Raw genomic sequence first — 144,179 nt, 5'->3', positions numbered from 1 at the left:
ATTTTATTCAAACTGCTGTAAATAAAAATGTTGATCGAGGATTTTCAATTCAGTTTCAAGATTGTTGTCTAAAGTTTTATAATTTTTTATGACTTGGTCCATTAGGTCCTGTATCGTTGTTACAAAGTTTTTGATTTTTGATTGGGCATTTAACTTTCCCTCAACGCTTAAACTATCCAAACTATAGTAAAGTTGATAAATTTTATGAAATTCTTGTTCACAATTATTTTCTGTCCTTATAAAATCCTGGTATTGACTCGTTAATGGACTATAGTCAGAATCAATCTGAAACTTGCGTTTATTTTTTTCCAGAAGATCAATATGATTACTAATATTAGCCCTTCTGTGTGTGCAAAATATGATAAATCTACGTTCAATCTGTTCATATGAATCTATTAGTACTTTCAGTTGTTTCTTTTCCTATAATGAAAAAATGTCAAGGTTTTGGTTTAAATTTTTAACAGAATTAATTTTTACTTATTTGTTATACGTTGATAATACGCAAAATAAAAACTTTACCTTGTCCGTGAAACGTTTTTTTTTAGTTTGCGTTTCAGCGTAAATAAGAGTGACGCATACGAGAAAGAAAATCCACAATTTTCCACACATCCTTGCACTTTATATTATTAATAACAATCAAAATACAGTGAATTCCTAATAAATATCCTAGCTATTTAGAACAGCTTTACAGCAAGTACTGTGGCTGCCAATAACTTAGTTAATATATACCAATTTTGTGTTACTCGTACCGTATACAGATACGGCAAATGATTTGTTATTTATACTTTTTTGAACGTTATTGTTACCAGATAAAATGTTTTCTACAAGGTAATTTGACTTTATACTTAATTCGATTTATTGTTGAAGTTTCTTTTTAAAAACCTGGCTTTTTTATCGCAACCTTAATATTTGAGAAATCTTAGAAACACCTGACCTTACAAAGTAACTTTGGATAATCAAACAATCCGGTCTTTTTTAAAAGCTGTTTTTCCAGTGATATACAATAATCAACTTAAAAAACGGTCTTATCATATTACTTTCTGAACATGGCTTAGTAGCTGTGTCTTTATACAAGCATTACTTTGGAAATACATTGAGAGAATGTTGTGATAGCCCTGACCATAATTGACGGTACTAATAAAATATCAACTATTGTAGCATTAGGGGAGCAATGTACAGTATTTTAAATGGAGCAATGACATGCATATGTTAACCTTCGATGATAAAATTCAAGTATTGTGATAAATAGCAGAGGATTATAATATATGACTATTTCAAAATGTTGAAAGCATGAACCGAATCCATACTAAATTAAAGACATTTCACTTTCATAAAAAATTACGGAAAAGTTGAAAAAAATGAGAATTTTCTGTTGAAACAGTAGACATAGCAACCTTGGAGATTCCAGAGTACTGGAAGCTGAGGTTTTTGATAAGGGGATGTTCATAGAGAAAAAATAAATGCACATACACAAGTATTTAAGCCATGCCTAAATGCCTTATTGCCTATGGCCTATAACTATTACATATATCATACGTATTATAAAATTAAGGGTTAATTCTTACGAAACTCTTATTTGTATTAGAGAAACATTCAATAATTATATATAAATTTACAGAAGACATAAAGCGTGCCTGTGATTTAAAAGATAAATTAATAAACCCATTTAAAACTAATAAGGGTAACGTTTTTACACAAGTGTAAGGGGGAAAGACGACCAACCAAACTATGTAGGAAATGCATTGCATTGCTGGAGTTCTAGGGATGCAAGTACTTTTTTTCATACCTTCGCTCAAAGTACGGCTTTGTTTCCTATTTTCAGAGAGCAAAGTGCAACATTCCTCCCAGATAAAAAATCGCATGTGCTGCTCGTAGAAAAAAGTATTTTGATGTGCTCTGTATGGTTGCCTTGCAGAGGATACCAAAATATTTTCCCTGGTAATCAGTAAAGGCGATTTTTACGTTGAATTTTTCTCCCTCAACTCAAAATTTCGGCGGTGGAAAAAAAAAATTGTATACGGTCCTCGTTAAAAAAGTACGGTATCATTTTCCAGGTGTTTTACCACTTTTTTTTTGTTTGTTGTTTATGTTTTTTATGTTTTTTTTGTTTGAAGGAGCGGGGAGGGGAAAATCTTAATTGACACCTCAGCTATATAATCCGGTGGTCGTGTCGAATCCACCCGGTGTGCCTACCGACTAAAAACTTACCTTCCCGCATGGGACAGGTTCGCAAGGACCACTACCCTAGAAAACAAAAGGGCATAAGAGAAGAAGCAAGAAGGAAAATAACGGAGAATTTCGGAGGCCAGTTCGCTCTCAAAGGGATGAGAGGAGGGGCAATTACGTATCTGGGTGAAGCTCGAATTTTGCCACTATGTAATATACTATAAAAAGTTCGAAGATAGTGAATTGGGCCACTGGTGTGCATCTTCTCTGGGGCGATCACTGGGCTCTAGGGTGCTTGAGAAGTAGCATACAAGGAACCTTCGTGATCACCACGAATAAGACATTCTCCAAGTGGCTAATTATTCTTTTCTATTGATAACGTCCAAAATTAAATAGAAAAAATTATCAACGTAGGTAAACTACAATTTTTAGTCAGTAACAAAAAGTACAAAAGTAATACTGATATTTAATGATATTTTAGCAAAAGTTCAAATAAATTTATTAAAATCAAAAATTATATTGCCAGTGCCTGTCCTAGTTTTTCTTGAGATTTTATGTCGTTATTGAAAAGCTTTATTTTAGAAAAATTATGTATAAAGATGCCATTTTATATTGAATTATATGTCTAACCAAAGACCCATTCAGGAAGACGTTCAGAAAAATGCTAAAAAAAGACACGAAGGAGATTAGAGAAAAAGCCATTAGATGCAACTCAAAAAATAGCCTTGACCTGAAAAAGATTTTTTAAATTTCAGATATCTGTCACGGATAATTGTTATTTTTTTTTATAAATAAAGTCTGGCCAATTAAAAGAAAATGACAACGCCTACTGATAGGTGTATAATGTGACACAGTGACACTTATGTTCATAAAAAAAAATAAAAAGTTCAAGGAAAAATGTTTAAGTTTTTAATAAAATACCCTCAGAATCCTAGTAGTTCAAGACTAATTAATTTTTGTAAAGGATTAAAAACTTTTCAATAAATAGTCGTTTTAATTCAGTTGTCACACTGCCTTTGTACCTGGAAATAAAAAGGGGGGGGGGTACGCCGGAAGTGGATTGCTTCGTCTCGTACGTCCTCCAGGTCCCTCGTCTTCTTGGATTCTGCTCCTGAAAAGGGGAGTTTGTACGGGATTTCTCCTCTCGTTCTACCGAGAGGAAATAATTTTGGGAAATGCTACCGTGTCAAGTAAGGAAATTGTTTATTGCACTCTCCACACGGCTCTACACAACTCCTCGACGGCGCTACAGCGGTTCCGCCTCGCCGCGCGAACTGCGAGCGCACGTTCGGGGTCCTGAGACCAGGAGGGGCCGCTGCCCTAACGCTCCTAGCCACGTCACGCACGCCTACACACGCGCACCCTCACACGTAACCTATCGTCCCTGTCCTTTTTCCCGCCCGCTACACACCTGCTCTCTACTATCGCGCCCGTTTCTTCTCGTCCCTTGGCAACCTTTCTCACCCTGTCTCTCTCACACTATCACTGTCCCTCGTTAACCTGCTTCTTATCCCCCTCAGTCACTAGTCCCGGTCCTCTCTCTCTCTCTCTCTCTCTCTCGTCCTTTCTGCACACCTAGAGTGGAAAACGCGCGAACACCCCCACGATTCGGCACTCCCGAGCATGCACCCGCGACTTCCCGTAACCTGGCTCTCTCTCTCTCTCTCTCTCTCTCTCTCTCAGTCCTCTGTATACTCCGGGACTTAGTCCCGGAGGTCTACCGGCGCTCGCGAGCCCTAGCACGACGCACAAAAAGAATGGAGGCAAAACACGCTACCTTTCGGCTCTCTGACTCGCGACAACGGCGTATGGCGTCCGGCTGGGCCTCGGGCTGCCGGTGAGTCGGTGAAGCTGATGGTGGCGGTCCTACTCCCTCTGTCTCGTCCTGTAGCCGCTCTGCTTCTCGTCTTCTCTCTCTCTCTCTCTCGTCCTGCAGTCGCTCTGCTTCTTGTCCTGGGTCTTCTCCTCGCGGTGATGATCTCCGACGACGGGGACACAGCAGCTTACTCTTCTCTCTCTCTCTCTCTCTTGATCTCCCACAACTTTCTCTCGCACTTTCTCTCTCTCTCTCTCTCTCTCTCTCTCTCGCTCACAATCTGGCTAATCCGCGCGCGAAGGCTCTCGACTCGAGACTAACTCTCCGTTCCTTTGCAACTCCCGCCCGTACCTCTCGACTCTTACTTTCCTTCTTCCTCTCTCTCATACCCGAGGGCCGCCGCCGCGACCCGAACAGTCGTGCGCGCGCTCACGTGTATTCTTCTCGCCGCTGTTGCTACTGTGTCCCGTCGTCGCATCGTCCTCTTCTTCTTCTTTTCCGGGAGCCAAAACAAAAGAAGAATTCCGGGAAGGTAAGTCTTTGCCGGTGATGTCATACGCGTTGCGGCAGCGAGAGCGACATAAGCCGGGAGGCTCAATTTGCCTCGTTACAAACCCTCCCCCCCTAGGCTCGAGCACCTCTGGCTGCTCGAAAGCCGATTCTATCAGCATGCTCTCGCTGACGCGGTCCTTCAGAAAGTAATAAATAGGTGGAGGTGTACTTACGTTGTCCTTTCCAGAATGGTAGTCCTGTGGTTGTCTGGTAACGTCTCCTTGATGGCATCCATCTGGTCCTTGGTCAGCACCCAATCCTTGGAATGGTCCCGGTCTTAGTCTCCAGCTGCTCATCTTGTCCTATCATTTGTTCTGAGTTCCTGGTGGTTTCCTGGTAGTCTGGCATCTCTGAAGGCTATCTCTGTCTTGAGCTTATCCATTTTCTCTCTTAGTTCCTTGCAGTTTCTACATGTTTTGAAAGTGCATCCAGGGGTGTCGCAATTTTGGCAACTTACAAGGGGCGTAGTCATCTTATTTAAACAGTGACGTGCCAAATGACCCCGTTCTCCGCAGGCAAAACAGTGGATCGGCGTACGCTGGGGAGCTCGGTGTCCTACTCCCTGACAGAGAAAGCAGGTCCCGTGAACTAAGCTCTTGGATCCATTCCCAGCCGGCTGAGCAGGTGATTGTTTCACTGGGCTTGGTGTTAGTCTCCACGCCGGCTTATTAGTCCAGTCCGGTCTAGTCGTCTTTGAGATGAGTCCAGGTGTCTGTCTTTGAGTTTCCACGTGGACTTGTGTCCTTATGGCAGCAAGCTGAGCGTAGGCGTCCTCATCGCTTGGATTGAGTAGTAACTTGGCCGTGAGCGGGTCTGGGTCTGAACGGACCTGCCCTTTGAGCTTGGAATCGTTGGTTTGAATTCTGCTTTTTGGAAAAGCTTGATTCAAACTCTTGAGTCGTCCTGGCAATTCGGCTACTCCCAAGATCCTTGTCCTTGGCATGGGGTTCAAGTACACGGCACCTTGAACGTGCATGGTTTCTGGTCCTGGAGGAGGCCTATACCGTCCATCTAAGTCCTTCTGACTCTCCCAACACTGTCCATAATTCTCTATGTCCTCGAGATTGCAGATAACCCTGTCTGCCATAGCCTTTCTGTACTCTGGTAGGAGATTCCGGTAAGCCCTATCGGCTAATGTTCTCTCTGACAGGGGGAATTTCAATTTTGAGGCAATGTACCGGAAGTTGGTGAGAAATACTGAGATTTTCTCAGCCTTGCCTTGAGTCCGGGCATATAAGTCCTGGAGCAAGTCCTCTTCCTGGTAATCCCCGCCGAATTGCCTCTTAAAAGATTCGCAAAACGCGGTCCAGTTCACAAAACCCTGTTTATTGGTCCTAAACCAGCGCGCAGCTCGTTTGAGCAGGACGCACGGTAAGGCTCTCAAGAGAGCTTGGTCGTTTATGCCCAAGCTAGCCCGACAGTCCTCTAAGCGGTCCAAAAAGTCCGCTGGGTCCTCCGTACGCTCTTCACCCGTATAGCGCAGTCCCCATTTCTGCAGAGCTTTGACGGCCTCCTCTATAGAGTCGCTCTGCAGCTTTCGGTCCTCACGGTTGCCAGCATTTATTGGCGGTCCTTGTTTGTCAGTGTGATGGTCTGCTGAATTCCTTGGGAAGATACTGACATATCTCGGTTCCCGGTATTGAGATTGCCGTTGGGGGGACCGACTTCGGCGTCCTTCGTCCTGGGCTAACCCAACGGGCTCGTGGTGCCAATCCTTCGCAGCGTCTCCGCCCATAGGATCGTCTGCCCACCACCTTAGGTTAGAAGTCCGACTTCTCCGGTAAACTCTCGAGCGATTTACCCGAGGTGATTTTACCCGGCTCGACTCGTCGCTTGCCTCGTAGGGGTCTTCGTCCTGCAGGTTGCAACGGCTTAGGGGCATATCGTTTTCCGAAAGCAGCCTTCCCTCATCCTTCAAGTCCTTCCACGTCACTTTGGGCGTGACTGGTGCAGGAGACTTGTGTCTTGGTGAGAAGGTCATGTTGCCTCCTCTCCGATTCCCAGCCGTCTGCAATTCGTCCACGTCCGACTCCTCGCATCTGTACTTTGGGGCCGGCTCCATTGAGCCAGACCATTCCTTCCGCTTCTCAGCAGCCACCAAGCGGCGCGGTGCTGGAATGGGCGAACTTGGCTTATTCTCATAAGCCTGGGCTTCACTCGCTCCAGCAGACGCGTTAGGATTTCTCCGAGACGGCACTGGAGGGATCAAAGTACACGCAGCGCTCTCCGCATGTAGCAAGCTCTGCGCTTTGAACGGGGGACCCGTCAGTCCAGGGATTATTAAGCCCTGCACAACAGTGCTATGATGCTCATAATATGAGCTGATGGCCCGTCCTCCTTGGGAGGGAGTCGTCACTGGCCTGGTTATGGTCCACGTAGTCGTGGTCGAGGTAGCAGTCACGCAAGAGGTAGCAGCTACGACTGAAGGGTATTCTCCAGCCATGCCACGCCAGTCAAGCGGCCCTCCCATACCTGCCAGTCTTAGTCCTAGTATCGCCATCTAGCGTCCAACAATGTCTACTAACTACCGGCCTTACAGAGACTCAGTGGACCAGCTGTGATAGCACAGTCACACGGCTCACGTAAGTCCGTGTATAGAGACTCGGGGATCCGCGATTCCTCCGCGAGATCTACCCAGCTCACGTACGTCCTGTTCCCTTTTCACTCGTCCGGGGATGTCACAACACTAAGGATAGTTTGGGTGTCCGCGATAGTATCCCTATCAGCTTCTCACTTGGGAGCTACCAGGTCGTTCGCGGCTCTATCGCGTTATCGACCGAGCTCACCGTCCAGATTGTGCAGTTGCCCGCACTAATGAGCAACTACGCATTTCTTACCGCTAGTAAATTATTTTATTATTATTTATACTACTTACTCGCTAAGATCGCACTGTCGCTTAATTATTTTTATTGAAAATAGAAGGGCTCGCTCACCGTCGCCTGTGACACCTAGTCCACTAGCACACTTCCCTATCTACGTTCTACACTACGCTCCCACTATATCACTCACTCGCGCCACCTGCCGCACGCTTGGGGGAAGCACTTCCTATAGGGAAAAATCATCAAGTCCCGCACCGATCCCCACACTGGGATGCCATTTTGTCACACTGCCTTTGTACCTGGAAATAAAAAGGGGGGGGGGTACGCCGGAAGTGGATTGCTTCGTCTCGTACGTCCTCCAGGTCCCTCGTCTTCTTGGATTCTGCTCCTGAAAAGGGGAGTTTGTACGGGATTTCTCCTCTCGTTCTACCGAGAGGAAATAATTTTGGGAAATGCTACCGTGTCAAGTAAGGAAATTGTTTATTGCACTCTCCACACGGCTCTACACAACTCCTCGACGGCGCTACAGCGGTTCCGCCTCGCCGCGCGAACTGCGAGCGCACGTTCGGGGTCCTGAGACCAGGAGGGGCCGCTGCCCTAACGCTCCTAGCCACGTCACGCACGCCTACACACGCGCACCCTCACACGTAACCTATCGTCCCTGTCCTTTTTCCCGCCCGCTACACACCTGCTCTCTACTATCGCGCCCGTTTCTTCTCGTCCCTTGGCAACCTTTCTCACCCTGTCTCTCTCACACTATCACTGTCCCTCGTTAACCTGCTTCTTATCCCCCTCAGTCACTAGTCCCGGTCCTCTCTCTCTCTCTCTCTCTCTCTCGTCCTTTCTGCACACCTAGAGTGGAAAACGCGCGAACACCCCCACGATTCGGCACTCCCGAGCATGCACCCGCGACTTCCCGTAACCTGGCTCTCTCTCTCTCTCTCTCTCTCTCTCTCTCAGTCCTCTGTATACTCCGGGACTTAGTCCCGGAGGTCTACCGGCGCTCGCGAGCCCTAGCACGACGCACAAAAAGAATGGAGGCAAAACACGCTACCTTTCGGCTCTCTGACTCGCGACAACGGCGTATGGCGTCCGGCTGGGCCTCGGGCTGCCGGTGAGTCGGTGAAGCTGATGGTGGCGGTCCTACTCCCTCTGTCTCGTCCTGTAGCCGCTCTGCTTCTCGTCTTCTCTCTCTCTCTCTCTCGTCCTGCAGTCGCTCTGCTTCTTGTCCTGGGTCTTCTCCTCGCGGTGATGATCTCCGACGACGGGGACACAGCAGCTTACTCTTCTCTCTCTCTCTCTCTCTTGATCTCCCACAACTTTCTCTCGCACTTTCTCTCTCTCTCTCTCTCTCTCTCTCTCTCGCTCACAATCTGGCTAATCCGCGCGCGAAGGCTCTCGACTCGAGACTAACTCTCCGTTCCTTTGCAACTCCCGCCCGTACCTCTCGACTCTTACTTTCCTTCTTCCTCTCTCTCATACCCGAGGGCCGCCGCCGCGACCCGAACAGTCGTGCGCGCGCTCACGTGTATTCTTCTCGCCGCTGTTGCTACTGTGTCCCGTCGTCGCATCGTCCTCTTCTTCTTCTTTTCCGGGAGCCAAAACAAAAGAAGAATTCCGGGAAGGTAAGTCTTTGCCGGTGATGTCATACGCGTTGCGGCAGCGAGAGCGACATAAGCCGGGAGGCTCAATTTGCCTCGTTACACAGTATGTAAACTTTCTTTTTTACAGATGCTCATAATGTCAGACTCTCCTCTTCATTATTCTTTTATGGTATAGGCCCTCGGACCGTTGCTGATTATTCTGCTGAAAGATTCAACTTTCTTTTGTCAGTGCACATGTACGAATTAGACATAGGGTATTTGGTGGAGACATATACACGTAATTTTTCCCTCTCGTGCTAGTCTTTTTTTTCGCTGTTTCCGGCTTCGGGGTTTTATAGAGTCAAAAGTTTTGAACGCGTGTGCTTGCTCCTTCATTACCTCCGGCTCATTGCGCATCCTGTTTAGGCTCATCGCTGGACATCATAGCTGGTTCTCGGGATGGCTATGTGCCTCACCTAACTCAAACTGTTTATAATCCGTAACAACCTAAATATTTTCTTTAATCAACGATAATGTTTCACCAAACAAAACTGTTGAAATGGGTAACATTAAAATACAATTTTTTTACAGAATTTGATCGTACTGTGCATGTACAATAAGAATATTAAATTTGCTCTTGGTAGGGATGATTTTAATTTTGAAACTCTGCTCAAGCTTTCATAAAACTCATTTCCGATAAAACTGATTCTTTGAAATATCTTTAAGGGGGCTCCTTCACGAAAGTCCCCGAACAGAGATATATTATTTCTTGTAAATAAAAGTCCACTGAATTTAATGGTGGTCTTAATTATATTTCGAATGGGTCAAAATTTTGAGAAATCCGAGCTCAAAGTTGTAACTATTAGCACGTGTTCCTATGGGGCAGCGTGAAAAACAATTTGTTTTCGTTTATAATGAACCTAAATTAAATGTCCCAGCAGACTGAATATATACGTTTTGTAGATGAAGTCTTCCTCTGTAATATGCTGTATTAAAAATTGTGGATAAAGGATCATTTTAGCGAGATATTTGTGATAGAAGTAAATAAATAGTGTCCGGGAGGTCAGGAGGTCACGTGGGTAGCAGACGTACTTGTTCATCTAATCGCGCGAGTTTTCAAAAAGTTGAGATTGCCTTTCCTCCATCCTCTTGAGACTCTATGTGCGTGGTATTCTTTTTTTTTAGGTGGATTAGAAGGACCGTCATCCATTGTTTATCAATTAAATGATGTTAATGACATACAGATACTAAACACTATAGAGGTAGAGTAATAGCAGAAAGGCATGCAAACACGACATATATATACCATATACCTATATATTACATCGCTATACTACACCAACACAGGTGGTGTACCACTGTACCCTCGTATGCACTAGGGTAGACTGGTCAAAACAATAATAAATTTTTCGTACAAAGTTAAACTACACACATAAATATCATTTTTCCCACTTCGTACGTTATTAAAAATATCATAATGATTTTCAGACACATTTGTTTATTGAAAAACAAAACTTTATTTTTTGTTAGTCTTTGACCTTAGCAGTAGTCGTGGGAGCCTCCTTAAGGGAGTTGGATCTCTCCCGCGGGGAGGTGAAGGGGAGCACGTGTATGTTCATGTGCTAAAGTCTGCTGTACTAACCTAGCCTAAAAACATCCGCCCTTTCGATTACAGAAAATGCATTTGTGTTCGACTCACCAGTACTCGTTAACGTTTAAATAAAATACTTCAAAAAAATTACAGAATATTCTTCCGTTCTTCAAGGTATCTCGTTTCTTATGGTATTAATCAAATAGCCTAAATACTTTCTCTATGAGAGATAAAAAATAAGGAGTAAACGGTATAGTCAATCTGATCTTTTTTTAATAAAAGTGTGCTATAAATTTTTGAAATTAGAGGTTTTAATGGTATATCATTAAAGCATAAAGTCTCATTAAGGCCTATACCAAGTTTGAGATCATAATTTTGAGTAGAACGGCTTCTAGAAGTGATTTTGTGAAAAGCTATCGCGCCACGTAACAAGTCGAGCTGACAGCAAACAGTGTACTCAGTGCGTCCTTGTCTGCTACATGAATGAAGCATACAAGCAGGAAACAAATTTTTTTACGTTTGTGCAAATATCTCCATAACTGCAGATGCGATTTTATTGAAACTTTGCACGTATACGAATGAAGTTGTCATAAATAACATATCAGTTTTTCAAAACATTCTCATCGCTGTGTCAAGAGTAATAGGTATTTTTTTACAACTTTTTTGATAACTTACATTTGAGCCCATGTTAAAGACGACGAAAAAGGGACACTTCATGAATTTTTTTCTCGAAATCTGTCCACGCGATTGTTCTCAAATTTGGTGACTACATCCACGCAATGTTTCTTTACAACATAAATTTGAAAAAAAATATTTTCATTGATAAGTGAATTGCAACCCAACTCTCTTAATGAGTTGCACTCTACATCTGTTTTGCCTGTGGACTGGAACATTTCATCCCCAAGATCAATGGCAAGTGTGTCGGACCCATCGCTTTCACTTCATCCGTCTGCAAGTTGTATAAAACCTTGATCAAAAATAGGTGGCAATGGTGAGTCGAGTATATGCACTTTTTACTGGCTATTCGGCATGTTTTTAGAAGTGACAAGTCCTGTGGCGATAGTTTTCTTAATTTAAAATTGAGTGCTGAGCTTTTATTTATGGAGGGTAAGTTCTAGGTAAGCCTTTCTGGATGCCCGTTCTGCATTTGACAATGTTTCCCCTAATAAAACTGTGCTCACTCAATTTAATAAAAAAAAAATGTTGTATTTGGCCGTGTATCTGATATAAACAATGCAGAAATACACCTTGAAATATTTGTAAAACTTTACGTAGAACACGTAGTCAAAAAGTAAGAAAAATTCATTAACAAATTCAAAAATATAGCTGTGGTGGTGCAGACTAGTATTACTGGCTAACTGCTGCTTTGATCATTACTTTCAACACAAAGATAACGAATGCGGAAGTAAAACGCACATTGTTCGTATTCATGTCGTAGTTATATACGACCAAAATGTGTTTATGATACTACGTTCCTAACTACTTACGAAACAATCAAAATCAACATTGACTTCCTTCTGTAAATTAATATTATTGAATTAAACTTTTAAATTACGAGCATAGATCTTTCACGTAATTGGTATAACGAAAAATGGCCTATGTCTGCATTTTGAGCTTTTAGGAAAACATAATATAAATAATTCCTAAGTATGTTATTCTTATAGTAATAATGACATTCTTACAACAGGACAGTATTTATTAAAGTTCTTTATTGAAAAAAAATAACAGATATATGTGTGATTATCATAAAAAAAGTTAATAATTACATGAGGACACATTTTCGATTTTCCGGTTTGAAGCATTTGAAAAATTAAACTAGTTTTTCTTTTAGTACACTGATAACTGATTATCCATTCTGTGCTTCGCATTAAGGCACACTGGACCCATCTATTTTATTGTCTTAATTTTATTGGTATATTCCTGAACACAAAAAAAATGTTGAAATATCAGATAGAAATTATAAAAAATAATTAAAATGTAATAAATGTATTAAGTCTACTGTATTTCAAGCATTAAATATTATACAAATGATACAAAATAATATATGTAAATACATACAGTAACAAGTATATGTTTCCAGAAATACATATGGCTTTTACAAAGAAAAAAATAATACTTTCACCAACAAAAAATTTATATTTCCTACTTGCACTTTTAGTATTTTTAAATAATCTTAAAATATGTTTTAACGCCCCAACCAACATATCATTTATTTCGCATGGAATAAAAGTATGGGCTTCTACTTTCTAATTCAGCTTCAAGGTTGTCATTAAAATTTTTATATTCTATTATAACTTCGTCCATTAGGTCCTGTATCGATAAAAAGTGATAAATATAGTTTCCTTATACTGTATTTTAGAAATTTTTCAAGTTAATAACGTTTATTTAGTGTAACATTTGTAACGTTCTGAGCTTAACAGTCGATTTGGCTAATGAAAAAGCAAAAAAAGCATTGGGCAAGAATCATTAAATAAATTTCAAATTAAACGTGAAATAATGTTATTTTGTCAGTAAGAAAAACTCTGTATATTTATGAAAAAAAATCAGCACTTTTCCGCACATTCTTACATTAAGTATTATAAATAAAAAATAAAAAAACTCAAGAAATATCCTAACAATTCAGTCAAGAACAGCTTTATAATCAGTACTAAGTTTGCACTAGCAATAACTCACTTGATACGAATAATTGTGATACTGGTATCGCATGGTGATGCAACGAATAACGTATTTTCCATTCCAAGCAAATTAAACTATCGGTTATTATTAAAACGTAATATTTAGACTAATAAAGCGATGAATAAAGTTAATTGAAAGGTGAAATTCATAAAAATAAGTAACTGTAGTATAACTGTTATTTTTTTTATTTTTTTAAGGTTCATTTAAAGAATAAGGCTTTTTAATCACAACCTTCATATTTAAGAAATTTGAGAAATACCTGACAAGACAAAGTAAGTTTAGATAATTAAATAATCAGGTCTTTTTTAAAAACTGTTTTTCTGGTGATATTCAATAATCTACCTAGAAAAACGACCGTATCGAATCGTACCATTGCTCCATTCATTAAAACTCAAAACCTTTTTCTCAGACAAAAATGTTAAAGCTGATTCATATAGCAAAAGTTTTCAAGACTTGGCCAGTGCTTAAGACACTCCCTTACTTTGTGTTGATAGCTTTCACGGATGGTAGCAAAGTCACGGATGATATGATTTCTGAGGCACCGCAGCTGTCTGCCCTTCACTTACAGATTACCAAGAGCCTTTCCAAAGATGTTCCTGTTTTTACAGTTAATTGTATTGCTTTTTGGGGACGCTTATATAATGGCCCTCTTTGCACCTATATCTAATTATTTCATTCTCTCGAAGAACCTCTGTGTGTTGCTATTAAATTTATGTGCATACTCTCACAATGTGCTATTTTTTGTAATAAGAGGACAGACATGGTCGCTCTGGCTGCCAGTCATCTGTCTTTCTGCGATTATCCAGCTAACTTACTATTTTGTTAATGTTACGAATTTTGTAAGGTTTTCTTTTTTTTAAAATATTTTTATCGGCATTACGTTAATGTTTTTAGTGCCATCTGTATGACAACCATTGAGTCATATTACTTCGTGCCTTCTTCTAATTAGTATGATTTTTGATATTCAACTTTAAGGAGCTCCCCTGTGTACTGAATATCCAAGTCTGTGAATAATATTTTAGGTTCCTCGAAGATTATTTTTATAATTCCAAAAGCCTTTGAGAGGTAATGAAGCTCTTATTTTTAACTCAAAAAATCTTTTGTTATCCTTCTTTCATCTGTTGTTTTTTGTGGTCATCCTGGTCAGCGAAAATCAATGGTTTTGGAGGCTCAAAAGGATAAATTGAGATTCCAGAGTTTTATTAATAAATAACCTGATGCAGGCAAAAATTAGTTTCTACAGATAAAACGTCTTTTTCATTTATTTTTGCTCTGTTGGTATTGATTTGTAAATCATGGATGTTTAAACTAATTGAAAAGGAACAAAAAAATGTTTCATGTTTCTGAGGCGTATTGTGTACTGATGCCATTGCTAATGTAAAAATAAAGAGCTATAATGACGGGTATTTTGTGATACGAAAAAATACTTTACTTCGTAAATTTATAAGTACCACCTATTCACGTCACTAAAAATTACAAAATTCATATTAAGTTCGCATAAAAGCTCTTTGTGCGACAAAAAAAGTTAAAAAAAAAGAATAATTTGCTTCATTTAAAGAAAGTGCCTTTTAGTGTGGCTTCATTTGGAATGCTGAAAAATTACAATGTTTCAAGTAAAATTTTGGCATGGACTGAAATTTTTTTGGAAAATTGCCGTAGTGCTTTACTAGTAAGTAGCAGTAAATCATCTCAAAAGTAGGATCAAAAATGTTCACGACATAGTTGAAGTAGAGGGTATCAGGTATTGTGGTACTGGTGGTACATGCCCGTGGTAAAGACTCTTTTCAACACTTTTAGTATGAAAGTTGAACCCTGACGATGTTTTTGTCACTCTAATTCAATATAAAGCATTTTTCACTTTACCCGCCATATCTTGCTTAATTTTACAGATATACTTTGCATGTTTTAAGGAAAATAATTTCAGATGATTTTTTCTCGTATTTAGTTACATCGGATTTTGTAACGAATTTCAGAGATTTTTATTTCAGTTTAAAGACTTATGCTGCAATATTTTGAACTTTGACAACACAGAGTGATTACATCTTCAAAGAAATTTATATACTATTGAAAATCACATAAGACGTGGTTAAAAAATAAAATAATTTTGATCATAATTTAAAAAATTCAGCTTTAGTGATAAAGAATTGTAATATTGGTTGGCGACTGATTTTATCTTCATTTTCAACACAAACAGAAAAATGCGGATAAACAATGCGCATTACGTGTATGCCGTTGTAGTTATACGAGACTTCAAGACTTCTGATTCTCTGTGCATCAAGGAATAAATGAAAAATATGGTCTTTATTAAGAATAGTGAAAATTACTCTTCTACTATGAAATAATTACAGAATTAGGAGTGAGATTTGACAAAATTCCGATGAATAGTCAATTAATAGCTATTGAAGGTAATGTTATACGTGAAACAATCAGACTGAACGAGCAAAGATTCCAAAGTGTTAGCAAATCTCTAATTCTAAAAAATGGGAGGCACGAATGGTTAACGTAAAAGAAACAAAAATTAGGATCTCTATTTCGTACCCTCTGCTTTTGGTGCAGAATCAAAATATCCAGTAGAAATGAAAAGATCTTAACATGTGGGAACTGTGAGGTTCAGTTAATCTATTGTATTTTAAGCAAATAATTTTCTAGAAATCTACACAGATTTTAATGTGAAAAAAATACACCAACAAAATACTTAGATATACTGCTCGCACCTTATCTATAAGGGTCTTTGTAAATCAAGAATCAAGTATTTCATAATCATCTTCTTATTTTTTAGAATGAAAGTTTGGATTTCGGTACTTTAATTCTTTATCATTTAAACTTTTATATTTTATTATAACTTCGTTCATTAGGTCCTGTATCGTCGTTTTAAATTCCTTAATTTTTACTTGGGCATCAAATTTTTTCTCGATGCTTAAACCGTCCAAACTATAGTAAAGTTGATAAATTTTAAGAAATTCATATTTACAATTAATTTCTGCAATTATCGCAGCCTGACGTTGACGCAAAAATCGACTAATATCAGGATCAACCTGATATTCATGGATAGTGGTTACTAGACGGTGAATATTATTACTAATATTAGCCCTTCTATCTGTGCAAAATATGCTGAATCTATTTTCAATCAGAAAATATGAATCTATCAGTAATTTTAACTGCTCCGTATCCTGTAATTTAAAAATTTTTTAACAGTGATGTTTGAAGTAAATGTACATGTAAAGTTTTAATAATGTTAATAGTATTTTACTATCAGCTTTTCATAAAACGCAAAATATTTATTTTACCTTGTTTGTAAAACACCTTTTCTGAGCTTTTGTTTCAGTAGAAATAAGAGTGATGCACATAAGAAAGAAAAGGAACGCTTTCGGGTACATATTTGCACTATCCAGTACTAACAATAATCAAAATGCAACACAAATTTGAAAATCATCATCGTTAAATAGTTGAGTTTGCACTAACTTTTTACTGTTCGCACGACTGCAACAAAAATTCCTCGCTTGATAAGAATTCTTGTGATACTTGTATCGTTTTATATAGCGATTGACTTAATTATAAAATCCAAAAATATATTGTACTACAAGTTTTGTCGCTTTTTTCGTTTCTTTTGTTTTCACCATTATACAATTTGAAATGATTTTTTTTTTTCAAAACTGAGTGAGCGTTTCGATGTATTCAGCTATTATATTAAAAATCATCAATTAGGGTCTGATGTCGTATTCTACTGTACTAATTGTTAAGAAAAAAATGATATTACAGAAAAGTCCGACAAAAACGAACCAAAGGATTTTAAAATGAGGAAAGCACGAAGTCAGACTTAAGTTCAATTCATTGAAGATCTAATTTCATCTTGCGACGCATTTCAATTTACTGAATTTACTTTCTAACAGAATAAAAATTAATTTATTTGATGATCTTACACGAACTGTAGAAAAATAGGAAGCTGTTTTGATAAAGATATCTTTGTTAATTTGATTTAAGCACTGTCCAATAAATAATCCAATTTGATTAAATGAAAAAGTAGACTTATTATGTACTGTCGATCTTCACTTTATTCGTTAAAACGGACACGTTTTTAACGAATAAAATGAAGATCGACAGTACATAATAAGTTTACTTTTTCATTTAATCTGGTATGGATCTTCATCAAGTGACGACTGATAATATAGAATAATTAATCCAATTTTTTCTACAAGGTCTTACGAGTTCATATAAAATTAGATTTATTATTACTTTTCTGGAATTCGGCTTTTTAATCGTAACCTTTACACTTAGGAAATAGTAGAACCACCTGACAGGGATTTCAGGTAATCAAATAATTTTGTCTATTTTGAAAGCTACGTCATTTCCAGTGCATATTCAGTAATCTATTCTAAAAAAAAAGGTTGCTTTGAATAATGTGAAGCCAATATACGTATTTCATGAAGTTTCATGAATCGAAATATAGTACTATTAGCGACTACTACATAGGGATAAGGTTTGTTTCTGTGTGCTTCTGTAGACGTGTGCGTATTTGTGTCGTCAGTCACAGAACATCTCAGAATTCTTCTCACTGATCTGAACTAATCTTGGCCTATTATTTTATTTTTATTTTTTTCTTATTTCTGGACATCTATCATTACTGAAAAGAAATATTTCACTTTCGCCTTTTTTTCGGATTTTGATTTTGTCAAAATAGAATGACAAGTTTTATTCATACATTCATTTTTTTCCTTTTTTTCATCGTGTTGGAATACTTTATGCTAAAGAAAATTTATCATACCTCATAATTCTCTTGACTAAGTACCATGAACCTTGGCCTATGTGTTTTATAGATTATATTTATTACCACTGATAAAAAAAATTTCAATTGCATTTTTAATTTTTTCTCTTAGTATTTCAATTTTATCGGCTTCAAACACTGCTTTTGCACTTCATTTTAGGATACTTCACATTGTAGCATCTGAAAAATCGATAAATTTTATTCCAAAAATATTATCAAGACAAGAATGTAAAATAAATACATGTAGGAGCGTGATGGTGTATGTAGACATAATTATGTAACTAATCTTATTTGAATATATCCTTCACTGATTTTAATAAATTTTGGGTCATTATTTTTGTATCAGGATACCTGTTACCTTAAAAATAATATTTCGTCATATTTTTTTATTCATTTTTTATTATTTTAACTGTTTTTTACGTGAATTATGTATTTCTAAAATAAATTTTTTTAAACTGTTTTTTTCTATTATCAGTCTTATCTTAAGGTTTTGATGAAATGAAATACAAGTAATCCTTTCTACGTAAGCGTTAAGTATCGTTTTAAACGAAAAAAAAGTATATTACTGAATTACAACATTATAAATAATGTGATACAGTTGAGTCTTTCTCGCCCTCCATATTATATACATGTATAAGTTTATTTCGTTAATCTTCTGGGGCAAATGAAAACACTTAGTTTAAGCGACGTTTCGTCGACTGGTGTGTCGACCTCTTCAGGCTTAATTTAAACCGTGAAAGATAATTTATTTAACGTATCGAGCAAATGGCTCACACGCAAGTCAAACTGGCAAAGGCCTTTTGACTTATATAAATAATGTGATATGATGATATTATGCAATGCAAATGACGAAATTTTTTAACTTTAATTTATAACGCCTCGAATACTTTTACACATGGATAAAAGCATGGTACAGTAAATTAATATGTATCGTATTACATGCAAAACTCATGTAGGTTTTGGGGCATCTCTTCTTTCTTCTGAAAAGATTTTTGCATCGAAATTATTAATTTTACATCCACAACAGATCAAAGTAAAAAATACAAGGTAAGTAGAGATTGTGATACACTTGCACATTTGACGATTTGAAGTTTTCTTATGAAATTTTCTCTTGTCCAGATCCTATGAGCTGAGGCTCTCGAGTAACCACAGCAAGGGGTCCACACGGACAGGTACATGCGCACAGCAGCAAAAACCAAATGCAATTAGGTACTACCGCTATAGTTGGCTGATCCCTAATACTTACTCAGCGAGCCGTGGCGTCGTAGCATCAATTGTAGCGTCAAATCTCTTGCCCCTGCAAAATGGAGAAAGTACTCCTCCGGACAGTCGTACTACGTGGGTACGTATATGTATACAGGGAAAGAAAGAGAGAGAGAGAGAGAGAGAGGTGGAGCAAGGTGTTATCACTCGTGGGTTTCCCCCCTACCTCCGCTCGCACGTATAGGATGGAATTTGCGCCGGATCACGGTCCTACAGGATTACCCGTTACACGGAGGCGAGCGCTCTGGAGACACCCACGATTTGTGTTCTTCCCCGGCTTTCTGCGGCAGGCAGTTTCATTCTATCGCGTTTCCCTCTGATTCTCTCCTTCTTCCCACCCCCCAACGCATTCGTATACACATATATAGTGGCACGGCAATAGAAATGGAGGAATCGCACCGAGCGATCGGAGGGTAAATAACACGGTCAGAGGCTCGGGAAGAAAACCTGCGCGTGCACGTGTAGAGACATGCTCCCACGTGCTAGGAGGCAAGGTGTAGCAAAAGGGCAAAGATCCCGACCCGGCCTTTTGTCCTCGATCCACAGCTGTAACGTATACTATACTGCGGCTATTGCTCGGCTCTTATCTCTTGGAAATGCGCGTCCTCTCCCCTCCTCTCTCGCTTTGGCTCTTACGCGGCGAAATCAGGCTTCTGTATTGTTTGCTGCGATACGAAATTTATTGCGGACGAGGTTTATGCCGCGCAGGTTAAAAAAAACTCCATGCAAAGCACCGTAGAGCGTTTTAATGGCCCTTTTTTTTTCTTCTTTGGTGTTTTTCAGTGTTTGTTTTGAGTCATCGTATACGTATGTGGATGGCTTGGTGGCTGTAGTGTACACACTTTACTTGTTTTCGCATTAAAAGGTAATCCTTGAACGTTAAAATGAGGTTTTCCCTTTTTTTTGTGAAAAAGTGCAACAGCAGCAGTACTTTGCATAGTGAGTGGATGTTGGGTGGGGTTTTACAGAAATGACAAAAATAATATTGAGAAGACATCCCATCATTCGAAGGAAAGTGTACGATGAATTTTCGAGAAAATATAATTCAAGACAAACGTCTCTATCGGGTGGCGGGACGTACGGAGAATACTCCAGCTTTAAAGGCTAACCCACGCCGTTTCGAGGGAAAAGAGGATCGAGATAGAGAGACACACACCCCAGGGCCACGATTCACCACTGCACGCCTTACCCTTCTGCGCAGAAATACTAAGTCTAAAACGTGTGTTTCTTCGGCAAACATCTCGGCGTACATCTCATATCGGAAGCTTTATGCTCACAGGGCAAGAGAATAGCTTTTGCACGTGCCACGGTAGGATTTTGCTATTGGCGTTTTCACGAGAAGCACGAGCTTAATAGGATTGAAAATTTTTCGTACGTGTTTGGAATGTTGCTTTCTTCCTCGAAAAAGTGCAACAGTGCCAGTACTTTGCATAGTGAGTAGATATCGGAAGGATTTTCGTGAGGGCTGATTTTTTGTTTTAGGGGTAAATGGGCTTTGAGAAAAGTTTACTTTTATTGCCATTAGTTTAACAATGCTATGCATTTGTCGTAAAAATAATAATCTTGGTGTTTCTGTAAATAAGATACAGAAGTACTTTTGTCGATTTAATTAGCTGTCACTTGAAAAATTTTCAATCGTATTCTCCAATCTTGGTAACACTTTATTATTCGGTAGAAAAATTTGTATGCATTGTTTTGTACACAAAATACCAAAAGCAGAGTCCTAAGACAATACCTAAGACAAAAAAGTAATCACATGAATTAAGCTCTTGATGAGTTATAGCTAACAAAACTACCGCGCATCAAAAGACGAGAGATGAAGGCAAAAGATGTTTCTTTTCGAAAACGAAAACTTTATTTTATTGAAACAACTAATTTGATTCTTACAGTTTCAGTATTTTTTTCTGAACAGAGGAGGACGCACATTTATTTTTAAAAAACAAAACAACTTTTTTTTAATATGACAACGCTTGTCATTTTAAATTTGAACGCATTTTTCACATTTTTCTGCACATACAAGACGAAAAAAAACTTTGACATATTTCACTTTAAACTGTATGCTCGATTGATCCGGAACATCCTCCTGCTCCTACAAACTTTAGGTTAGTACCATACAAATATATGATGTGATAGGGTCTGAGTAGCTCCATTAAGTCAAACAATTCAAACTTATAATCGTAATAAATTATGTACTACATTTTATGAGTCAGCTATTTTAATTCGTGAAGACAAATTGATTAAAAAAAAAAAGTTTTTCTAGGATTTCGAATATGCTAAGCCAATCGCATCACAGCTAACCGTGGGCATTAATATGACGGACAGGATGTGTGCGATAGAATCATGCAAGATTCTTTTATTATTTGCGTGTTCTAATGTTAACTTTTATGTTTTCCACCTTGTTTCATATAACGTGTGGTAATACACGGTCTGCACAGTATATTTTAAGTCAGTTAGGTATCCTCTCCAATTTTAGCTACAACATTGTAATTAATTTGGAATAAATAAATAGAAAATTTGACAGCACAATCAGCAGAGTAAATTTTTAGTTCCGTTTATTAAATTATCTTTAATTTTATTACTTACTGATAAGAAAAGCTTACCACGTAGATAATTATATCCATGATCATGCACAATCAGAATTAGCCATTTACCAGGATGGAGCTTGCCCACTTGACGGAAGGGTGAGAGTAGCGGCGTTTAGCGCCTCTTAATCACCAAACAGCGGCCAAGAGCTTTCACCTCTTAAAGGGCTGTATATAGCTACACGCTCATGGCAGACCCTCGAGCGAACGAAGGACCTTGAATGCCGCCAGCCCGGAGACTTAGTTCCTCGCATAAAGGATCTTTAGTCCTCTGAAGATCAAAACTTATCCTTCCTTCCTCGCTACACCTCCCACTCGTCCTCTACCCTCAATATTCAATATCGTCATTGCTGATTAATCCTTTGTTCATGAGTACGTGCAGCTCGACATCGAAGATGGGGAGAGACTTGATGTGAGCACTAGTTGTCCAGCTAATTTGTGAAAAATGAAATGTACAGAGGGTGAGCGCCTTTTGTCAGAAATCGATGCTTACAATCGTAAAATGTAGAAAAAAAGTCATATTAGAATATTACTTTGATAAAGGCTGTAGCAAAGATGCTAAGATATGGTTAAAAGTTTCTCATCAAATGAAAAATTATTTCTATTTTTTTTTTTTTTTTTTTTTAATTAATGTACGTATGCAAATAAAAATGAAATGCAACTTACATTAAGCTACAAGCGTCCAAAGTTAAAAAAGAAAAAAATGATCATTGTTCTGATAAACAATTGACTGAGATTTATTTTATAATAATTTTTTAATATGTTGATAATAACAGTTGTGCAATTAACAGAAGATCAGATAGCTTATTTTCTCTATCGTTGATGTAGGTGGTAATTAATTTAGCAGAGATATTGTAGTCAAAACATCAAATCAAATGAATTTAAAAAAGTGAAAAAAATTGATACGGTACATTGTTCATTTTCAAAAATGTCGTCAGGTGTATCTTCATTAGATACGAACTGTACGGAAATTTATATCAATAAGTTTTTTTAGGTGCAGCCGTGGCTAGCCATTCCACGTTTCAAAATTTTGTATTCAAACAGAGGTTTTTTCAAGCTTTAAGCGTAGTTTGACTAGTTTGGCAATTCACATCGCAAGTATGTTCGAAAAAGCTCTTTATATTTTCTTATGTATTGTAAGCCTTAGTATGGCTGCATCACCAGCTAAAAAAATTTCATCTGATGAGGTGAAAAAATGTTCAACCATTTGTATATACTAATTAAGTGAATAATGGCCATTTTTTTAGATATCTAGTGAGCAACTATATCTTTGATAACTATTTTCTTTTTTTACAGGAAATACAACTAAATTCTTTGATAGATTCATGTCGTCAGATTCAACTCCGGTTCGCCATATTTTGCACAGACAGAACGGATGATATAAATGTTTTGTTGAACCAATTAGTCAAATCCCCTTATCAATATATATCTATTTCTGAGTTTGTTTAACTATCAATCCAATTTGACAAGACACAAAAAGCAGGGAAAATAATTAATAAACAATTTTATGAAATTTTCAATATGCAGGAAATCTTCAAAAGATTAGACGCAAAAAAACAAGTTGAAATCCAAGCATACGTCAAAACGTTTAAAGAGAATGTACATGACAGAATAGACAAAGTTCTGACTGACTACAAATATGTTAATGATAAACTTAAATTTTATGTTGACAAAATGCAAAAATAAATTACTATACTTTACAGCAGAGACGTACTTATAATACAGAATTTTGTTTCATATAACATTTGTCACGGCTAATGCACTTGTATCAAGTATGTTCTTAATGAATGATCACACGTATAGTATGTTATTTGCATTTTAAAAATTATTCTGAACCTCCATCGATGTATTAGCCCAATTTTCACAAATTTTTTTTTCAGTACCTACTAAGGAATATACATAAGGCGTGTCATTTTCCACAACTTTGGAAGTTAAACATTAAAGCGCTGCAGATATTTCCGCCACGAAAAATCACTGGGCCCACGCGTATGAGTATTTACTCGAGACAAACCCTCCAAAGTTTCATGTGGAAAACTGTTTATTCTCTTCGCTCGACTGAACACCGCAACCGCTACATCTTACAAAACGCAGAGTAGCTACTAACACGTTCACAACTGGGCCGATCCGTGTATTTGCTCGCCACAAAACTTGGGCTCGCCATGAGTTTGTCTGTCTCATCTCCTTTTATTTACCTGCGCCTCAACTCGATCTCGAGAAAATAGGTTGACCATAGGGTGGTCAGACTCAAGTTTCACCTTATCCTTCCCTTGAACTGAGACAAATCCATTTGGAGGTGCTCCCATACGTGCACCATTGGACAAAAGCTCGACTTTCGTGAACACTTTGTGATCTGATTAACCAATTATTGCTAAGGGGTGAACTGCCACCCCGACGCGTTTCAAAAAACAAGCCAACACTTTTGCATCAGGGATTTCTGAGTCAAGGTAAATTTAAAATCTTGAAATTTTAAACGTTCCATTTAGATAGTAGTCGATGAAGGACATGGTAAAAAAGGAGCACAGAGAAGGGGGGTCACTTGTGGGACGCCAACTATCTCGCGAATTAACTTCGTCCTTTGTGGCTTAGCTACTAGCGTGAGGTGTAACTGCTAGAGTGCAATGTATGTAGATTCAAGTTCACGCACACGCGTCGAGGGAGTAAAGTACGGGTATCATCACGAGAATTGCAGACGATGGGCTGGATAATCCCTTCATTCCATTGTGGAACATTATAACAATGTAGTGTCGCTCTATCTCATGCTTTACTTTCCGCTCTTGAGCTGCAGCTGAGATTCGTCTGAGACGTACTAGCTTAATGTAATCTACGTCGGATTCATACGGCGTTAACTTTTACAGTTATTGTCTTATTTTGTCATGCTCTTTTTTAAATACTTGGTGAATTTTATCATACAGGACTTTGCAACGGAGGGTTCAGGCCAGCTCTTAATAACATGGTCCCGTATCATAATTTACTAGCCTAATGAACATTAGTTACTTAGCAAATGATCTCTCCCTTCAAGGAAAGTTGTTTGTCTTTCCACACATCATTGAAATTCAGAATCTACGACTCTTCTTATTCCTGCATTAAACGGATCATTTATTTACATTATGGCGTTTATGGTAAAAATTGTCTAAAAAATATTCACGCAATTGGTGGCAATACAAAGATTGCGTAAAAAAGGTGTATTATATCTATATTTGCAAACACGAAGAAATAAGATAAAAATTTTAAGATGAACGTTGTTCTATTTGAGTAGTGTGGTATACTTATCAAATGATGAAATATAATATTTTAAGTCAATAAAGTAGTCCCAATAATTTATGGTATATGGCACGAAGCACTTCTAACACACGTGGAAAGTTAGGATGTCGATGAGAGACACTCAAAAAACGCATCCCATGATTTAACTGTGGTTGGTACGATTACGTAAAAACTCTGATAAAAATTATGTGATATAAATTATTAAATTAGATTATATAGCTCTAACTTTTGATTGACCATATATTGGAAGCAGTATCATTAAACTTTCATTTCTTACCATGGGCACAAAGTGTTTTACTGGGCACGAAGTGTGCCCACGGGCGCAAAATTGCACTTTGCGCCCTCGGTAAGAAAAACATTATACGCGACTCGGGCACCAACCTACAACAAGCGCGACCTTTGGGTGCTCATGTTTTTACTTTGTGCCCTAGTGACGTAATGTACCAAAAATATTCGTCTAACATTATTCTCATTGGTAATTAACAGCGTCTATAATTTGATTATTAATTTTCTATTAAACATTTCGCATAAATTCTTTGCAGAAAGTCCTAGGAAAGACTTGTGAAATTCTTTTATTAATTTCTTTAATTACTGAAATTTTGTCGTAACCCATTTAATGACTCAATGAAATTGAATCGTCATCTACAATGGTAAACCATCCTACTGTTTTTTTTTTTTTTTCTTTTTTTTTGCTACTGATACCGAAATTCTTTAATTTTTAAGCATTTACGCATCAAGCGTTTCAGGAGCTTTGTCAAATACCATAGATAGCCGTGAATAGCACTTAAAGGCAGACTGTAACCCAGAGTAACCCTCACTACCTCCTTCCTTCTCTATCCATCTCTCACCACTCCTAGTGACACACAATATTCAGTACCGGGAGAGTAGCTCAGCGTTTCGTAGAACGCACACGAAATCGCACACGGGTATTCCCCAAGGAATTCACCGACACATCCGGCACCCCCTCCTGCCGCCGCTCCCCTTGCGCGCATTAGCACCTGCTGGCTTGGTGGCGCTTCCACATCGTTACGCAAGAAAATCAAATGCCGCATCCACGAGGATTGGTTGGTGCACGCAAATTACACTCCATGGGCATGTTCTACCACTGCTGCCGTTCTTTACGCTCGAATTTAATGCTAATCGCTTGTGTGGACATGCATGGCTCACGTACCCGGACTCCCATGGGTATTTTACGCGTTGCATGGAGGAGTTCAGTTATTTTCACGTCAAAAGATTAAGCATCAGGATTTACCGGTTGAATTTTTTTAATTCCATGTCTTGTTTACGTGTTTTCATAGAGTTATTTTTTTCTTTATTTATTTACGCTTTAATTTATGCTTATCAAGTGGCTTTGAAATTTTTCACGTTATCTTTGAGTTTGTGATAAAAATGTATTCGCTTCGTTTGAGCCATAAATGGTCTTTTTCTGCTGTTTTTACGTTGTATGTACAATGTACATCTTTCGATTCCTTTTTATCTTATTATATTTTTCTTATCAATAGTTTGAGGTTTTTCACTAGCATTATTACTTTATCTGTTTAATTCCTTTTCACTGATTGTGTTGAATAAAGTGGCTATGATTGTGAAAAACAGTACGAATTTTTACGCAAGGGATATTCGATACTTTCGATTATAGTAATAACTGGGTGAGTAGTATTGCGAACAATTTATAAAATTATCTCCCATTTGAGTAACATTAAATATTCTATTGACTCAAAGAAGTATCTCACGAGCGGATGTACCAATTTCAACAATAGCCTTGAGTGGATTATGGTTCAGGTTAAAACAGCTTTACAAGTGCACTGGATGACCCAAATATCCATACCACCAAAACTGGTGTATTCTTCAACAATACGCATCATTTCGATCCGTTTCTTGCCCTCGTCGCAAGTGAAACTGTAACACCACAAACAACAACGGAAACTTTCTTAAATTAACTAATGGCTTCATACAACCAACGATCTTCGAAATGAACGAGAGCACGTGAAAGAAAGTATTCTCCCCCCACTGGGTTTTTTCTCATCCCTTGGAGAACCCAACCACTCGCAAGGCATGTATTCGGACGCGGTCGCGCGAGAAAAAGAACGAGAGAGCAGCTGCTGAGAATAACGAAACGTATACCCACGTGTGCGAGGGACTTTACGTATTAGTTAAGTATATAAGCCTGCGGTGCTCTCTAATCACCAAAGAGACCAAGGGCTTTTAAACTCCTCATTCGGAAAGCCCTCGTGAGTAGCCGTGGCCGCGAGATCCTCCATTACAATAATGAATGCTTCAAAGGAGATGGGGAAAAAAAAAAGAAGATAAGTCGAGACGCGATGAGCTTCTGAGAGATTTGAAGCCTTTCCTCGCACAATGTTTCAGGTACGAGGACGCGTGTGTGCAAAGTACACAAGCCCTAATTAACGAGCATCCACTTTGCCGGGAGGCCAAGAACGGGAGAATAAGCTAATGTTTTCATTCGTGTGAACTTTTGTTTACTTGTCTTTGGATCTCTTGTTTGCGCGATAAAAGGTATTTAGTTGGATTTTCATACCATGAAATGACACGGTATGCCGGACTTTCCAAACTCTTTTTGACCAAAGTGAAATATTGCGTTATTGTAATGTAAGCTGAAAAGTAATTTGAAGGTACTCAACGGACAAGGAAATTAATAACGTTTGTTTGGAAAGGAGAAGTTGGGAAGAGTTGCGTGGCATAATTCACTTGGAAGAAAATGCGACGAGTAGACGGGAGATAAGGCGATTTCGACGCTTCTCATGTTTAAAGTGAAGCTGCCCGGGTTCATCAGTGGTACGGAAAGGGAGGGGCCTGCCCGTGCATCTGTCGTCATGCATAATTGACTTGTTCACTCGAGAAAAGAGAAAAAAAGAGACATAATGAGATCTTGTTCCGTTTGGTCTGTTCATAGGGGCCCTTCCTGCGCTCGCCGACTGGAGCCCTCTTTTTTTCCCTCCACCTCGAGCAGTACGGCCACAAGAACGAGAGAAAGAGAAACAGAGCTCAAAGGGTTGCGCTCGCGAGAATCGGGGCTACGCGTAGTAAGTAAATTATCCGGGCTCGCGCACAGGCTGAGTACTCTCGTTTCTTTCAGCGTCGTTTCGCGCGCGACGTGGAGTTGCCTCGGGCTTCATCAAGCATGCGAGAGGGAAGACAGAGTCGAAAGGATCTTACGTGCGAGGGAAGAGCTGTCGCTGGCTGCCACTCGTGCAATTGGGGCTGCAGCTGCGAGAGTCTCGCGTTGGGCGATGATGGAGATTTTTCGAGCTCTTCTCCCGTCCCTCTGGTCGGGTAATGCTGTTTACAGGAATTTTTTGAGAGTAGGGGTTTCTTTTGTAAAATTAAGATCTTTTTTTTCGTGCGTGATGTTTGATGAGAAAGAATGTGGTTAAAGAAGGATGTGTCACATTATCTATTTTTTCAGAAAATAGGAGGTTACGGTTAGTGCACAAGAGTCTCGTAATTTTCAATTGAATTTTCATAGAGTTACTTAAACTGCACATCAAGGTGCCTACTTCACGTAAGGGAGAGATTTTAGTGAGAACTTTTTCTGGGCTCTTTGTATGGGTGATGGCTGTTGTTTTTCGTTGTGGGAAAATATTTTATGTGAGTTCGGGAAACACGTCACGACCGTAAACCTTTTTTGGAAAGATTTTAACTATCAATATTACAGTAGATAAAATTGAGAATTTCTAGGCTAGTAAATCAAAATTACATTGTGCTTTCATTCTTGATTCTTGTGCTTAAAAATAGTTCTTCGTTTATTCATTGAAGACGCAAATTTGTCATCTGAATTTTTGATACAAGTATTGAAAGATAGTAACAAAAATAATTTCTTAAATTCTTAAATTGTCATCCACCGTAAGAGTTTTTTTGTTTTTGAAACAGAAGAAAGTTTAGATGCACAGAATAAAAAAATACTATAATTACAAAGTGCCTTTTTAACTGTCTGAAATGAGAGAGATAGCTCTGTCACATGTTTGTTGAGATATCAAGAATAGTTTCATATGATAATTTTTTTTCTTGATTATTTAATCAGAAAAAAATACTCGTTTAATCCCATTAGTTCCACATTTCACCCCCCCCCCATGTTAAATATTTTTTGTACCACGAAATGCAAGATTACTTTCTAAATACTTTGTTATTTAGTTTCTGTTATTAACTCAGGGACTGTTCCATCATGGTAGATAATTTTTTATTCAATTACAGGGGCACTACATATAAGGTAGCTTTAAATTTGTTCACTGTCAAGGCTTTGTGAGATTTCAAATATATTTTAGCCTTGTTTTTTCATCTCAAACTAATTTGTGCTGTTAATTTATTCAAATGATACTTCCATTTATTATTTTCTGTTACTTTTATTTATGACTTTCTCAAGTAAAACAGAAATTCGATTTTTTTTGCATTCGATGTACTCACAAGCTTTTATCTTCAACTTCTATACTTCTGATCTTACGTACATTTTTTCCTCGATTTTCGCAACATTAACGATGCTTTAACTAAATATTTTGCTTGAACTAAAAGTTCCAAATTAATATGCGCAAGGGTGAACTTGTTTGCTTTCCAAAGTAAAACTTAAGTTCTACCTGTTGGTATTGTTTTTAAAACATTTCAGTGTTTTAATAGTACATTACTCATCTAGGGAGAAAAAATATAGAAAGTCTTAGACCACAGGCATTTGGTAAGAATGTGATTTGAGATTTTCTTTGTTTCCTCCCGTGGATTGTATACAATTTTCCACCAATTTTACGCTGAGAGACATAATTTTCTTCTCGTAGAGTGGGAGGAAAGGTCCTTCTTTCGGCGCAGTTTATAGCGACCATTCATTTTCTATTTAATAGCTACTTCAGCTTCCCTTATAGCTATTTACTCATAAAATAAATTGTGAAAGCCACGCTAAAATTAAAATGGACATTTTAACTTAGAATTCACATAAATTTGGATCGATCACGTTTGAATTAAATCTAAATCAGTTACATGTACTCAAATATACACAAAGATTACTATCAGCGTAAATCTCGTGAATTTCTTTAGGTTATAAATACTTAAAAATTTAGGTATGCATTATATGCTTCAAACTCCACACGTAAATCAAAGTTTCTGTTTTCAAAAAGATGGAAATCTTTACAATGTTCCCATTGGCTTTTAGTTATAATACTGATTTCAAAACAAATGGCTACCGGAATACTAGGACAGGCTTGTAGCCAAAAGTTCAATCTTTATAAAAAAAAGTAAAACTTGCTGCCTAGCCAGATTAATTGTTAACTTGTAAAATTTCCCCAAATTTTTCAAAAAAAATCTATAGAATTTTAATTTATTTCTGTGAATAAAATTATATAGGGGATATCACGAGCAGATCATGAAATTTTTCGAGGGAGTCGTGAGATGGGCGCACGTGCTTACAAATAAAACTTCAATTAAAAAAAGTATCTGATAAAGTTTTTGAAATCGGAGATTTACGTAAATTGCATTGTTTATTCGTATATCTTGAGAATACATCTACAAAGTTTTAAATCCCAGTTTTTGATAAAAATGTTAGAGAGACAATTTTGTAAAGAACTGTCGTACTGCAGCACGTATTTAGGTCTGTTTTTTTTAACTTTTCTTCTATCATAAGCATCCACCTGGTACATTCTCATACTTAAACTATTTTGTGAGCTTTTTTTTTTCTTGTCATTTTTTCCCAGATCTGATAAGTAATTTTAGTTTAATTCGCGTTTAATGTGCGAAAATAAATGATTTTCCATGAGTACTGTGTTCCACATAATATAAAGTTCTCCATTGGTTGAATTCCAAGTATCATACAATTTTTATTCACGAAAAGTTAATGATGGTATGTATTTCATTACGACTGAGCAAAAAATTTTCTATTTATTTTCTCATTCTGCGAAACTTTTACCTAAAATTTTTCGTGATACAGATAAAAGTTTTTCGTGAACTATCAAATTCATGTTACGCAACTATTAAGTACAATATAATCCATTTACTTGCTACCTTTGTTTATTACAATTTATGCGAGGCTGCATCGACTAATATTTAGTATTACCATCATATGCAGTGTGCACTGATAATAAATGCAAGACTCAAATATCAACATTGATTTTTGTTAATTTGTACCTTCGTCAATATGTAGAGGTAAAATTCGCCAAGTTAAATCTTGATATAACAATAAAATGTAATTTCTGATTATTTTTAAGTTTTCCTAATGAGTGTATGTAAAAAAATAAATACAAAAAGAAAAAAACAAAAACAAGTAAACATCTCTTCATTAGTCAACGCGTGTACTGTGGCCTCCGATCACCTTTCGCGAATCCTAGCCTCTTTCACCCTAACCATTTAAAATTACCCGGTGCAACCCCCCGAATTTTGCAAATAAGAAAATATTTAAAAAACGCAAAAAAAAAAAAAAAAAAGAAAAAAGTAAAAAGTAAAAACTGCGTAGCAGTATAAGCTTAGTCAAAGCAGTTAGAAATCCCTAGTCCAGCAAATTCTAGGCCAAATGGAGAGACCGAGCCCGCAAGAGGCAAAAAGCAGTGGCAAGTCCAGCCGGGAGGCCAGACCTGAGTTCTCCCCAATGGGCCTCGGCCGCGGCACGTGGGCTCGACTCCCACAGCAGCCCGAGCCCCCGAAATTCTACAGCCGGAGCTACTTGAAGCGGTACAATCACAGCGCTAAGGTTAGGAGCTCGCGGGTGCCCGGCAAAAAGTGCCCCGACGAGCAGGCCAACGACCCACCGGCTGTCGGTCAGAAGTACGGGTATTTACTTTTTACCCCCCCCCCCTCCCCTCCTTGGCCGAAAGTAGCTTACCAAGACGACTCTGGTGGCTCGCTCTTGCTTGGCTTTTCAAACTTGGTCCGCTGCAGTTGAGACGTCACGCGTGCACAAAACAACGACTACGTGTGCTTGCAGCCGCTGGGAGCTTTTCCCGAGTTCTCTCCCCCCCCCCATCTCTCTCTTTGTGCTTTTTGCCACGCGAGCTGATATAAATGGGAGAAAGATCGCTGGTCTGAAGTCTGGTTGGCATTTCAACGAGGCGCAGAGGCTAAACGGCCAGCGTTTATCGAGTCGACATTTGGTCCCCGTTACGAAACATTGGGTCTTTCTTTCGCTGAGAATTGGAAAATGTTGGCTGGTCATGGCTATCTTTTGTCAATTTCGCTTTCAAAGGAATTAATTAATATATTTTAAATAATGTAAAAATCGACACCACTTGAAAATTATATAAGCTAACGATTGGGCCAGAAGTGAGATAATTTCTCTGTTCAATGAGTAATACTGTCACAGTATGAAAAATTAAATATCAAATCTAGGGAAAAAAAAGTGTGATATTTAGATCAACGTGTATTTTGTTGGTTCTTTTACATAAAGTATAATATTTACACAAGATCTCAAAGTATCCGACCATTGGCGTCTTTTTTCCATGAATATACTCTTGTGATACGAGGTGCCATTTTGCGAGCATTACCTCATAAATCACATACAAATGCATATGATTTGCATATTTTAATGAATCACATGTCCAAATTATACTTAAAACTTTTGCTAATTTGACTTAAAACATCTCTATTATCTCATCCAGTGGTACTTTGAGTTAATAAAATATGCTGAGTTGGGCACTTTGAAATGTCAAGTGTTGAAAACAATTTCCCTAGTGTCTAATTTATCCGTAACCCCCGTTCAGCCCACAGTCGCACGAAGTCGGGGTCAAAGTTTTTATCTTTTCATCTGCCCATCTCAACGTTCGACCCAGTGCAAATCAAAGAGAGAGGAGGGGTGGGGGCAAAAAGCGTAACAATTACCAAAGTCCAAAGCCCGCGAAATTTTCCACCCCCGGATCCCTCAACTGTTCGACCCACCGAAGCGCGAAATAAAAGCACCCGATTCGCAGTTCGCAGGCCAATAATCCGGTCGAGTTACCAATTCCGCCGGAAGCCCCGGTAATGAGCGTCTCTTGTGCCCCATTGGCAAGCCAAGCGGTCGGGGCAGCGGTGGACATCAGCAAAAAAGAGAGCCCTTGCAGTCGCGGTGGCAACGCAGCTCCGAGGCAGTTGAGGGAGCAGGACTACCGCTACAGTCTCGCGAGCGCCATGTCCTCGATAAAAACGAGCTACTTCAAGACCGATGCTGCCCCATACCTCGACGAGTCGCAGTTCAACGAGGCACGGCTGCTCGTGGCCGCCGAGGACGAGCAGTTCTGCGAGAGTTTCCGGAAAATCAAGACCATAGTCGACGAGGCCGTTAAGGTACTTTTTTTTTCGATGCGTCCGTGCGTGTGAGTAGATGGTCAAGCGGCAAATCGGATTGTTTTGGGGGTAGGAAATCCTGGATTATGTCGCGAGCTGCAGGGAATTTTGGATCTGTTGTCTGACTTGACTAGTTGTGTTTCTGGTAATGCTGGAAAATCAAACAATTTTAAAGAATTTTCTTTTCATCAACAACAAAATTACCTAAAAAAAGGCCAATAATCTAATAGAAAAATTATCCATAAACAACTACGGAAACCATTCACTTCTATCATTACATATTTTTCGTTGCATGAAAAAGTGTTGTTTAGAAAAATAATGCAACAATTTTTAGCTGTGTTCATTAAACAATTCAATTAAAAATGCAAAAGTTAATTGTATGTGCGATTAATTCAATCCACGTGATTTGTATTCCATAACTTTGATAATTAAAAATAATTAACTACCTCAAAATCGTCATTACAAACTAATTGAAAATATTTTGATAATACCTTTAATAAACAACTTTCAATTCATAAAATGTGAAAAATAAAATCATGTGTTATCGAATTACAAAGTACTGATAGATGTTTACTGAAACATTGGATAAACTCGAAGCTCATGACATTTAAAATGTTGGTTAAAATATTTCCGATACGTAAACGTTTTAGATCTTTAAAATTTTTAATGCATCATTCATCTAATAGTACAAGAGCTAATGTATCAGTGTACAAACTCTGACATTCAAGAAATTCTCAATCACATGAAAAATCATTGTAATCTCTCTAAATTAAATTTTAAGATTTACTAAAGACGTATTGTACACAACTGTGTCTCTAAAAATTATTTCTGAAAAGTGGAATACAATTTTTTTTCTTTCATAAAATAGCTATGTTGAGTACTAGAAAAAGTGAGAAATAAAAAAAAAAGTTCCAGACCTCACAATAAATTAATACACATTTGTTTGCTCCTGCATTCTTACTTTCAACTGCTTTAAAACTCACATATCACCCCAAAAAAAAATACAAAGGTTATTATTCCCAAAAAGTGGGTATGCCCAATTAGGTTTCAATTTCCCGTAGTTTTGAAGCCACATGAGCATGACCCAATGCGCATCGGTTACCTCGTCTCTAGCTCGACCAAAGCCCCAAAGTAAACCCAACCGAGCGCCAAATCGAATCTCAAAAACCTCCCTCCCGTTTGACTCACGTGAGCTCGCTCGCTTTATTACACACACAAGCATCCACCCGCCCAACCCAACAATAGCCGTCCAGCACCATGGAATAAAAAACCACACCACGAGCTAACAAGCGAAATTTCTTTTGCCCGACCATCAGAAGCACAAGGTATTCCTGATACGGGGCGAACTGCCGAGGCTGAAGGAGGTCCTCGAGGAGCGCGGCTGGGTCCAGAAGTACGAGCCGAGCAGGACGAGATCGCTACCCTACGGTTAGTCCATACATGCATATTATGCCCATTCTCCAGGGGGGCCGTGAAAGGAAACCACCCGCGTGTTGTGCTCGCAAGCATATACTTTTTTTTTTTTTTTTCTTTTCCGTCAGGCAAATATGACATTTTTGGTCGAGAGTGGGGTTTTTTTTTGCGGAAGCAAGAGTCCCTGGAGTGGCTCTTCAAGGAGTTGAGGAGAAAGTTAGATTTCTCAGAGGTCCGTATGCGCACGGGCTTGTTTGCACCTTTTCCATGGGTTATTACAGGATAGGGATTTGTCAGCGAAACTCTAGCTTTTACGAAAGGTTATTGCGTGGCTATCGTTTCATCTCCATATGGGGTGTACACTTGGAGTGGATGAACGAGTGAAATATTTAATCAAGGTTTTTTCAGGCCTTTCATCAAGTAGTTGTATATACGGATCGTGTGTGCGAACACTTTCTTTGACTGGTCTTATTAAGTTTGTTGAAATACGTATAGACGCGCTTGAACTCTGGGTATGCTTATCATGCAAACTGGAGCAATTTAAAATTTATAAGTTTAAAACGAGTTTCACGAATGGTATTTAATGTAGCTTGTATTTTTGTTTTTGCAGCGTAAAGGGGATTTCATTGGGTTGCTCGTTATACGCTTTATTAATAATCGAGTTCAAGCTAAAAGTTTTATTTTTGCGCTGTTGTTTACCAAATTAGTTAAAGGGGTGTAATTTATTGGGACACCCTTGGAATTTGGAGTTGATTACGTGTCGAGTGTAAAAGCGTTTAGAATATTTTTGTCATCGAAAGTTAATTTTTCAGTCAAATTAGTGGGACTTGAGTGTGTTTCAAAAAATAATTTATACAAAGACTAGACTAGGGTGTATAGATACGGTAAAAGAAAAGGCTGAATTTTCCGATAAATTAGTTTGGGATTTGCGAATTTTATAGTGTCATTTAACAATATCTCTGAGTATAAGTCTTATAAGAATAATTATATATGTAAAAAAAGGAAATTAATTAAAAAAATTATTTCAGTTAACACAGAATTAGAGATGAACTAGAACTTTCATTGCACGAAATTTATACAAAATCGTCATTATATCGTAGGTTCAATGAAAAAGAAAATCTTGACAATCTTGTGATGTATGTAACTAAAAATTTTTTAGAGCAGCTTACTAAGAGTATTAAAGTACTTAAGCCCTACGACGTCAGCTTCTTATTTTAATCTTAAAAACTTTCATCCAAATCACTAGAATTTAAAAAAAAGTAATCTGTGAGGGTAAATTGGAAAAAAAATTTTAGTCTTGGAATAACAGAGAAGACAAATTTTTAGATCAATGACTGTAAAACTTGTGGTTGTTAAGTTTAGACCACGAGACTGTACTGATTCTGTTTTTCGGTACGTATTTGTGATACCATGACAATGCGTGGTTGAAGTACAATCAAAGCTTTATGACTCATAACTAACTTCCAAGGACTTTCTTGTTCAAAGAATGTGTTAAATTTTTTTTTCGTGTTTCATATACGTGTATGCAACGAAGTTGTACCAAAGGGTTCATTAACATTATGATTTCTTTTTTTTCTATCTCGAAACTTGTTGTTCCATTATGTTTTTTCTTTCAAGATCACCAGAAAAAAATTGTCTCAAATTTGTTTCTTAAAAATGGCAAATTTTTTCATGTAAAATATATCATAAAACCAGGTATTGCGTAAATTGATATTTGAGCCACTTTTACCTCAACTTGATTTAAACTCCAAAAGTTAAAAAATCAATAAGAAAAAATGACCACCAAAGACATAAAACGGCCCTTCTATGACTAATGCCAGACAGCACAACAACCCTGGAGTCTAGGTCACTGGGTGACCTGCGCCTGCCGGACGGCTCACCGAACGAGCGCGCGTTGGTCTTTGGGTTGCTTCGCCACGTGCAGCCCGACTTTATCTGGGACTGCCGCAACGATTTCATCGAGTGGGATCGAAACATTGCCGGCAACGTGCTGCTCAACAGATTCCAGAAGCCCGGCCTCTACACCTCCAAGGTAGGACAAATATAGGTTGTAATTTAACACCAATGATCATTTTATTTATGAGAATCAATTTTAAATCTTCAAAAACACTATCACTGCTTAAAATTATTCAAGAACGAGTGTTTATTTCACGGCTATGGTAGTGATTCTGAACACACAAAAACATATATTCTTAATACACGGACGTATGGAAAAACTACAAATTGTATAAAACAGAGAGACATAAATTTTGTTTTTCATCCTTCAAAATAAAACAATCTTAGATGGTCGACCAAAGAGAGAAAATGAAATTTTACGTTCCACCGATACCTCGATAACCATAAAACTAACTTGTTCTAAATTAACCTTATAGGACAGAAGGGTAGAAAGAAAAGAGATCGCAACGATACTTTTGGACCGTTAGCCACACAAAAAAAAAAAAAAAAAAACCAAACGGCGTTTAAACCCGATACACGTATCCTCCCGCGGCACATACGCACGGGTTAAAAATAACAGTCACTCGAGGCCATTCTCACGTACACGCTACGTTCCCACGTGCGTTTCTCCCTCAAGCTGTGCCGAGCTTCTCTAAAAGTCCTCCCTTGCAACCCCCTCGTTACAACACAGCTAGGCATGGCCCATATACTGCAAGAGGCGCACTGGCTCCACGAGACGGACGTCGCGGACGTGCTCTTCCCCCGCAGCTACAACCCGAGCCGCGAGCTCGCGGCCCTCAGTCGGGACTTCCGGCGTTGCGCGGCCGTTGCTCTGCTCAGGTGGTTCGTCGAGCGCGTGAGGAACGACATCGAGGAGGTGATTTCTTCTCTCCATTGCGCTTCTCATGTTCTACTTTAATTTTTTCAACCTTTTTTCTCAATTAAGAGTGCCCATAATATGTGTTGGAAAAAACAACTCTTTTTGTTTTTACTTGCTCGGTTCCTCCGGTTTAAATCAATTTAGTATTCGTATTCGCGTTGCTCTTTGGTACTTTAATTCGATTTGCTCCGTTAATGACTGAAATTCTACGATATTTAAAAAATGAAGACTAATATACCACGAGACATGTGATTTTTTCCCTAGCAGTACACAACGCTTAACAAACGTTAAAAGAATTTCATGAACTAAATTTAACAGTGTTTTTAAACAATTCAAAGAAAAACTATAACTCGTACCGAAAGGTATCTACTAATTTTGTTATTAAAAATTACTTTATCATTTCTTACGCGCTATTTCATACATGTGAAATAAAAACATTTTTAAGTGTTTGAATGATTGTTAAATTACTCTTAAATAATTAAAGGTTTTTACTTGTCATTCAGATGGTAACATAATATACTTGGCAAACCCGTAACAACCTAATCGGTACGCAAGGGTTTACAAAAAGTAAAAAGCAGAGTATATATCTTGAATGTTACTGAAATATACTTATACAACGTTTGTTTGGATTTTAAAAACTTATTTTTTATCTGAAATTATTTTTTTTTAGAAAGGCTACTATCTAAAAAATAAACAATCATTTAAATAGTTTATTAATTTATCAAAATATAGTACTTCCTATGCAATATTTTTAAAGACATTACAAAAAGCATTTATATTTTTATACATGAAATGAATCGAAATATTTTTTCTACCCAACAAAAGTGTCCTTTCGTAACACATCTGCGCATCAAAATGAGTATTTATGCATCACAGTAGTGATGATTTTTAAATCACTCAAAAATAAGTATTCGCAAAACCCATCCATCTACTGGGATAGAAGACCCTGTAAAATGAGATTTCGTATGAAAAACGCGCATAAATACCTCTTTTGATGAAAAAAAAAAAGAAAGAAAGAAAAAACAGATCTCGAAAGGACAGCTCTCCCCAGACTCGTCACTCCTTATCTCATTGAATTTGTCAAAGCAGCGATCGGAAAAGCCGTCGGAAATCGAGGGGTCGCAGGAGGCGAGCGAGGAGGCGCCGATCAGCCTGGACCGAGTCGAGTTCGCTGTAAAGTGTTGCGAGGAGCAGATAGCCGAGCTGGAACACGAGGACATTGACGAGAACGGCCCGACGAGGGAGGAGGAGGATGGGGCAGAGGAGGAGGAGGAGAAGTGGCGATTATTTGTCGAAGATTGTGAACGATTGCTGTACAAGCCCGACGGATTGGCGAATTTGCCCAGGGCAGAGCAGCTGGAACGTCTCGAGGTACGAGGGCGATGGAACAAGTGGTCTCTCGTTTTTTTTTCCCTTTTCTTCACGTATTGTTCTCTGCTGACATAATAGATCAGCGGGATAAGCTTGGATTCTGATGGGGAAAAATTGATAGGGTCGTTGTCGAAGCACGGGGTACGTCGGGATGATCGGAGTCGTGGACGTAAATTGCGAGGATGTATCAATTCTGTTGCTTTATCTTACTTTTCATGATACATGTAACCGTAGGAAATTTTTTTTTTGCTTTATACAGTATAATTGGCTGATACATCACTTTTTTTTATCAGGTCCATTATTTATTTTGTAATTGCTACTTACTTCAATAAACAACATTTCAGTTTTATTGAAGGACAAGGGGATGCGAGCAGTTACCATACAGTGAGAGATATTATTGACAATCATCAATATTTTTTCATATTAATATCAGAAATAGTACGAGACTTTATAAATATAGGTAACTTTATAAGTACAGGTATAATCCAAGTTATTGTAAACAGGTAATGTTTTGAATATAGTCTAAAGCATCAGCATGTTAACCTTTGTTGCATCAGAATTAAATAAGATTCTGCAAGTCAGAAAGTGAATGTACGTTAACAGATCTGTTACTAATCTCCGCATCCAGCAAACAGAGTGACTTAGCTAACTAGGGTTAACCAAGTAAACGTACTACACGCACATCCGCAATAGCAGAACCAGTAGTGCGGGATGAGTTTTATGAGTGTATCAGTCATATTAGTCAGAACCTGCTGTAACCACAAGTTAGCATATCTAACATGAGTCTGATAAAATGTTTTCAAATAAAAGAGCGTTTTTTATGTGATAGTTATCATTTTTAAGGTATTTTAACATCCTTATAAAGTTGATATTTCTTTTGACTGGATATAATATACATAAAAATTTAGAAAATCTATAAGATGAAACTGATGGGTTGGTTAACATTCGTGATAAATATATGTGTTGATAATAAAAAAAATTAAAATTTTAGTATGAATATATTATTATTAGGGAGCTAGTTGCAAAGAAAAATTAAATAACGACCTTACAAATAGCATAAAGATAGCAATAAGCGTATAAAGCAGCTCGTTGGTTTCATTCGACAAGAAAAAAGAGAAAAAAAAACTTTTTCAAGTAACTAAAGTCATCAGCAACCCACGTTCTATACTTGAGACCTCCACATCTAGATATTACAAAAGCCACTCGTGTTCTCGAATCCACTAATCAATAACAATTACCAAACCTTCACTCCGCCGTTGGTTCGCACAATGGAACTAGGCGTAGCACGATCGCCGCCGCGCTCCACAAGCAGGTCAAACGGAACATTAATCAAAATCTCCTCCCCCGACCCCTCGAACGGCAAGAACCCAAAGTAGCCAAGTCGAATCGCGAATTCATACGTCCCCACCCCCGATTTTCTTCCACCCTCTTGTAAAAAAAAAAAACCTCCCCGCATCTATACGCGTATCTATTTTCCGTTCAAGCGGAACTCTTCAGCCTCCACACGCATGCATTTATGGATGGAGCATCCGAGGGAAGAGGACACACTCGAATTGGGGGGAGGGGGGGGGAACCTACATTTGTCGGAGAATTTTCCCACTCCCCCCGGCTCGAATGATTTATCGCGCGAGCTCCAGCGATTGTTGTTTTATTCAAAGCGAGCGCGGAGCAAAGGGCACCCCGTGATTATGATAATGTGCCACTGCTGCGGTTGTCCACCGACGCACATCGAGCGCGGCAGCATCGGGGAGATTAGTATGGCTGTACTTTTTCGCATTAGCCTGTACCGGATCCAGGTCTGTGTCAATGTTTTGCGCGGCTCGCCTGGTGCTCTTGATTCTCGCGTCGATCCGTTATTCATTTATTTCCCTGGGAACGAAAGGAAAGCGCGCGGGGATGGAGAACAACGAGCGCGAGTTGGAAGAGAAGATTATAAGGAGAGTTTTGTTGGCTGGCTGTTAGAGGAGGGGGAGAAGGCTCTTCACTTATTCATAGGGCTCGCTCGAGCACCCGGTTTCTTGCTCGCGCTATCTTTCTTCCTTCTCTTTTTCATGTTTTTTTTTTTTTCTTTCCGCTGATCTCGAGCAAAGAAACGCTGATTCATTTAAAAAGTACTGGAAACTTTTATTTTATGATGATGGGTTTGTGCAAAGTGGTGGGGTGAATGGCTGTGACGAGGCAATTCCTTGGGGTTGGAGAGGTGGTGCTAAGAGGATGACTTTTTTTACGAGACGTTTGTAAAGAAATATCAAGAATGTGGGAAAAATCGCTGTTTCATGATGTTTAATGTTTGGGTTGGTGAAACCGAGGCCCTCGTGAGCGAGGGGTGGCGAGGGGTGTTTTAAAATGGAACAAATATCTTAAAGCTCTCTTTTACGACGTGAAATATGTGCTTTCCATTTTGGCATTGAAAACATTTGTTGAGGAACATTAATTTTGGAAATTGACATTCAACTCAGATTTTTTTTCTTGTAGTGGAATTTTCTGTTAGTAGCAGCCCCAAAATTTTAATAAGTTATCTCAAAGATGAGTCCACATTGTCGCAATATTTTAACATACTTCTTACGGAAAAAAGTATAATTGGTCAGTTGGGACCTGTAGCATAATACAGACGTACATGTTAAGTAAATCCTTTTCGTGCTTTCAAAAATTGTGACTATTATGAAAAAGCCCCTTTGCATGAGCCTTTGATACTAAGTCCTATTTTATTTACTAAATTATACAGAATTTTTTCCTTATTTATCAAAACCTCCAGTCATCCATTCGTAAAAACTCAACTAAATATTAATTTTCTGCTTAAAAAGTCACAACCAATCAATCAGTCGATTAATCAGTTACTCAATCAATCAATCAATCAATCATTTAACGAATAATAACAGTTTTTAGCTCAAAAATGTTTCATCTCTTCTATATCCATATACGTGTCTTCGTCTGTAATTTTCTGTATATTTATGTATCTTTTTAAGTAACTAACATACTTGTATGTATGATTCTCTTTGGTCAGTAATATAATACATGTATAGCTCAATAATTAACAAATATACTAAAAATTATTCTTTTAATCCTAAGATCGGCTGTTTTTGTAATAAAAAGGAAACAAGAGATTAACAAATAACACTTAGGTTTTTTTTTATCTGTACCCAAAAGTAGCTCATTCCTTGTATGTATCTTTTTTTTCTTAGAGCAGCTAATTACTTGTATATACATGTATTTATCTAAAATTTTTATAAGAGTAAGCTTATTATTCAGTGGTAGCAGATTTATCTCTGCACATAGCACTTAATTTTGCATTTGGTATTGTCTTGTTTAAAAATGTTTGATCTTCTTCAACATGTACTAGATAATTTTTTACTTACAAGTTTACTAAAACTCTCAAAAAGATAAGAAACTTGGTACATTTTCTACAGTAGCATTCAACGCAAAATATGTAAAAAAAAAAAAAAACAAAAAAGAAAAATCAAAATTCACTTTTAATGATGCTGTAGCACGTATTTTTCGACAGGTCTGTTACCAAGCAGCCCAGTCAGCGTTGGAAAAGCTGAAAAAGCTTGACCCGCAGTTTGATTTAAATGGCGAGCGCAACATTTGGATCGTGAAGCCGAGCAACCTCTGCTGCGGCTCCGGTATTTTCATGACCCACGAGCTGAAAACAATTTTGCGGAAAGTGGAGAGCAAACCTCGCGACTACTACGTCGTCCAGAAGTATATTGGTAAAGATTATTAAGAGGGAGCCAACCGACCGACATACAGATGGACAGACACACGGAATAGAGCGACTTTTTCGCTCGGTGCTGTTTGTCTGTGCTGTCTGTTGATTTGGTCGTTGCTGGCTGGCTTGCCATTTTCCCGAGGCAAACACAATTTTTCGATCTCGATTCCCAGAGCGCCCCTTTTTGGTCTACGGTACGAAGTTTGATATTCGACAATGGTTTCTCGTTACCTCGACCTTTCCAATGACCATATGGATGTACAAGTGAGTATTTACATCTATACCCATCTATTGTCTCATCGAATCAAGTTGTTAAAAATTTATCTAAATTATCCCATCTCAAATTCAGTAACGCGGTATAACTTTACGAAATATTGAAACACAACCAGAGAGTCGAGCCGAAATTTCTACACAAAAATACATCCATCCCCTCAGTAAATACAAGCCCCAACTTATCAATAACCAATCAAAAATCTCTCGCCCGAGGGAGCCGGAAAATCCAAGAATAATAACGATCCGTCGAAATCCCCCCTCGAGCTTGTCTCCCAAAACCTTGAGAAAACCTCGTAGAGTCGGTCAAAGTTATCACAGCCACGTAACATCCACTCCAGGGGCCATTGAAGCCCACCATTGCCAAACACTCGTCCACATAGCCGTTCCCAACCCAAAATTGATCTTTCAAGCTCAGCTCTCCGAAAGGTCATGTACATACACACACATAAAGCCCCTCTCGAACTACCGCACCGATGAGGTCAACTTCCCGAGGAATTTCCCATCCACCCGCAGGCCATCATTATCAAGCCTTGCTTTCAGGGAGGCTCTGCTGCGCTTTAGCTCGAGGCGGTACAGTTACACGAGCTACCACGAGGCCGTCCATCTGTGCAACACTGCCGTGCAGGAGCGGTACGATTACGAGCGCAGGAGACGGCGAAACCGCTCCGGTGGTAGCGTCGAGGACGAGCCGACGGTGCGCGATCTCGGCTGGGACTGCAACAAGCTCGACGAATATTTGAAGTAATTTCACGCTCTCCCGAACCTCCTTCCCCGTGTTTTCCCTCCTGGTTCGCCAAAGTGGATCTTTCATTTGTCGATTCTTTTTTTTTTTTTTTTTTTTTTCTTTCTTCCCCTACATCCCCCGAGCCCATCAACTCGCGGCACTTGCCAAGGGCCCTTTATGAAACGTCAACCTTCGACTTGGCACACCGCTACGTCCGCAAACAATACGATCCTCCTCCGATCCGAGCTGCCAATTCCTATAAGCTCCGCGTCCAAAATGGATGGGGGACGCGTGTGTGCCCGCCCGACGCGACCAAGTTCGAATAATTGATTCCGGAATGGTGGAACTCGGGCGCGTTGGAATCGACCTGCCCCCCCCCTGTACGCGCCCCGAGAACTACTTCGCCCAACTTGGCCGATTAAGTTTTCTTAATAGTTTCGATTGCCCCCCTCCCGGCAAACTTGAACATCGACGCTGGATACTGTTTATCGCCAACTATTACGGAACTTGTGTGTTTTCACGCTTGCCTCGTTACTATGCGCACCGTGAGAGATCTGTATTTTAACTTTTCTTTCTTCGTTGACTCTCCAGGCTCTGAAAAATAACAAGCAGCCGTCGATAGCTCAGGAAAATTTTCTGGGGAGTTGATTAAGAAGTTTTCAAGCAAATTTCCAAACGAGCACTGAACGATTCCGGCATTCCCTAATGACAATCCCTTTTTGCCGTTATGTCGGCATGAAGAGATGGTTCTAAACGCTGGCTGCGCACACCCAAGAGATCTTGATTTTCCATCCGTACCGATTGACAAGGAATTTCTCCTTCTCCGTGTACGTATACGTGTGACATTCAGCGCGAGCATTCGAGCGAAAAGTACCGCTGTGCGCATATTTGTGGATTTCGGCTGCACACGTGTGCACACACGGGCGAGCGATCGCGCATGCAATTCCGTCCTCTCACGCGATTCCACCCCTTCGGGTAAGAGTACACGTATACATGCACGGTGGCAACAGCAGCTTCCGACTCTGTCTTTGTGCTCCTTTTTTCCCTCTTTTGCTCCAAGAGGGTTTCGAGCTCGGCATGTATTTTTTCATGCCTCCCGAATGAAATTCCATCCATACCCCCGAGCTCTTGGATTTCTTTCTCGCTTCGTTTTTCCCTACTCGGATTCTTTCGTTTTCTTCTTTCCTTTTTTTGCTTCTGTGATCGGCAAAGTGAGCTGATTTGTTGTCCGTTTCTGTAAAACGATCGTACAATTGTTTGGCGCGAGCTTACCCGTGACCTTTGGATTTCACCTGTACCTCGGAAAATCTTTAACACGCACTAAAACCGAAAGGTTACACCGGCAATTCTGCTTACCTGCTACTGTAGGGGAAAAGAGGCTCTGGTCAAGGTTGTCCATCATAACGAGGTGTCCTCAACAAGATCACGGACTTGACCGAAGCACGTGCCTTCATGAGCATCTTCAGAAGAGCGAGGCCAGCACAAAGAGCCCCTCCGCCCTCGACAGATCACCGCTCTCCTCTTTTTCCTCCAGCTCCGGTGAAAGCCGTGCTCCCGACGTGTTTTTTTGCCTCCCCTTACTCACCGACTTCTTTTTCTTTTTTTTTTTGTTATTTTCCCCTGCACGAACAGAACGGCGTGCGATAACGAGGAGGGTGGCTCGCCCTACTGGGACAAGATATACCCGAAGATGTCGCAGGCCATAGTGCTGACGATGCTGGCGGCCCAGGATTTCATGGACAGGCGGCGGTGCAGCTTCGAGCTGTACGGGGCCGATTTCATGGTAATGGAGGACCTCAGCGTCTGGCTTATCGAGATAAATACGAATCCAAGGATGCACCCGCCCAGCTCGAGGATCACCCAGCGCTTGTACGCTGGCGTGCTTGACGGCTTGGTCAAGGGTTCGTATGTCCGACCTACACTATCCCTACCTATATATATACCTTCCTCCCTACCTCTCTCTTCGTCTTTCGCTGGAAATGGGCTTTTGGCTTGCTCGTAAGCCGCATCGGTCGATGTGTGTGGGGGGGTAGCCTAGATCGATAACCACTGCGCTCTTTTTGATCCCCTTCACGATATTGCTCAGGTTTCCGTGTGAAACTAAAACTCGGGTTTTTTTTACTTATTCCTCAAAGGATATCGCCCCTTTGTGCGCTCCAAGCGCCAACCCTTCTGCGTACAGAGTTGATAAATTATTGTTTGGTTTTTATTACTTGATGTATGCACGATGAAAATTAGCTATGAAAATTTAGTATGTTGGAAGATCGGAGAACTTATTACCTTATGATTTTTATTAGAAAAAGTTTAAAGCAACCTTGGCTATTGTTCGATTTCGTCCGTAACTCTCTATATCTTTGCATTTCAATGTTTTTTATATGAGCCATTCCGTATTTATCTTTATGCAATTTTTTTTTTCACCGTGTAGGGGTGAAATGTTTTATCTTTATATCAGTGTCTTTATACAATACAGACCTATGTATCTTTTTTATTTATTTATTAAATTTTTTCATGTATTTGCAAAACAATGTACTAGCGATACATAAGAATAATCGTTTCTTCATGCATTTGTCTAATCACGTCCCGACATGTCTCTGTATCTCTACTTTATGCTCACCTATTTCTGTTTTTAAACCATTGACTTCACAGTCCTAAAACTTTATTTTTGTGTACCTCATACTTACCTACTATCTGTCTTTTTTACGCTGAATCCTTTGTTTTATAATAGAAATATAACGTTAAAAAAAATTGTAGTGGTTTACTATTTATTGTGTTTCTATTTCTGGATGTTTTTTTTCCTTATTTCGTTATTTCTTCACATAAGTATTTGACTTTTGGTGGGTAAGTGTCTTTTTTTTTAGAACAATAGACGCTTTAACCATGGTTAGTAATTTTTTAATTATAAATAAATTAGGGCAGCATTAGCTCCTTTCGAAAATAACGTATCAGATATGACTTATTAACGGAGGATCAAAATTTTTTAAAAATAAGTACATATGTCGACAATGTGAGTTATTAAAATTTGTTCATTATTTCAACCGGAAAGCAAAATGCGAGAGTATTTTATCAGCTTCAAACAACGATTATGTTGAAAAAAAATATAGTACACAGTAGTTGAAAGCAAATGCCGACCTAGATCTATTTTTATCCATCCCTCTACAGAACCAATGCAGTCTCCTCTGCAGTTTGTATGTCGTCTGACCCTCTCATCCTCGAATGAAAACATAACCCTGAACGTTTTCAGCTCGATCCGTTTGCTTATTTCTTATCTCACAAACAATTCCACCGTAATTATGTATATTGAATTTACAGTAAATTATTTATTATTTTGTCTTTGGAGAAATTTTTTATTACAAGTTTATTGCGAATAAACAAATAATTCTATTGCTTTTTTTTGGCTCTTCTCATCACGTTTCTATATTTTGACACCGTCGTCTTAAAGGTTTTATTTACTTGTCATTAAATAGTTATGTTAGTCATTTTTCTACAATTTTTCTTTTGTATCCCTCTAAAAGACTTTCATGTTTATAAGTATCTGCCATAGTCCTGGTATTTTTGTGCTACTTTTTGTATGTTTTTATTCAGGGCTATTTGTTTTTTGACAAACATTTTTATACACTCGTGAAATTTTACTTTGGCTCTTTTTTATTCGTTTCATTAATAACTTCGTTCTTATTTCATTATTAAGTATTCCTCTGTCTTTTTATAAAGCACAACTGTAAACATCAAACAGCAAACATGTGCATCCACCGTCGAGCTACCAGCCGACCACACACCACAGCATCGTCCACTGTCGTTATTTTCGACAGAAAAAAAAAAAAAAAAAAAAGCACTCCACTCTCAACCCGTATTTGTATTTGCCCGCTTGACTTGCAGTGGTGATGGATTATCCAATAAACCCCAACGCCGATACGGGTGGCTTTGAGCTCGCTTACCACCAGAGCATACCGGAAAGCCAGCCGTACCTCGGACCTTGTCTCTTCGCCTTCGGTAAGTCGATGACACTGCACGAGGCCTCCGCTGCGATGCGAAAAAAGTGTGGAGCTTCCAACCAGTGGTCAGCCAAACCGTATCGAGCCTGGACTGCACCTCCGACTAGTAGGGAGCCGAAGACAGCAGATTTCGTCAGTTGCTTGAATGTGACGTCGACCACGAAGTTTGGGAGCAGTCAAGATGAAAGTGGACGAGATTCGAGATGAAATGGTTAAGGATTCAGAAAATAACACTCAGAAGACATAAAATTGTTTGGGTTTGAAATTTGGAGATCGAAAATTTTTAATCATGTAAATTATTTGCATACGGAATTGAAAATTTGAATCGTGTGTAATGGTAATTTTGTGATAAATTTTGGGATTATCGCAAATAACAATTAATCACTTTAGCATGTATCGTGTTTCATTCCGATGAAATTTTATACAATAGTTTCTTGATGCTGCCAATAAAAAATGTTACTTTTACCTTTAGTTAACTCAATCAGAATATTACTGAACAAGTTTGATAAGTGATTAAACATAAATAAAAAATGAATTTAACAAATTTTCTCAGTCGTGAAATATACACCTCAAACAGTGGGATTGATACTGACCTTTGTGGCAAAATATTTTTGCTCCAACGATGACGGAAGTCCTTGGCTTACTTCGAAATTGACCGGTGTATCCATGGTTAAATCAAAACATTCAATTACATTATAATTTTACTTTCATAATTAAGTTGTTAAATAAAAAAAATTATCTTTTTAACGTAAATCAAATGTTTAAAACTAAAGAAATCGCAAATAAAAAATCTAAGAGGTTATTTTTTGGTGATCAAAATAACTAAAGAAATTTTAAGGAGACAATGAAATAAATAAAAAGTATTGTTTGATTAGTTGGATTACACAAATGTATTGAGAATTATCGGTCAATAAATGAACAAAACAAATATCATAAGATGTATGTATGATAAAAGAAACAAATACTCATTGATATTCAAAGACAATCGTTTTATTGATATGTACATACAATTAATTTATTTACAAATTCCTTGAGTCTGAAAATCTTCCTGTACCGCACCAATAAGTTTTTTTTATTTTCATTTTCAATAACAAAATACTAAGATCTTACCACTTATTTAGCAGTGCTTAATATCATGAAAAAAAAATTTTTAATTACGGACGTGAGTTATAAACGATCTCGTTCGATCGATTTCGCACGTAGAGGATAAGACTTTCCATTAACATGTTGTACTAAAGTGATAAAACTTACTTAACATTCATATTCTTTTTTTTTCAATTAAGATAATTTAAATAAATAACTTTGAATTAAAATGAAATTCATTCGATTTCGTCGTATTTGGTATTATTGAAGTAAAATTCACAGGTGGAAGATATTTCGTAAAATATTACTGTCACCAATAAAACAGGAGTTAAAAATTAATTAAATAAATTAACAACATCACGTGAAAACATACACAGTGAAAGACAGCTCATTCAACATTGTTAACTAAAATTTTTCAGTTCTTGATGCATTTTTTATTAATTTCGTGCCTTCGATTTTTTTGATAACTCATACTAATCCAGCTCTGAAAATATGGAATAGTCAGTTGTTTTACCCATACGGCATTCGTACCATAAACAGTCATTGGTGTATAGACAGTAGCTGTAAAAAATCTAGACTTTTTGATAAAATTCCAACGGACGAGTTATTCATCGTGGTTTTACTTTGACAATTCCAGTTTCTGGTGTAACCATGAAAGTTGACAATAAAACAGAGGTCCTTTTTTGCACTTTGCGTCCTGGAGTATAAGTTAATACAAATACACTCATACCACCGTAAACTGAAATCATACGATTGAAAACTTTTCTAGCTGTTACAACCATCTTCCATGACAATTGTTCAGCCAAACCACGTCTTTCGATGCATCTTATCCTCCCTGTGCCCGTAAAGTAGTTGTACCTTGCACGAAGAAACACTCATTTCATCATTGCCGCATTCATATATATAATATATATCCATACGTACGTAATCGCTTCGCCACTCGCATGCACACACTTATATTTTATACGTATATTTTACGCGCTGCGTCCTTTCACACGCAATGGCTAAACTCATTGGCTTCATACAAACATCAAGTTTGCGCTCACTAGAATTAACAGCGGCAACGACAGTGTTCTCGCGTAAGATGTGCTGCCGTCGCCGTGATGCATTGCCGCCGGATGCTCATCTGCGAACACAACAATTTTGATAATGCGTCAGTAATTATGAATAATGAAGTATATGTTTGACGCATGATCGTCATTTTTATTAATCGAAAGATTTCTGAAAAAAAAAAATTTTCCTTTTCATTAAAATTATATCGTAGAGCTACAAGTACGGCGAGAATGCACGTAAGAGCTGTACGTGTTAGCTGATGCAGAGGGATTAGAAAAAAAAAAAAAAAAAAAAAAAAACTTTTGACCAAGTACGCGCACATACATTTGTACACGTATGGGTACAAGAGTGGACGAGCACTAGCGCCTGAAAAACATGTTTTCCCAGATGCGCGTTTGAACGCGTGTGCATACTAGGCGCGGATATCTGGGTCAACGTACTTTATAATTTTGGAGCCCTCTCGTTCGAGCACAAAAGCATTGTGCTTGTTTTAATGCATTCACCGCTACCTATGGCATGAAAATTTTATGAGAAAAAAAAAACGAGTTCAGACTGAATATATAAATGTTTTAATCTGCGCAAAAACAACTATAGTGTTTCGTGAAATTAAAAAGCACTCGACGACCGTGTAAAGTTCAAAGGGGGGGGGGGAGACAAAGCTCCTTTTGCTCCATAAACCTAAAAGCCGTACGTGTATGCACCTAATAATAAAAGCCAAGAAACCTAATTACATCCTCCACGCTCCCCGGGAGGTGGTGTTTTTCGATTTGTATACGACCCTTCCGGGCCAGATCGCGAGAGAGAGTACATTTTTATCATCCCCAGAGCGAAAGTACCATCGCGAGAGGCAGAAGAAAACGGGGAAGCCAGCAAGTCGGCGGAAGCACACTCCTCGAGAGGCAGGACACTGGAAGGAGATCTGTAGACAAGCTCAGTTGAAAATAAAGGGAATCAAACTGTAAGTGCAAAGTGTGACGACGCGCTCGTGACGAGAAAAAAGTGGGGGTGGGGGTGGGGATAATAGATTTGGAAGGAGAGACAGATTGAAAAATTGCGTAAAAAGCTCCCGCGCTCGTGGATGACCTCCAGTCGAGCCCGACGCAGACAAATCGCGCGTCGTGCATCATAGCCCCCCCGTACTATGGGATCCTGAGAGCTTCTTCCCGCTCCCGGAAGGATGGAGTCTCAAGCTTTGGCTTATATCTGCGAAAATTTCCCGGCAGAAGATGTTATTTAGCCCGACTGCTCCCGCTTTCCTTGTCAAGGAATTTTCCGTGATGCATGGTGTGTGTCGTACGATCCGAGCTCGTCTATGTATATATATATAGGTATGCGAATGACTACTCCTTTTAGTCAAAATGTATCTCCAACTCTTGAGGATTGTAGGAATCCCCGCAAAGTTATTAGTAGCCCAATTAAGAAACTATGGATACCCTTAAAAATCTGGTCAAAGTTACCCTTGGAGCATCTCAATTCTTTCTGCCGTAACAATATTTCTGAAAAAATCCTCAAACTGCACTTGTCAGCGTTTGCATAATAGCCCCTGTGGGTAACAAGACTCGACCCACTTCCATCTGAGATCGACTTGGTTCTTGTTCAAGCACAACAATCCTCGACCGGCTTCTCAAAGGGAATGAAGAAAAAAAAGAGAAAAAAAAAAATCAACTCACCGTTGACGACGTGAACTTTGATACTCCTGGCGTCTGCGTTGCTGGGCTTGCAGGTGTAGGTGCCAGAATCGCGTTTGCTCGCGCGCTGTATCATCAATCGGCTCGTCGTCTCGGGGCCTTTTTCCGTCACCAAACTGATGCCTCCCCGCGGCGAGTCGAAATTGATTTCCTGCTTGACACCCGAACACAAAACCCGTGTGTATGAGTACGTGAAACGTATATATATATATAAATACCTAGCTCTGCTTGATACATGGGGTGTACAATTTTCACGGCAAGCAGAGCAAACAAGATTGGAAATGGAGCTGGTAAAGCAGCTAATTGACTCCATACGGAAGGGATGTCAATGAATTAATTTCAATCTCAAAGGCCCCAGAGCTCGTGTGATGTTGCTCGATACTACTGCACTAGTGTGCGGCGCTATGCGTTATTATCAAATTTCTCTTATCCAATTACAGTTGGAATCACGTGACTTGAAAAGGGAGACTCCAAAACGATGATCGAGGGCATATGTTTGCATTCATGTTTATGTTAAACTAAGGGGATTCTCGATTGCAATGATTTTCCATCTGTTATAGTAGTAAAGTAGTTTTTAAGCCTACGACTTGGGTACGGATACTCGTTTAATTTTTTTTAAATATAATTTTTTACTACGCTAGTGCAATAAATTATTTGTGCTAGAAAAAATTTTTTCTCATTGCTACTTGTAACACACAGCTTAAAAAGCATTTTTTCCAGGGAAAACAATTAGTTACAATCTAAAACAAAACATAATTTAAAAAAAATAAAGAGTAAAAATATTAAAAATAATATTTAAATGTTTCATTTCATGTTATTCGTTCATAATATCTAAAATATTTTGCACTTGTATGAGAGATTAAAAAATTTACTCAATATTGCATTGGAAATAGTTTCGGACGGATTTTTTAACCAAAAAATTGTGGGTCTGTGATAACAGTTCAATATTCAATACAGATATTTAATAAAACACAAATTCAAACTACATTTGAAAAATATCTTCAAAAACATATACGAGAAAATAAAACATATTACGAGAAATCCATTTTCGCAGCCATGACATTTTCAATCAAGCTGAAAGAAAGACGCGTTGCATGCGACGCGTGAGGCGGGCAGGCAAAAAAATTGATGCGAATATGCGCTCGTGGGCTGTTTTATGAAGGACGTGGTTTGATTATAAAAAAAACAGGCAAAACTGGTGTGATTGTTTTCTGAGAGCGTTGGTAATTTTTTTGTGTTTATTGAGTTTTTCTCCGTTTCTTTAACAGTTGACCGACTGACGGGTGTACCAACCAGATGGAATAATTTGCGGGCAGGAGATTTATTTTCACGCATCTGGTGAAGTGGGATATTTTTAAATTCCCCGAGCTTTCAGGGTTTGGTTATTTTTATTTTACAGTAAAATAGTGGAAAAAATAAAAACGTATGAATTCAAATGTTATTTTAGCTCAGTTTTTATAATTTATTTGATACGGTGGAGTGAATTTACGAAATTAAAATTTTTCCTCTTTGTTGTAAAGCATAAAAAATCTGTGTTATGAATTGTATCAGTCAAAAATACGGTATTAAAAAATTGATTGAATTGGAATTTCATTAGTTCTCGTGAAATCATTGAAATTGTAATAAAATATCTGATATTGAACAAAGAGTTTCTCGTGTGTAATATTAATTTGTCTTTAAAGATTTTTTTATTCATTCATTTCAGTAACGAGAAAAAGAATCAATTGCATCAATTAATCTTGAAATCCTTTCTTTCACAGATTATTCAACGTGAAATTACGAGGTACTTACCAATAGTACTAAGGATAGTTCTTAAATGTATCATTTTTACAAATCATAATTTTCAGCAACGTATAGTTGGTGTGATATATTTTAACTTTATTCTTTAAAATTTTTTTACTATACACTTACTGCATATTGTTCTGGTTTCTCAATTTTTAAAAGTGTAAGAATAAACAATGTTAAGATAATTAAATTTACAATATGTTAGAATAAGAACTAATAATTCTCTTGTAACTTACAACAGAATTTGTCACTGAAATCAATATTAAACCCGCAAAAAATATTAGATTCATGGAGTCCTCTAAAAACTCAATCCAGTCCAAAACATTAAAACCAATCATCTCATGAGAACTGATAAACTTCATTGAGCATAAAAATAATATTCTAAGGTTAAAAAAAAAAACTCAAATAAAAGATCTTTTATAAATTCACCCCAACCCCAGGCACAGTAAAAATTTCATACGCCCTAAAAATTCAACATGCGTTCCCGGAACCAATTTTGGCGTTAAGCCTTAAAATTCATGATTTACGATTCCCAACTAAGCTCAAGTTCCCGAAAAATTCATACTACTGGTCTAATCAACCATTTATACTAGGTAAACGCTTGCAGCACCACCCAAAAAAAGACACTAACCTCGTCATTGTGCGTCCAGGTCATCTTAGGTGGTGGCTCTGGTGCGTACCTGACGATACAGGTAAGATTTATGGTACTGCCCTTATTGACGTAGTAGTCGTCCTCTCCCGTTATCATCGTCTCCGGCTCTATATGAACAGACAAACCAATGCAAGTCCACTTTGGTAAATAAAAAAACGCACAAGTGCCACTCGATTTCTCGATTCGCAAATTCCTCCAATTAAGTCCTTTGACAGTCATTGCACGAACAAAATCCAATTCATCCGATGTGATGGGGCTCTTTTACATTTTAACATACCCTTGCCCTTCTCTGTTTTCTAGTTTTTACACGCGTGCTTTTCGTTCAGGATAATGTATTTTTCTTACGAAACATTCACGCAAGCACGCCATCCCACGTGGATAAGTTATTGGTATTATGTTCACAAAAAAAAAAAAAAAATCATCCTCCGTTACGAGAAAAATCGATTCTTTCGCGAAGGGTAACAAGCCAATGAAACACAGTTGCTCGAGTGGAGGAGAACGAAAGAGGACGGCATCATTCCTCTCGCTCGTCAAAGGCCCGCGATATTTGCTATCTCATTGAGCTGAATGGCCTACTCAGCGTAACGAGCTCATCGAGACTGATAAAGGAGAAAAAAAAGAAGTAAAGAGAGCCAGGCCTCTCGATTATCATCCGAAGCTTGAATTTGCAGAGCACTCGCTCGGCCGGCCATCGAAAGCGTGACGCGCGCGCGAGAGGCCCCCAAAAAAGCACGGGCGCCAAAGTACAAACCCCAGCCAGTTCAAGATGAATCGCGCGAGATTCAATTCCAGAGCTGTCCCCATCCGTCTTTTTCATTTCCGTGGCCTCCCGTATACAGCCAAGCTACCCGCACGCACGGTGCCACGGGATTTTTACTGCCACAGCCTGCCTCGATCCCGGCCCGGTCGCCACTTACTTTTCCTCCAACTATACATCCCGCCATACACCTTGCCCCTGTTGCGACTATATACTCGATTACCGGAGCCCCTGGCTAAGTGGCTCGTTGATTTATCGCCCGCTGCACCGACTTGCCCTTTTTCCCCCTCTGCTACTTTCCTGCTGGCCGGTGTCTTGAAACTTTAATATTATCGGACGGCTCTGCAGTGCGCATCGGTAATTATTTATTGCTTACGCAGAATAAAGGGCATGCGTGCCCATGGACGAGTTTTACTTGGAATTTCAATTATACGAGGCGCGGGTATATGAATATCGATCTGTGTGCCGTGCGAGCGGAGAGGGTGGCTGCGGACTATACGGAGGGATAATGGCTGGAAAATGAAATTCATTTGATTACTTCTGTTGGGGGATGATTTATGGGATGCATATTTACTCGAGCTTTTGCGTTTCTTGCTTGTACTGGTTTGTGCTCGTTTTTTTACGGTCGCTTAAGCGAGCATTTTGAATGACGCTTCGAGGGATGGAAAAAGATCGAGGGGTTCGTTACTTCAGTGTAGTGATTTCGTTGGTTTTGATATTACTTGAAACAAAAAGTTGTACAAAGTATTGGAGTCGTGCCCACATTTTGTGAAACGATGATACTGTGAAGGACGCAATTGATGAATTCAATAGTTGGTATTATTTTTCATGAAAGTTATAATAAAAAAAAAAGAGAAAAAAAGCAATGATTTTTTTGACTGTTCCATTTAGTAAAATTGCTGATCTGACTAACTTATGCTGTTGAGCATTCAAAAACAGAGTTTTCTCTGTACTTTTACAAATAAAGTATAAAATATTCGCGGCTTACACGCATCTGTGCATTTATGGTATAACACTTGCCAACGATATGTACGATTTGAAGGCTTGAAAAGTATTACGGACTGAGCAGCCCTTTGAAAAAAAAAAAAAAAACCACATAGTTTGCAATGCAACAAAATCGCGAAAAATGACTCGTGCGCGTGTAAATTGGGTTATACCACAAATATTCCGTCCGGATTACGTATGCTGATTTGCCATCAAGTCGAATCCGCGTTGAAGATAAAAAGTGAATGCGATTTGAAAGTATAATCCTTATAATGGCGAACGAGTGTATTTTTAAATTAAAAATATCTACAGTTAATTATTTAGAGCTCATTTGCATGAGGGGAGCAACCAAAGCGCTAACGAGATACGCTCTCGGCATTTGAATGTCAAATGACGAATGATCGACTGTCCCCCTCCCTGCCTCATCGAAAGCATTACGCACTTGGCACCGATCGTTTGACTGGGGTATATTTAAATTTATCAATTATTATTCTCGAAAAAATTTATTCTGCTGGTCCCACACTTCGAGGTGCCTTTTTTTGCTCGAGCAAATAGGGGAAACCACAACCGCGTTTGCATACACATCGGATTTTGACATTCGTGTAACTGCAAACACATTTTTTCCGATTCAACCTGGATTTTTTCCCATCAATCCTCCAAATGACAAGCACTCCATTTCCCGGTAAGGAAAAACAAACAAGCACAACCATCTAGGCCCCCTCAATCGTGTCAATCGATCAAAAACACGTGCTGCGCCCTAAACCCAAAATTTGATCGGAGGTCGGAGGAATGGACAGTAAGGAGAAAACAATCGTCCAACTCACCAACTATGGTCAGATAGATGGGATGGCCCATAGGTGGGGTCGTCGAGATCTGGCACTCGTAGATGCCCGCGTCCCTGCAATCGGCGTAGCGTATTTTGAGAGTCCATTCCTCGCTGTGGGGCAGGTGGATGGCTTCGAAGCGCTGGTCGCTCGTGTAAGTGTACCGGCCGACTGTGAGTAGGTGGATGTCCCGATGCCTCACCCAGGACACCTGAAACAAGCCCAAGTGGACGACAAGCTTTATTAAGAGTGTCGGTTTCGTGGGTAGTCGTCACCACGTATAACTGACTCGAGGGTATTTCTGTACGTGCAGGTTTAAATGTGACGATGCGGGAAAAGAGACCCGAGAGCCTTGCTTGTGGCTCATTATTCGTACCTACTTTGGAGTTTATCGTGAATGGCTGTTTGTTTGGTGTATCGCGAGTGAGGGGGAGATTTTTTACTGTTACATGGGTTGTATAGGTACTGGTTTTTTTTGGTTTGTAGCGCGAGTACCAAGACTGCATCGTTTTACTGTCGTTCATCGTGTCAACTCTATACTTAGGATTTTTATCGTATTTTATATGGGCTGGCAAAGTTCAGTGGATTAATTCACGTTCCACTGTCCATAATGATTATTAAACATTTGGTGTCCCCAAACAGGAATTTTTTAATTCATTGTGTCTTTCGAAATTTACGTCCAAACAATTTTGATAGCTCATACATCTTCAAAACTGACATATTCAAAACTCCAAACACCTATCGAGATGTAGAAATGAAATTGATTAATTGAAACGAATTTATTATGCCAAGGTGTAAATTAGTAAATCATACATTAATTTTTTACATATCTTTCAAATTATAGATTTTTATAAATTAGAGAGAGTAAGCTATGAAGATAGAAAGAAAGAGAAAAAAAGATTGAGTAAAAAATAAAAAAATCTACGTACATCAACTTTATCAAACGTCAATACAATTGTATGTAATTTAAATGAATATCTCATAAAATTTAATCGCTAAAAAGAATTCTGCCTCTATTAAAAAAAAAAAAAAAAAAAAAAAAAGACAATTAAAATACTCACTATTCATTTATCTTTTCACATAAAATTAATAATGAGGAGATCATGTATCCGTTTATAACGAACAGATCAAACCGATGGAGATAAAACTAGACGCTAAACTTTTTCCTTCAATGCACTAATTTTCTGAGGACTGCAGCACTAAATTAATGTCACTGAGACACAGAACTAATTCATTCTACAGATACACCCGAGACACCAGCAGTAGCTTGGTTTTCTTCAAAGATCGTGTACGAGGAGATTGCTTGTACGAGCCCCCCCATCTCTCTCTCTCTCTCTCTCTCTGTCTCCATCCTGCTTTATAGAACCAGAGTATACAGCCACAGTCTTAATACAAGCACCCAGCCCGAATATAATATCTGGTTCCCAAGTTGAGAACTACGAGGGCAAGCAGCGCATTGCGAGGGACTCGCTGGCTTGATGCAAACGACCGACCCCACGGAATCTGATTCCAGCTGCTTGCTGTCTTGCTCTTTCATATATATGTAGGTACACAGTTGCGAGCTCTCCTCTCAGTGACAGTATGTATGTGTGTATGTCCGGCCGCGAATTGTTTGCCAAGATGCGCGCTTTGTATCACTCTCTCTTTCTCTCTCTCCCCCTTCCTTCCTCTTTCTCTTCATGTTGATCTCCAGGTTTATATATACACACAAGACGTTGTGTCTTAGGGATAAGCCGTCCAAAATTCAATAAAGCTCGAGCAGAGTCCATATTTCACGGGTTACGTGTACATGGAGAAAAGTAGATGGAAGACAAGAAACTGCTGTGGTTTTATTTTTTCATTCGTATATAAAAGAAATGTTTGGTGTGATCAAAAGTCGCTGGACAATCTCTATTTGTGAATTGTTTGGTTCTGATTCATCCGTTTATCGATGAGCTTCTTCAGATGTATTATTTTAGAATAGTGGAGTTATCAAACATATTTCCAAGTAATCTTATCTTACCTTACTAATATATAAATCAAAGTCGCTAAAACCGTTGCAATCGTTAATCGCGAAAACTTCTGAACCGATTTTGCTGAAATTTTGCATACGGATTCTTGACACTTTCTAGATGGTTTTAGTATGATTTTTATCTTGAAAAATTTAATAACAATAGCAATAAATAAGCTCAAAGTATTGCAAAAATACGCCAGCTTTTCACTTTAGTTCAGTAGGATCCACTAGGTAGCCTCGACATAAAATCGAAGCTACCTGCAACAGAATTAAATAAGTGTGGTTATAAGAGGCCAGAGCGTCGCGATTATTACTGCAATCGTCAACTGGCAGGTCATCAAACTACATCGAGAATATAGTCATGCGGCTGGGTACCCCGGTTACCGATGACACTCATCTCCAATGGGCAAGTGATCTAAGTCTACTTTCACCCTGAACCTCTACGATTGACGAGTGCCATCAATAACAAATTTAACCGATAACGTCTCTGGTGAAATACCAGGAGACGTGTCTAGCCAGAGCACATCCTGATCCAACACTTCGAAGTAATGTGGCCGTACCCCAATATGTCCTGGTGCCGTCAGAGAATTTTATTACTACAATTGTAAGCCAGGAAAGACAGTCCTGAACAGTACGGGCAGCCACAACTGCCAACTTCTTAGTGGTCATTCCAACGGCTTACCTACAGAGAAGGTATTCTCCAGGCCCACTTTCTCGACTAACGATGAGCGGTTGGTTATCCGGGGAACGACCTGAAGACGAGATATATTTTGATCAGCGCCGTATCTCCTTCATGTAGGGTCTCCGTACAGACTTCGAGGGTAGGAGTCAAGCTACCAACAGCTGGCTCTCCATTATCAAAAATAATAAGGAATAACTAGAAATTTCACCACTGGCCTTTTTCAGGGCCAATATAAGTACTTATGTTCAGTACTTAACCTTCAATCTCATCGGTTCTTTTAAGGGCCACCTAAGCAAGGCTGGGAACCCCGGTGACCGACGACCCTATATTACCCTCTCGACTTTAAGCATTCAAGCAGGAATCACCGATCCTCTCCAAGGTCTGCGCTGGGCGAACCTAACAGCTATGATGGAAAAAAAAAACTTAAGCCAACGGGAGTCTCCAATGGGCAAGCATCACGAACCAATCTCTACTAATCTCTCTACCTTAGATCATTAAAACAACTGAGTCTGCAAAAAAAGATTCTTTAGACACCAACGTATTTGACGTTATACCAGGAGACGTTGGGAAAGAGCACTACAACTAGCCCCAATGCTTCGGACTTTGTAATTTTTCTCCCGATCAGTCTGGGTCCTCAACAGCAGGCCAGAAAAGATCACCCTGAGGTATCCAGGCAGCCACAATTGCTGTAAACTTTAGGCAAGAAAGAGTTTACTTATAAGAAGCTCACCGGTCTTTTTTAGGGCAATCGGACGTCGAACTACCTTGCCTACAAATATATTAGAACTTAACAAAGTTGACAGAAAATACCCTGTAGGGGTCACAAAAGTCGCAAGAGGGTGAATTGGAAGGAAAACTTCAAATGTATCTAATGAATACAATTTTAGGCGTCAAGAAACTGACGCAGAAAATTTAATGAGATTGGAACAGCAACCTCAAAATCGACAAATAAAGAATCCATTACGTGAGAGATCAGCTTTTTATTTTACCCTCACAGTAATCTCTTTAATCTTGAAAGATCTAAATTCAGGTTTTTAAATAAGAAGAAAATATCTTTGTATTTTTGTGTCAATAAAAAATGTAGAGATTAAGTTCCAGGACTTAGTTGCTCTGGTAATAAAGTTGTGAGATAAGAGAAAAAAATTTTTTTTTAATATATATTTTTGGGAGTTTGAAATCTTAACATCTTTAAAAAATAGCCCTTTTCGTAAATTATACGGGAGGAACTGCAAATCAACCGCTCCTTATGGCCAACGATTATTTTATGGCATAAGGAACGCTCGGTACTTTTTAGCATAAATATATTTTTTTTAATTTTTACAGCTTATTATTTGAACACATAGACTGTATAGATTGTGACCAAATATGTTTTTAGTGAGAAGATTTTTGTACTGAGAAGTGTCAGGAATAAATGTAAAATTTCTAACTGAAAACGCTTCACATAACATGTCAACACACTACGGTGTTCTATTTAGTAAGTCTCGGGCGAAGCCGAGACGGGGGGCCGCTAGTCATTCATAAGGTAAAGATAAATGCGTTTGGCAAAATGAAGATGTTGCTATTGGTGTTTAAAGTCGCGTGGTCACATTGGTGTATCAGAAAACATAGTGTGAACAAAATAAAAGTTGAAATAAAATTATTTGCTAATCAATTCACACTTGTACTACGCGAAAAAATCTTTAGTTGTCTTTTTCACGTCGCTTGCACCTCTTTCAGTTTGGTTTCGTAAAAAATTGCAAAACATTTTTAAAATGTAATAATTAATATGTTTTATACGTACATTGTTCACATTGAACTATTAGAATAATCATCAAATTTTCTGCTAAAGATTATTAAGTAAGTAAAGCCTAAATGGGTGGTTATAAAAAAATCCATATGCTGTCCTCTTTAGACATCAAACACACCTAATGTTGAAAACAAGAGGAGAGAAAAAAAAAGAAACGCTAATGGCTTGAGCTCAAATGGCACAACAGTTTTGAGAACAAAAGAAACCTCGTTCATCAAGTCACAGCGTGTGTCCTCATCCCGGGCATGTCATGGAATACTCCATTTATGGAAGTATACACGAACACGAATAGAGGAGACATAGAGAAAGAGAGAGCCATGCTCGGGCAGACAATGGGAACAGATATTTCGTCATTCTCACCACCTCGTCCTAGATATCAGTATAATAACGTACAACCTCTTGCACACAGTCATAGTGAGCCGCGGTCTTTCCCTCTTGGTCTGTTTCTCTTCATCTCATCCTCCATTGCCAATTCATGGGGATCAGGGAAGTGGGCTTGCCACCGTTAACCGTTACACGAGTCAAGGAACCATGAGCACTCGTTCAACCCACCTTTCTGTCGAACAAAGCTGCCTCCCCAGCACTGCATGGTGTATACTTACGTACGTGTATGGAGACGCCATGGTCTCCTATAGGTGTATACGTCTACTCTCTTTCCTCCGATGGGTGAGCCAACTTGGCTCTCGGAATATTGGGACAGCGTCGAAGGAAATTCTCATACCTAGTTTGGTTAGCCAGTCGAATTTCGTTAAAAGTATATGTGGCTGCGCACCACTGGAGGAGAGAAAGAGTTTGATCAGCTTTAAAGCGAGGGTCGCGATAAAACGTTGATTCTGTTTCGAGAAATTTTCCCGAGAATGCGGGATCTCGTCATCTGTGGGCGAACTTTTAGTTTTAGTTTGCTATGTTTGACTAATGAGCGATGGAAAGTGTAGTATCCGTGGCCCGAAAGATTGTAACGAGGCAAAATGGCCTCTATATTCCAAAATGCTCTCGCTGATGCAACGTGTATACAAACAGCATTAATTTGACGCTTCTCCGAACTGTTTGTTTTTCGGGAGCTGTATACACGCTGAGAGGAAGGGACGAGGACGCCAACGGACAAAAAGTTAAGATGCAGGAGCTATTCACATAGACATTTTTTGCTTATTTCATTGTGAACGTTCATATTGAAAAGGGGGTTCCACTGTTCCGCTAAACTCAAAGTGAGTGAACAGACTGAACAGACCTATACCTCTTTTTCCATCAGGCAACAAAGCCTATGGTCGCAACCATGTTGACTGACAGAGAACACAGCATAGGTCTGTTCAGTCTGTTTGCTCAATTTGAGTTTAGCGGAACAGTGGAACCCCCTTTTCAATATGAACGTTCATAATGAAATAAGCAAAAAATGTCTATGTGAATAGCTCCGCAGAGACACAGCAGCGCCAGCAGAAAAGGACAACGAAAGTGCGAACGCGACTACCGAGACACAGCAGCTGCTAAGTATGAGAGTGACTGCGAGAGGAGATACGTGGCGGCAGCAGTGGCGGCGGCCATTGCTTGAGCAAGAGATCATGAGTCAGTCGGGAGTGGAGCCTCGAGCTGCACGCTTAAGCGCAAGCAACGAGAGCTTCGGTGGTTTTGCGGGATTTCGTGGCGAGAGTTGAGAGAGAGAGTTTTCGAGAAGATGCGTTGAGTGTTGAGAGAAGAGAGGAGTGTGCGTGCAAGACGAGAAGCTGCTGTGTTCTCCCAGGACGACGAGGTCTCCAGGTCGAGGACTACGGCCGCTGAGAGAAGAGAGAGAGAAAGAGAAGATTTGAGAGAGAGAGAGAAGAGAAAGGGTGAAGCCGCAGGACGAACGACCCGCTCGAGGACGCCGGACGACATCACGTCGGATTGGATTCGCGGACGTTTGACCAGGAGGTGAGGCTAGAGAGAGAGAGAGAAATATTGAGAGAGAGAAGTAGTGTGTACCGTAGACAGTGCGAGAGAAAGAGAGAGAGATTGTAGTGTAGACAGTGCGAGAGAGAGAGAGAAAGAGAGTGTTTGGGTTGACGAGACGAGGTGTACGAGAGACCGCGAGGTGCATAAGAGGGCCACCATTTTCGTGCGTGTTGTTGTGTATTAGGGTAGATAGTAGAGTAGAGAGAGAGAGAGAGTGTGTGTATAGCAGTGTGAGAGATTGGGACGGAGTGTGAGAGCGTGCGTAGTAGTGTGGGTCGAGGACGAGCAGGAGCCCCCCCTGGTCCCGGACCAGCAGGACGTGGTGGACGAGCGCTCGCGGCTCGCGGGGTGCGAGGCGAAGTCGCTACAGCGCCGTCCAGAGGACGAGGTGAAGCATTGTGTCGTGTATTGTGAAGAGAGGGAGACTGTGTATTAGTATTAAGTGTGTTAAATAAAGAAATAGTGAAAGGTATTAATTTGTTGTGTGTAACTTAATAGTTCTTCCTGTAGAACGGGAGAACTCCTGCGCCAATCCCCCTTTTTCAGGAGCAGAAACCCAAGAGTTGAGAGGGACAACGGTGACGAACGCGATCGAGATTTACTCACGCTGCGTCGGCGCCTCTTTTCGTTTCAGGTCAAGAAGCAGTGTTAGAAGATTATACTTTAAAAATGCAGTTACGCCCTTGAGCGGCTAATTATCTGATCTTTGCGAGGATGTCGTTGGAGGAGAGAGTTCGGAAGGAGTAGTTAAAGCCCATGATTAGATGAGCTCAGGGTGTAATCAGTTAAAAAATGAAATGTTGGCTAAAAAAATGCAACTGTTTTTCATATTGTAAATTGTGCTTTTTCTTTTAATGATAATGATTGAAATGCGTCCCAAAATGAATGAAAAAGTGGCCTTGATTTTTCGAGTCTATTGATAAAGTTTTTAGATACTATGATTTCGTAATTATTGGGAAATCATTTTTCTACATCAATAGTCCACAGTATTACGTACAATATGCTCGACGTGGGTATCAAGATTTTCTGACATAAAAAATTGCGTTGCAGTAAACTTACTAATTTTTTAAAGTCAAATTTCCTTTAAACAAAATTGCTTCAGTTTTTTTAGAATATAATTTTTTTCACATTTAATCCATACATCATATGTCTAAATTGTGTCACTTAAATCGCAGTAGATAATTTAGAAAACGTTTTGTAATAGTGTAAAATATTTTTTTTTAAAGTGACAACCGGATGAGCTTTAAATAAACAATGATCTTTTAAGTAGCAGTATATTGTTCGAAGTAAGGCCGGTAATTGTCTTACGCCGTTGTGTAAGTCATTTTTAGAAGGGTTGTGATGAACAGAAAATCATATTATAATTTTAATTGCTTAAAAAAATATGAACATTTTAATGTGATCTTCGTTATTATTTTTTTTTAAACAAACGGTCCCGTGGACCTCTTACTTAGCACCGGTGTTAATTTTTTGATGAAAAAAAGGGTATATATACGAGCTTGGTCAGACACACTTTTCAAGTTTTAATTTTATGCATGAATTTTATAATAGGAGCATAAAACTGTTTGTTGGACGGTATAACTCACCGTTCGATTGCCCAAGTTTTTTACTTTGCATACCAGATGCACAGTCTTGCCCTTGAGCCCCGTGAAGTTCGAGCTCATCGACAAGTCGAAGTGGGGGCCGGTACCAGGCGTAGGCCATTCTTCCAAAAAGTCTGTGCGAAAATTTCGTAGGCCACTCACGGAACCGCCTGAAAACAAACAAAGAATTTACGGTAAGTACATATTTTTACCCTTTATATGAAATAAAAATTGTTTTTCGTGACATGAAGATTCAAAGTCACAACAAGCGTTAGGAAACAATTACTCGACTTGTAGTGTAGTTGCACCAAACAGAAATTGGTGTTCAATAAAATAACGAAGGCGGATAAGAAAAACGCTAGTGAGTAGTTGAAAATATGTATTTTCTTTAAAGAAAGCTTGAGATTCTCCGTTTATGCGTATTTTATGATTATTACAATAAAAAGAAAATAAAGTTTCAGGATAAAATTTCGCAATACGTCTAACATTAAAATATATACATTCATTCAGTCTGCAACAACAAAAGCCTTAAGATTTTTCCATTACACTGTTTTTTTAACAAATTTAGGAGTATAAAAAAAAATAAGTAAAAACAGGTATTCCACAGAAAAACAACGTTTCGTTTGTAAGGAATAACCTTATAACTAATATTCTTTTTTTTCGAGGAATTTAATTACAATAAAAATTGTATAAGATAATAAATTGATTTCAACAATACGAATTCAGATTAATTTTGATTTTAAGTTATAAATACATATGATATGTACAATAAACACATTAAATACTATACTGCATGACACCAGTTTGAAACGTGTGTGTAGGATTATCATAAAACTTTAAATGACTACTGGCTTATTGTGCCAAGTTTGTATGATTAATCAAATTATAATTAGATATAAAGATTGTATACGCAAATTGGTGAAGAAAGACTGTCTGTAAGTAGATTATGATCTTAATGACTCCTCCAGCGCTGTTTACCTGCTCCCGAGCTTCACGCTCCAAACTGCATGCAGTGCAAACCGATGACTACGAACATTCAGGACCAACTGAGGGTGAGGGGCTACTTAAAATACTATTCGGAATTTATAACTTTGTGAGCGCAACTCGCACTCGTAGTTTCAGTCGCTTCCGACCGAACTTTGAAATCTTTTTCTTATTTAGAACTCTCTCTCTCTCTCTCCCTCCCCTCACGGAACGGCAAGTAGCGCGAAAATATAGTTTTGAAAGACGAGTCGGTCGTTGCTGCTAAATTTCTACATTTTCTCGAGCAAAGAAAGATACACCTACGTATGTATATACACATTGGTACATCAAGAGAATATATACACACACTTATACGTCAACAAGTCGGAAAAACCAATCACCGAGGAATGTTTCGCCACGTCGCATTCAACGACTTCTGGTCGCTTCCGCATAACTCGGCAAGAAACTCCCATGCAAGCTCTACACGTATATATGCATGCATGCGTGTTCCTGTGTACGTATGCATGGAACTGAGTTCGCAAAAGTCGTTTGCACTCCATCACTGCAACATTCGTGTATTGAACTAACAAGAAGTCGGTCATGAAATTCAAATATTATCGACTTGATGCTGACATTTTGATGAACCAGCCAAGTTTGATTTTTTTCTTTTCTTCTTGTGAATCACTCAAAAGATTTTTATTTAATCCATCTACGACTTTTCGTCGAACATTATGTGAGATTAAAAGAGAGATGTGGTGGTGATGGAAATCAATGGAACTTTCATAAATTCCACAAACTTTTCAAATGATCTCGAAAACTTTTAATGAGAATGCAGACTGGTTAATTCATTACTGCGTGGAAGGCTGATTTAATGAAGCAAGGAAATATGGCCTAGTTTTTTTAATCGTAACATACATTGATAACCGCTTCGTTTTTTGCCGAAGCACCAAACTCTTGAATACTTTCGACTGTAAAATAATTTATTTTATGCTACGACAAAATAAATACTATGACGAAATTGTATGTACTAACTGGTCATGTCACATTTTGAGCTCGTGCTTTTGATCATATCCTACGGCGTATATTCGAGGTCCACATGTAATTGATTGAACACGCGTCTATTTGCATGGAAAATTGAAGGAAAACGCTAACTTGCTTTCCGCAGCAATGAATTGATTGCAAAACGTATGAAATTAATTGACAGTCTTCCGATCAATTAGCTTGTTTAATTACTTTGCCATCAAATTAGATGAATTTTTTCCCCCTTTTATTGTTCTCTCCTCGAAACTTCATTTGCATGATCGATGTATAGTAGCATAAATGCGAGCTGCCCAAATCGAATGACAATTTAGAGGGGTAATCGTTTACAGGCAATAAGCTTTGGTGCTGATCAAGTCAAATGGGCCTGTTTATGCATGCAAATCCAGCTGTTGTACATATATCGATTCGCCGTTCATTATGACATCGGATTTCCCTTTTATCCTAACCATTGACACTCATTTGAAAAACGTATGCATTTGTGAAATGATTACTTTTAGTTTATCATGTATTCACAAAATGAAAATTAACATGCAATGTAAATTAAATTTGATTTCTATTAGAGGATTAAAACGCTTGGCTTTAAGGCGTATTTAATGTTTCAGAGTGATAAAATAAACGTAATAAAACTGACGTAGTTGAAAAAACATGGTCCATAAAATCAAATAAGTCGAGAGACGACAAAAGTCGTCTGAGCATACGAGAGACTCTAGGGTACTACTCGTTATTTGATAATACACTTTTCTCGATTCTACATCAGTTCACGGAAAGCGTTAAGCTTGTTTTTGAAATTTTTTTTTCTGACTTGCATATGCATACGTTACTTTAAATCACAAATCAACTGTGCAAAAAAAGACTCGGACGGATTTTAAAATGGCATGAAAAAGATTGATGAAAAATATAAAAAAAAAAAAAAAAGGTAAAGTACTCCAAGATTTTCAGAAAAAATCGTACCTCTGCTACGAATGAGAACTGAAAAATAATGAAACTTCAAACGCGTACGTGACGAACCAAGCTATACTGGAAAGATGATCAGTTCCCACTTGATGAGAAAGTCGTCTCTATTAGATCGCACGACTCCACCATCTCGTTATTGGATCTTCTTTCCCGTAGACGTTTTTTCCTCTCATTCTAGCAGCACCAAGACATTTTTTTTGTTTTTCCCGTCGTATCGATGGTATGCGAGCTTCTACCAGTTGGAATCGTTAAATTCCATTTGACTGCTCGACTGTGCAAGGATCGTTTCTATATCGCTTCGGTGTCGACATGTTCTGGAGCCTTGAAATTATTTGGTAATTCTTTTGGTGCAATTGAAAAAGCTCCGAGTTTGGTAGCTGCACGTAGTTTGGTGAAAAGAGATTGTTGCGTTGGCGAAAGGTTTTATAAAAATTGTAAGAGGTTTTTTAATCCACAGGAAAAGAATCCTTTTTGTGTATGAGGATCATAAAATTATCGACTCTTAACTTTTAAGGGAAAAGTGTCAACAATTTTGTAATTCTTCCTCAAAAATTTGTAAATGCTCTCTATTGAAATTCATAGCAAAAATTTGTCTCTGAGATTAAAAGCTCTTTTTTTCTCATAACATCTGATTTAATCAAATTTTTTCTTTTCCACACCAGAGGATCCGTTGAACTATAGTTCCTGCGATGTCTCTCTACGCAAGCTTTATTTATTTCTTTTTTTCCTACGGAGGGATCATTTGTTTTCTTCTAATTTGTCTTATCCAAGAGAAGACAAGTGCATTCCAATGAACAAACAAGAACAACCATTGCATATGGAAAAAATTGATTTTTCCGCAGTATGTTGTATCTATTTATTCACCAAAAAAGTTAAAAAAAAAAAACAAAGTCAAATAAATTGGTTAAAAACTGCAGTATTTTTTCCAGAGTTAATTAAAAAAGTCATCAAGTGTTTAGACAAACACAGTGAGATATACATATAAACGCTTGACACTCGCTCAAAGAAGATGCTGCTTGTAGGCTATACCAGGACGAGTCAAGCAACTATAGGATATACCAGTGACCCAATCACTCGAAATATCTCGATTTCGCGCAACATGGTTGTAAGTGAGATGTGACCTTCGCAGTGGAATGGGATTGTTAAAAAGTGGATGAAAATCGTATAGGATACCGACTTTCACAAAAAAAAATGTTGACGTCACGTGGTCAAGTGGTGAATGTTGATATTTTTATTAAAATTTTTTGTGTATAAGTGGTATTCATAAAATTAATCCATATCAAAAACAATTTCAGAGACACTGCTGTTGTTTTCTGGATCACTGATTCCGAATATAACGTCAAAATTACAAAGTGTTACTCCCTCATTCCCTATTTGCCACCCCCAAGAATAAATTTACGCAAATTTAAAGTAATACTAAAGTTACGTATCATTTTCGTGGTTTTTTAAGTCACTTATTCCGTGTTTAAAGTCCAGGCGACCGAAGACTATGAGCACGGCTCTACACCAGAGGCTTTATGCAGAGACAGGGGTAGGTCAACACCGACACCATTACTTCTGTCATCAGGTGTATGAATGCTTCTGGCTCACATCATCCTACAGGACTTGGAGATGATAATAACCTCCAACGTTAGATCCGCTTTACTTTAAGGAGTGCTCAAGGAGAAGAGTACAATGGAGGTTACTAATAGAGTGGAAGTCTTCGCAGCAAACAATGCAAGTGAGGTGGGTTAACTCAATGGGTCACTGCGTGGATATAAACATGCTCCTTACTGATGGAATAATAATTTCAAGGAATTTCTGGACATGTTTGAGTTCAAGGCGACTGGCACCGACGAATCTATTTTTGTAGGCTAATACAGGTATATTGTTTATCTAAAAAAAACCGCATCATTCCTATTTTACATAAGACTCTGTAAAGTTACAATCAAAATTAATTCAAGACAAATTAAAATAAGAAAGTAGTTACACTAAGGAAGATTCTGTATTGATGTCACCACACAAATATTTAAATAATAAATGGACCCTTATAGATGATTATTGTTCAGTCAAATGTTATTACAGCTTATTATTCTTATAATAATGTTTGGATCAACAAAAAGTAAGAAAATAAAATGTAAGAGTTTGTTTTATACTCGCGATGAAATCTAGACTTGTCTTTCATACCAGCTTTTAAATAAAATCATCTTTAATTAGCCCCTAATTGCACCTCTTAAGCCCTTCGAAGCGTACATCATTTGATTTAAGTTCAATTTTGTTGGGCAGATAAAATGAAAAAAAAGGCAAAGCAGAAAAGTCGAACAATGGAAAATGCGATTTCATTCTCCTTGTTCGTTGGCCCATGTATTTTCGAGCAACTTCTGAAACTGCGTGTTCTGAAACTTCTGAAAGCCCACACTGAGTGTCTATCATCACCAGTTGCTCGATTTATGTATGTAAGAAAAATCTTCGGCACTATTCGCACGACTCGACCATCTAGTTATTATATCTTCTTTTCCATAGACGTTTTTTCCTCCCATTTGAGCAGCAACAAGACATTTTTCTTGTTTTTTCCGTCATATCGATGGTACGCGAGCTTCTACCAGTTGGAATCGTTAAATTCCATTTGACTGCTCGACTGTGCAAGGATCGTTTCTATATCGCTTAGGTATCGATATGTTCTGGAGCCTTGAAATTATTTGGTAGTTATTTCGGTGCAATTAAAAAAGCTCCAAGCGTGGTAGTTGCACGCAATTTTGGAATCAGCAACGTGGATGTTGGCACGAAGTTTGATTAAAATTGTAAAGATTGTACTAAGTACGGAATTTGATTCTGCTTCAGACATTTTATTCGTTTTCTATTTTTTTCCTTCGCTTATCGTTTTTTTTTTTTTGCTTTGTAACATCCGGTTTAATAAAATTTTTTTTTCCACACCAGACGATCCATAATTGCTTTGGAACTGTCCATACACACGGAAAAATGGTAACCGTTGAAATAGGTTTTTGCGATTTCTCTCTACGCAAGCTTACTTTTACTTTTTACCTAGTAGGGGATAGTTTTTTTTCAATTTTTTCTATGCAGAAGTGCATTCCAATAAACAAACAAAAACAACCGTAGAAGATGAAAAACATCGTTTTTCTCCGCAGTATATTGTATCCACACCATAAAAAGGTATGAAAAAAGAAACAAACTCACATAAATTGGAGGAAAACCTGCAGTATTTTTTGCCAGGATCATTTAGAAAATATAACTATAAAAATTTGTAAAATTATTGGTCGTATACATCATAAATTTTGATAAGTCCTCTTATTGTTTTCTGAGAACACGTGTTTGTTAAGAGATTAAATAAGAAAATTGTACCTTGTTGAAGGATATTTAATAGTATTAATTGAAATTCTTGCTGAAATATTTTTATTACTTGAATAATACTTTTGTTTTCTAAGCTAGTAAAAAATTCTAACAATCGTGTTTTCTAATATCAAGTTTCTCAAATTTAGTAGTTTCTGGTAAGCAAATATGTAAACGACGCCATCTACTCAGGAATTTTTTGATTTTTATTTAATAAACAAGTTGAATGAGTTGAAGATATAAATTTCGCCAATAAAAAGTTGTTAGTATCATAATTGTTGAAGATTTTTTTGTCCTGATAAGACTTTTACATGCTTGAAACTTTTTTTTATTTATGACGTGAATGCATTTTTTAAATATTGATTTACATTGACAGAACCACCTTTGATTAGATAATTTATTTTAAAGATTCGTATATATAGATGATGGTAAAATTGTTAGGTCCTCAAAATTTTGTATATTATTTCATAAAATGACGCCAGTATAATGTTAAAATATTAAATACTCGAGTTTTCATTTTATTATCTATTATGTACTCGGAAAACAATTAATTTGACACTATAGAAAATTTCTGTTTTCGAATAATCTCAGCTTTTACTTTAGAATCCAAATCTCGATAAATTTTGAAAACACTGGTGACAGAAGTATCGATCTTTGCTTTCAACACTTCAATTTGTCCTTGGATATTCACTTGCTCTTCATCACTTTTTTTGTCAAAATCTTCGAAGATTACTTCGATTTTACGAATTTCTCGATTAATATTTATCTCTTCTTTTAATGCAGATTCTAGCAGTAAGTGCATTTCATCAATAAACGGATACTGCGAGTATGGATGTTGATATTTGAATAATATTTCAAGGTCTGAATGTATGCTCTTTTTCCATGAATCGCAAAATGACGTATATCTGTATTCACGGTCTACCAGTGATTCCACCAATGTTTTTAAATCTTCTTTCTCCTGTGACAAAACAAATAATTAAACTTGCGTTATTGTGGTTTAGTCGAAAGTTAATCTAACCTTATTAGCCAATGCTTTCAATTTTATTCTGAACGAAATGACGCATTCAAGGCTGACAAATATTAGAACAATAATTAATACTTTTGAAAACATATTTGCGATGTTTGTTACTCAAAGAATTTGACTGCATTTTGAGCTCGAGTGACTTGTTCTTTTTATAAGAAAGTTATGCTTGATATAAAAAACGTTTTTAGAGTATAGTGAGGTGGGAACAAGTTTCCTTGAAGCGTACATTTGGTCGAGGATAGTCCCAGATAAAATGAATATCTCAAATAAAATTTGTTTCATTTTTATATTGCTTCGATGGTCAAAATTACATGTCATGGGATACATGCTACTGAGGTCTGTTTTACTTGTAGTACTTCACTCATTCGAACGACAAAAACTCATGTTGTCTTGTACTTAGAAATGTACGAGTGTTCATTTTTTTGAATTTTAATCAGCTCAAGGGGACAAGAAAAGCAACGAAAATAAATAACTCTAATATATTGTGACATACTTTTACATTATTTTTTACACTCGCTGGACAAGGCCATGCTTGCATATCCATGCACAAGCTATAGCTCCTTTCTCAGCCATATTCGCAGATACCTGTCGTACTCTTTTATAGTTACTATACAGAGATGGAATAGTATGTTGGCTCCATCGATAGTATAAAAATGCTCATGGTTTCGTCAATCAAATTTTTCTGGCTACAACACCCTAAAATTTATTGTTTAACTACAACTAATATTGGCTCTTATTTAAAATTAACGCTGACTTGCAGGGAAAATTGATTTTAAATTGCTTTTCATTTAATTAACGATTGATAATAGTGAGACAAGACGTTTTTAAATAGCACATTATACTTCATTTTTATTTTTGAAGTAGGAATAAAACTGATAGTGTAATTGGAGTTTTTAGTACAAGGCGTGAAGGTTATTTTCTAAATGTTGCAAGATTAAAATAAAATTTGGTGCAAAGAATGTCGTTTAATCTACGAAGTAAACATAGTATTTTGTTAAATATGTCACAAAAATGTTTTATTCATTTGACTATGTTAGCTTCATTAGTGAGATAGGCTCTTGGTTTCGCCAATCAAACTTTTCTGGCTCTAACACCTTAAAATTTATTGTTTACTTACAACTGAGATTGGCTCTTTTCTAATTACAAGAATTTTATCTGAAAATTGTATTATCATTAACACTTAATAATAAGGCGATTCTGCCATCAACAGACCAACTTTATTTTTTAAATAATATTTACTGATGTCTTGCCCGGACATTTAGGAATTATTGTATAGATTGTAAGTCAACAACCATCTACCAAGAGTATGCTGAGTCTTGGATAATGGCGTTACTGCTCTAACAGCCGTTAGCTAGACTCAAATAAAGATATGGTGGAACTTAGTAGAATATTGACTTTCTTATTAATCAATTTACGTATTGTCAAAATTCTTGAATGTTTCTATCATTTTATGATACATTTTTATAGTTTGTTAAAAATATGATTGACTAATTATTGTTAGTAGAAAATAAAAAATTTCTTTTTCAATTTTTTCAGTCAATAGTAGATTAGATTTAAAATTAGCCTTATCGATACCTCTTCGTGACGTGCAATAAAAATAAATAACTGACTCGAAGAAGATTAATTTTAAATTGCTTTTTTTATAAATAATGTTTGATATAGGTAAGACAAGAGTTTTTTCAATAACACTTTTTACTTTATTTTTGTTTTTGAAGTAAGATTAAGACTTATAATGTATTTGGAGTTCTTAGTTTAAGGCATGAAAGTAAGTTTTTAAGAGATGTAAGATAATCAAAGAATATCGTATAGTCAAAGATGTATAGATAGTATCTTATAAATTTGTCAAAAAATTTTTGCACACTTGTAAGTCAATTATTAGTTTTTACAATAATTTAGATCTGAAATCCTGAGAAGTTTTAAGTAAATATTGCAATAATACCTTGGTTTGAAATCATACTAGATATCATTTAAAGTCCTCATAGCGTATAGAGGTCGTACTTGAGTTTTGTGAAATTCATACGGACTACATTGTTGTAATCAATAAAATACGTTTTGAAGCATGTTGACATTAATTTTTTTTGAAAATATGGTAAAGTTCATGACACAAATTTATGAAACAGTGAGTGATTGTGATACAATGAACTTGTTCATGACTGATTTAGGAGAACAAGATCCACTTTCAAGTGTCATGGGTACTCTCTCTGTCCACATAATATCACCAATCATTAGCCACTTCATCCAGTGAGATCATTGTTAGTTATACCACTTTCGTCAGAGTTGGGCAAAAGAGCCAATTTTTTCGCTTAAAAGTCTGACTTTTTATCAGAATATGCTTCATCGTTTTTTTTTTCAATTTGGGGCTGTTTTAACACCTCAATATTTTTTGCTTCACAATTATTCGCAAGTACTGCCAAATTACGTCTTTGTTCGCTAAATCTACCATCGAACTTCACTTCATTTATCCTGCCACTATTTCTTTTTCCGTAGAAGTTTTTTCCCCTCATTCGAGCAGCACCAAGACATTTTTCTTGTTTTTTCCGTCATATCGATGGTACACGAGCTTCTACCATTTGGAATCGTTAAATTCCATTTGACTGCTCGACTGTGCAAGGATCGTTTCTATATCGCTTGGGTGTCATATTCTGGAATCTTGCAATTATTTGGTAGTTCTTTCGGTGCAATTGAAAAAACTGCGAGTGTGGTAGTTGCACGAAATTTCGCGAACAGCAATTTTTGCATTGGCTCGAGGTTTGATTAAAATTTCAAGAAGTCTTTCAGTTCCTTAGAAAAGAATCCTGTATATGGGAATGAGAAACTTATCGGCTATTAATTTGTAAGAAAAAAGTGTCAACAATTTTGTAATCCTCTCCACAGGATTCATAAATGCTTTCTACTTAAATAAGGAACGATGAATCGATATAAGAATAAATATTTTTCTGATTTTTCGTGAGGATATGTTTATTGGGCTTGAAATTTTTAGTTCACCTTCTAACAATAATACTTCCATGTAGTCTGTCTTGTTTAATGATCTTTGAAACAGAAAACGTGTCCATATCGATAAAAGGCAATCATCGTAGAAACAACGTTAGAGTGTAAAATAGAACATGTCGTTGGTTATCTCTAAAATTCAGCAAGTCAGCATTCAATAATCGTAATCTTTTGAGCAACAGCTACAGCTCAAAGTATTCAGTCGATTATCTTGACCAAGCTCTTAGCAGAGTCTAGCAGAAATAAAAGCCCACCCTTTTCTTCTTCTTCCTCGACACTTCTTTCTTTCTGCACGTCAATTCCAGTAAAATTGAAGATTAGTCGAGTGCGTTTGGACGAGGTAAAAAAGAAAATCAAATTTCCCTGCGTTTATACTCATTCTCAGCAATTAAGCCCCAAATAAAGGTACTCCCTTCATTGCTATTCAATCTCTGTCAGCGGCGCGGTTTTTCGCTCAGCTAAGGCTCCTCTCTTTTCGTCACCTGCTATGGCCACTGTCATTTTAGCGTGTCGTCGTAAAAGAGCTTAGACACCAGGAGAGAGTTGAAGCAAATTTAACTTTGTGTTTGGACTAGCCGACGCCACCACAGGCGAAACTGGATCTCGCGTTGACCAAACCTCTGCTGCTTTCTGCATGTACTCCGAGTTACACAACACGCATGTGTATACAGATATGGTAAGGAGAGCGGGACATAGAGAGATGAGGGATTCCCGTGCTCGAGCTGGTGTTGCCCTCCCACCTCGCGAGGTGAGCTAACCCGTGATGGATGAGCGTTAGGGTGCACTGGTGCGGCCACTCACCTCCCGTGGGACGGGTAAAATTAAAATAATTATTGTACTATGGATGTAGCCGCAAGCCCACTGCTTGGTCTATCTTCTTTTTTTTCACCCCAAGGGACCTATTTGCTTTTTTCTCTCTGCCGTTTTTTTTACCTTTCGCCACTTTTTTCTGCAGCCCCGTTTTTGCCAGAATTATTTCTTTCAGGAGATGTTTTAATTTTTTTGGAGCTCAGTGGTAAGGTGTTGGACCTGGGGAGTTGAGAACTTAATAAATGCATATTTGATGGTCCATCTAAAACTAAGATTTTTTTATTTTTGAAGCCGCTAATATGTGGGTAGTTAAAAAAGAGCGACTGGTGTCGATTACAACGAGATATTCACATTTGTATTTTACAGCGGATCGAGGCCTACGGAAGTTAACACGTTTTTCTTCAAACTCAATATCCCTAATATTTTTTTCTTTCTTTTAAGAGCATAAAGAAGTACAAGGAGAATAATTTAGTTAATTTCCTGACAGTTTGCAAGATTATTCAGTTAAAAGTTGATACAGATACGTTTCAAGTTATTCTCGTATCTATAAAGGAAGAAGAGATTTGTTGTTTGAAATGAGCAAGAAATGTTTTTCTTCTTGCTTAGCATGTATAACTTCGACACCTTGAAGGAGTAAGGTTCTACCTCAATTATTCGTTAAAAAAGGCGATATCGCAGCTCAGCGGAAGAAAGTTTTATTTGGAATTACCGAATAAATGATTAACAATTCATCTCTTATCCTTTTGCAATGTATCTATTGTATTGCCTTTTTCTGCTACGACAAAATAGCACCATTTTCGGTACGAAGCCAAGATGGTTCGTTTTTCAGGGCCAAATGTAAGATAGCACCTTATTTATTTCAAGTCAAATTAATATCTACATTTATATGTTACATATCTACACTTATAAGTTATGTCTGTAAGTTTATCACTTTTGATTGAATATTGCAAAATAGTTCGTAGTGACTACTATATGGTTGAAATATGTTAGTAACTCAATTTTAGAATTTATAAAGCATTGAAGGTATAATTTTAGTGTCAACCTAATGCACCAAAGCCTCAAGTCTTATGATTCCAGCGTCATAGTAGATTCAGAAATAGAGTCACAGTAGACTGGATCAGACAAACATCGTAAAACACTGAGGCTACATTTTAAGGAGAGAAGCACGTATACGATTTTATTACAAATCAGTAAGTTATATAAAATGAGGTACGTTTTTGATGTTCTGTACGTGTATTTTTTTATCATACAACGATGTACAGCGTGACGTAAAAATGTATAGTTGCTGAAAACAAAATTGATTGATTTTTAGAGGTTTTTAATTTGAACTCTCGCACAAGTTGCCAAAGAAACTTAGTAGCTTCGGCCGATATGCCAGTCCACTACTTACTTAAATAAGGTATAGATTTTATTAAGTGTTCATTGTGAGATTGGGTGGAATTTTTCTATATCATTCAAGCTGATACATATCTCCATCATCTTTATAAAAAAATTAATAAATCGAGGCTAAGGATGTGTTGAAATTTTTATGCATCTGGTTCTAAACTTACAGAACGTGTGACCACTGCTAAAAATAAATTTTATCCTCGTGACGATTGGCTGCTAACAGAATAGATAAATACATGAAAAATAACGAAAGAAAAATTTTTTAGTTGAAGGTAAAAAGCACTTTAAAAATAATTATGTTCTTAAACGAGTTCTCAACTGTTCGACAATGTGACACAACATTGCATACTAATTGGATAACGTACGGTTATTTATCATGAACGTTTCAAGAGCCATTCTTTAATAGATTATTCAATTGGTTGCTTTGATACAAAAAAGTTTTTCTCTTTGAGTATTAACTTTACAGCATTTCATAAAAGAAGAAAAAAATGGTGAGAGAGTAACATCTGAGAAAATCAATATATTCAGAGCCAGAAAAATTTTTTTGGTCAATAATCGAAGTTATCGGAATATCAGAGCTCCTGAGCACACTTTTCTAGCCAACGCCTCTAGGCTGGTACGTCTCATACGGTATCCATCCGAATAAATCTCTTCCCCTCTCGTGCGTCGAAATGTAAAGGATTGGAAAGCATTTACACGTGGTAGATTTCAGCGGCTGTCGCCGAATTTTTCGGTGGCGCCCACGGAATTCGTGCCAATTTTCCGAGGGTAATAGAAGCAGCAGCTCCCCTCCACGATTTATTACGGCTCGTTAGTTTTCACGTATCGCGCCCCCGAGGAATTAGAGAATTCGATTCTTTCTCTGCCTTTTTCCTTTTTTTCCAGCATTATTCTTCACTCCTCTTTTTTTTTTTTTTTTTTTTTTTTTTTCTTTTTTTCTCATAACATCCGGTTTAATCAAATTTTTTCTTTTCTACACTAGAGGATGCATAATTGCTTTGGGACTCTCCATAGACTCGTAAAAATCGCAACCGTTGGAATATGGTTTTTATGATTTCTCTCGACGCAAGCTTTATTTTATTATTTTTTTTTTACGAGTGAAGGATTATTGATTTTCCTCCAATTTATTTCATCCAAGAGAAGAGAAGTGTATTCAAATAAAGAAACAAACATAACCGTAGCACATGAAAAACATTGTTTTCTTCGTAGTATATTGTATCCATTTAATCGCCAAAAAAATGTACGAAAAAAGAAACAAACTCACATAAATTGGAGGAAAAACCGCAGCATTTTTTTCCAAAGTCAATTAAAAAGTCATCAAGTGTTTAGACAAACACAGCGAGGCTTGGCAAGCGAGTCGTAACAGTATCTCCCAAGTGCATCTTGATTTTGTTTTGTTTTGGTGCTGAATGAGTGTAATTACTAAGTGATTATTCTAATCCGATTTGTTGCGACGGCTAGAGCTAAGTCTCGTATACTGAATCAAATTGTTAACTGTTACTATAGTTAACTTGATTATTATGAGTAGACTCCGTAGGACTGGTCTCGCTGGTCCTACGACGACGTTAATTGAGAAATTATCAGCTGCCCTGCCTATCGCTGTACTTTCTGATGGTTACGAAAAACGCAGTCCCTAATTGCATCCCCAAGCCCTTCGAAGCGTACATCATTTGATTAGAGCTCAATTTTATTGGGTAGATAAAATAAAAAACAGGGCAAAGCAGAAAAGTCGAACAATGGAAAATGCGATTTCATTCTACTTGTTCGTTGGCCCATGTATTTTCGAGCAACTTCTAAAATTGCCAAAATACAGGGTGTGTTTATCAGAAGCACCGCTCGTACGATTACACGCTGCTATTGTTGAGAAAAATTTTTACTAAATGGAGGAAAAAAACGCGTGCATAAGTAGGCGTGTGCAATCCCACGCATTTACGGAAATATTGATTCTCCGAAAAGTTGGTCAACAAATTTTTAAAAGCACCTCAGGTATGCGACACGTGAATGAGCCGACGCTTCTCCTCGTTCACTTCGTGCACGGAAAATTTCGGACGGAAAATGATGTTACTGCAACTAGTATTGCTGAGCTTACGCTTCAGCAGCAAACAACGCACAACGATTTTCTACTCGTTGAAGCCCCCTCGCCCTCTTCCACTCACCCCCCTGCCACCTTTTTTCTGCGGCTACAAGCCGATTTTAGTCGCGCGCGTGCACGCGAGGGGCATTAATGCGAGCTCAACGAGGCGAGAAGGAATTTTCTCCTCTGTGTGTCTATATGTCTGTGCATAGTAACTGCAATGGCTGTGTATGCGTGTACACGAACTGCGGATTTTCTATACTGCTGTTGCGAGCACGAGTGGGTCCGATGGAAAAGCTCGGGCGGAGCCTTTAGAAATTATTTTATTTGTGTAAATACTACTTTTTTGTTCGTATTCGTAATAGTCTCAGGTGATTTTTTGAGATATGTTAGATCAAAGCCGTTGACGTTACATAAACGAATCAAATGCTAGAAAAATTTTCGTCTCCGTAATTTTGAAATGACGAGCTCTGGCAATTAATGAAATTTAAAGATCTTTCACTCGAGAGATGCGTACAGAGATGAAGAGGTGGAGTATTTCAGGTAAACTCAGGAGGAAGTATTTATGGGGAACAGAATGACACGACCCCTACATTCAGGGCTCACAAATATGTAAGATTAATGTAATCCTGATCGTTTAAGCACTATTTGGATTTCAGAGTTTATATACATGTATTTAATTTGTGTAGCTTACGATAGCCGTGATAACCCACGTAAAATTTGTAAATATGTAGTTAAAATCAATTCAGGGCAAATTAAAACAATTAGAAAAAAACTAGTAGTTTAACTAAGAAAGATTCCGTATTACTGTCACCACAAAATATATAAATATAAAATTTACCTTTGCAGTTGATTAATGTTCAGTCAAAGCTTATTTATTGTTACTACAATTTATGTTTAGAAGCTTTACTAAACAATAAAAAGGAATGGAATGAAAGGTAGAAGTTTGTTTTATCATCTATATTTTTTGATCCGTCTTATGTAATGTGACTTTTTTAAGATGTATTTTTTCCGTGTCTAGTAAACTTTCTCTGTGATTTGCAATTTTCTAATTAATTTATAATTGAAGGCTTATGTTTTTCTCCAAATATTTTTTACAGTCTCAAAATTTTCATGATTAATTAAAATTCAGGTGTTCCAACAAACTATTTTTACAGACTTTTGAAAGAGTAATACTGAGTTATAATCACCAGGTTATATTCTAGTGTAATAAATTCGTATAATGTCTTGATGAAAGAATGATAATTTAATTTATTTGTCAATTTTACTTTTTTTAAGTTAACAAATAGGTTTAGTTCTTGAAGAGTTTGTTTTTAATAGGAATTAACTGCAACCATTAATTGAATAGTACTCCAATGAATAATACAATTAAATTGTTTTCAGAAGATAGATAATAAATTAATGTTTTCTTTACTTATTCACTCTTTTCTTGAAACAATTACTTTTAATATTGTTTGCATGATTAAAAATACAATTTAATTTATAATCGAATCTTAGTTCAATTAAGACTTAAGTACAATCTTCATTAAAACTATTTTCTATTAAAAATTGAATTTCAAGGTGTAATAGATTTAACAATAAAATGACACTGAGAATATTATTTTAATAGATTAGTTCATTCAGAAAAAACATACTATGGCAGAATTGTTGTAAAATCGTATTATTTTATAGTGTTAGGACTTTTTAAATGTTAAAAGTATTCTTATTATTTGTATACTTTTTTATTCATTACTTACAGCATTTTTAATAACTGTTGAAAGTAGTGAAAAGAAAAGAGAAAAGAGAAAAAAATATTTAATAATACATTAAATTATCTAGACATTCCAATGATTTCAGCTAGTAGGTATAGAATAGTAATTTATGTTTTTATAACGAAATGAGAAATTGGTATAACTGTCCTTACTGTAAATTCAATTTAGTATATATCCCCCCTTTAATTCCTTAGATTGAATGTAGATTAACTTTGCTTATGGTGTATTTGGTTATTTTCTTGAATTTAAACACAGAAAAATGATGCTTAAGTATGGTGAGAAGAGTCTCCGGTACAAAGGTTAATTCTCTATTATTTGACAGGCATTTTCGGTAGAAGATGGTAAGGTTTTTGGGACACGCACTAGTATTATATTTATTAATTTTTTTTTAAGAGACAAATAAACAAGTTAATTGACAAAATATAATAAAAAAAATACATGACTTTATAGAGAGATACGTTTTATAAGGTTACAATTTCATGTTCATATGATTTTGCAAGTACTTTTTTCAATTCCTAAAACAACCAAATTTTATAAAATGATTGGTCGTATAAATTTTACAATTTAACAGGTCCTCTTGTCCTCCTCTGAGAACACATTTTTTAAAATCATTGAACGTAAAAATTGTACCTTGTTGGAAAGTATTTTTATAGAATTTGTATTCTTTATCAAAAAACTAACAATCTTTTCTTTTGTTATTCGTTTCTATGGTCACGCATAGAACGCTCCAAACAATTTTCTTTTATTTAATAATACATATCACATCCACGTAATCACCACCCGTGAGAGAGAAGGGAAACCGCCTGACTCCCCCTCCTTCTCTTCGTCCAAATAATAAATATGAGAATACTACATGATAAAAGAGCAAACATCCTCCTCTCACAAAAAATATTAGTTTTTATGAATACTTATCGGGAATAGTATTCATTGAGCTGTCACTTGGGTATTATCATGGCTTTAATAATATTCTTGTTTTTTAAGCTAATAAAAAATTTCGTCAATCGTATTTTCTTTTAACTAGTTTCTCTAAATATAACTCATTATTTTATAGCATGCAAGTATGTAGACAAAGCTATTTACAAAGGAATTATTTATTTATTTATTATTTAATTAAAAAAAGAAAAAAGTAATACATCTAAAAAATGAATTGCATTATTTAAAGGATGTTAGTATCAATATTATTAAATTGCTTTTTACGCTGCAGAGTAAAGAAAAGACTTTTACATACTTAAGAATGATTTTTATTCTAGAAATAAATTTATTTTGGTTTACATTGATCGAGCCACATTTTTCATAAATTATTTATTTTACAAAGAAGTGTATCTCAATAGTAGTAAAACTGTTTGGTCCTCAGAATTTTGTACATTATTCCTTGAAACGACACCAGTGTGAATTGTATACTGCATGCAATGCTTTACATTTCCGCAGTACTTCATCACGGTTTACAGAACCTTTTAGTTTTTATTTTATCATTATTTAACTAGACAAAAAATTAATTAACAATCAAGAATTTTGTTTCCGATTCATCTCAGCTTCTATTTTATTTGCTAAATTTTTATACATTTTAAAAACACTGCTGATAGAAGCATCGGTCCTTGCCTTCAACGCTTCAATTTGTCCTTGGACATTCACTTGCTCTTCATCACTTTTCTTATCAAAATCTTTGTAGATTATTCGAATTTTATGAAAATCATCACTAATCTTCTTCTCTGCCTCTAATACAGATTTTAGCAGTACATTTATACTTTCAATAAACTTATGCCACGAATATAGATGCTGATGTTTGGATAATTTGTCAAGATTCAAATCTGCGTTCTTTTTCCAAACATCGCAAAATGACAAAAATCTGTTTTCACGGTCTGCCAGTGATTCCACCAATGATTTTAGATCGTCTTTATCCTATGACAAAAAAAAATCACACTAAGGTTTCCATTCACATATTTAAAATGGAAAATGAAATGTCCTCCATGTATCAATTACGTTTCTGTGATTTAGTGGGAAGTTTCTTACCTCATTATCCAATGCTTTCAATTTTATCCTAAACGAGTTGACGCATTCAAGGCTGACAAATAACAGAAAACAGATAAATAATTTTGAAAACATAGTTGCAATGAGTGATGACATTAAGAAATTGTACTGTACTTGGAGCTCTAGTGACTTTTTCTTTTTATAAGAAAACTATGCTTGATGTAAAAAACGTTTGTAAAACAGCAAGGTGAAAAAAAGTTTCCCTAAAGCGTACATTTGGTAGAGGATAGTTGCAGATAAAATAAATATCTCTAATAAAATTTTTTTACGTTTTATATTACTTCCATGATTAAAATTACATGTAATGGGATACATGCCACTGTCTACTCGATGTATAAACTGGTGGTAATCTTGATAGAAGGCTTGTGGGTACTGTTCGAAACTTTGAGAATAAGCTTGGCTCTTGAAAAAATAGGAAAAAGAACTTAGATGCATATAACTTTTAACTGTGGCATTGATGGTTGTCTTATTTCTAGTACTACACACAGCTGAACGATAAGAAATTACGTTGTCTTATACTTACCCAGCTTGTGGTGTTTATTTCTTTAATTTTTAGCTGCTAAAGAAAATAAGAAAATGAACAAAGATAATTAATTTTGATACATTGTGATAAGCTTTTACATTTTTTTTATCAACTTCTTATAAGATTCTTTAGTCGCTGGACAAGACCATGATTATACAGCCCTACATAGACCACTAGCTCCCACATTATTTTCATTTTTTTTGGTCTATAACATCAAGTATTAAAAATTTTGAACGTTAAACTGTGCCAAACAGTGTTGTTCTTCTTAGTTCAACGTCATCATGACCATCGCAGTCCTTTAACAGTTTAATAAAACACTACTGCATTTTTATAATGAATTGTTACAATGTTATCTATCATTTACTGTCTTTATATGTGCAAAGATGCACACTAACGTTAACTATGACTAGTGAACTACATGAAACTTGTTCATTAAGCTTTTTTACTTCAACACCAGATATGTCATAGAAAAAATAAGACTTTTGTGTATGTGATAAAAATTTTATTAAAGATATAAATGTATTTGGTTTTATATCAAGTACGAATATAGCAGTGTGACATTTAATTGCCGTAAAATCTAATCACACTATGCACAAACTTTCGGTTTTTCTTTTATTATTTATATCATATTCGTCAAATAAGCAAGTGTATTATAAATGCTTACGAATTTGAAACTATGTACAGGTATTCAAGAAATTTTATTTTTAATTTTTAGTCTACGCTACGCTTTTCTATAGAAAAGATAAGTAGAAGAAGACTTTTGTGGTGTCTGCCTACGTGAGGATGGTAATTAGAGCCAAAAAAACCTACGATACCGTAAAATGTGGCCTAGTAGCGTATACGATTTAACGAACAAAACTTGTAATGCTTGATGTCAAAGAAAAAAAAAAAAAAAAAATACTTGGTAGCTAGTAGTGAGACTAAAAATTTACTTTTACTAACCAACGGAAAAAAAGCTAATTCAATTTAAATAAAATTGTTTAGCGGTGATAGGTATCCCAAAAAATCCAAGGTTAAAAGAAATCGGTCATAGTAACTCTATAGTATACAACACACACAGGCTGAAGGTCAGGCACCTTAGCCAGAATTATCAACTTAAAGAGAACTATAATTGTCCGAAGTTTTAAAAAAATACGTTGTACGACATATTGTAACGTACAGTATTATGGTCACGATGAATAAATTTTCAAATTAATATTAAATTTTTTTTCTTAAAAATAAATTATATCAAAAGTCAGCCTTATTTACTCCTCTCTATACTAGGTTTAGCAAAGCTCGTGTCTGAGTATTACAATGAATTTTAGGATGTCCGAGCCTAAAAAAGTATGGTGTACAAAACAATGCGCATCTCTATCTGATTCATAAAAACAACAAAGGTTTTATGTCTATGTAGTAACTAAAAAAAGATACTGTAGGTATCTGTACAACATGCCAACGAAAAGAGCTATTGGCCTACATAGAGATGTACAAGCATGACTCTATCTAACGAACGATGAAACTTATTTGAAGTTGGTTGAGTGAAAACATATTACTGTGTACAAAAAATTTTTATTTTCATCGTCTTTCTTGGTCCCTTCCACAGCTAAAAATTACAAGTCATAAAGATAGGACCTTTCTAAGTATGAACCAACGTGATTTTTTGTCTTTTATCTGTGTGTGTAGTAGTAAAAATAAAATAGGCATCAATGACACAGTTTACGGTAATATACGTTCAAATGTTAGTATCCATTTTTTACGAATAAAACTTATTCTATGAGTTTAAAACGGTACCCGTGACCCACTATCAATGTTACCATTCAATTTTAAATAACGAATTTTATTTGAGATATTTGTTCTATTTCAGACCATCTTATACCAAACATACGCTTTAAAGAAACATATTCCCACCTCACTACTCTTAAAACGTTTTTTATATCAAGCATAACTTTCTTATAAAAAGAACGAGTCACTGAAACTGAAAGTACAGTTCGATTCGTTGAGTGACAAACATCGCAACTATGTTTTCAAAAGTATTTCTCTTTTATTTATTGTTTGTCAGCCTCGAATGTGTCATTTCGTTCAGAATAAAATTAAAAGCATTGAATAATAAGGTAAGATAAACTCTTGATTTACCATAAGTGCGTGATTGGTGTATGTTAAATGTTTGTTTTTTTGTTTTAACTAAATTAATGGAAACCCTAATTTCATTATTTTGTTTTATCGCAGGAGAAGGAAGATCTAAAATCGATGGTGGAATCACTGGCAGATAGTGAAGACAGATTTATGTCATTTTGCGACATATGGAGGAAGACCACATATTCAAATCTTGAAAAATTGTCCAAATATCAACATCTATACTCGCGGTCTAAGTTCATTGAAGATATGAACGTACTGATAGAATCTGCTATAAAAATTGAATTGAAGATTCATGGAGAATTTCACAAAATAAGAGTAATCTTTAAAGACTTTTACAACAAAAGTGATGAAGAGCAAGTGAGTATCCAACAGAAACTTATAACATTGAAGATTCAGAATGATGCTTCTATCACTAGCGTCTACAAAATATATCAAGATTTGGATAAGAAAATAAAAACTGAAATCAGTCAAAAAAAAAATTATTTAGTGCCAAAATAATTAATTGGTGCCAAAATAATTATAAAAAATATATAATGTCTTTTATAGTAGTATAACATAATTTTAAGTCGAACATAAAATGTATATAAATAACAACAACTACAGGAAGGTTCAAATATTTTGAGGCTTTATAATACACTTTCTTCTTATCAAATGTGCAATGTAAAGTTATACATGCTGATATTCCAACTGTATACTAATGTCATTTTTGGGAGTAATCTACAAAATTTTAAGGACTAAATAATTTTAAAAACATCGACATAAACTGTTATTTACAATAATTTATGTAATCGGAAGAGTTTCTATTGAATGTAAATCCAAGTACATTTCTATCTCACTAATAAAAAATTTTCTCACATGTACAAAAGTATTATTTTTCTTGTGATGTACCTGGTATAGAAATAAAACTTACTAAACAAGTTATATCTAGTTCACTGTTCATAGCTAACGTTGGTGTGCATCTTTGCACATACAACAACAGTAAATAATGGATAATATTGTAATAATTTGTTATCAAATTGTAGTATTGGACTAATATTTAATTATTTAAACCAATTCGACCTACGTCTAATTTTAGAGAGAGGTTCCCTATCTTTCGTCTCCTGCTACTCCATTACCGTTCCTCTTTCTTCTGCTATTCTCTTACTGTTAGTCTAGGGGCAGACACAAACGCATAGCCGTGCTGCTTTACGTGACAACAGTTTAACTTGCACAATTTTTAATACTTGATGTTAAAAGCCACAAAAAAATAAAAATATTTTGTTCATAGGTTGATATTATCGTATAACAATTGAATTTTGCTGCATTACAAAGTTTTCTCCGTCAAGAGGCAAAAAATTATAAGAACAAATGTCACTGGGCTACAACAATTTGCCATCCTGAGATTTTTATTTTACTTGAAACTCCATCTTTGCACAGCCAAGTGTAATTAAAATCTATATCAATGATCATAATTATATGGCATAAAATATATGCCACTACCTGTATATTATACGTAAAACAACGTTTACGCGTCATTCTACCAAAAATGGTCTATTCCATGTCCCAGTTGACTACAACGTAGTGTAAGAAGATACAAAAAGTATTCCTTCAATTTTAGATACAAAAAAAGAGTAAATAAGCGTTACGGGCTCCTATATTACTCTAAAATTTGCACTTTGGACGATGCTTAGAAGCAAAATACAGAATTTCTGTTTTTTCTACAGTGTGGAATCTTAAAGATATAAACGCAATCAACACGTTTGCGCATTTTGGAGAACTAAAAATAATTTGTATCAGAGACTTGGATGGTGTTAAAGTTGTGGGGCTGAAATCTCAGAAATTTATTATTTTGACGAGAATGGATTCACAAATGCACATGATTAATTTTACCATCCCAATTGAACCAATTGTATTCTATAAAAGTCAATGATATAGCAGAAATTTTTTCAGATATTTTCAGTCCAGTAACTGGGAAGGTGGCAGGTTATTAAATTGCTGTTTTGTAAATGATATAGGGGCAGTGGTAAGGGTTAACTTACATTTGTTCAGCTACAATCTCGATTTTTCGATGTATGTGGAAGTAACGTACGTATGTAAGAGTCCGCAACAATTTCCCGTAATGATACAAAACGCATTGTATCTTAGGTTAATGTAGGATTGTGGACTCGGATAGTGACTTTTACTAGCGTTAATGTTAAGTATATGATATCAATATGAGAATAAATTCAAATTTTTATGGAGAGAGCTATATCGAAGTTATTATGAGATTTTCTGAGAGCCTCTAATTCTACTATTTTTCCAAAAATATAATGATAAAGTGATCTTTAAAATTTGTCTTGTGTAGATCCAGCAGGGCCCAAATAATTTTAGCTCATTTTGGTCATGGATAATGCAAATAAATTATTTTATAAATTAAAAACCCGTTTTAAGTGTTTGTCCATTCGGGCATTTGAAATATGCCAGTTTTGTAGAATGACCCATGTATTCCTATAATTGGATGGTATCATCGATAGTGGGTGGTTGGTACTGTTCTAAACTACTAGCAAAGTTTGAATCGTAATGGATACAGACAGAAGCATTTTAATGCATACTACCGTAAACTGCGGCATCAGTGTCTGCGCAACATATTATTGGGTGTAACAACACATCCAAATAACAAAAAAATCACATTGCTTTATACTTATAAAAGTTATCTTGTTTATTTCTTGTAATTTTTTTCAGGTGAAAGAAACAAGAAAAGCAACGAAAATAAATAATTTTTGTAAATCGTAACATGTTTTTATATTTTTTTACCAACTTTCAATAAGTTCCGTTAGCCACTGGACAAGGTCATTCTTGTAACCCTACCTAGGCGTATAGCTACTCTCCTAGTCATCAACCTACGGGAGTTAAGTAAATATTTCAGTAAAATCTTAGTTTAGAAATTTACCAGACATCATATAAGTATGAAGACGCTCGCTGACGCGAACAAGTTCCTATATATGGGGGATAAATAATACTTGTTTCATTAAGCACAAGTCTGATAATCGTCTTAAAAAATTTAGTTTAGTGAGATAGAAGTTAACTGTCTTGCTCATTTTTTTATTATTTATAATTTAGAAAAGTGTGCTTTCGTCTATCGAGTTTCTTTAAATATAAATGATTACCTTCCAGGATGAAAGCATGCAGATAAAGTTATGAGCTTATTATTGCTATTTTCGACATTAAAAAAAATGTTGAGCTAGTATACGAAATAAATTGTACTTATAACTAGTTAATTAGATAAAACAAGTTTAAAGAACTTTTCTACTTTCAGATATTAGGCACGTTGTAATAAAAATAAAAATTTAAAATTACTTTGGGTTACATTTAATACAAACCCTGTCCAATCTCATAAGGCTCACTTTATTAAACAGCAATAATGTTAAAAAAATCATAAATTAAATTAATGGATAGTGTACATTATTAAAAATAAAAGGTAAATAAGTATATGTGGATAGTTTGTGTTACAGAGAACACCTTGTTAACTAAGAGTTAACAAAAGTAATTCGAAGGAGCCAAAAATAATAACAATCAAAGATATAACAGATTTGGCTTGTCAGCACACAAATTAGAGGCTTGCACACGGAGCTTAGAAATTGGCTGTCTTCTTTCATGTTTATCGTATGATTAGCGAAATTAATAAATAAAATTTCAGACGGTATTTTGTAGAATAGTTTTGTTAAATACTCAAAATCTCTAAGCTCTCAGAATTAAAACTATGATTAAAATATTTACAATGTGGTAAAACTGTAAAATTTTTAGTTTTACAGTATTTGTGTTCGCTAATTCAATTATTTACAGCTTTTTTCTTCAGCCAACGTTTACTGCTGGGCTGTTAATACAATTAAAACTATCCACAATGTTAAACTCATCTGTCTTAGCGATTTTGTCTTTACCTAAAGCTACCACTTTACTTAATTTATTTATAATGAAGAAATATAACTGTATATCAAGTTGATTTATAATATCAAGAAAGTTTTGAAAAATACTTGTAGAAATATAAAGAAAATATTTATTTTTACAAAATAACTACACACCCAACGAACTGTATGCAGGCACCACAAAAATTTTTTCTAGAAATGAATAGAGGGTATAAACAAAGTTTTACCAATACCAAAGAGATACATGTTTCGTGTTATAATTATTTTCACATATATCAACTGATTAAGTATTTTGTTTTAGAATAATCTCAGCTTTTACTTTAAAATCCAAATCTCGATAAATTTTGAAAACACTGGTGACAGAAGTATCGATCTTTGCCTTCAACGCTTCAATTTGTTCTTTAACATTTACTTGCTCTTCATCGGTTTGACTTTCGAAACCTTTGTAGATTATATACATTTTACGAAATTCTTTATTAGTCTCGTTCTCTGATCTTAATGCAGATTCTAACAGAGAGTGCATTTCGTCAATAAACTGATACCGTGAATATAGATGTTGATACTTTGATAATTTTTCAAGGTTTTTAAGTATGTTATCTCTCCATGTTTGGCAATATGATCTAAACTTGTCTTCATTGTATACCATTAATCGCATTAATGATTCCAAATCTTCTTTATCCTATAAAATAATAATAGATTACGTCACTAATGCACAAAGAATAAATTTCGTTTGAGCCTACATATTGCGTAAATTTTTTTTCTTGTCGTGAGCTAAAAGTGAAATTTTAGCCCAAGGGTGCACTTTATATCCAGTAACTCTATTATTTCTACTGACAGCGTAGTGAACGTTCCAAGGTAATAAATAATGTTAATAATACGGGAAAAAAATTAAACAAGGACTTTAGCAAAGTAAAATACGATAAAAAAAGGAATGCAGAATACCGATGAATTATTTTTTGTGGTGCGTCAAAAGTTTATCTTACCTTATCATTCAATGCTTTAAATTTTATTCCGAACGAAATGACACATTCAAGGCTGACAAACAATAAAAATAAGAGAAATATTTTTGAGAACATGGTTGGGATGTTTGTCGCTCAAAGAGCCGAACTGTACTTTTAGCTTTAGTGAATTTTTTTTTTTTTATAAGAAAATTAGGCTTGATATAAGGAACGTTTTTGGAGTAGTTTGGTGGGGACAAGTTACTTTGATCCGTGCATAAATATATATGTATATATATGTATATATTAGACAGGGAAATCGTAAAAAAGAGATTAGAATGTATTTAACGAAAAAAGAAATGATGTAATGTACAAAAAATAAGGTATCTTGGTATGCGTGCGTGTGAGTTGATGTATGTATTAAAAAAAAGATGAGCATCATCATGGGTGTACATACACTTGTACATATTGTCATTGATAACACTTGATTCTCTCAACTCATTTTCAGCTAAAAAAGCTTATTTCTTTATAACTATAAGATACAGACGCTCACTGAAAAAACAATAGTTTTCGTCACGAATATTCATTTCTCTGGGGTGGTAACTGAACTTGGAGTAACTTGTGAAGCAATGGCCAAGGGACCGTTCTGACCGCACATGTTGGATGCACATGGGTGACGAACACTACTTTTTCTACACAGGGCACAGCAGCCACTTAAAAATTCTCAAAGTAGGATAGTTATATTCAACTATTATTACTAATATTTTTATTATTATAATTATTATTGTTATTACTATTTTGTACATTAATGCTCAGATTATCTTAATATTTAAAAATCGATGCATTAAAGACAATTTTTTTTCCTATTTATTTTTGTTCTTGTCATTAGCTCCTTTTTTACGAATAATATAACGAACTTATACTCTTCCAAAAGTTGTTTGTTGAATCTTAAAGAATTCACAATAATTGACTAATTAAATGTATGTTGACAATTGGATATCCAATTGGGATCTATGATATCTGGTTCGTTGGCTTTGTGTGCAAAAATATTATGATTGAAAAAACAGAGACAATGCCGTCAAGATCGCAACGCTAATAAATAAATCTTAAAAGAAAAGGCACATCTCTAAAAACAAGTCCCTGTATTTGTTTACTCTGGCGTGGTCCTCGTAATCTTTTTAAATTCTTTGTAGTTGATGAGCAAAGAAAAGTACCACCTACCAACCCTTATCTGGCTGATTGTTATGAGTTCTTCACTAGGATAATTTAAATACTACATAATGACACGTACAACCAGCTGGTGGCATACAATCACAGTTACAAAATTTTAGAGCGGAAAACGAACATTAACAATAAAAAAAAAACATCATTTTTAGTTTTTTGTAATTTTTTTATGTATAAAACCTGATCTCAGAGTTTTCTTTGATAACTCATACTAATATTAAAAATTTTAAAAGCATGTGCACATACGTGGATGTATGTAGGTGTATTAACATTATCGTTAACATCACAAAATTTTTTCAAACATAGTTACATGCTAACAAACTAATGAGCGTGCGGTAGCTCAGTCAGCTAGGTCGTGGGTCAGCACGTGGGAGATAGTCATTCGATTCCCGGCCAGTGCAACTTTTCGGGCAAGGATCTCTGTGAATTTTACATGTGCTTTTTCACCACGCAATGCTTCTCAAGGAGGGTTTTAGGCTCTTTACCAATGTTGTTCTACCTCAACACTAATAACAACACCATATTCTGCATGCTTCACAGATGACTCCATAATTTTGGTAGCCGACAAATATTCTTTTGTAGTCCGATTGAAGCCAGAATCACTCGTCAATAATACCAAAAACTGGTACTTTCAATGGAATCTGCTAATAAATCCGCCTTAGACTAAACTCGGTCTTTCCCACAAGCCTTTAAGATTTCTAGGCAAAAAAATCAGAAACGAAATTCACGAATTCAAAATTACAATAAATAATAACAAACGAAAATTTGAAATCACTAAGAAAAAATCGGTGAAATATCTAGGTATACATCTAGAATATCTACTAAAACTCACCCCCCACGTATTGTCACAACTTGACAAAGCGAAAACAGCATTCAAGCTCACTCCAGACTATTCTTCAATAAATCGCTGTCCGAGCGAGCTAAAGTCATCTGCTATATCTACTACTTATACGCCCAATTATCACCTATGCCTCTCCAACTTGTTGGAAAATTAGTGCTTCCACCATGGAAAAATGGTGGACGCATAGACGTGTCAGGTAGCACTAGGGCTTGTCTAACGTGAAGACGGTTGCACGTAAAAAAATAGATCAGTCAGTACCCTCTCAAACGTTGCACACGTACGAAATTGGGATCAGCGTTGGGTGAAGAGGATTCCCGCAGTGAAAATGACGGTCAGTAACATAAAAGTTACTGTCACTAACATACCAATCTATAGAGTGTTAGAGAAGCGAATAGGCAGAGAAGAAGGGGGCATTCCAGAGGTTCTCACCAGTGCTCCCAAATGTGACTGGCAAACATGTGAGAAATAACACAAGCGCCAATCCCCACACAACCCGGTGCGCTTACTGGTCCCTTTATTTTTTTAATATAAATATAATAATAAGACAAGTGAAAATCCCCACACAACCCGGTGCGCTTACTGGTCCCTTTATTTATTTAAAATAAAGTGAATAAAACAAGCGCCAATCCCCACACAACCCGGTGCGCTTACTGGTCCCTTTATTTATTTAAAATAAAGTGGATAAAACAAGCGCCAATCCCCACACAACCCGGTGCGCTTACCGGTCCCTTTATTTATTTAAAATAAAGTGGATAAAACAAGCGCCAATCCCCACACAACCCGGTGCGCTTACTGGTCCCTTTATTTATTTAAAATAAAGTGGATAAAACAAGCGCCAATCCCCACACAACCCAGTGCGCTTACTGGTCCCTATATTTATAAATTAAATAAATAAAATACCACAAGCGCCAATCACCACACAACCCAGTGCGCTTACTGGTCCCTTTATTTATTTAAAATAAAGTGAATAAAACAAGCGCCAATCCCCACACAACCCGGTGCGCTTACCGGTCCCTTTATTTATTTAAAATAAAGTGGATAAAACAAGCGCTAATCCCCACACAACCCGGTGCGCTTACTGGTCCCTTTATTTATTTAAAATAAAGTGGATAAAACAAGCGCCAATCCCCACACAACCCGGTGCGCTTACCGGTCCCTTTATTTATTTAAAATAAAGTGGATAAAACAAGCGCCAATCCCCACACAACCCGGTGCGCTTACTGGTCCCTTTATTTATTTAAAATAAAGTGGATAAAACAAGCGCCAATCCCCACACAACCCGGTGCGCTTACCGGTCCCTTTATTTATTTAAAATAAAGTGGATAAAACAAGCGCCAATCCCCACACAACCCAGTGCGCTTACTGGTCCCTATATTTATAAATTAAATAAATAAAATACCACAAGCGCCAATCCCCACACAACCCGGTGCGCTTACTGGTCCCTTTATTTATTTAAAATAAAGTGAATAAAACAAGCGCCAATCCCCACACAACCCGGTGCGCTTACTGGTCCCTTTATTTATTTAAAATAAAGTGAATAAAACAAGCGCCAATCCCTAAACAACCCGGAGCGCTTACTGGCCGCTTTGTTTATTTAAAATAAAGTGAATAAAACAAGCGCCAATCCCCACACAACCCGGTGCGCTTACTGGTCCCTTTATTTATTTAAAATAAAGTGAATAAAACAAGCGCCAATCCCCACACAACCCGGTGCGCTTACTGGTCCCTTTATTTATTTAAAATAAAGTGGATAAAACAAGCGCCAATCCCCACACAACCCGGTGCGCTTACCGGTCCCTTTATTTATTTAAAATAAAGTGGATAAAACAAGCGCCAATCCCCACACAACCCAGTGCGCTTACTGGTCCCTATATTTATAAATTAAATAAATAAAATACCACAAGCGCCAATCACCACACAACCCAGTGCGCTTACCGGTCCCTTTATTTATTTAAAATAAAGTGGATAAAACAAGCGCCAATCCCCACACAACCCGGTGCGCTTACCGGTCCCTTTATTTATTTAAAATAAAGTGGATAAAACAAGCGCCAATCCCCACACAACCCGGTGCGCTTACCGGTCCCTTTATTTGTTTAAAATAAAGTGGATAAAACAAGCGCCAATCACCACACAACCCGGTGCGCTTACTGGTCCCTTTATTTTTTTTAAATGAATATAATGATAATACAAGCGCTAATCCCCACACAACCCAGAGTGCTTTCTGGTCCCTGTATTAATTAATAAAATTTATTAAGTAACAACGCGAGTGCTTATCACCTGACTATCCAGGATACTCACTGGTCACCACTGGTTGCGCTTGAATGATTATTTAATGCTTTTTAATGATAATTATTGCTACTAGTAAGCGCCCCAGCTTATGTAGTTATTGTCGCTTGCCTTATTACTATACTTATTGTAAAATAAGTGTGCGGCCAGTAAGTGCTCCGGGTTGTGTAGGGATTGGCGCTTGTTTTATTCACTTTATTTTAAATAAATAAAGGGACCATTAAGTGCACCGGGTTGTGTGGTGATTGGCGCTTGTTTTATCCACTTTATTTTAAATAAATAAAGGGACCAGTAAGCGCGCTGGGTTGTGTGGTGATTGGCGCTTGTGGTATTTTATTTATTTAATTTATAAATATAGGGACCAGTAAGCGCACTGGGTTGTGTGGGGATTGGCGCTTGTTTTATTCACTTTATTTTAAATAAATAAAGGGACCAGTAAGCGCGCTGGGTTGTGTGGTGATTGGCGCTTGTGGTATTTTATTTATTTAATTTATAAATATAGGGACCAGTAAGCGCACTGGGTTGTGTGGGGATTGGCGCTTGTTTTATCCACTTTATTTTAAATAAATAAAGGGACCGGTAAGCGCACCGGGTTGTGTGGGGATTGGCGCTTGTTTTATTCACTTTATTTTAAATAAATAAAGGGACCAGTAAGCGCACCGGGTTGTGTGGGGATTGGCGCTTGTTTTATCCACTTTATTTTAAATAAATAAAGGGACCGGTAAGCGCACCGGGTTGTGTGGGGATTGGCGCTTGTTTTATTCACTTTATTTTAAATAAATAAAGGGACCAGTAAGCGCACCGGGTTGTGTGGGGATTGGCGCTTGTTTTATCCACTTTATTTTAAATAAATAAAGGGACCGGTAAGCGCACCGGGTTGTGTGGGGATTGGCGCTTGTTTTATTCACTTTATTTTAAATAAATAAAGGTACCAGTAAGTGCTCCGGGTTGTGTGGGGATTGGCGCTTGTTTTATCCACTTTATTTTAAATAAATAAAGGGACCAGTAAGCGCGCTGGGTTGTGTGGTGATTGGCGCTTGTGGTATTTTATTTATTTAATTAATAAACAAAGCGGCCAGTAAGTGCTCCGGGTTGTGTGGGGATTGGCGCTTGTTTTATCCACTTTATTTTAAATAAATAAAGGGACCGGTAAGCGCACCGGGTTGTGTGGGGATTGGCGCTTGTTTTATTCACTTCATTTTAAATAAATAAAGGGACCAGTAAGCGCGCTGGGTTGTGTGGTGATTGGCGCTTGTGGTATTTTATTTATTTAATTTATAAATATAGGGACCAGTAAGCGCACTGGGTTGTGTGGGGATTGGCGCTTGTTTTATCCACTTTATTTTAAATAAATAAAGGGACCGGTAAGCGCACCGGGTTGTGTGGGGATTGGCGCTTGTTTTATTCACTTTATTTTAAATAAATAAAGGGACCAGTAAGCGCACCGGGTTGTGTGGGGATTGGCGCTTGTTTTATCCACTTTATTTTAAATAAATAAAGGGACCGGTAAGCGCACCGGGTTGTGTGGGGATTGGCGCTTGTTTTATCCACTTTATTTTAAATAAATAAAGGGACCGGTAAGCGCACCGGGTTGTGTGGGGATTGGCGCTTGTTTTATCTACTTTATTTTAAATAAATAAAGGGACCGGTAAGCGCACCGGGTTGTGTGGGGATTGGCGCTTGTTTTATTCACTTTATTTTAAATAAATAAAGGTACCAGTAAGTGCTCCGGGTTGTGTGGGGATTGGCGCTTGTGGTATTTTATTTATTTAATTAATAAACAAAGCGGCCAGTAAGTGCTCCGGGTTGTTTAGGGATTGGCGCTTGTTTTATTCACTTTATTTTAAATAAATAAAGGGACCATTAAGCGCACCGGGTTGTGTGGGGATTGGCGCTTGTTTTATTCACTTGATTTTAAATAAATAAAGGGACCAGTAAGCGCACTGGGTTGTGTGGTGATTGGCGCTTGTGGTATTTTATTTATTTAATTTATAAATATAGGGACCAGTAAGCGCACCGGGTTGTGTGGGGATTGGCGCTTGTTTTATCCACTTTATTTTAAACAAATAAAAGGACCGGTAAGCGCACCGGGTTGTGTGGGGATTGGCGCTTGTTTTATCCACTTTATTTTAAATAAATAAAGGGACCGGTAAGCGCACCGGGTTGTGTGGGGATTGGCGCTTGTTTTATCCACTTTATTTTAAATAAATAAAGGGACCGGTAAGCGCACTGGGTTGTGTGGTGATTGGCGCTTGTGGTATTTTATTTATTTAATTTATAAATATAGGGACCAGTAAGCGCACTGGGTTGTGTGGGGATTGGCGCTTGTTTTATCCACTTTATTTTAAATAAATAAAGGGACCGGTAAGCGCACCGGGTTGTGTGGGGATTGGCGCTTGTTTTATCCACTTTATTTTAAATAAATAAAGGGACCAGTAAGCGCACCGGGTTGTGTGGGGATTGGCGCTTGTTTTATTCACTTTATTTTAAATAAATAAAGGGACCAGTAAGCGCACCGGGTTGTGTAAGGATTTTCACTTGTGATATTTTATTTATTTAATTAATAAACAAAGCGGCCAGTAAGTGCTGCGGGTTGTGTAGGGATTGGCGCTTGTTTTATTCACTTTATTTTAAATAAATAAAGGGACCGGTAAGCGCACCGGGTTGTGTGGTGATTGGCGCTTGTGGTATTTTATTTATTTAATTTATAAATATAGGGACCAGTAAGCGCACTGGGTTGTGTGGGGATTGGCGCTTGTTTTATTCACTTTATTTTAAATAAATAAAGGGACCGGTAAGCGCACTGGGTTGTGTGGTGATTGGCGCTTGTGGTATTTTATTTATTTAATTTATAAATATAGGGACCAGTAAGCGCACTGGGTTGTGTGGGGATTGGCGCTTGTTTTATCCACTTTATTTTAAATAAATAAAGGGACCGGTAAGCGCACCGGGTTGTGTGAGGATTGGCGCTTGTTTTATCCACTTTATTTTAAATAAATAAAGGGACCGGTAAGCGCACCGGGTTGTGTGGGGATTGGCGCTTGTTTTATTCACTTTATTTTAAATAAATAAAGGTACCAGTAAGTGCTCCGGGTTGTGTGGGGATTGGCGCTTGTGGTATTTTATTTATTTAATTAATAAACAAAGCGGCCAGTAAGTGCTCCGGGTTGTTTAGGGATTGGCGCTTGTTTTATTCACTTTATTTTAAATAAATAAAGGGACCATTAAGCGCACCTGGTTGTGTGGGGATTGGCGCTTGTTTTATTCACTTGATTTTAAATAAATAAAGGGACCAGTAAGCGCACTGGGTTGTGTGGTGATTGGCGCTTGTGGTATTTTATTTATTTAATTTATAAATATAGGGACCAGTAAGCGCACCGGGTTGTGTGGGGATTGGCGCTTGTTTTATCCACTTTATTTTAAACAAATAAAGGGACCGGTAAGCGCACCGGGTTGTGTGGGGATTGGCGCTTGTTTTATCCACTTTATTTTAAATAAATAAAGGGACCGGTAAGCGCACTGGGTTGTGTGGTGATTGGCGCTTGTGGTATTTTATTTATTTAATTTATAAATATAGGGACCAGTAAGCGCACTGGGTTGTGTGGGGATTGGCGCTTGTTTTATCCACTTTATTTTAAATAAATAAAGGGACCGGTAAGCGCACCGGGTTGTGTGGGGATTGGCGCTTGTTTTATCCACTTTATTTTAAATAAATAAAGGGACCAGTAAGCGCATCGGGTTGTGTGGGGATTGGCGCTTGTTTTATTCACTTTATTTTAAATAAATAAAGGGACCAGTAAGCGCACCGGGTTGTGTAAGGATTTTCACTTGTGATATTTTATTTATTTAATTAATAAACAAAGCGGCCAGTAAGTGCTGCGGGTTGTGTAGGGATTGGCGCTTGTTTTATTCACTTTATTTTAAATAAATAAAGGGACCGGTAAGCGCACTGGGTTGTGTGGTGATTGGCGCTTGTGGTATTTTATTTATTTAATTTATAAATATAGGGACCAGTAAGCGCACTGGGTTGTGTGGGGATTGGCGCTTGTTTTATCCACTTTATTTTAAATAAATAAAGGGACCAGTAAGCGCACCGGGTTGTGTGGGGATTGGCGCTTGTTTTATTCACTTTATTTCAAATAAATAAAGGGACCAGTAAGCGCACCGGGTTGTGTGGGGATTGGCGCTTGTTTTATTTACTTTATTTTAAATAAATAAAGGGTCCAGTAAGCGCACCGGGTTGTGTGGGGATTGGCGCTTGTGATATTTTATTTATTTAATTAATAAACAAAGCGGCCAGTAAGCGCACCGGGTTGTGTGGGGATTTTCACTTGTCTTATTATTATATTTATATTAAAAAAATAAAGGGACCAGTAAGCGCACCGGGTTGTGTGGGGATTGGCGCTTGTGATATTTTATTTATTTAATTAATAAACAAAGCGGCCAGTAAGCGCACCGGGTTGTGTGGGGATTTTCACTTGTCTTATTATTATATTTATATTAAAAAAATAAAGGGACCAGTAAGCGCACCGGGTTGTGTGGGGATTGGTGCTTGTGTTATTTCTCACATGTTTGCCAGTCACATTTGGGAGCACTGGTGAGAACCTCTGGAATGCCCCCTTCTTCTCTGCCTATTCGCTTTTCCAACACTCTATAGATTGGTATGTTAGTGACAGTAACTTTTATGTTACTGACCGTCATTTTCACTGCGGGAATCCTCTTCACCCTACGCTGATTGGGATAGGCAACCTAGCAGTCACGCCATCTGTTAGTGAGTTCGCAAGCAGCGAGAGAAGGCTTAAAACTCAATCAGTGCTCTCCTAAGTGTAACTAATTTATTTTTTATCAAGATTAATTAATTGTTAAGAAGGTGTGTGTAACAGGTAGGTTAATTAAAAGTCTGTGAACAGCGCTGTAACATTGTAGACAAAGTAACTGACTTGCCAATTTTTATTTCTCTTAAGTTTTGTAATGTTTACATTTGTATTTATGCACTCAATAGCGATGGTGTAGTTAATTTTCAAAAATACATATATTTTTAAGTGAACAAAAATGTATTCAACAATCTACGAAATATGCAAGTTCCGCAATGTTAAAAATGAGCCTCTAAAAATTGTTGGAGGAATCAATGAGAGTGGTAAAATTTTACATAACATGTACTTGTAAGGCTGGAAAATGCAAGCATATTCTGGCAGCTTTGTTATTTTGCAACAGAAAAGTAAATTACATTTAATTGTTTTATTAAATATATTAATATTATTCCTATTCATAAATAAAAAATCTTAGTATTTCCATAAATAGATTAACTTCACAGTCGTTATTGAGTGCATAAACACAAATTTAAACATTTCAAAATTTAAGAGAAATAATAATTGGCAAGTCAGTTACTTTGTCAACAATGTTACAGCGCTGTTCACAGAATATTAACTTACCTACCTGTTATGTACACCTTCACAACAATTAATTAATCTAAATAAACTAATAAAAAATAAATTAGTTACACTTGGGAGCACTGACTGAGTTTTCAGCCTCCCAAAAAGCCTTCTCTCGCTGCTTGCAAACTCACCAACACATGTTGTGCACTGGAGAATGTCTGACAAGTGCATGATTACAAAATCTGGTTAGGTGGGGTTGGAATCGTTGGTCCTACGCAAATGATTAGTGGCGCTCAGATAACAAGACGTGCACGTCAGATGATACGAAAACGCACCTGATGTATATGCATAATTATTAAATTAAAATGCAAGGAAACTACGGTAGCATAGTGATAGGCTCAATTTTGCCAGATTATACTATCCTTTCTAGAAATTGGGTCGCTTACTAGTGCGTACGCAACTAAAGCAAGGCATTGCCCAATACTTTCATGTTGTCTGCGTGCCCTACTCAGGGTTCACATGAGCTGCCTTAGCAGCTTAGTTGAACAGGTGTAGTTCAGGTGGTGATCGAGATTGTACGTGTTTTATCCCAGAACGAGTTAGTAAGAATCCTAAATTTTCTAGAAAGTTCGACAATGTGAATTATCTACTCAATATTGCTGAACAAAGCTAAGCTTTACCAATGCACTGGCTTTCACGATGAGATCCAGAGGATAGCTGAGGCTGACTTAAAATCACTGATCTTGGATATGCTAATTGAACCGAGAGTCCTAAGAATCGTTTTAAAACATGGGATCGCGCTAGATGGTGCTAGGGTCAGTCAACGTTCAGGGGTACTAGTAATCTTGGCTGCCAGAAAGTTCTTTTACTGTGAACGCAGCCTCAGAAAATTTGAACGCCACTGCCTATGCGTCTGCCTTCATCTTTTCAGGAAACAGGACTCAGATAAATTTATTAGTTCGAAAACCATTTACGATATTGCTGAAATCCCTAGGATAAACAACTTCCTATTAAAAATCAATCGGGATTATTTTCCTAACTTAAAAAACATAAATAACAAATATTGCCAACACTTTGCAACAGATAGTAACTCTGACTTCTCTTATGAAGCGTTATCTGGTTATCTGCCACCTCATGCTTTTGCCTACTTTGATAAAAAAGGCTATCTCCAAGATAGTAACAACATACCAATGTTATACCACATCTCCACCAATCGAACCGTTGCCTACTGTTTGATCCTTAAAACCCTAATACTTACCAACTTAAATACTCCCGAACTATTCCTGAAGTCGATTCCAAGGATTTCCATGAACTCAACGAAAAATACTGGTGGCTCGCCGAAAATGCAATTTTTATTGACGAAGTACGAAGGAGAAAACTCAGATTAATTAATCAAATTAACTAATCAATAGTCCGCCACTGTATGTGCTATTATTCTGTCGGTTCTTGCCATTGGCAAACCATGTGTTATTTTTTTACACTATTTATCTAATTTTGAAATTATAATTCTTATATTACGCGCTCAGTAATGTATTTTTGTATTTTATTTAAAAAAGTCTCGTAATTGCTTGAGTTTATATTCAACACTTCTATTATTTATCCACATAGCTGGATCTCTCTTGTATTTTTGTATATATTAATTTAATTGAAAAAAAAAAAATTAAAAAATTAAAAAAAACTCCCTTTTTTCTATTTATCATTCATTTTTATTAATACTTTTGGGTTTTGTCCAATTTTTCCCGCAAATGAAAACTGCTAATATCGAAAAAAAAGGAGGGTTTTAGGTAACCTTCTTGCAGCCAAAATTGCCTAATTTCCCCCTACCCGTCTCCCAGTAATGGGAGGCCCCCTGTCCCAAGTGCTAAGTGCCTAGTAGGGATCTTATTAAAGGAGCCGGACGTAGAGCACTATAATATAAAAAAAAAAAGTTATATGCTAATAATAGCTCAACGAACACAGCTTTTCTGTCTATGCCATCGAGTATTGAAAATTTTGGGCGTTAAACTGTTAGACAGTGTTTTTCTTTTTGGTCCAATGTAATCATGATCATTACAGTCGTTAAATATTTTTATAAAAAAGTAGTTTACTACAATTTGGTAGAAAATGATTACTACTTTAACTATCATTTACTGTCGTTATGTCTGAAAATATGCACACCAATGTGAGCTATGTATAGTGAACTAGATAAAACTTGTTTAATAAGCTTTTTTACTTCCACACTAGGTACGTCATGGAAAAAATAAGACTTTTGTATACGTGGTAAGAATTTTATTGTAGATTTTTGTTTAGATAGCCCACTATTCGATGCATTGCTTGTTGATTAACTGTAATCATGACAATCCAGGTTTTTTGATGAACTGAATATACTTTGATTTACATTCAATACAAACTCTTTCGATTACACAGATTATTCCGAACAAAGTGAGTCCACACAGACCTTCTGTTTTTTTTTTTTTTTTATCATTTACATTTGACATTCTAATCAACAAAAAAGCGAGTGTATTATAAGGGCTCTACGTATTAAAAACTATCTGCAGTTTTTAACAAATTTCATTTTTAACTTAAATTAACGCTCTGCTGTTACAAATGATTTGTATGGTTTGTGTTATGATGATTTGAGCACCAATTCATTATTCCGTTTTTGACTGATCTCAGCTTTCACGTTCGAATCCAAATCTTGATATACTTTCAAGACTCTAATGATACAATCATTGATCCTTGAATTCAACGCTTTAATTTGTCCTTTGATGTCTACTAACTCTTCATGACTTTTATTATTAAAATCTTGGGGGATTACTTGAATTTTGCGAAAATCTTCAAAAATTATCTTCTCTGTCGTTAACATAGATTTAAGCTGCAAGCTTATTTCTTCAATAAACTTATACGGCGAATGTAGATGCTGATGTTTCGATACTTTTTCAAGGTTTGAATGTATGTTATTTCTCCATGTTTGGCAATGTGATGTAAAAAGGCCTTCAGTTTCTACTGCTGATTTGATCAATCGTTTCAGATCCTCTTTATCCTATGATAAAAAAGTAGTTACGTCACTAAGGTGCAAAGAACAGTTCGAGTGCTTTGAGGGAGTAAGGTGCTAGTTTTATCCTGGGTAAAAAATTGCAGCCACTTTTCTTAAAATCGCATTTTGGTATTTAGCTTGTTTGCCATCCTCGCCTTTGGATCAATGCAATATTTTTATCCAGGAAGTTGTGTAGCACTTCCTACTCCTAAAACTACGAAAGAAGTTGTGTTTTTACCAGAGGAAAAAAAATCGTGTATGTGCCTCGGGAAGAAAATACTGTATTATCTTCTGGATGCTTGCCTCATCCATGAGGGAATGCCGTACTTTCTTCCTTTAGTGTATAATGTACTATTTTTTATTGATTGTAAAACGTGCAATTTTGAGGGCGAAGCTCCTTTTTGTACCCATAGTAAGTCACTTCATGCCTTAGGGCAGATAGTGACTTTGGGCTCTTTGGGCCCAAAGTGATTACAAAGTGGGTGGTACAATTCGCTTCTCACGTAAATAATAGTAGTTTTCATATTTCAGAGTGTTTTTTGTGACGTTTAAACATTTACCGCGCCGTAAGTGGGAAAAAGAATGTTTGTCATATAAGTGCCATCTAACCAGGGCTATCCTGCGGTTTCTTTGACCACAAAACAGGCTCGGTGATAATGGTACTTCTGCGACAAAAACTACTGTCGTATACCTGGTTAGATGCAGACAAGGTGAGAACTCTATTATTTCTACTGACAGCGTAGTGAACGTTCCAAGGTAATAAATAATGTTCATAATATGGGAAAAAAATTAAACAAGGACTTTAGCAAAGTAAAATACGATAAAAAAAGGAATGCAGAATACCGATGAATTATTTTTTGTGGTGCGTCAAAAGTTTATCTTACCTTGTCATTTAATGCTTTAAATTTTATTCCGAACGAAATGACACATTCGAGGCTGACAAACAATAAAAAAAAGAGAAATACTTTTGAGAACATATTTGCGATGTTTGTCACTCAAAGAATTTGACTGCACTTTGAGCTCGAGTGACTTGTTCTTTTTGTAAGAAAATTATGCTTGATGTAACGAAAATCATTTGAGTAGTTTCCGAGCTCATTTGGTGGGGATATGTTACTTTGACGTATGTATTTATAAAAGAAGACCGCCTGAATCACGATAAATACTTAAAGTATTCATTTTTATTTAGATAGTTATAGTCATAATTACTTGGCATAAGATATACGTTATTGCCTCCACGTTCTATGCACTGACAGTGCAAATCAAACTGGGTCATTTCAACTAACATGAGAACTTAATTTCCTGTAACACTTTTTACTCATTTTTATGTGCGTCATTTTACACCTTATAAGTGCGTATTTCTTATTTACACACAAAAAGGTTGAAACAACACTTTCAAGTAGGTATGCAAATGATAAATAGACACTCATAAAGTGTAAAATTGAGCATGTTAAAGTGAGTAAAAAGTGTTACAGAAAAGTACACATTTCAATAGGATAAAATTACACACTTTGCTTTGCAGTGACAACTCATATATTTATATATTTGGAAGGTAAGGCCGATTGCAAATGGCAGGCTCTGTTTAAAACCATTTGAATAGGATTAAATCGTAAAAGATACAGACACATTTTTTAATGCATGCGACCGTTAGCTGTGGCATTAGTGGCTATTTTACTCTCTATTTCACGTAATAATATAGCCAAAAGATAAAAACACATGTCGTTCTGTACTTAGGTTCTCGTATTTGTTTCTATTAGTATTGAATAGCTGAAAATAAGAAGAAAGGCAACGAAAGTAATTAGTTTTGACACGTTGTGATATGCTTTTACATTTTTTTTTCAAATTTTAATAAGTTGAGTCAGTCTCTGGACAGGGCGATGCTTGTTCAGCCCTACCCAGGTAAATAGCGTCTCTGGTTGTAATGTTGGACAATTACTTACATTATCATTTTGTAAGTACTATGTAGAGATAGAAAACTTTTTGGCTCCAACAATCAGATGCTCATTATTTTTGTAATACAATTTCTGTGGCTATGGAACCCTAAAATTCATTGCCGCCACTTACTGAGATGTACATTTTGTTATCTAAAAGTTTTGTCAAAAGAGGGGGATGATAAGGCTGCTTTAAGATTTTATTTATTTTAGGGTGAAGAAAATAATTAATTTTTTTCCAACATTTACGATTGCTAATTAGTCCATTCTTCACTTAACAAACCATCCTCATCTTTTAAACAATATTTACTGAGCTATCGCCTGGATATTTTTTAAGTATTTTATTAACTGTAAGTCTACAAATCTTTGCTCAGAGTATGTTAAGCCTTTGATAACGACGTACCTGCTTAAACAGAGCCTGTTGTATTGTTGTCTAATTTTGTAATTCATTTTTTTATTACTAAGCTTTTTTTACGTTTCTACCTTTCTAGTGTATGTCTACATGAGCAAATCCCTGAGACTTTTAAATTTAAGGCATAAAAATGTCTCTACATCTCAGAGCATTCTCATTGAAATTTGGTGTAAAGTCTTGTCATTAAGTTTGTAATTAAATTAACGTATGTTCATTTTTCCATATTGAGTGCACCAAAGGTTATAAGCAATAGTTTAAACAAAAATGGTAGTTCCCGTATGATAAATGTCATTATCTCTGATGCTATTTTGCGGTGTTAGGTAGCCGCGGTGCGGTGGCGCTTATGTGGCGAATCCTATTTTTCCTATCAAGAGCACATCACTAGCCTCTCAAAAACGGCGGAGGTAAGAAAATTTTTTTTTTTAATTTAGCCTCAGAAAATTTTTGTTCGTAAGATTTGGCTTATTTCAAGAAGAAAAAGTCTCTTAACATTTTTTTTTTTTTGAAACAAGTTGTTATCTTAGTTTTACATAATCGTTTGAGTAAATCGAGATGGAACTATAACATTTAGACAATTACTTGTAAGCACTTTTTATTCCAGTGCACTAATTATTTTATTTTGAAGTGTAGTTTAATGGAAAATATTATTAATGACGATTTAAAAAATGCTCCAAACGTGAAAAAATATAAATAGATACTTCAAAATCATTATAGTTGTTTAAAAAGTTATAGCATACCAAAAAAAAAAAAGAATTTAGCAAAGGTAAATCTAAAATTTAGCGTTTTTGACACTTTTTTACTTTTAAATTATCCACTTAAATAATTAAATCCATCGAATACCTGTAGAATGATTTTTTAATGTATAATAATATCCATACAATACAACTAAACTGAAAGAGAGGGTAGAAAATAGTGATTTGATCAAACGAGTGATCAAATATTTTGTCATGGACAAAAAAAAAGTTTCTAGGATTTGCTCATATGGCTCCTTTGAAATACAATTGACCAATTATTTTTAGCGGAGGCCGAAAAAATTCTCAATTTTCCTATTCAGTAAGAGATTAAGTGTAAAATTAGCCTTATCAGCACTCATTGGCAAAAATAAATTAACTCTGAACTCAAAGGGGAAATTTATTTTTAATTGATTCTAATTCAGTCACAATTAATATTATAAGGATAGGATTTTTGTTGTAGCACTTTTTATTTCATTTCTATTTTCAAAGTATCTCTAAAAATTATGAGTTATTTAGAGAGAATGATCCCACTTTAAGACGTAGAGGTAAGTTTTCGAGGGACAGGAGTTAAAAAAATGGATTTAAAGAATAACAAATACCCTACAGTGTCTATAAAGTATCTTTCTTTACATGCTATAAGAACTCTTAGGTCAATCATTAGTTGTTACAATAAATTAAATCTAAAATTTGGAGAAGTTTAAGTAAATATTTCTGTAAAATCTTTGTTCACAGGTTTTATCATATATCATATGAAACAGTAATACTTGGATTTTGTAAAATTTATACAAACCATATTGTTTTAATTAATAAAATACATAACTGTAGTAGAGTAGAAAGTTCTTTTAAAAAAGATAAAATGATCCAATCTCTTAAATCCTTAAATGTTAGGCAGACTTAGCTAGCGTGTTTCTCAATCTTTTTTGAGCCGCATGCTATACTCTAAATATTTTTTAAAGTTCCTCAGACCGTTTCTTATGAAATTCTCAGAAAATCTCAATTCAGAATGGCTAGACTTAGGAAAATTATGATATCGTGGTTTATCATCAGTTAGTTAAAAGCTTGCTGCTACTCTATTTATCATTTAAATTAGAAGAAATTTATTTGATAACGTGTACATATATATATATATATATATATATATATATATATGTATATCAGGATGAATCTCTCATTAAATCTTACATTAAAAATTAAAAAGATCTCGTACTACCTGCTATAAAAAAGAAATATAATATAACAAGTTGGCATGTAGTTTCCAGAAATATCAGGTGCTATAATCATTTATACTGACGTGGCTAATGATTTTAGATTTTATACTTAATCTTCTTTGTACTCGCTATATGACTGATTCAGATAAGCATTTGTAGAAAAAGTAGACAATAGTTTCCGATTTGAATAGATATCATTAAATCTTGACAACTAAATGATTCCAGCTAGTTTTTTCCGACCATAATATGTCATATTTTTGATTTTTGTCAGAATTGAGATAATCATAGTTCCTTATAAAATCAATCTCTCTGAACACGATTGTGCAATCAGATTTTATCTTATCTGCGCCGGCCATAAACTTTTAATTAACTTCAGTGAACTGATTTGATACATTAAACCTTTAATCTCTCGCCTTCAGCTCGTGCCGTAAACCTCTCGGTTCGTAAAGAAGCCTTTTCGAACGAGTTTTGTATACTATTTTTCCGCCTGAGAACCCAAAATCAAGCGGTGAAGGTGCTATTTTGAGGTTAGAAGGCGGAAAAATGTATTATCTCAAGTGCAAAACAAAAAAGTTGGATGGGGGAAAACGACTTTTTATTTATTTTACGAACACTTTTCGGTTCATAGAACGTGTGCGTTACATTCAAGGTAAAGATGTTTTGCACAAAAAAGTTGTATTCTAATAAGATCTACAACTTTTACATTTAATATCATAATTTAAAGTAGAAAACAAATAATTTAGATAGGGAAAAACTACGTTTTTGCGATTTTTGAGCACTTTATGGCTCACAGAACGTTTGGGTTACATCCTAGACGAAAATTTTAATTATGAAAAAGCTGTATTTCAAGTAAAGCTACAACTTTGTCTTTCACAGCAAACCTGAAAAAAATCACTTTATGAAGTCATAGCCAAAAAGCTACTTTTTTTTTTTCACTGAAAGTACCATATTAGAACGACTGCCATTTTTTTTTTATAAGAGAAAATCTTACGGATTTTCAACCATCACGTAATACATAAAAGACGAAGCTATTTATCAAATTTCAGCCCAATCCGACAAAAACTGCATGAGTTAATCAAAAAACTTGATTACGCCCATACATACATACATACACCCCTGCCGCTGAGGTCCGCGATCGCAATTTTTTTTGTACCAAAACTTTTTTTACACAAAAACAATAAGTTTTAAAAGTACTTACACTTTTTGCCCTGGCAAAAATATAAGGCACTCCTGAGTATCAGTCATGCCTAAAAATAATAATTTGTCTCGTGAGAAAGCATAGTCAAATTGGTTCTCGGTGCATTTAATAGTACAGACTAATAATGGAAAATGATAAGATTAGTTATTGGAAAATTACAAGTGGACATTGAACTCGAAATTCAATGTTTAAACATAGAAATGCACTATTTACCTTTACCAATAATAGTATTGAGCACATCATTTTATCTTATCATCAGCTATAATTATCCTACAACTGCTGTCCTCTATTGATACTGTATTTGCGGATGGAACGTTCAACATCTACCAAAATTTTTTTTAATATTTATTACAATACATGGTTTATGTGACAGTGTTTTTACTCCATATGTGTTCTCTTTATTTTCTAATGAATTGGCGCGATCGTGTGAATCAACGTTATAATAAGAAGTTTAAAAACTTTCCGGCTTTTGAAGCCAGTAGTTTATTATTTATAGATTTTGAACCAAGTATTCACATTGCAATTACAAAAAATCTGTCGGTAACTACACATACGATGCAGTTTTTATTTGGATCGGAGTTAATGGTATTAATACAAGAATCAATTGTGTAATGAATATAAGAGCAATGAGTCTTCAGTAGGCAAATGAGAAAAAAAAGTTTTTCTGTTATCTTTTCTGCACCTTGGCATCGTTGACGAATATAACCATACAACATTTATAACAATAGAATATTTACATTATTATGATATCGTGAGTTTTCGACAATTTAAATTTTTCTCTATAATTATTTCGTCTGTACTAGCTGCCGTACATTTTTCTTTGTAAAGAAATCATTGCTTAAACGACTGTTAGTCCAATAGATAAAGTGTGACAAAAAAAATACTGTCGCACTCTTTGTGTTATGAATCATCATTAAACTCGTAATTCTGAATAAAACCTTTTCTGTGTGTGCAATAACATGTGTCGTGAGTTATTGCCTCAATCCAACAAGTTCTGCTGAGTTGCCGCAATTATAAACATGGAGTGTGGCAGATACCAAAAAGTCAATGTTTATGTTCATCTCTTTATTGGGTTTTAATAATTGGGAACAAATTTGAATACGATTATACATGCAGTAGAAATAAGCTGGCAACTAATTTAACAACTTTGTCATTTTGGGACCGATCAAGCTAGATGTTTTCGAGTGATCTCAGCTTTTACTTTGTTATCTATATCTCGATATATCATAAAAACGTTGGTGACAGAATCTTCTATCTTTGTCTTGAAAACGTTAATTCTCTGTTGGATGTTCACTTGCTCATCGTCGTTTTTATTCTCGAAATCTTTGTAAATTATATGAAGTATACTGAATTCTTTAATAGTCTTTTCTTCTGCCTTTAATGCAGATTTTAGCAGTAAGTGCATTTCGTCAATAAAAGGATACTGCGAGTATGGATGTTGAGATTTGGATATTTTTTCTATATCCGAGTATATATTCTTTTTCAGTAGTTCGCAGTTTGATGCAAATCTGCTTTCAAATTGTGTCAATAATGTTACCAATAATGCCAAAGCTTTTTTATCCTGTGACAAAAAAAAAATCAAAAATCATAATAAAAAATAAATAAAAATTAGCATTTTGGTAAATTTATGTAACATGAGAAAGGAAACGCCAAACATTTACTAATTATGTATTTGTGGTAAGTCAACAGTTTATCTTACCTTATCATTCAATGGGTTGGATTTCATTTTTAACGATACAACGCAATCGAGGCTGACAAATAATAGAAAACACACAAATATTTTTGAAGACATGGTTGGGATGTGTGTTGATAGTACCCTAGAATCAGACTGTACTGTGCTTTGAGCGTCTTGTTCTTTTTATTGGAAAATTGTGCTAGACGTGACAAAACTTTTAAGAGTGATTTGGTGGGGACATTCTTCACTGGGGGCAAATGACTCTTTCTTAAATTTAAATATAATACAGTAAAACGTTTAAATAAAGTTTTTTCTAATGGTTTTGTGTTTTTAAGTCTTCATACCTATGGATATAACTTATGAGTTAGCGCCTTTTATAGCATTGATTTCAAAAGAGGCGCAAATTTCAATTTGGTCGTAAAAAGGTGGCACTTTTTACTAAAAATGAAAGCTCACCTTCTGTTATTCTTTCGTCCCCAGGCTATGAGCTATAGTTAAAGTAAATGTAGGAAAGGGAGAGTCATAGTTATCTCTATCTTTACGTGAATAGTAAATGAATGGTAACTTACGTGTTGTAAACTCCACTAGGAACTACTTGGAGATGTTTGAATCGTCATAGATGTATATACGTACAAATATATCTTCCAATGCTTTCGTGTAATTACGGTGGTATTAATATCTGCGTCTAATTACCACACATATAAGCTCAAGAACAAAGAAATAACTTTGCGTTATAAATAGGCTCTGGTATTTATTACTTGTAATTTTTAGCAACTGAAAGCAGTAAAGAAGACTAATAATAAATACCATAATTAAAACTTTTTTTTACCCATTTTAAATAGATTCCAACAGTGCTAGCTATGGATCCTCTTTACCCATGCCATAAACTTGTCAGGATTCTCATGTTTTCGTCGTACCATAGGCAAACCATACCATTGATTATTCAGGCAAAAGTGATGATGTATCTAACAAAGTATCATGAAACGGCCTACAGGAAGACTCAAGTAACTGCAATTGCATCAAAACTGCAACAACAACATAAAGGAAAACCATCAACCTATCCATAGTATACGTATCGAAGGCAATCAGGTTGATGATCAGTGCTCGCAGATTGTTGGATTCCATACCGACGGGAGTCTCGCGATAAACGAGCCCTCCTTCGTTAGGGCCAATTTCACGATAACGCACACATACATGGGCCCAGCGCGTTTTCATCCATGACGAGAGTCATAAACGTGGAAATTGGCCCACATCGACGCCATTCCACTCGCATTTTACTCTTTCTGATCTCCTACGCACCCATACGCATTACAAGCCATACATATCACTTAATCACCACCCCACATGCAACAGCCTATAGTTAAACCCTCCAGTAAATATCTACGGAGGCAACCGTAGATGTGTGTTTGCCGGGAGGTAGCATGTGCCATCGTTCCTGATGAAAGACAAATGAACGTGTGATGCTGCGAGGGATGGGGCTTATCGCAAAACCTGTACCCTTCGCACGATATAAATCCCAAAAGCCCGTGCGCGTATTGGCAAATCAGCGCCACGGGGGAGGTGTCATTTCACGGATATTAATTCACTCTGTTTCCATCTATCGGCGTGTCGTTGCTTATCGCAGTAGCTGATACCAGGCGTTATTTGAAAATTGTCCGTGCGTGGGTGGACGTTTTCGGTCAAGGCAGCTCGTTTCGATAGCGTACGGGATAATGACTCGAGTGACGGAATCTGCTATTAATTGCGGGCAGTTCGCGATATATATGTGCCGTATCGTGCGTACGACGATTCATCATTGCCGTTCTTGTCTTTTTGTTTCTACCTTCGTCACGAATGATGCAGAATTGAGTTTCTTCATCCGTACCATCACAATGACTTATTGTTTATTTTGCGAGGGGCTGTGTACTCAAAAGTCTTTTTTAAACTTTTGAAGTCTTTGATAGAGTTTGAATGACTTTAAAATTTTTTTTTAATGACCACAAGATAGCGCAGCCCAACGCTATTTTGGATAATCTCTGTACGTGCTCTTTGTAAAAGTAGTCCCACAAACTATGTGCCTCAGGGTGTACAATACCCTCATCCCCTCCAATGCTGGGATGTATTAAAAATTCTCACGAATCGTGGTTACGTTTACTCCCTTTGTTATGTGGGGGGTCGCGTCTCGCTTATAGCGGATGCGGTGAGTATAAATGGAGTGAACGTGCGAGGGCTGTACATTATCTCGCTTGAATTACCATTACCGAGAGCTCATTCGTTAAAAACCGCAAACCATTTGCCTTTTTCCTTGCTACGTTTGCATTCTTGAAAACGAATTATGCCGCGGTAGTGTATAGAGGGAAGCGTGTCATTAAACAAATAGCAGATATTTCGTAGCAAAGTCGTTTTTACATGGGTGCATTAATAGCGGAAAATTAAAATCGAGCGACAGAAACGCACCTGTACTCGACGAGTAGACGGTGCAAACAGAGGATCGTTTAATATTAAATCGCTTGAACGAAAAAGGGATGGACGAAAGAGAGAATAAACGGAGGAGCCGAAAATTTAATGGAGGATCTTTAGTAGCAGGGCAAAAGTGTGCGTGAGGCTCTTGAATATTTTATATACTCAGGGGGGAAGTGCCTGTAGGTGGGTGGCATTCATGGGGGGTCCCGATTATCTCCGGCCTGTATGTGTAATTCGCACGAGCGAGCAGCGGGAGATGCGTTTGCGAGGCTTCGTTCCAAACTTCATTGAGACGAGCTGTAACTTTGCTCCCTAGCGTGGCCGAGTTTTGTTTTCGAGAGCCATTCGTGGAACTTTTGCTCAGACAGTGAGGAGTGTAATCAATTAGTGTGGGGACGGCAGGGATTTAGACTACTGTTTTGCACCACGGTTGACGAGATTTATGAATTGTTCTCGAGCTTCATGAAATTTATTGACGCATCAATGTGTACATACACAGTAACTGAGAGTGGGCCTTTGATGCGATGTAGAATATGGAGCATGTTATTGGAGGCCCGAATCGTTTTGGCTGACTTGATTTGAAAATTGACGCCACAAGTTTCGATATGTGGAAAATCGCCGAAATTTTCAGAAATGGCGAGCTTCTCTATTTGGTGACCTAGTTAGCGACCCACATCCTCCTGTGGGTCAGTTCCAAAATCGAAAAACTCTCTAACGAGTTGAAGCAACCCATCATGCACCGGTTAGCTTTCAACTTTTTTTTTATTCAGGAGGGAAAAAAAAATTTCCCACTGCTCAACTACCAATCGCTGCGCCAAGGATGTAAAAAGGGGTAAAAAATAAGTTTTCATCGAGGAAATTTTTTTTTCAGCCATACTCTCGTAGGTTATTTGGAACTGATATTTCTAACCTCCCCCCCCCCTGCGCTTGCACACGCACACGCTCACGTTGGAAAATCGTACGAGCAGCTTTGATGGTGAGGCCAGGGGTCCCGTTAATCACACGACTGTTAGCCGTCGATAGTAATAGCCGGCCGTTAATTACTCGCGGCCACGTATAACCACTACCCACGAGCGCCACCTGCTAGTACCACAGTCGAGGACCAGTGAAATGCAGCTGAAAATTGTGCCGTGATTTTTTTGCATCCTCCTTTTTTTTTTTGCGACTCCAGAGCTTGGAAAATCGAGGGATGAGAGAGGACTGTGTTGTTTGAGATTTGATTTTAGAGCTAATGGACTTTTTTGGGTTTCTCTAATGGCGGGGACATTTTTAATAACCTTTATTGATCCATCGAGACTCGATTACTATTTCGTTGAGTGGAAATTACGTCTGATAAAAAGGTTACAGTGGAAAACTTGGTAATTAACGTGAGTGAGTAAAAATCTATAGTGAGAGGACGTTGTTGGTGTTAGAGTAACCGTATAGTCCTTGTATGACAATCATTTGGGATAATTAAAGTCGTGTTTCGCACTTATTCACGAAAGGGCAGAGATTAAAAAGTTGAAAAAGTGTACTCGTATATTCATTCATTCTGAAAAAAACACTCCTTGTAAAAGAGCTTCAAATTCAAAAACATTTTTTTTTCAAACTCTAATGCCTTTTTGTGTACATACGTTTTGAGTCCATTATAACTAAGAGCGAGTTAATAGACGTGCAGTCAATGGACCTATCGAGGAAGGCTTGGTGCGGGAAAGGGAAAATTATACATCATAAGACTCTCCGTTGAATTAGAGTATAGCCTTTATTTTTCCAATGATAATACTAATAAATTTAAGACACTAGGTCCTGCAATCTCTTAATCGATTTCTCTATGATATCAAACAAACTAGTATAGGTGAGAGAATGTTAGACAATGTTGTAAAGGCAGCTCAAGGATTTTTGCAAAAAAACCGAGTTTTTGGTGACCTCTGTTGACCAAAAAATTCTACGGATTTTTAATAGAAAATTTTACCCTAGGGGTTCAATCACAGATAAATAACGAAACATACTATCTAAAAAAATATATTTTTTAACCATCCTAATATTTTGACTCACTCGAACAAAAAGTTATCGAAAAATTCGAAATACCTATATCGATTTTGTCTTCCAACTGCACCTCTAAAGTACTACCCACAGTTTTACCTCATAATTAAGAGGACCTTCATGTGTAAGTAATTTTATGAAAACTCATGGAGCCGCATGAAAAGTAAAGTTGCTAGCAGTCGGTGCTCTTTTCTCCCCACCATTTAAATATACACGGTGCAAGCCAAAATAGTACATTTATGATGACATTTTATGAAAATGCGTATAAAAACCTATACTGTCAAGATACTATTTTGTTAAAAATTTCACCCTAAAAAGAGTCTACTGTTTCCCATGTTATCGTTCCACAGATTGAAAAACTGTCCAATATAATCACCCAAGTACCGCCCAAGTGCCGCTGCTCAAATTCTGCCCAAGTGCCGACAAAGTACCGCCAAAGTACGGCCCAAGTGCCGCCCAAGTACCGCCCAAGCGCCACTGTTCAAGTAGTACCCAAGTGCGGCCCAAGTTCCACCTGATAGCCGCTTAAGTTAAACATTTGTATTTATGATAAGTATTTATTATTATTATTAATGTTGTTTACAATTGTATCTTCTTTCTTATATTACATTAATTATCATGTTTATTATCTTTATCATTATCATCATCATCTTCATCGTCATTGTCAATTTCATCGTATGTAGAATGATCTCACAATAATATCTCTGGTTAACTAAATAACCTTTTCGTACGCTTATTTATTTGTTTTTACGTTTCTGATACTCAGCCCTTCATCTCCTTCTAATAATTTTATAGCTACACGTTTTTACTATTTTAATCACATTTGAGCGCCATCTCCTGCCCCTAGGGGATCTATTCAGACTTTGTTTACCGACCTAGAGGTTTGTTGCTATGTTGTTGCGATCGATGACACTGCACTTCATGGCGGCCCGCGCCATTGAAATTGGCGTTCTAAACACGCTGAAATTGAGCACTTTTGTAAATCCATTTACTTGATGAATAATTGTTAAAAAATTATTCTGTAAATGGATTTTGACTCAGGGGAAGCTGATCTACACGCTGGTCCCCGCTTCTCAAGTGCTTAAGAATATCCCTGTATATATGTATATATCCTTTTTGATAGTAGTAAAACAAGACTTTATTTTCTGTCTCGATTCTATTTCACATCATTAAAAATTCATCCGACTCCAGTTATCCCTTTGAAAGCTCATAAAGTATTTTTAAAAAAGCTTAAAAGTAACACTTACCACATCACAAGCCGAATCCCCTCTCTACCTGTGACGCTGACGACGACCTATTGCTCACACACACGAATTTTACTTTTACGTCCTGAAAATATAAGCCTCAGCTTCCCATGCCTCCGCTATTCGGATAAAAGCAGACTCGCTCTTCGGAGTAATTTCATTTCCCAACGCGGCAATACCAATACCTCCTCATATTTTACGTTGCGTAAGAAACGAGGGAACGCGGTAGGCAAGAGTAATCCTCGGCGTGGCAGTAAACCAGCCCAGAGATACGACTCCTTGGAGAGGCGTTGCTGCGAAAAGGTTGATAACGCAAGAAGGAAAAAAAAAAAAAAAAAAAAAAGGAATAAAGAACGAAGGGTCGCTATCTTGGCAAGATCTGGCGCTGTTTACAACTCGAGAGGTACTCATCACTTCTCTACATTCCCGACAATTCGCTTGGACGCTCCAAACTAGGATCCTGATCCTTCGGCTCGCACTGGCGTTTGGCTTGTTTTTATCTACTGCGCCTAACAACATCGTTGGGGCAAAAATCCGGCGCGTGGTTCTTCGGGCGGGGGGCAAAGGAATCCAGGAATTTTCCAAAGGCACGTGGAACAGTTGCTCCAGAGAACTCGTACCCTTACAACGAAACAAAAAGTAAAAAACACGCCACTCTTCAAAGCAAAAAGTTTCACCCAGCACTCTGTCGAAATAACGCTCTTTAAGCCACCCCACGCGCCGATCGAGAAGCCATCGAAGGGGTCTGGGGGAGTTTAAGAATTTTCCTGGCAGCGCTCCCACTCGTTTTCCCGATAGATAACGAGCCAATCGGTCTGTTATTGCCGGGGTAAAAACCACGATTCCTACAGCTGTTGCGCAATTATTCATCGTTATCGCTCCCTCTTCCCCTTCTTCCACTATGTACATGTATATGTATACACACGGGACCGCGGGTAGCCCGCACTGAAAGGCCGACTCGAAACTTTTAATCGCCGTACAACTGCGCAAAGAACTCGAAAAAGTCCGCTTTGGTGCGATACCTCGCACGCTCGGTTCTCTTTACACTGTCGGAGGCTCGCGCAGAGGACATAATTAAATGAGAAAAGCAGCGCAGAGGAGGGTGGGACAGAAAAAAGGCATCACACACATACACACACTGCAATGATTAAATAGAATAATGCGCTATGACGTTGGGGGGGGGGGTGGATCGTTTGACGCAGCTTTCTTTTCAACGCGGCCATATTCATCGCGAGATCGGCTTTCAGGTCAATGATATCACGCACAGGACGGCTCACGTGTACACGCGCTCTTTCATCTCCCTTTATTTTCCCTTGAAAGGCTCCCCGGTGAGGTACAAGCTCGCCCCGACGAGAGTCAAAGGCGCGACAATGGATGCCCCTTTTTTTTCAACATGCACGACGACAACTGGACGCGGGGATGTCTCGTTGTCGGTCGATCGGGGAAAGGGGTATTGGACTCGTGTTTTTCCGCGCGCGCGTTATTGTTTTTTGATCGATGCTCTCCGAGTTGGATGTATGGTGCATGTGTGCGTTGGTGGGAGAGCAGTGTTTTGCCGGCATTAATTTACGACGCGACGTGTCCTGGGCAACGTACCTTGCTGCGACCGCACCCCGTACACGTATGCGAGCACCGGAACGCGGCTCTCGAGTGCTATCTGCTCGGCGCTCGCAAAAAAGACGAGCTAGAATTCTTCTTTCTTTTCACTCTCTCTCGTTCCACCTTCGTTTTTTTTTGTCGAACCAAGTTTGATTGCGCATTGTCGGTTGGCGCAATCGTGTGCTCCCTGCCCGCATTTTGTTTTTCCCTTATTTATCGGATTCCGCAGTTTCGCAACTCGTTTTTCAGTCTTTGCACGCGTTTCCCGGATCTTGTTAGCGAGCTCTCGTCGCCAAAGTTCGCGAATGCCAGATCCATTGGACGATTCGGAATGACGTGTGTCGGAGAAACTGAATTTTTTTTGGCTCGTAAAATATACATTTTGTTGTAGTCTTACGATTTTTCTAGCTACTAAAAAATAAAAAAAAGAATAAAAATTTTTTTCTGGCACACCTTATGTAAATACGAAGAGGCTTTAATTGGTGGACAAAAATAACGAGGATAGCAACGGGCACACTTTTCCCATCAAACCGATTTTTGTAATGCCGTTAAATTTTTCCGTGATATTTTATCGCGTTTTTTACGGCCACTTTTCTTTTCTCTATTTTTCCTCTGTTTTGCGTGTGGTGTTTTCGTGCCATGCAGTATTGGAAAACAATCCATCGCATTGATGGAAAAATCTTGCAGTACCTCGCATTGTAGGATAACGTTGTGTTATGAGATTTTGCTACGTGATGGTTAAGTGCCTTTGATTTATGGAATAATTTTTGAACGGTAATAATCGTAATAGACCTATTGTTAATACGTATAGTGACTGTATTAAAAAATACTCTGCACTTATACATACATACTTATACATGTATGTCAACAGACTGACCACAATATTATTTTTAGTCTTAAGTACTTAAAAGATAGTCAGTGAATCGATTTACGTAAAAAAAAAAACACCAATATAACCCTGGGATAAGCTGATTTCGTAAAGCATCAAAAAACGTTTGTAATAGTTTAGAAAGACTTGTGACCTAAAAACTCAAAAAATACATCTGTGATTTTTCAATGATTCAATTTTACCAATATAGCTTTGGTTTTAATTATCTTAAAAATACGTGTATAAATTTTCAGATCTCAAAAATTTTTAATGATAAAAATTATTAGAAGCCACCTTGTAAAATTAGGATGTTCACTTTAATAATTTCTTCTAATGTTCCAAAAATCATGCTCCTCAGAGTGTTTTACTGTTACTTACTTATTTACTCTAATTTTAATTTTACTTTTACGTAAGGTCTAAAGATAAACTACTCTTTATAAAAGCAGTTTTAAAAACTTTAACTCTGTTATTATTTTTGCAATAGTTTTATTCGAAAACCTATCCTGGGATTGTGAGAGCAGGTGTGTGCAATTTTGATTCTTCATACAAAATGCTCCAAAATACATCTCAAAAAACAGTTCTACTAAACTGAGGGTAAAAAGCTTTTAGTGAATTTTTGATCCAACGCGTACATTCCAATGTATCGTCAATAATTAAACAAACACCTCGAACGTTCTGTGCTTATCAATTGCACTGATTTTTAATTGGTAATATAAGTATTGAAAGGTACGTATTGAATCAAAATTGGGTAGAGAGAGCTTTTTGTACATTTCTAATGACTTCGTGGCGTAGTTCAGTTTTTCTAAAGTATACACAGGTTATTAAAAAAACATATTTACTTAAGTCCAGATACTGTGGTTCAACATTCAAACAGACGCAGAGTCTCCTTAAACGATACTCCTCCATATCGATATTCATTGAAATGTTTATCAAACGGTGCAGTCATAATTCACAGTAATTGATTAATTTATATCAAACAGCGTAACTTTTAGGTCTCTCTGATCAAATTTTAATTACCAAATATGTGCGATAAAGTTACGGCTTCTCCAGAGTACTATGATACGACCCCCAGGATGCCATCTAATTATTGGCCTAATGTCTCATCCAAACTTGTGAGTTTGCGAGTTTCCGAATAATTGACAAAGAGGGGGCTGGGAAGACAGTTGGAGCTCTTCAACGTAAGCCGATGAATTCACTGATGCTGAAAATCTCAAGCTCGAGGGGATGCGTGGAGCAACTGATTCCGATCTCTTTCCTCTACTTTTTTTCTTTCTACTTAAACTTTTCTGACGTTTTCTTAACTTGGAATTTAAAGTTTGATCGATTGGCTCGCTTTCCAGCTGCTAAATGAGTAACATCAAGATGAATTCCCCACCTCGGCCTCCACCTTTCTCTGTTCACTCAGTTATGAAAGTCAATTTTCTCCTGTGAGGATCGTGTATACTGAGGAAATTTTTCCCTCAAACTTTAAGGATGAGAAGTTGATTAAACTGTGGAAACAGTTTCATTTCAGTTTTGCCTTTCGAAAGATAAAGCTTTGGACTGGCTCCAGAAAATTGGAATTCGTTATCGACATCACTTTTTTTGTCATCCCACGTCCCTTAATTAGGAGATGGTGTGGTTTACTGCTGTTCGACTGTGTTGGACTATGCTTTTCTTTTTAAGGAATTTGGCTCATATAAATAAGGAATGACGTATAGACATTCTGATCACGTGGGACAATTTTATGTTAGCTTTAAGAGACCTTCAATAAGTAAGACATGATAGCTAATAAATAGTTCTACGGTGTGGCTTATTACTTTCAAGAAACTGCTCATCAAGTTTTTTTTTAACCTACGTTTTGTTAAAATTTGTATCAAATGTTCGTTAAACCCACCTATTATAAAAGGTAATGGAATTTTTAGTAAAATCTAAAATCTAAAAAATTATAAGCTAACGTTGATAATTTTTGAAAATAATTTCAAGGTAGTAATAAAAATACGTCTTTTTATTTCAAACTACTAGTCTACCTTTCATGTCTGTTTTGCTTTTGTGGTGATGATACTATGTCAAGTCTCACTAAAATAACTTTCATTTATTACGTTATCAAAATGACAAGACATTGATCTTATAACTTTTGTTGGTGGGTTCAAATGGTAAAAATAGTAAGAAACCTGACTTATGAATCAAGATCTTTTTCTGTAAATTTCACGAACGTTTTAAATACGGGCATCTCGAACAAGTTTCAACAAAATCGTATAAAATTTATTTTTTCTCACAATTATCGTAAGTGTTTCTGCGTAGTGTTTAGAAATTATATGGGTGTAATCCAAAATACTTATACTCAATAATGATTATTCATGATAATATATGCTATAACAATAAGTGTCCATGAAAAAAATTTCAATCAACTATTTTGAAAATAATACTGTAACTAAACAACAAACTAAAAAAAATTCTGGTACATTGACAGACAGCATATATTCTAGCTGTTGCATGATTATAAAAATTTGCGGTGTTCCTTGAAAATTGTTTGGTTGTATCAACACATTCAAATGTAGAAGTTTTAATTTGAGTGAAAACTACTTTGTGTGATTTACGTGGAATCTAGGGCTGCGTGAACGAGAAAATAAAAATATCCAGCCTTACTCAGACTTTACGCTTGAATCGGAATATCGTTTCTAGGAAGTTGTTTCACGCTGTGGGAAAAATGAAAATGCAGCTAAAAGCTTTCGTTAGGAATAAAATGTATTCTCAACGTGTGAGGGAAAACATCAGTATTCAGTCAGACGTTAAAATATCATGCTCACTACAAGTATATGCACGATATACTTGTCTTGCATTACTGCGGGAGAAAAGAAAATGTAGTTGGATAGCATGGATTTTTCCTCGATTAAGACTATAAAAATTGTATCTTTAGCAAACAGATTTTTAAAAACTTTTAAACATTACTAATGATATTTAAAAAAAACCTCATTGGCAACAATATTATGAGCTTAAATTCGTACGTAAAAAGTCGTATATTTAAGTTGATTAAACGTTTTATACATACAGTTAAGGTTACTTTTATCATTCAACTAGAACAAATTTTCCATGTATGTAAAAAAATGTTAAAGATGGTATCCAAAAGCAACTCAAATTTTTTTTAAAATGCGACACCCCAAATTTCGTCTGAACCAAGTTAAACCAATCCATCATCTATTATGGCTCAGCCATGCAATTTCAACAAAAAAAAACTCAACACTTGAAATACCTGATAAGTATAAATCCTACACCAAAGTTTCATCAAAATTTTCTCACTCAGCAAATTAAGTAGAAACATCAGTTTTCGGTCAGCCACCCCAAAAAACTTGCCTCCTCTTCTGGGGCCAATTAAAAAAGCTCTCTTTTTCACAGCTCGCGCTCAAAGAGTAGAGAGCGTAATCACGCTATTTGCATGCGAGCCGAAACCCACACCCCCAGAAAGCTGGGAAATACCCGATTCCCAGTGCGGAATACTCGCGTACGTACTTTTATTCGTGCGGCGCATAACAACAGCTTGTATTTTGTGGCCACACAAGAGTGGAGCCATTAGAATTTTCTCGCTCAAATTAGCATAGCCGTGCTCGGGAACGATAAGCAATAGCTTTCTCGCTCGCGATGGACACCCCGGGCTGCCCCGAAAATACCGCGTCCAACTTAAATTGCCGCATAAAAGTCCGCATTCATCTTCCCTCCCGGCCTATCGGACAATTTGCATGCATAAAGCAAACTTTCCGAGCTCGCGCACCGCTGCTCGGATGGATAGTATCTCGGCAGTGTCGTAAATAAACCCACCTCGGCACACTTACGTCAGCTAATCCGTAATAATCAAGTTGCCACCAATATCCCAAGCCCCTAGAAAAAAACAAACCACTTTCTCACCAAAATAAATCATAAGACAGACGAGGACGCAACGACAGTAGGCAGACATCACTGCTCTCATGCTTCAAGGCGGCTCCTCACCCGTGCCATGTGCAGCTTGTCGTCATCCTCGCACCACCTTCCTTGGCTCATCAATCGACTCGCAAACAATCACTACGTATACACACCGTCAGTCACACTTCACTAGGCCAGCATTTCTTTTTACACACGAAACACTCGCGATACTCTCGGTTTTTTTATCACACCAGCACTACCCACAACAACAAGCTATGCCGATCTGATCACACCCGCAGCATGGGAGAACCGTCACAACCAAGCAAAGAATTCTCGAGAAACATAGCTCGTCTGATCCTCTCGAGCGTTACGGTGTTTTATCTCGTTTCCTTCAAACCGTCAACCTTGGTCTCTCCTTAGCTTAGCTCTTGGGTGCTAATGTAACCCTCGTCGTGGCCTCCCACGCGCATCCCACTCCTTCCCCCCTTTTTTTCTCCCAGCCCCCAAGAGACGAAGGAAAAGGGCCCGCGTCACGTCAATCTTTCTCCTTCTTATTTCGCCAGAGCCAGCGTTACCGATACACCAGACGGCCTCATGATCGCTTTCTCAGAGCGTCCGAGTCGATTACAGGTGTCGTGGCGATTTTTTCCTTTTCATCTTTACTCGCTGCATTTCCACGCAGCAACAGGGCTGAGCACTTCCATCTCTCGAGCTCCAATTATAGTAGCACTGTACAGCACTCAACACCCGATGGACTCGTCAGACCATTCGTTGGCATTCCCAAACGCGGCACTAATATACCCACGCGTTTCAGTAGTAAGAGTCAACGATCGGTCAGCCGGTCCCGATCTCGTGGCGCGCGGGTCCCCTGAGGGACGCACTGGCTCGGATGCGCTGTTTGCTCCGTCCGGCCAACGATCTGATAAACGTCCCCAAGGAGCACCTCGAATTCAATGTCTCGAGGCTGAGTGCCCGCTTATCGATGGTCCGAGCGGGTCAAAGGGGGGGGGGAGAGATCGGCAGAGGATCGGCTCTCTAATTTCAGCCGGTCGGGTGGCATGAGGAACCGAAGAGGAGGAGAAGGGAGGGATGGAAGAAGGGAGGACGCAGGTGAGGCGAAGAACTGGATCGTTGGGCTGGCTGATGGTAGGCGCTCCGCTCGCGTCGGGGATAGCCGAGGGACTAGTTTTGCGCGAGCGCCGCGAGCTCGAGCATGCAGTCACTACCCCCCCCTCCCCTCTCCTTTCCTGGTTTAGAGTGGTGCTGCCGCCACCTCCAGGTATGTGTGGGGTGTGAGTGTCTGTTTGCCGGTTGGTGAGTGTGCGCAGCCTCACAGTGTTATACTGCCCCTCTGCTCTGCTGCTCCCCTTTTTTTTCCTCTCGTTTCTCGTTGGGCGAAAGCTCCATGTGCGTGTCCGATCTCGGGAGTATTGAAGGAGTTTGCGTGCGTGCGTCTTGAAAGGCGTTACCGTTGCACCACTGCGCCACTTGGGACTTTTGACCACAGGGATTTTGGGGGCCGAAACGTTACCCACTGATTTTGATATTTCGTGTCGTTTTTAGAGAAAAACATATTTTCATTCGACTAAAAGTTAAAGATTGGAGTTCCACGACAGCACATCGGAAGGTAGTGGTAGCCGAGCGGTCGGAATACCAATGCATATGCGGGGGGTGGGGCTGAAAAATCAAGTCCTGCCGATCAGGGAGTGGGTTGGGAATGATCCCATTTCAGAGTGCGGCAGAAATTTTTCTGGTTTCCAGATCGAGCTACGTAGCTTTTTGGACATGTTCTTGGGAGTTTCTTGGTAAATCAATGGATTCAGCTTGGTATGGAGTGGCAGGATACTTGGGTTGTTTCGTAAAAAACTGTGGTTGTACAGCTATTTGGATGTTTCGAATAAAGTTTTATACTGATATGTTCAAATTTTCTTATTTTGTTTGCCGTATGGTGTGATGAGAATCAGGAAAATCATGGCTATTCTAATCAGTCGTTACGATTAAATTTTTTGAGGCTTTAATATTGTCATCTAGGCGTAAAATTGCACGAGCTTTGCGCTTTTGGTAGAGTTTACTTTATTTAATGAAATCAAATGGGTTTTCTGTGACATTTTAACCAAACATCAGAATTTCACTCCATAAATATTATCAGAGGATGCAAGTGTTTTAAATTTTTTTTATTTTGTTCAACTTCTCAAAAGTGTACAGTCATCAAAGGTGATAATTTTCTTAAAAGTATAATGATAAACGTTGAATATTAAAGAGCGAAACAATAAATTTTTTAACAATTACAGTTTTCTATTGACAGGATTTAATAAACATGAAAAATAAATTACGACATGTCATTGTGGCAACTATCTTTGAAACAAGACGTTTTGAGTTGGTTAATGATGTAAAGATTAACATTTTTACGAAATTACTAAAGTAATAAATTATCGCACGGTATTAACTAAAATTGTCAGAGATGTAACACATTGATACATGTCATTGTTCTTGTTCGATCAAACAGCTTTTCAAATTTATTGAAATAGCATACCTTGACGTTTTATTTGACAATATGTTTTAAAAAAACTTCACTTCGCAATTTTTTAAGATCTCATCATTTATAGTTTTCGTAGTATCACTTATTTCAGTCACGTTACTGAACGTTTATGTAAGGGCTTAGGAGATACAGCTGTCCTAACGCGTGCCATTGCAAATGGGGTAATCTCAAATGCGCTTTTTCAGTGAAAAACGTGTATTTTTATAACAAGCTCGTTCTCGCGTGTACGCAAATCGACGAGCAACGTGGCGCAAATGAAGGCATTGATTTTTTGAATGCGTGCGCACGTATATCCATTGAATTATTCATACGGTTATCGGCGCGTTTGGCTCCAGTAGAGCCACTTTCAGCCATGTAATTCTCGTGCACGTTTGACACATAAAGACACGTCAAAAAATACGCGCCCCAAAAAGGTTTCATCGCACGGTGTCAATTATACGTAAAAAAAAGGCTAAAAAATTCAGTACTGTAACCAGGATCCATTACTAGTGACACAACGAGCAATCAGAAAAAAAAAAATAAACAAACAAACAAATATACCAACGAACGGGAACGCCGATATGAAAAACTGAATCCAATTTAGTGATGGGGGTGGGCTGCCGTTTCGCTCTTGAATAACGAAACATCTGTAAAGAGCAGTCAATAACAAATAAAAAAAATAAGAGAGACGAATACAAAAATAATAGAGCAGAATTTCCATTCACCCAAACTGAAGCCAGTAGCAGTCCCTCCATCACGTGCCCGAAAAATTACAACCCGCCGAGAACACGTTGAACGGCTTCTTTTGTTTTACGCCTCACCTTTGTAATAACAGTAAAATTTTTATTCTTTTCCCTTTTGATGGACCTTAAAAACATACACGAACGAATCTATGTATATATCTCGAGTGTATATCGGTACACCGTCCAAACCAACACGTGGTTACTGGCACTCGCACGCCCATCAGTGATTCGCATCAATAATCCACGGCCGGACGGCCCCCGTGTCCAACTCACTTTCTCGCATTCTTTTTACTCTCCAGCCCTGTATCCTTACGACTCTCCACCTTTTGGTTTTCTTGCATTTTCATCCCTCTTTTTCTTTTATCGTGTTTGTACGTATACATAAAAATCACCCCCCCCTCCCCGTGCCTCTCGCTTCAAATTTCAGCACCAAGTCTGCCTCCATGCGCTGTTTTGCGCCTCCAACCTCTTCACCCTCCTCTTTTTTTCTCCTCACTCGCGTTTGTCTTTCTCAAGGAGAGCGTGTACACAAGACCCTCTTACACCGCTCGCTCACTCTTTTTTCCCTTTGTTTTCAGCCGACTCCTCCCTCCTTTCGTCCATGTCTTTTTGCTCATCTCGGGTACGGAGCTTTACGTAGTCGGAACTGATTTTCGTTGGATTTAGTGAAATCCAAAGTTATTAAAATACTTTGTAACACGTGTACGAGGAAGAATTTTGAGCTCAGCAACTTTACCTGATTAAAATTCATCACTCATTAAAAAGTTTTAATGTACTCTCGGCTCAGAGCCTACTTATATCGACTTCATTTTAATTCTACGATGCACGCAATACTAAATTAACCACATATTTTACTTAATTCTACGATTATATAAAGTAATCCTTGATGAAAAAATGAGTGAAAAAAAGAAACATTGTCTAATAATTTAGTTTATTACGACAAAAAATATTTTTCCCCAAAAATTACCACCGAAACACATCCAGAACAAAAGAAAGTTGTATGCTTTATTTTCTTGGCTTATTGAGGGCAAGAATTGCGCCCCGAGTGTAAGCTTCTTACTCAGTTTTTCTTTGTTACGTGGAACAAAGGGATAGAGACATACACGAGCTGGTTGATGATACCCGTAGACAATAGCTGACCTTGTCGATCTCCCATCGCGCTTACCTTCATCTGTATACGCAAGTTGCCGGAGGGAACACTATTTCTCATTTACCTTGTGTGCAGAAAATAAGATAAATACTGATAAAAAAATTGTTCTACGTATTTTTTGTTGTAAATATTAATTATTCTTTCCGTTTCGGAATAACTGCAATTTTTAATTTTTAATTTCACCTGCGAGCATGGAATCCTCAAAGCTTTATTCCAAAATTCACTTGTTTTATTCATTCTTCTAAAGCAATAGGGTCAAGTAAATATTTTTAATTTTTTAGTGATTACAAAGTAACAGTTTTTTTTGTTTGTAAAATTAACGTGGAAATATGCTAAAATCAAAGCAAGAATTGGTGAATAGCCAAATGGTTTGATAAATACGACAGTTATTCAGAGCTTTAAAATAGTGTTGTGCAAAAATAAAGTTAAGGTTCTTTATTAAATGTAATGAACATTGATTTACTCACGTGGGACTTAATTTCAAAAGTTTTCATTTAGTGATCGTAGAATTGATGGTCATACAACTTCACGATAGTCTTGGACCAAATATTCATAGTTTCTGTTATTTATTTTCAGTTTGAAAAATCACTTAATATCATTTTAACGTAAAGATAGTTTTTGGAACTACCTGATTATCAAAGTCATTAATTTATCAAAAGAAATATATTTATCATACATTTTTGTGGCATGTGAAAAAAGAACCAGCCTTGGCGGCATCAGTAATAAATTTCCAACTTTTAACTGAAACATTGTTGTTGTAGTTATTGTTGTTGTTGTTTTTGTTGTTATTCTGTAGCAGGTAGAGTTATAGCAAGGAAAATTATCACAGAATATTGACAAAGTAATAAATCAAGAGAAAATGCTTTTTGGTGCTCAATAAATCATCAGCTGATTTTCCATTAAAATTAAAAAAGAATGCGTAGAAAAACGCTGATTACTAGCTGTGTTATCGACTTTTTATTGTCTTATCAGCCCAACTATCCATAAACGTAGTCCAAAATTTTATCTTACAATTGTTTTCGATTAAGAAAGTTTCACTATGATTTACTGCTACAAATAGTAGTTAGGAAAAGATACTTTAGTATTTTCGTACATAAAATCATCTCGTTTGAATTAAAATATTCATTTCAATCCCATACCTACATGCATATACAGTTCTTTATATTTCTATTTTTCTATCTTTGTCATAGGGTCTGTATTAAAATATACTATATTAATTAAAATATAGAAATATGCGTGTATTATTACTTAAGTCAGCTCCAAGTTCTTCCATCTGATTTTTAAGTATCTTTCATATTCACCTTAAAATTTAAACAAACTCTACCAAGTAAGAACTTGACTTTCGTCTCTTAGTGATATTATTTATGATTTATGGACACTGTTACATTACTTCAACGACACAAGTGTCCAAGTTGTAGAGGCTTTGATTCGTGTTTGGCACACAGTCGTAATGAATCCACCTAGAAAAAGTTGAAATACTCAACTGAAAATGAAAACAAACATGAAACCAGCCTGAGCAATCTGGTGTTGTTTTTTAAAAATGAGGTCTAAGAGCCAAAACAAAGAACGACCACGCGGTACTTAGGAGCGGCGCCGCTTTAACAACCCCAATCATGGGCATGTGAGCTCTGCAGCAGAAAAAGGATCCTACACGTGCCTCAACTCCCGCGACCCCGTTTGACTGACTCGTGTCGGTGAGTTGCTGCGGAAGAGCCGGAGGGCTGAGCCAAAGTTTGAAATTGAGTGGCACCGAGCACCAGACCAACGCTTGCGCTCGTCATCGGCGGAACGGCCGAGCAAGCCAACTTTGATATAATTGACGAGAGGCCGAGAGACAGTGCACGCGTGTGGGGAGCTGCTGCGTGCTCCGTGTACCGGGAACTCGGGCAGGTGAACTATCTCAAAGGATGGTTTTGCAGGTGCTAAGGTGGGGCTATACGTTGCGAGTCGATTTCGGCGAGGAAAAGAGGAAGGTCTGAAAAGCTCCCGTTACTGCTGCAGGTTTTACGGGCTGCTTTCACCTCCACTTTTATTCCTCATTCAGACGCTCTTCGGTGGACTTGGTGGTGTGTTCTTTTCTGTCTATTATCCACTTCATCATTATGATTACACATGCTGCTGCTTCTTTTTTCGTTTATAGCTTATGCTTCGAATAAACATTTTTATTCAGTTTTGTCAAGGTATAATTTAGTAAGTAAATGATACTCTCTGCTAAGCTGTTCCAAGATTATTTTTCGTGGTAGACCGGGATTTACATCCGAGGCTTTTTGATCGTTCGAATAATGAGGGTTGACTTTTCCATGGTCTTTACTGATGAACTTTTGGATTTTTATAATCACAGATAAAGTGATTAATCACCATTAAAAAATGTCTTGTTTGTTTCATGTCTAATTAGATGTTTGGAACTTGAATGCGTTTGTTGAAGCTCTCAGCTTATGGGATATAAAAATTATGGGCGAAATAAAAAAAAAAAAAGAAAGCACTATTGTTCGTTATAAGAATCTAGAATTTACGCATGTGCTCGTGAAGTTTAACTGAAAATTGATGATACATTTCATAAGCTTGATATGTTCTGTCTTCTCTGTTAAGAAATGTCAAGGAAACGTCAAAAATTGTATTTCTTGATAACGTATATTATTTGATTCTTGTTCACAGCTTAAAATTTGACAATAAATAATATAAAAAGTTAAAGAATTGTGTATCATATTTATGTTAAAGTACACTCATGATTTCCGGAACAAAAGTCAAAATAATGAATAGTGGTATGATAAAAAAAAAAAACCAATTATTCTGTACTGCAGATATGTACTGACAAACATAATTTCATATAATTAACAGTGGTTTCGAGTCACTTTTCAAAGTTCATTTACTACGCTCAAAAAGTAACAGAGATGATAATTTTATATATGTAGAACGCGATACGTTTTGCAATTTCATTAATTCATTAGTAATGTATGCGCAAATATGCATGGGTATACTCAAACGTTGAATGAGAAATTCCTTTCTATGCTCAGCATCGTTGGCGTAGTGTATGTTATAATTTTCCTGAACTTGATTCGCATAGCTTACATACATGAAATTACCTGTTAAACAAACAATTGCAAGCTCATAACACAATGTCGTAACTTTTGTACGACCACTTGTACCACAATAGAATTTAGCCATTATTTACGTAAAACCTTTGTAGGATCAACTTGAGATTTTAGCTGATTGATAAAATTTACGTGTTATTTTTGGTCGTTTTATTTATGAAATATCCATAGGTAATGAAAAAAAGTAGAATATACTGACTGTCCATAGTTTTGAATATTTCATGATTTTATCTTTCATTCGTTATTAGACAAAAAAAATTATGCTTCCCATAATCTTCATTTTTGATGGTCGATGATACATGGCCATAATTAATAACTCTTGTATGAGAAAAAAACTGAACATCATATTTCTTGCGTTATGGTTTATTGATGAAATTTTAATTAAAAAGCAACGTGATTGAGCGATGGATAGAAAACTAAACAAGAACAATACAGCTCTGTCACCAACACAAATTGCTTTTCAATAAGTCCAGTACTGCCCATCGATCAATCAGGCCTTACGTAAGTCTGGAGTGGCACCGACCGAAGATGTATTGTTTGTGAAAGTCACGTGGACCAAGAATAAAATAGCGAGGGATGTCTCTATTTTTGAAGTCTTCCAAAGCTGCTGGTCGAGTCCCATTACAGGGTGGATGGAATAAACGTGACATCTCGATTATTTTTGAATTCTTCTTGCATTTAATGAGAATAGAAGAATTAAGCTTTCTAGTTGATTTTTTCCATCTCTATCGAACCTCATTGTCCCAGTAAGCATTCACGTGTACTCACGTACTTAAATAAAAAGTAGTACTCACCAATTAATATACACAAAAGCAGCACTTCTGTGAGATTAATAAGACGAGGAATGATAAATAAAACTAATCAGAATTGAATTGTTTATTTTTGAATGGGATTGGAATTGTATGAACATCAGTTTTGAAATTGTAGAGCTGAAAATTTGTATTATTTTGTTCATTAGAAATAAATAAAAAAAATTTTCCCAGCGCTAAACACAAGAGGCTTCTGTATCAACACGCACAGCTTAGGCACCTAGGGTTAAACGTTCCATTTATAGTTTTACGTGCCACGGTGTCACAGAAGGGAGATTCTTATTGACCGTTCATTGACACTTGGAAAATAAAAGTAAACTCTCGCTAGCAAGATACCGTCAAGCTTATCACCCACATATACTTTCTTTCGCGTGTGTATGAATTGTCAAATGATGCGCACCTTCTCTCACTTAGTCTGAGGGCCCTTCAACTCCGAGGGTGCTGTCCTCGTTTCGAGAAAAAGGAGAAAAAGAAAAGCCCCGAGTCCCTCGCACTTTTCACGGTTGGGAGCAGCATCTCCCCTGCCCTCCTTTTCAGGCTCCTTGTGTCGCTTCACTCTGAAAATACGTCGGCGGAGAACGTAATCTACGCAAATCCCCATCTTAAGGACTATGCTCGTATATATTCCTTGAATTCAAAATATCTCCGCTACTAGTGCTGCTTGGAAGCTTACGCAGTAGCGAGAAAAAGAGATTCCTGAAGATGCAAGAACAGTAGTGGAAGAAAACAAGCAGACGTTACGGTATGGAGTGGGGGGAGAGGGGGGGTTAGAGCCTGTCTCGTAAATGCACAGTTTTCAAAGGACCTGCAGTTTTGCCTGGATGTTAAAAATTCACGTTCATGATTTTAATACTGAGCATTAGAATAAAGGATTATAAAATCGATGCATGCTGTATCATTTATCAAGTCCATGATGCTTTTATCTAGTTGTTTATCGTACGTTCTTTCAAAGTCGTACAGAACTTTGGATTTGTGCATTACATTGTTGATAAATCAATTTCCACACAAGCTATATGTACTACATTTATCATCAAAGCAAACTGTTAAATAACAATGCCCCTAATGTTATGTATATGAAAATATAACTCTTCGAAACCTGCAAGTTTTGTGTCCTGAAATATCAATTTAAAGTATTATTTGATGTAATACTTTTTTTGTGATTATCAAATAATTCTTGGTGACCAGAACATTGGAACAACGTTGTGGAAGAAGTTCTGGGGTGCAACTGAAATGTACTTTTTTCAAGATCATTAATTTTTGTACTCAATTCTGTCGTAGAACGTAAAATAATTTTTATTTATAATAAATACTGATTTCGAACTATTATGCTTTTTTCATCCAATGATGTATAAACAATATCTTGGAGTATAAATAAATGAACGTATATTTTCCGAGATCTTCAGCTAATGTACTTGCTAGTTTCTTGGAGATAATCTGTTGTTTTGTACTGTTGTGGATAAAATGCTACGATATTAAATTACTTTTGATTATTTTTATCATCTGAAGTGCTTGTTCACTACACTCTAGAACAACACAAATGAAATATGTATCGATGAAAATGTGAGTCTAATTGGATATAAATTATACTTGAAAATCTCTGGATAATTTACACATAGTGTTTTTTTTCCTCTGGTTAAAATTTCATGTTGAAAAACAATACAAAGCTGCAATCTCATGTAATCGAGGAACAAGTGAAATACAGGCCAGCACATATAAGTATATTTTATTGACGCGTAGTGAGGAAACGCCGAACACGCGTGACCCCAGGATGAATTGCCCTAATTCTACTGTGAACATAACTCACTGATCCATCAAAATAATCTCACAGCTTTCCGGATGCGTGCGTAGGCGCGTACTCATGTGCCGGATGAATGACGCAATCCCCCGTAATTTTCAACCACAAAGCACCAGACTCATTGATCCTTCTCATCCTCCACCTGTTCCATCTTCTCACTCTCTTGCGATGAATTTCGTGATTTTACGAGCTGAATCTGTGCGTTCACACGCACACGTGCGCGTAAATTTACATAGAATTTGGGTAACCTGTGCACAGAAGCTGCGTGAAGTTGCACAATATTGACGAGCGACACGAAAGTATTACGTGGGAGTTGGTATAAAGCGTTAATTGACAACTATTGTTGTTAACCAAACTAAATTTATTCCTTTTGTACTTTTGAAATACAAATAAACAACACTATGTCATGAAATTTTCGATTTATAAAACTTTGTCATACCCCTAAAGCTTTTGTTTGTATTCACAAATTCAATCTGTATAAACACGAAAATTTATTTAATTTTTGTAACTAATATCTAAGTATAATAATGATGGTGAAGAATAATTAGAACGATTATTGTATATGTCACTGCGCATATGCATTGAGATTGATAGCTCGGAAAGAACAGGAATAAAAAGGAAAAGACTGGAATGAGAAGAACCGCTCATCGTTTAATTGTTGATTACTAGCAAAACTTATTTGTTTATGGCATTGTTTACATTAATACTATATTAAGTCGAGTAAAAGTCATACTTAACATACATTCTTATTTCAATAAGGATTATTCTTATTACAATAAGGATTATCAGATATTGACAAATTCGGTACACTTTTCTACTGATTTTTACATGGTGTTGTTTTTTTATTGTAATTTGTTGTGTATAGTATATTTTTTTTTTTGCTATGAGAATTTAAAAGCTATATAAATCTTGAAAAAACTAACAGTCATTTCTGAAAGTATAGATAATCATCCTCTTATGTGCACCTCATCATCAATAATTTTATTAAAAGCCTCATTGAGTCAGATAGATTGATTAGGGATGTTTTCACGCTCTGACAGATAAATCGTGTAAAAAAAAAATCAAAAGGCTTTGTTAGTCGGTTGTTTCACAGTGAATGCCCCTCAGCTTTCTTGGAACTAACACCAGTAATGAAGCATATATTTACAGTACCAATTAATAATATAACGTAATATAATAAATATGATGGATTAATACTGTAAGAATGTCCGCCTTCCTTATTTCTCGAAATTTTCTTTTGCTCCCTGGCGTTATTTTCTACGAGCCAAGCTCTCACCCTCCGTATTCTTGTGATCCGGTTCTTTGAGACAGAATCGCCCCTTTGTCGTCTCTGCTTCTCTGTTTTTCTCACCCTCGCGGTGTCAGCTTCCAACACTCCTTCGTGTTTTTGTACGTTCTACTCGTGCCATCGCATTTCATCAAATTAGAATTTTTCAAGCAAAATCCCGTCACCCTTTTTTTGTGGAGACGCGACACACGTACACCTCCGTATAAATTTTGCGTATCCGTTTTGTCGTTTACCCGTTTTGGGGGGTGGAGGGGATGCAGACTGTTACTTTCGGACTTATGTAATGTAGGTTGAGGTTGGTATGTATGCGCGTACGTCCGCTCGATTTGCAGGCGAATGGGCCTTCGTGCGCCAAACGAATTACGTTGGTTCGCTCGCGAGCACGGACGGACGGACGGACGACGGTGACGCGTATGTATACGTGTAAAACTCGTCCACGGCGCTACCGAGAGTACAGCGAGGTTGGAATAAATATCGCTGCCCTCCCGCATGCTTCGTTAGCTCAGCCAGTCAGAATTTTTCATTTCCTTCGCCTAATGGACGAAACTTTTCATATTTTTGGACTACTCCGTTGATCGAGATTTTAACGAGGATCATGAAGGAAGAAAATGACCTTAAAGCGCACGGGGATGGCATGGAAATAAATTCCTCTTTGCTCAGCGACGTAGACTTGAGGGCGAAAAATGTGTTAAAGACAAATAAAACCGAGGTAAAAGGTATAAAGGATCGGCAAAGAAAGGGGCTAAGGTTTGAAGCAACGTAGATTTATTTCCAATCGATAAAATAAGTGTACACGGAGGCGTGTGTATGTGTATATATATGCACGAGTCGACATGAAAAGCAGAGGCCATAGGCTAGCGCCTCGGGAAGATTAATGGTATATGTTCGCTCGCTGGGATTTCAAAGAAAAACATTATCCTCGCAGGGAGTCTCGCAAGGAGGTAAAGAGCGGGAGGAAGCATTAGAAGCTTGAATGCCAGGTTACGCGTGAACGTCGGGACACCTATAAATCATCTCGTCTTTTTACCCATCTTTAGCGCCTCAGCTCGCACTTCCTCGAACTTCTTTGCGCGGGACAATTTTTTACGATGATGCACCCTTTTAGGCGGACCCGATTTGGGTAAGCGAAAGCACGCGTAAATACCTTGGCTGGGATGTCGTCAACTATTGTTTTCTTTAAATTATCACTCTAGGGAGATGCATACCAAGTTTTGAATTAGCTCCTAAAAAACGATGTTGCAGGTGAAACCCATTTATTTTCGTTTGTCTTTAATTTTATTGATGAGTTTATAGATGACAGTACGATAGGCTTTTCATAATGCAAGCATACTGAATCCTTTAAGGGAGAATAGAGTTGTTATTAATGAAAACAGCACCCACGTTGATTAATGTGTCTATTGTACTTTATTAGCGCAAGGCAGAAAAGAAAGGGCGTATTATAAGATTAATGAGTCCGATAAAGATCGAGCGTATTATTTGTCTCGCGCTCTCCAGATAGGGGTTTGGATTACTCAATCACGAGAAATGTATCGCCAGCAAAGTATTATTGCAAAATATTATTGCAAAGTGTCCAGTTTCGTTGTCAAGGATGTTTGTGAGAAGGAAAAAGCTGACAACCTTATGGTCTTTTTTGCGATCTTATGTCCATGACAGCGAGAGTTTTCAATAAATTCATATCGGATTCTAAAAATCTAAAATTTTTGTTATGAATAAATTATAAAAGTATTCCTAGTACATTATATCCAGTTAGTAAATTACCTTAGGTTATGGATAAAGTTGGCTTTTGATGCTTTATTGTCACAGGGGGCTTATGGTACATGACACTGAATACAATTGATAAATTACACAATTCCGTTATAAATTATCTTAAATGTATAATCGCTAAAGAGCTTAGATTACTCTAAGATGCTTTCTGCTTTCAAAAATTTAGTAAAAACTTGGTGCTTTTTTGCTTCGCATTCAGCAAACATATTAGAGTTTCAGTCACTTCATGCCAGCAACACACTAACGACTTTAGTCGTTCAGTATGGGGTAGATATAGCTCTATAATTTAACAGATTTTTATTTTTCTTATGTTACAAACTTAGACTCTAATTTTATACATCACATTCCTTAAATGAACCAAAACATGCAGAGAAGTTTGACTTTTAAAAAATTTCCAACACTGTCTTTCTAATTAAAAACTTATGTAATTTTTAGTTTTAGTATGGAACTTTTTCAATCACTAAAAGTTGCTTACTACCAGAAAAACTTCAAAAACTATGACGTATGAGAGAAATATTCAATATTACGTTGATAATATTTATGTAATGATACTTTAAGTACTAGAGCAAGTAAAACACTGTCTAAAGTTTTGGTGATGATTAAGTCCTTGTTTAGTGAAGGAACATCCTTAATATAAAATTAGGCGAATCAAATTCTACGATGTAAGTACTTTCTCTTGGTGAAGAATTTTATTGAGATTTGTTAGGCTTATAATGGAGGGCAAGAAAAAATTTAATTTTCGTTACATTTTAAAATGTTAATTCATGTAAAAGATCCAAAGGAGGCTTTAAACTCTGCAGTAGCACTATACTTACTGTATGTATCTTGTAATCAATTATGAAATGTACCATGCTCCTGCATCAAATTTTATTAAAATCCATCGTATTTTCTTAGCATGTATTAGGAAAAAACTTGCAGAATCTTTATTTGGTACTTGTATGACAATAGAAAGTGAGATACCATAAAAAAAATCAATGCTTCATGAGATAAATCAGAAAAAATTAACTATGCAAACAACCATCAAATCAAAATGTCCATGCTTTTCCATTTGCAATGAAATATTATTTTTTTCCAGCATGCTTTGCACAGCTGGAAGTATGTGTTTTAACAGCATTTTCGTTAGTAAAACGAAGTTGACAGATTTTGCAATGATAGAAATCCATACATTCAGATGAGGGACTTTTAGTTTTTACATCAACAATAATGGCTACATTTTGACGTTTACATGAAAAACATTGATATGATCTTATCTGGACATAATTTTTCGATTTAATACCGTAAGTACCACAGAATTTGCACTTTCCACGGACCAAAACACTAGCCGATGTTACTGTGGACTTGTAACTGTTGTTGCTCATAATTCTGATGTTGTAGCTGTTGTTCTTGCAGTTGTGGTGATGAAGCTGCTTTAAAAAATAAAATGATAAATCATTGGTAGCGATATTTGAGTGGTTTAACTATATAATTCTTCATTTCTTTCATTTGAAATGCTTATAAAAAAACAGTGTATGATACAAATTAGGTTTATTAAATATTTTTTCTGTCACTATACTAATATTTTTATGATTATTATTTTTTTTTCGCATGCAGCCTTAACACAATCAATTTGTGCAGGTAAGCGTATAAGAAGACAAATAAGAGCTGTTAAAATTATACAAGCTAGTTCAGTAAGTGCTAAATATTACATTCCTCTGAAAGTATTTCATAACATGCATTATATTGTAATATTCGTATTTCAAAGTATTACAAAATATGTAATTTTTTTAAATGAGTTTGTCGAAATCAAAGCTGCAACTCTTGCTAATCAGCCACAGTTGTTTCTTTATCTCGTTTCATTGCCTTTGTCTGCTTTTTTTTTTTAAATAATCCTTATCTTAGCTACTGAAGTAATAAAACTAACATCAGATCATTTTTCCGACGTATTTAAATAAGTATTGAGCATTTCCACTTTTTAGCGTAGTGGATTAGAGTTATGACACATTTAAACTTCTGTCGTTGTAAGAAACTTGAAAAAAATCATTTTTTATCTTTTTTTTTCAACAGATATTTCTGGTAATAATAGCTAGAAAATTTTTTACTTTGAGAATACAATAGAGTAATTAACAAATGTATGTTAGAGATGCGTTTAACTGTAAGTTTTCATCGTCATCTTGGCAAAAATGGTATGTATCCAGATGGTTTATGAATCTGGGAAATCTCAGTCGTTTGAAAAAAAATGCTATTCTTTACTTGGCATGAAAAATTAAGCTTTTATTTTAGAGGTAGTCTTGAATGTGCAATGCTTTTGTTAAATAATTTTTAAAAAATGATCAAATTGATACTTCTTCGATTTAAAATTAGGTTACTGGCTTTGTTTTGTAAAAGAATTAAAAATTTTTTTTAAATTAAATACTTAAAAAATTAATGGAATTCTTTTTATATTTTGTCAAAAATGTTTTAAGTATTCAAAAATGGAGTTATAGGATTCAAAAATATGCTCTCATAATATTGTTTGAAGATACAAAAAAAGGAGCTACGGAATTGAAGTAATAAGCTGATGAATTAATGAGCATTAAAAAAAAAAAATTTAATCAATTAGTACAATTCATTTTTAACTTTTAAGATACAAGAGGATTTCACTGTATAAGTTTTCTTTTTTCTTTATTAAAAACTATTATGACTTTAATTAATCCAACAATTTTTAGTAATTAGAAATGGTTATGTCCTGAAAAAATTTACCTTCAATTTGAAAATCTTACATTTGACTTCATCGATGGTTTTATAAGGCGAGTAACAGCTCAAAAATTTTGCAAACTATTTTTTTAAACCTATTAAACGTAGATAAAAACTCAAGAATCCTAGTAAAGTATTTGACTTGTCACCTTCACACAAATTCTAATAATTTCTAGAATAAATAAAACGAGAACCTTAGAAAAAGTTTTTAAATTAGCTACTCAATTTAAAATAGTGAAAAAAAAAATTTTTTTTCAGTACCACAAGTGTCAATAAGTAAAAGTTTACAGTTGGAATGTCACTCTTAAAAATAAGTTGCTATGTATAAAAAAATTACATATACTACGTATAAAAGAATAACAAAAGTTAATGACTACAATATTAATTACACTTATGCTGCTGAACTCAACTACTTGTTCTCAAAAATATGGTAAACGTTGCATTAACCATTATCATAAAAAACAGTAAAAAAAATTGTACAATCTATTTACTTACTTAAGCTACTTGCCTTAAACATTTTGAAATCTTGATAGTTAATCAAAATTAAAATTTACAATTACCAAAATATTGTTCAAGTGTTCCAATGGGCTCTATGTTTCTGATACGTTGATATTACAGTACACGAGGTACAACACTGCGAGAGACTCGAAACGACTGTAGCGTTATCATATGCTTGGCCCCACTTAAGCACTATGCTGTAGCTATTTGTAATTATTTGTCTGATAGGCAAGAATGTATGACGTCACAAGAGCTTGAAAAAAAAATTATTTTTATTTTGCAATGAAAATTAAATTAAATTAATATCTTTAATCTACTGTTTTTACATTACCAATATATTTTTAAGCAAAATGCGACAGTAATTAGATGCAACACAAGCGATCTGGAATTTCATTAAAAGAAATTTTTTACGTTTGGATATTATAACACTTGTAGGGTACTGGAGTCTACTACCTGTCAGACTGCGCAGTCAACTACTACGTCTCTAAAATTTTACTTCGATTTTTACTTGTTCATCCTAAATTTTTTGTTATACTGAAATGACTCCGTTATCACAGACAGTTTCGTGTAGAAACTAATATTCCAGTTATCAGTATTTGAATAATAGTTATCATTAACACAACTATTTTCGAATTATTTGACTTGAAACAAGGAAATTTATGCACTTACACCTGAAATAGGTTTTATACTTATTCTGAACCATACTTGAAAAACTTATGTGAATCTGTGTCTGTTTTATACAAGTTTTTATAATTAACTGTCAAATATTTTATTCACTAACCAAATATTTTCGAAGAATTTCAGAACTTTTTTCGCTCCACCTTTGTAGTAATACTTCAACGACTACAGTAGAAAACCTTTTTTGGAGTATTTTGACTTTAAAATGCAAGTTATATTACTATTAAAATTTAATTTGTAACTCAAGATAAAGTTGGTGAGGTACAGATATGAGTCATGTACCTAGAATTTTAGTTTAAAGAAATTTGTTTATCTATTTTACTTTTACAGTAGCAGATACTAAAAAATTATGGTTACAGATATCGCAATAGATTATTTACAGTAATATGGTCTATTTAAAAAAAAGGTTATAGAATGAAAGTTTTTTTTACCCTAATTACTGAGAAGAATTTGTTAATTCTCACAAAAAAGAATAAGTATACATTCGATTCGATAATAAAGAATTATCATTAAAAGTACTCTTCGGTATAAGCACGTATAATCTCTTACCATAAGCTTTAGTTGATATTTATTTTATTATCTCACTTTCCAGACACATAAAGACTAAATTTAATGGAGTTAATCAACACTGAAAAAGAATATAGTGTTAAAAATTAGAAAGGATGTAGATTGGACTAAGAATAATTTAAATGTCAAAGAGAGTTTCTGAGTTTATGGAAATGAAGTTGTCATAAGGAAATATATCGTCACAATAATTTATGACGTGAAAAGGAATAGGGCGAGGTCTCTTTACTTTGTTTAAAGAACACTATAAAAAAAGTGAAGTAAGAAAATTTTTTGATATGTCAAATTGCATACGATAAAAAGAAATGAGCTATAAATTAGTGCAAAATAATTAAATGTTGAGTTTCTATTAATCTGGGTAGAAGATAAAAAGTCTTTTTAACATCAAAAAAGAGATGTTTAGAAATGTTAAATCTGTGGAGTTCAAGTAAAAAAAAAAAAAAAAAAAAAAATAGGTTTCGATTAAATGTTTCTTTACTTCACAAAAGAATTACACAAAATTTGGAGTTAAATCTGTTAAGAATTATGTTTTTGAATCAGACGTAGGTGGGCGTAACATAACAAATCTACTGCATGAACTGTTTCGTAGCTTATAAATCATATAATTATGTGAAAAAAGTCGAAGAATAATGTTCTTAATTCTTTAAACAATATTTGTGTTTCCAACAAAAGAAAAAAAAAAAAGATGTTTGTTATATCTTTTACTTTCACTCTAATTTATTGATAGATGTAACGTTAGTCCCGTGCGGCCTTTTTTAAGTTTTTTAAAATGATTTTTCTGAAGTTGAGATTATATGAGTGGTGTAATACTAGGATCTTTTTGCACGTACAATATTTATATGTTGTTTTATCCACTCTATCTCTTAAAGTTAGTGAGTATCCAAATAAGAAAATTCATCCCAAAAATGTATGCTTACACGAGTTATAATGAGAACAAAATATCAGTACTAGGTACTCATCTAACTGTAAGACAACTTGTTCTTGTGGTTTACGAAGCTGTTTCAGGTATTGAGTACAAGAAAATGTTTTGAATAAATAAGATAAATCAGAGCTTTTAGAAGAAAGAAGAAAGCCACAAGCTATTTACCAAGTATCTATTGGTTGTAATTTGTTATCAACATTTTTATGATATGTAGATAAGACTGTACAACATTATGTTGTTTTTTTACTTATTTTATAATCAACTCAAGTTTATATAATGATTTTGATGAGGAGGAAGAAAAGTTTTACGTTGGCTTCTTCATTACACTGATAAAAATGTAAAAATGTACACTCCTAAGGTAACATTACTAGTTTTCACAAATGAAGAAGTGCAATAATTTTCATATTACATTTTCATCAGTACATTTGCTTTAATTGTAGTAGACTAGTAAAGTCTATACTAGCCAAGACGTTACCCATACGTGTACCTAACAAAAATGATCTCTCTCATACTTTCCTAATAATAAGTTTATCGATGACTTTCAGAAGTCACCTTTTCAATATCATGTGGGTGCACCGTTTTTTGAACTAACAAATGTATTCATGCACGACGGCAGAACTGTATTCATTAATAACTGCAGTAAACGAGCGCCGAGTTAACGATCAGTTAAGCGATTCTCTGAACTCTGTACGCCAGGCACGTGCTAATACCTGCACCTCCCACGAAGCTATGTGCAGCACACATTCATAAAGCTGGGGATTTCAGCTTGCCGCGACGGAAATATGTTGCTGCTCCCTTACAATTTGATGCTTCAAAAAGTTTAACGTTTTGAATCGCGATTGATCCAGTTTGTGAAAACGCATGACTCCCAGTCATCAGTTTACACCAAGAACTACGCTAGCTCAACATTTTACGCACAATTTGCACATTTTCTATTATTTAAATTAGAGACATAATGTCAACAAAAAAAAAAAAGGGAGCAATCAGTAGGGTGTACATAGTAAAAGAAAAAGCTGAAACGAGTGACGATACATAGTTTAACCTTATCGTCTGAAATGGCACGAATGTAGAAAAAAAGTGGTCGATGGTCGTATGAAGCTAAATCATGTTCACCAGAGTTTTCCACAACCTCTTGACTCTATAATGCGAGCTTGGCAAATTGAAAATTCTAGCTGAATAGAAAGTGTCTTATTACTCGGTGACATTTTATGTGATTTCTTAGTCCTTAGATAACAGTGTCCCTACAGATTTTGACACTTATTATTAAATATTGGAAGTTTTACAGGCCTATTAGGCTGTCACTTTGTAAGTCACGATCAATACAACAAAGATATAAAAAAATCACTATACTTATTAGAGAGGTAGGTAGGGTAAATATCGTTTGTTACTGATGAGCATCCGTCTAGGGCCTTTACAGAGATAAAAAACTACTATTTCGTGTATGTATGCACTACTTTAAAGGTAATTTAAATTTACAAAATTTAGTTCAATGCTTTTTGAAAAAAATAGTACAAAACAGTAGTTTTTGTTCCATGGATGTAGAGTTCTGCTATTTTGTTGTACGTTTGTGCTCAAGTTACTAACTAAATTTTTCTAGCCAAAGGTGCATACGGTATACCGTTTTGTGTCCGTGGACACAAAGTGATTCGATGGCGCAATGGCCACGCCGCACTTACCACCCATGATAAGAGAATTAAATTTTCCGCACGTAAAATAGTGCAAGAAAAAGCGAGTTTTTCACGTGCTAGTAAAAAATATCACATTCCGAAATTTGTGGGGCATGTCACCATGGCAAGCACCAGGCCTGGGTAAGCTGTGAAACAACGCCCAAGGGACGTTCGTGATCTGCCTGGCCGGATAAAAATCAGTGGCAAACGCTATTTGTTCTACCAAGATCTCAGTAAACGGCCAAATGTTAAAATGCCTAACTTAGGAAAAAAATCATTTGTTTTCGCTAATGGTGTTATGTATTTTATTAAAAATATAAAATCTTTGGAAAACTCGGATTGCAGATGACATTTACGTAAACAAGGTATATCTTTTCATAATTTGTAGGTTGTTTTGCTCGTTTACCGAATTACTCCCTTTATTTTCCATGTAGTAAATTTTAAACTCAAATGGTTATTGCATCATTAGTGAAAAAGTTACTAATTCACTTCATAATTTTATTGCACTGTCTAAGAAATTATATTAAAACTTTGTTAACAAGAGGAAGTAAAATATCGGCACAAAGGAGGACGAGCAGACCAAAATTGAATAAAATTTTTCATCTGACCCTTGTCTTGCGGCAACGTTGAAATTTGACGTCAGGAAAATCCACTTGTTTTCCAAGGCGAATCTTAATTGCGTTTCAGTCTCGAGCGATATAACGTTGAACAAGTAAAGAGGCCAGAAAGTAGTTCAATGCAGTTGCAGAAGAGATTCAAAAGTTTGTACATAACTTTTCACCACCAGGTTCGAGCTTACCTAACTACGAGTATCTACCTGCTGCATATACAACATCTCCGTCAGTTCGAAAGGATGCTTCGTTTTATTAGTCATAAATTTACTCCTCAGGCTCTCATGCCTTACTTGCCTCATCTTCAATGTTTCTTAATTCCAAGAGATTTTTAATTGGCGCATCCATAATCGGACATCATCCCTTCCCACCCAATTAGCTTGATTAATTTAATTAGCTTGTTATACATCATTACAATCAACTGACATATTGTAATCAAAAACAATTGCATTCACAAGTTGTTGTAGTTATATATTACTGTAAAAAAAATATTCTTAAATTACTGGATACATGACTTGTGTTGGATAAATGCAAGGTCTACCGCGCAAAGATTATTCACCATCCGAAAACGAGTCCACACGCGTGTTGCGTACGTCTATATGGCCTACAAAAGATTCCGATGCATTGCGCTTACATAAGTTCGCCAACACCCACAATAAGGCTGGGGGACTGTTCAGTATAGCCACGCCTGAGCGCTCAATAAAGCCTCGGGAAGGTTAATGGACGGGAAAGGGTTGGTAGCGGAGAGAGAGAGAGAGAGAGAGAGAGAGAGAGAGAGAGAGAGCACACGAGCTCGACGCAACTTAAGCGATTTATCTTCGATGCTCGCAGGTGTCTTGTGTATATATTTGCACTCACACGCGTGGCACGTGTATACCCACATTGCAACAACAGTCCTTTGGACTCAAAAGCAAGGTGACGTTGGCAACTTCGGTTTAAATACGCATGCTGGAGCGGCAGCTCCAAGTTAGCTCCAACGAGAGCTGGCCAATTCCATTAATTAAGTTAATTAACGCGGGACAGGTAACACACTGTTTCTATGGGGCTTGGCTTTTACCACCCCCCCCCTGCCTGGTTGCTGAACGAAGACTCCCACAATGCAGCTGGACTGTTGTTGTATGCGCGTGTGCCTGCACTGTTGTATATCCCCCGTGTTTGGATGCGAAATGTACATCGCAACTCCCGCGTACGAGGAGAGAGATATGATGCTCA

The 144,179-nt window shown here is 36.8% G+C and overlaps 2 protein-coding genes across 2 annotated transcripts; one reads left to right on the top strand and one right to left on the bottom strand.

Annotated features, from left to right (window-relative positions):
- Positions 1-31,570: 31,570 nt before the first annotated feature.
- LOC106645579 (tubulin monoglycylase TTLL3) lies at positions 31,571-47,816 on the top strand. Its single transcript, XM_089593070.1, is given in 12 exon segments — positions 31,571-31,821; positions 32,961-33,315; positions 34,632-34,747; positions 36,553-36,760; positions 37,355-37,540; positions 38,633-38,914; positions 38,993-39,083; positions 42,400-42,624; positions 42,797-42,887; positions 43,437-43,647; positions 45,272-45,521; positions 47,494-47,816. Coding segments are annotated over 12 exon segments (2,589 nt in total).
- A 1,895-nt stretch (positions 47,817-49,711) lies between these two features.
- On the bottom strand, positions 49,712-122,612 carry LOC106645580 (defective proboscis extension response 8). The gene is made up of 6 exons (XM_014361469.3): positions 122,163-122,612; positions 64,409-64,575; positions 56,436-56,646; positions 53,850-53,977; positions 51,416-51,584; positions 49,712-49,818 (listed from the first exon to the last, which is right to left on the bottom strand). Exons 1-6 carry the CDS (start codon positions 122,221-122,223, stop codon positions 49,712-49,714), a joined length of 843 nt encoding a protein of 280 aa, XP_014216955.3. The 5' UTR covers positions 122,224-122,612.
- Positions 122,613-144,179: the final 21,567 nt, after the last annotated feature.

The sequence above is a fragment of the Copidosoma floridanum genome, unplaced genomic scaffold (assembly GCF_036245765.1).
Source record: "Copidosoma floridanum isolate Cflo_tuat_1 unplaced genomic scaffold, Cflo_Japanese_pri ptg000001l, whole genome shotgun sequence".
NCBI lineage: Eukaryota > Metazoa > Arthropoda > Insecta > Hymenoptera > Encyrtidae > Copidosoma > Copidosoma floridanum.
Note: the sequence above shows the minus strand (reverse complement) of the source record. Positions and strands in the feature narration are given on the sequence as shown.

Bases quoted from the DNA above. Each gene is read 5' to 3' on its own strand.
- LOC106645580 (XM_014361469.3), bottom strand. From the start codon at position 122,223: ATGAGAGCAGTGATGTCTGCCTACTGTCGTTGCGTCCTCGTCTGTCTT. The intron at 64,576-122,162 runs GTGAGAAAGTGG...GTTTGTTTTCAG, and splicing joins CTGTCTTATGATTTATTTTG to GCGGTTCCGTGAGTGGCCTA. The intron at 51,585-53,849 runs GTTAGTGTCTTT...GGTGTCAAGCAG, and splicing joins CCTGGACGCACAATGACGAG to GAAATCAATTTCGACTCGCC.